This window comes from Oncorhynchus kisutch, linkage group LG1 (assembly GCF_002021735.2).
Source record: "Oncorhynchus kisutch isolate 150728-3 linkage group LG1, Okis_V2, whole genome shotgun sequence".
NCBI classification, from domain to species: Eukaryota; Metazoa; Chordata; class Actinopteri; order Salmoniformes; family Salmonidae; genus Oncorhynchus; species Oncorhynchus kisutch.
Window position 1 is genome coordinate 52,039,140 of NC_034174.2, and position 135,346 is coordinate 52,174,485.

General features: G+C 42.5%; 5 protein-coding genes and 2 pseudogenes across 6 annotated transcripts; 5 read left to right on the forward strand and 2 right to left on the reverse strand.

Moving 5' to 3' along the window:
• The first annotated feature begins 9,099 nt into the window (after window positions 1-9,099).
• Window positions 9,100-13,518, forward strand: LOC109898116 (transcriptional repressor scratch 2). Its single transcript, XM_031835189.1, has 2 exons — window positions 9,100-9,663; window positions 11,566-13,518. Exons 1-2 carry the CDS (start codon window positions 9,516-9,518, stop codon window positions 12,396-12,398), a joined length of 981 nt encoding a protein of 326 aa, XP_031691049.1. The 5' UTR covers window positions 9,100-9,515; the 3' UTR covers window positions 12,399-13,518.
• Window positions 13,519-33,189: 19,671 nt separating this feature from the next.
• LOC109891533 (transcription factor 15-like) lies at window positions 33,190-39,572 on the forward strand. The gene is made up of 2 exons (XM_020484086.2): window positions 33,190-33,846; window positions 36,287-39,572. Exons 1-2 carry the CDS (start codon window positions 33,349-33,351, stop codon window positions 36,350-36,352), a joined length of 564 nt encoding a protein of 187 aa, XP_020339675.1. The 5' UTR covers window positions 33,190-33,348; the 3' UTR covers window positions 36,353-39,572.
• Window positions 39,573-52,862: 13,290 nt separating this feature from the next.
• Window positions 52,863-67,461, forward strand: LOC109891517 (casein kinase II subunit alpha-like). 2 transcript variants are annotated; one of them, XM_020484075.2, is made up of 13 exons: window positions 52,863-53,025; window positions 56,457-56,731; window positions 56,923-57,034; window positions 57,169-57,270; window positions 57,363-57,413; window positions 58,305-58,364; window positions 58,680-58,763; window positions 59,026-59,136; window positions 59,344-59,445; window positions 59,723-59,823; window positions 61,614-61,762; window positions 63,029-63,118; window positions 64,587-67,461. In XM_020484075.2, exons 1-13 carry the CDS (start codon window positions 52,891-52,893, stop codon window positions 64,703-64,705), a joined length of 1,491 nt encoding a protein of 496 aa, XP_020339664.2. In that variant the 5' UTR covers window positions 52,863-52,890; the 3' UTR covers window positions 64,706-67,461. The 2 variants fall into 2 exon arrangements, with proteins under 2 accessions (XP_020339664.2, XP_020339669.1); XM_020484080.2 differs by having other exon boundaries at window positions 52,939-53,025; window positions 56,457-56,591.
• LOC116376307 (uncharacterized) lies at window positions 57,820-57,915 on the forward strand (annotated as a pseudogene).
• Window positions 67,462-70,737: 3,276 nt separating the features above from the next.
• LOC109891497 (solute carrier family 2, facilitated glucose transporter member 10) lies at window positions 70,738-76,786 on the reverse strand. Its single transcript, XM_020484063.2, has 6 exons — window positions 76,665-76,786; window positions 75,549-75,631; window positions 73,360-74,637; window positions 73,066-73,188; window positions 71,585-71,720; window positions 70,738-71,474 (listed from the first exon to the last, which is right to left on the reverse strand). The coding sequence occupies exons 2-6, from the start codon at window positions 75,550-75,552 to the stop codon at window positions 71,375-71,377; spliced, it is 1,641 nt and encodes a 546-aa protein (XP_020339652.1). The 5' UTR covers window positions 75,553-75,631; window positions 76,665-76,786; the 3' UTR covers window positions 70,738-71,374.
• Window positions 76,787-76,953: 167 nt separating this feature from the next.
• LOC109891506 (EKC/KEOPS complex subunit TP53RK-like) lies at window positions 76,954-78,580 on the forward strand (annotated as a pseudogene).
• Window positions 78,581-84,606: 6,026 nt separating this feature from the next.
• LOC109891487 (serine incorporator 1) lies at window positions 84,607-108,877 on the reverse strand. The gene is made up of 10 exons (XM_031826832.1): window positions 108,442-108,877; window positions 105,160-105,321; window positions 104,292-104,470; window positions 101,674-101,753; window positions 100,772-100,909; window positions 100,119-100,288; window positions 90,539-90,629; window positions 89,961-90,162; window positions 89,339-89,584; window positions 84,607-87,692 (listed from the first exon to the last, which is right to left on the reverse strand). The coding sequence occupies exons 1-10, from the start codon at window positions 108,478-108,480 to the stop codon at window positions 87,554-87,556; spliced, it is 1,446 nt and encodes a 481-aa protein (XP_031682692.1). The 5' UTR covers window positions 108,481-108,877; the 3' UTR covers window positions 84,607-87,553.
• Between the last annotated feature and the right edge of the window lie 26,469 nt (window positions 108,878-135,346).

Consider the following 135,346-nt stretch of genomic DNA (forward strand, 5'->3'; position numbering starts at 1 on the left):
TGGCCTAATAGTCCTCACCCAGAACCCCACAGAACTAAGGAGCAGCTCGTGACTGAGGGGCATCTCGGGACTGAGGGACAGCTCGGGACTGAGGGGCAGCTCGGGACTGAGGGGCAGCTCGGGACTGAGGGGCAGCTCGGGACTGAGGGGCAGCTCGGGACTGAGGGGCAGCTCGGGACTGAGGGGCAGCTCGGGACTGAGGGGCAGCCCGGAACTGAGGGGCAGCCCGGAACTGAGGGGCAGCCCGGAACTGAGGGGAAGCCCAGTACTGAGAGGAAGCCCAGTACTGAGAGGAAGCCCAGTACTGAGAGGAAGCCCAGTACTGAGATGAAGCTCAGGTAGGTAGTAGGCTCCGGTAGATCCTGGCTGGCTGGCGGATCTGGAAGATTCAGGTTGACTAGCAGATCTGGAAGATTCTGGTTGACTGGCGGATCTAGCTGCTCTATGCAGACTGACAGCTCTGACTGCTCCATGCAGGCTGACAGCTCCTTGCAGACCGGCAGCTCTTTGCAGACTGACAGCTCTGACTGCTCCATGCAGGCTGACAGCTCCTTGCAGACTGACAGCTCCTTGCAGACTGACAGCTCCCTGCAGACTGGCAGCTCCTTGCAGACTGACAGCTCTGACTGCTCCATGCAGGCTGACAGCTCCTTGCAGACTGGCAGCTCCTTGCAGACTGGCAGCTCCTTGCAGACTGACAGCTCTGGCTGCTTCATGCAGACTGGCAGCTCCTTACAGACTGGCAGCTCCTTGCAGACTGGCAGCTCCTTGCAGACTGACAGCTCCTTGCAGACTGGCAGCTCCTTGCAGGCTGACAGCTCCTTGCAGACTGGCAGCTCCTTGCAGACTGGCAGCTCCTTGCAGACTGACAGCTCTGACTGCTCCATGCAGGCTGACAGCTCTAACTGCTCCATGCAGGCTGACAGCACCCTGCAGACTGGCAGCTCAGGCTGCTTCAAACAGGCAGGAGGCTCCGGCAGCGCTGTAGAGAAGAAAGGCTCTGATAGCGCTGAACAGGCGGGAGACTCCGCTACCGGAGGACTGGTGTGTGGAGGTGGCTCTGGATAGACCGGACCGTGCAGGCGCACTGGAGCTCTTGAGCACCGAGCCTGCCCAAGCTTACCTGGCTCGATGCCCACTCTAGCCCGGCAAATACGAAGGGCTGGTATGAACCGTACCGGGCTATGCACCCGCACTGGAGACACCGTGCGCTCACTAGCATAACACGGTGCCTGCCCGGTCTCTTTAGCCCACCGGAAAGCACAGGGAGTTTGCGCAGGTCTCCTACTTGGCATAGCCATACTCCCTGTAAGCCCCCCCCCCAATAATTTTTTGGGGTTGTTTCTCGGGCTTCCTTGCCAACCGTGTTCCCTCGTATCGCCGGCTCCTATCTCCTGCTGCCTCTGCTTCCTCCTTGGGGCGGCGATATTCACCAGGCTGAGCCCAGGGTCCTCTTCCGTCTAATATCATCTCCCAAGACCAGAAGTCCTTATATCTCTGCTCCTCATGATTAACAGGGAGAGTTGGCTCAGGTCTGACTCCTGACTCTGCCACTCTCTCCCTGAGCCCCCCCCCCCCAATACATTTTTTGGGGTGACTTTCGGGTTTCGCTCTGCGCCGCCGTGTTTTCCTTTTCGACTCCATTCGCCTATAGCCTTCTTCGCACTGCTCAAGCGAATCCCATGCGGGCTCCTGCACTCTCTCTGGGTCGGCCGCCCACCTGTCGATTTCTTCCCACGTCGTATACTCCATGCCATTGCTGTCCAATACGTCTTCCCATGTCCATTCCTCCTTTCGCTTTTCCTGCGGTCGCTGCCTGTAACCACGCCGCTCGGTCCGTGTGTGGTGGGTGATTCTGTAACGGCGTTCTTCGTTTGTTGAAAGAGAGTCGGACCGAAATGCAGCGTGGTGGTTACTCATGTTTTTAATGAAAAAAAGTGACGGTACATGAAATAACGATAAATACAAAAAAAAATAACAAACGGAACGTGAAACCTAATACAGCCTATCTGGTGAACACTGCACAGAGACAGGAACAATCACCCACAAAAGACAAAGCGAAACTCAGGCTACCTAAATACGGTTCCCAATCAGAGGCAACGAGAATCACCTGACAGCTGATTGAGAACCGCCTCAGGCAGCCAAGCCTATACAACACCCCTAATCAGCCGCGATCCCAAATACAACAAACCCCAATACGAAATACAACACGTAAACCCCTGTCACACCCTGGCCTGACCAAATATATAACGAAAACACAAAACACTAAGACCAAGGCGTGACATTTACAATGTAGAAAATCATAAAATAAAGAAAAATTATGGAATGAGTAGGTCTGTCCAAACTTTTGACTGGTACTGTATATACAGTTGAAGTCAGAAGTTTACATACACTTAGGTTGGAGTCATTAAAACTTGTCAACCACTCCACATATTTCTTGTTAACAAACTATAATTTTGGAAGTCGGTTAGGACATCTATTTTGTGCATAACACAAGTAATTTTTCCAACAATTGTTTAAAGACAGATTATTTCAATTATAATTCACTGTATCACAATTCCAGTGGGTCAGAAGTTTACAACAGTAAGTTGACTGTGCCTTTAAACAACTTGGAAAATTCCAGAAAATTATGTCATGGCTTTAGAAGCTTCTGATAGGCAAATTGACATCATTTAAGTCAATTGGAGGTGTACCTGTGGATGTATTTCAAGGCCTACCTTCAAACACAGTGCATCTTTGCTTGACATCATGGGAAAATCAAAAGAAATCAGCCAAGACCTCAGAAAAAAAATTGTAGACCTCCACAAGTCTGGTTCATCCTTGGGAACAATTTCCAAACACCTGAAGGTACCACGTTCATCTGCACAAACAATAGTACGCAAGTATAAACACCATGGGACCACGCAGCCGTCATACAGTTCAGGAAGGAGACGTGTTCTGTCTCCTTGAGATGAATGTACTTTGGTGAGGAAATTACAAATCAATACCAGAACAACAGCAAAGGACCCTGTGAAGTTGCTGGAGGAAACAGGTACAAAAGTATCTATATCCACAGTAAAACAAGTCCTATATCGACATAAACTGAAATGCCGCTCAGCAAGGAAGAAACCACTGTTCCAAAAAGCCAGACTACGGTTTGCAACTGAACATGGGGGCAAAGTTCATACTTTTTGGAGAAATGTCCTCTGGTCTGATGAAACAAAAATATAATTATTTGGCCATAATGACCATTGTTATGTTTGGAGGAAAAAGGGGAGACTTGCAAGACGAAGAACACCATCCCAACCGTGAAGCACGGGGGTGGCAGCATCAAACATGGGGGTGCTTTGCTGCAGGAGGGACTGGGTCACTTCACAAAATAGATGGCATCATGAGGCAGGAAAAGTATGTGGATATATTGAAGCAACATCTCAAGACATCAGTCAGGAAGTTTGGTCGCAAATGGGTCTTCCAAATGGACAATGACCCCAAGCATACTTCCAAATTTGTGGCAAAATGGCTTAAGGACAACAAAGTCAAGGTATTGGAGTGGCCATCACACAGCCCTGAACTCAATCCTATAAAAAATGTGTGGGCAGAACTGAAAAACAGTGTGCGAGCAAGGAGGCCTACAAACCTGACTCAGTTACACCAGCTCTGTCAGGAGGAATGGGCCAAAATTCACCCAACTTATTGTGGGAAGCTTGTGGAAGGCTACCCTAAACATTTGACCCAAGTTAAACAATTTAAAGGCAATGCTACCAAATAATAACTGAGTGTATGTAAACTTATGACCCACTGGGAGTGTTCTGGCATTTCACATTCTTAAAATAAAGTGGTGATCCTAACTGATCTAAGACAGGGAATTTTTACTTGGATTAAATGTCAGGAATTGTGAAAAACTGAGTTTAAATGTATTTGGCTAAGGTGTATGTAAACTTCCAACTTCAACTGATAATATATACATTTGTAAAAAATGATAGAAAACAGTTTTGCTTTGTCATTATGGGGAAGTGTGAGTAGATTGATGAGGGAAAATACTTTGAATACCCTGTATTTTGTACCTGTTTTGTATCATTATTGTTCAATAAGAAAATAAAAAAAGTACTATTGAAATGAATGTCTCATGTACAGTACTCCTGTGTTTCTCCTATTGTCTGTCTGTACTGCTCTACCATCCATCCAGATCTGGCATCATGTCACAGCTTTCTCATTATAATGCACCTCATTCTCTCTTCTTCTGCACTTTTCATTTTCGGCAGCATCTGTAGCGTGGGCCTCCCAGTTCCCCGGAGAGCCGGTTTTCCTCACGCCACGACAACGGGCGGATGCCTGGAGAGAGACCGGTGGGACAGAGGGAATGACAGGTTTGATTGATGACCCCCGAAATGGAGAGGAGAGAGAAGGACAGAATCTTTTTTTATCAGGATTGAGGCTCGACTAGATTAAAATGTAGTTGTACAACCCCCTTTTGGCCCCGGCAGCCCCCCCCCCCCCCATCATAACACCCGATGAATAGAAGTTTTTCTCATCCTCTTCCGTAACTTCTCATCAGACCTCCTTGCTTTAATATCTTTGGGTGGGATGAGGGTGGAATGCCTTTTCAAGTTACTTTTCAAGCATGGGTTTTGTCATGTGCTTGTCCAATGTAGAATCCCTGTGGACATTGTAGTATTGTTTCTCCAAACAGAAATTCAAACTAAAGTTTGGAGCGGCAGGGTAGCCTAGTGGTTAGAGCGTTAAACTAGTAACTGGAAGGTTGCAAGTTCAAATCCCAGAGCTGACAAGGTACAAATCTGTTCTTAACTGACTTGCCTAGTTAAATAAAGGTACACTTAAAAAGTTGAGGTTTTGCCATGTTTTTGTCCTGTACAGAATCCCCTAGAATTGTCTCTCCCAGCAGACATAGAGCTGAAGTCAACAAAATGTTTGTATGCGTTACGTTAAGTGTATGACCAAACTAAAATATATTTTTTTATTCTCCATTTTCAAGTCAGCACATACTCAGAAATGAGTGAGTTAAGGGAACAAGTGTAGTGAAAGTGAAAGCAAGTTCATTCTCCGATTCACTCACTGGTAACTGCTGATTAAATGGAAAAGACAATCAGGCTCATTCATTGGCTTGCAGCTGTCTCATTGTCAGGTGGTGAAGAAAGCGACTTTAGCGAAGTGCTGAAAAGACATTCTTAGTGAAAAGGACCAGGATTTGTTTTGCAGAGGGTCCTCCACTAATGACTGGATGCGATTAGCACAAATTATCTCACTTATCGCTACTAAAACAGACCCCAATAGCCACTCTCCCGTCACACACTCTATGGCCCTATTTACTATGCAGTAAGCTAGTCAAATGGGGCACAGTCGCACACAAGATTAATCAATTATGTGTATAGAGGAAAAACACACAAATGTGAAAACCAAACATGTGCAATGTTGTATTTTGTGTATATCTTCACCGATTCGCAGGGTTGCACATTTTCTACAATTCACTTGTGCCTTCTATGAAAAGAGTCTTGTTTTTCCCCTAAGGGAAATAAAACAAAATAAGGCATATTGGCTATATATACATATATATATATATACAGTACCAGTCAAAAGTGGACACACCTACTCATTCAAGGGTTTTTCTTTATTTGTACTATTTTTCCCTTTGCTTATTTGAGCTGTTCTTGCCATAATATGGACATGGTCTTTTACCAAATACTGCTATCTTCTGTATACCATCCCTACCTTATCACAACACAACTGATTGGATCAAACGCATTAAAAAGGAAAGAAATTCCACAAATTAACTTTTAACAAGGTATACCTGTTAATTGAAATATATTCCAGGTGGCTAGCTCATGAAGCTGGTTGAGAGAATGCAAAGAGTGTGCAAAGCTGTCATCAAGGCTACTTAAGGTGGCTACTTTGAAGAATCTCAAATATAAAATATATTATATTTGTTTAACACTTTCTTTGGTTAGTACATGATTCAAAAGGTGTTATTTCATAGTTTTGATGTCTTCACTATTATTCTACAATGTAGAAAATAGTACAAACAAAGAAAAACTCTTGAATGAGTAGGTGTGCCCAAACTTTTGACTGGTACTGTATATAAAATGCATATTTTTCATTTTTTTTGTACACTGTTTGTGTTTTTTCAAAAATCCATCCAGAGACATTTCAAGCCACGTATCCATAATTCCCCGTCAACCCTCCGTTCACACAGGAGTCAACCTCTCATCCGCCAGGCCGGAAGTCACTACAGGGACCATTGAGGTTGACGTGGAGGATAAGAGATTCTTATGTGGACATAAAACTGCCAGAAACCTACAATAAGAAATGAGAGAGAAAAATAGCAGCTGTTCTGGCGGCACTGATGGCAGTATCTCTGTCAAGTATGTGAATGTAAAATGTATGTAAACAACATATCAAAAGCATTACCAATGTAGAATATTCAGAGGTGGTTTATGCTCAAAGGATACACATTGCAATATGACACCCTCCATTCTTTACATCTAAATCAATCTGTATGGGTGAAAGCTACAATCGCATTTTAAAGCATCTGTCTTCAGAAAGTATTTATACCCCTTGACTTATTCCACATTTTGTTGTGTTACAGCCTGAATTCAAAATGGATTAAATAGATTTTTTTCCCCACCGATCTACACACAATACCTCATGATGACAAAGTGAAAAGATGTTTTAGAAATGTTTGCACATTTATTGAAAATTAAATACAGAAATGTAATTTACATAAGTATTCTCAACCCTGAGTCAATACTTTGTGGAATCACCATTGGCGGTGATAACAGCTGTGTCTTTCTGGGTAAGTCTGTAAGTGCTTCCCACAACTGGATTGTGCAACATTTGCCCATTATTCTTTTCAAAATTCTTCAAGCTTTGTCAAATTGGTTGCTCATAAATTCTGGACAACCATTTTCAGCTTTTGCCATAGATTTTTAAGAAGATTTAAGTCAAAACTGTAACTCGGCATCTCAGGAATATTCACTGTCTTCGTGGTAAGCAACTCCCATGTAGATTTGGGATTGTGTTTTAGGTTATTGTCCTGCTGAAAGGTGAATTCATCTCCCATTGTCTGGTGGAAAGCAGACTGAACCAGGTTATCCTCTAGGATTTTGCCATTGCTTTTCTTTTTTATCCTGAAAAACTAATTTAATGATTACAAGCGTACCGATAACAAGTAGAAACTGAAAACTTTGGCAGTAATTGTAGTTCTCTTCCATTTGATACCACATGATTACTTGATCAATTCACTGCGGCTAAACTGCGATTTTCACTGTAAAGTACAAAAAGTATCACACATACAAAGAGAGAAACAAAATAACACGAAAACATTGTAAGCCACCACTATGCTTGAACATATGGAGAGTGGTACTTAGTAATGTGTTGTATTGGATTTGCCTCAAACATAACACTTTGTATACAGGACATAAAGTGAATTGCTTTGCCACATTTTTTTTAGCAGATTTACTTGTGATTTACAGATTTACTTGATTTACTTACAGATTTACTAGTGCCTTGTTGCAAACAGGATGCATATTTTTGTTCTGTACAGGCTTCCTTCTTTTCTCCCTGTCAATTAGGTTAGTATTGTAGAGAAACTATAATGTTGTTGATCCATCTTCAGTTTTCTCCTATCACAGCCATTAAACTTTATAACTGTTTGAAAGTCACCATTGGCCTCATGGTGAAATCCCTGAGCGGTTTCCTTCCTCGCCGGCAACTGTTAGGAAGGACGCCTGTATCTTTGTAGTGACTTGAGGTATTGATACACCATCCAAAGTGTAATTAATAACTTCATCATGCTCAAAGGGATATTCAATGTTTTTTTAGTTTTTTTTACCCATCTACCAATAGGTGCCCTTCCTTGTGGTTGAATCTGTGTTTGAAATTCACTGCTCGACTGTGGGACCTTCCAGATAATTGTATGTGTGGGGTACAGAGATGAGGTAGTCATTCATAAATCATGTTAAACACTATTTGTCACGCCCTGACCATAGAGAGCCTTTTTATTCTCTATTTTGGTTAGGTCAGGGTGTGACTAGGGTGGGTAATCTAGGTTGTTTTATTTCTATGTTGGATTGGTATGGTTCCCAATCAGAGGCAGCTGTTTAGCGTTGTCTCTGATTGGGGATGATATTTAGGCAGCTATTTCTCCACTGTTTTTTTGTGGGATCTTGTTTATGAGTAGTTGCCTGTGAGCACTACTTAGCCTCATGTTTCTATTTTATTGTTTTGTGCGTTTCACGATATAAAAGATGTGGAACCCATATCACACTGCGCCTTGCTCCGAATGTTATTTTGACGATCGTGACACTATTATTGCACACAGAGTGAGTCCATGCAATTTATTATGCGACTTGTTAAGCAAATGTTTACTCCTGGACTTATTTAGGCTTGCCATAACAAAAAGATTGAATACTTATTGACTCAAGACATTTCAGCTTTTCATTTTTAATTCATCTGTAAAAAAAAAAAACTAAAAATATAATTGTACTTTGACATGATGGGGTATTGTGTGACAAAAAATCTCATCTTAATCCATATAAATTCAAGCTGCAACACAACAACATGTGGAAAAAGTCAAGGGGTGTGAAGTTTCTGAAGGCACTGGATATTGCCATTTGTTAAAATCCATATCCCCACTTATATAATCATGATAAATAAATGATAAATACATTATCAAAGAAGATTATAATTATGAAATGAAATTATTTTAATCCGCATTTAGCCTTTGAAGATTAAAATATCAGAAGGTGGGGAGGAAGAGGCACATAACAGTTTTTTGGGGGGGCAGTCAGCAATAAACTGTTAGCTACTTCATTGGAAGACAATAGGGGACAAGATGTTGTGTGTAGTGTCACCCACATGCTTCAGCGGTGCTATTGTCTGCTCTCTCTCTGTGTGTGGAGCGATGAAGGGGTGAAAGAGACGGGGTGAGAGGAGGGGGAGTTGACTGGGGTTGGCTGCAGTGTGTGCGCTCGTGTGTGTGTGTGTGTATGTGCGTGTGTGTAGGTGCTCGTGCGGGGATGCACAGACGGCTCGTGGTAATTTGATGTGTGTCCCCGGGGATGTTTGATGGATTAATGCTAAGTAGGCTCCCTTTTCCAAAGGCACCACCTGATCTTTGGGGGTTCGTGCCCCATATAAAAGCCTGCGCTAGTGCTGAGCTCAGCTAGTCTAGCCATCTCCTCTCTCTCACACGGTCTCTATCTTTCTATCTCCACTGTCTTTCTTCCTCTGTCTTTACTTTCTCCTTTGGCTTTCACTTTTTCCTAGCACTTTCTCTTCCGTTCTTCCGGTTTCCATTCTTTCTGGCATTCAGACTGACGCTATTCAGACTATTCAGGCCTGGGAGTTTTAGTAGTGAGGGAAATCTCAGAGCATCCGTTTGCGTCATTCACCTCCATTTTGGCTTTCTTTGACTTGGGGCCTTTTCTAAAGGGCTGTCCTGAAGTAGCGTGCAGGTCTTTGGCTTTTTCCTGCGTTGTTTTTTTATTCATATGTGGCATTAGGACCAGCCCGTCAAGAAAATGCCACGTTCCTTTTTGGTGAAGCAACTGAAGGTCCACGATTACTCCTCCTCCTCCAATCATCAGCATCACTCGGACGGATCGTACACGCTCACACGTGCCATCACCGAGTCCGCCACCAACTTGGCGGTCCGTTTGAGTGAAAATGGTGAGTTGAGATGACTTAACTTTTCTGTCTACACATTGCAAACATGTAGTAAAAAACAAATTTTTATTGTTAATGTGCTTATTGTTAATGTGCTTGTTGTATATAGTTTAGAGTTGTAGGTTTCAAGAAAAATTCAATAGTGTATTTGTTCAGAAATGGAATGAAAAACATACTTGTTAAATTTGTTTTATAAATGGACCAACCCCTTGATACATGTTTTTCCTTAAGCCTGTGATGTTGCTATTTAATCCCTCCACCGGCCAACCCTCCCCACCCCAGTCCGCCCCATGCCTCCAGTGACGCTAAAGAGTATTCAGGTCACTCTGGACCAATCAGTTTAATACAGAGCAGATCACACAACAGGCTTTGGCTTTAATACTATTGTGTACATGCATAATGGTACACATGGATGCTCGAAATCCCATCCAAGCCTTTGTGAGGTCTATAACCTCTCCACCACCACCAGAAAGCAGATATCCACATGCGACTGGTTTGTCCTTAGCTGGTGCTGTTGCCCTTGAGGCTTTACCTGTTATCACCCCCACCCCCTCCAGTCCTCTAGCTCTTCATCCCTTCATCTCATCTGATCTTACAGGATGCGAGATACCCACAGGGAGGTCAAATTGTAGCAATTCAAACCCCTCTCTTTCTTTCTCCAAAATCGATTGACAAAATACAGTTTCTTTTCTGATTTAACCGACAAAACTCAATGTTAAATGGGTAAAAAAAAATGGTATTCATTAGAAAATATCAACTTAAATGGAAAAGGGCAACATGCTTTGTAACATCCTTAGTTTATCATTGATACAACAAATGAGAGGGGAGTGCAATCAACCTTAGATGTATATGAGGTTTTGTTAATTGATGCTATGATTTCAGGGAAAAACACTTCCATAGAAATGTGTGGTGTGTTGTTAGTGGAATGTCCATCATAACCACAGAGCTTTGGCTCGCCGGATCATTTGTTCCCAGAATTAGGATGCCAGCTGTCTGGTTCCCTTTGTGTTGCAAGGGGGAGCATAATATATTGTGCACTGCTGTAAAGATCAGCCTATAACCCCCCTTTGCCTTCCCCTCTCCATTCCCATCCCCAAATCACACTGCACCTGTCATTCAATCTACCCATTACCATACTCACAGGCACTTTCAACACACCACAGATGGAGAATGATCTGATTAAAATGATTTAGCGCTTTGTGGGATTTCTCTACTTAGACATTCATTTTTGTTTTGGCCCCCGCTACGATAACAGATTTAGACATGGTGGCATGGGATGGGATGGCGACAGGTGTATCAGTTGTGGAGAAGTGTGTTTAATTTTATGACTGTTGTGTCCATGTCAGTGCATAGAACTTGCATTTAGTCTGTGAGGGTCTTTTTGATAGCTAGTAATGATAGTCCTTGTGTGTGTCCCAAATGGCACCCTATTACCTACATAGTGCACTAGTTTTGACCAGAGCCCTATGGGCCCTGTTCAAAAACAGTGCACTATATAGGGAATAGGGTGCCAATTGGGGTGCATAACTTGTTTTGAGCCGGATGAGTATTGATCGGTGCAAGACTGTGCACTGTAGAGTCATTCATATTTAATTCGCAAAGCTTGCTGAACCAAGCACTTGCAAATGGTTTCCTGTATACAGTTTCATATTGATCCGCAATGCATGGAAGACTCAGATCAGCTGTCTTTCACTCAATGGCTCAACAATAAAAAAAAAATGCTTTCAACTGGAATCAGAAAGAGTGCTGGAATCATAAAACCATAGAATCTTAGACCAAAAAAACATATCTTGTGAAATGCATTTTGCTAAAAATCTGTATAAAGGCTATACATTTAAAATGCCACAATTGTTGCCAAAAATGCACTTATTTATTCCAAATCTTCCTCTACCAAACCTGCTACAGGCTACATCCAGGATTACGTCATCCCCTCAATATGCCAGAGCACAAAGGACCCTGGCTTGAGGAGGCAGACCGGGCTCTCCGCGGGGCCCCTGTACTCCCCAGGGAGCACAGGGGGCAGCGGGGGGGAGGACTACTCTGACCATGACATGGAGCAGCCCGACAGCCCCTGCTCAGGCATAACCACCGAGTCGGACAGCAGCAGCTACACAGTGGATGCCTTCCTCATCTCTGACGGCCGCTCTCGGAGAAGGGCCAACCACGGGAAAACAAAAACTAAAGGTGAGGAGAGAAACAGCATTGCAGAAGTGGGCTCCACAGGATCCACAGGGTCCAAGGCTGCCAAAGGAAAGCCCGGAAAGTCTAAGGGACCGGGGCGCCACACGTGCAGCGAATGCAGCAAGACCTATGCCACCTCGTCCAACCTGAGCCGTCACAAGCAGACACACCGCAGCCTGGAAGGCCAGCAGGCCAGGAAGTGCCCCACGTGCCATAAGGCCTACGTGTCCATGCCGGCACTGGCCATGCACATGCTCACCCACGACCTGCGGCATGAGTGTGGAGTGTGCGGCAAGGCGTTTAGCCGACCGTGGCTGCTGCAGGGTCACATGCGCTCGCACACGGGCGAGAAGCCGTTTGCCTGTGCCCACTGCGGCAAAGCGTTTGCGGACCGCTCCAACCTGCGTGCCCACATGCAGACGCACTCGGCCTTCAAGCACTATGATTGCAAGCGCTGCGGCAAGAGCTTTGCACTGAAGTCCTACCTGATCAAGCATTACGAGTCGGCCTGCTTCAAGGGCTCCGGAGACGAAGAGGACTGCTGTCCCGAGGACTGATCAGAGATTTACACGATATGAGCTTATTTACCCAGGTCTGTTTCACTGAGATAATATCTCCTTTACAAGAGAGACCAATGTTGTGTTCATTCGGGCAGTGTTTCCCAACTCCAGTCCTTGAGTACCCCCAACAGTACACATTTGTATTGTATTCCCAGAGAAATACACCTCATTCAACTCATCAAGGGCTTGATCATTAGTTGACAAGTTGAATCTGTTGGGAGTACTCGAGGACTGGAGTTGGGAAACATTAGGGCATGTAACAGAAATCTTTTAAAACACATCGCAACTGAAAACTAAAATGAAGGTTTAACTTTTTTTATTATTGGACTTATCCAGATAGTCCCTTGCCTTGTTTCAGTCTGTTTTCTTCCATTTGGTGCCTAATGAACACAACCCTGGTCAAAGACTGCACTCCTCACCACTCGTCTTTCTCTTCCTGCTTTTTGATAGAGAGCAATAATAATGAAAATGAGGGTTGTTCAAGAACATAGAAGATAACTGACGATGATGACTGAATAACATTAAAATGTTAATATTTTTTATTCTATAATTGTTTTATGGATTCGTATTCATTTATTTGCAATAATTTACATTCCATTATTTTTTAATCTGCCAATTAATTTCCCTGCAACATGTCTTCCACGATAAACATTTGTGTATTTATTAATTTTATGTATTTATGTATTTATTTATCAAATGATAAATGTATTGGTTAACTAGGTTGTTAATTCATTCTAAATGTATTTATTTGATTTGATTTATGAATTGAACATCTTATAAAATGCTGTAATATATTTCTGAGATAAAGTAGCCCTATATCTGGTCTCATTCACAACAATTGTTGATGTATTCATGTTCTACATAGGAAATGCTCAATATGCCCTTTTGTTTTTGAATCTATGCACAGGCTATAAGTGTAAGCTACATTGTAATACTTAGACATGAGAATCCAGTTAATTTGTTACACCATTATTATGAAGGATTGGTCCCATTAATTATTTGCCCTATGTAAAGCTGTTGAATTTGAATTGTACTAAACTTTGTATGTAATCGGAAAAGCTATGAACTTTTCAATTACCAAGTCATATCAATAATTAAAAGATGATATTTTCACTAAGTTGCTTTCTGTGCCTTGTGCCATTTTCAAGGCGTCAACTATCATCAACTCAACACACATGATCACTCGAGCAGTGGTGGCCGGTGCCGTTTAAGATGAGGGAGGATGATCATTTTTTTATGAGCATGGCTTTGTTTCTATTACAGCATACTGGATGACTGTCATTCATATTCCATTCACCCAGCTCAATGTAACATTGATTGTTTTGGGCTACTACACGATACTCAAAATTTCCCTATACCCATCATGAGGTTGGTACAACCTAGCCTATGAATGAAAGTTTACAACGCAGGTCGAGAGAAATTTGAGTAATCAAGGTGACAGACAGTGACATATTCAATACCGCCTTGCACACTCTTGCCAGCATCTAGCTGATTTAGGGCGTAATCATAACTCCAACAGTTGCAAATGAGAGTTGGACAAATTCAGGAATGTTTATTCCCATTTCGTTACGTTTGTATCTGTTTAAGAAACGTTTTTGAACAGAAACGGGGGAATGAATACGCCCCTGATCAAATGCAAACACAGTTCGCTTTCATACCAATCACATACAAACAGTATGATAATTTGCTCATTGTATATAGTACCAGTCAAAAGTTTATATACACCTACTCATTCCAGAGTTTTTCTTAATTTTTATTATTTTCTACATTGTAGAATAATAGTGAAGACATCAAAACAAAATATATTTGAGATTCTTCAAAGTAGCCACCCTTTGCCTTGATGACAGCTTTGCACACTCGTGCCATTCTCTTAACCAGCTTCATGAGCTAGTCACCTGGAATGCATTTCAATTAGCAGGTGTGCCTTGTGAAATGTTAATTTGTAGAATTTCTTTCCTTCTGAATGCATTTGAGCCAATCAGTTGTGTTGTGACAAGGTAGGGGTAGTATACAGATGATAGCCCTATTTGATAAAAGACCAAGTCCATATTATGGCAAGAACAGCTCAAATAAGCAAAGAGAAACAACAGGCAATCATTACATTAAAACATGAAGGTCAGTCAATGCAGACAATTTCAAGTTTCTTCAAGTGCAGTCGCAAAAACCATCAAGCGAACCTGGCTCTCATGAAGACTGCCACAGGAAAGGAAGACACAGAGTTACCTCTGCTACAGAGTATAAGTTCATTAGAGTTACCAGCCTCAGAAATTGCAGCCCAAATAAATGTTTCACAGAGTTCAAGTAACAGAGCCATCGCAACATCAAATGTTCAGAGGAGACTGCGTGAATCAGGCCTTCGTGGTCGAATTGCTGCAAAGAAATAACTACTAAAGGGCACCAATAATAAGAAGAGACTCGCTTGGGCTAAGAAACACCGGTGAAAATCTGTTCTTTGGTCTGATGAGTCCAAATGAGAGATTTTTGGTTACAACCGCTGTGTCTTTGTGAGATGCAGAGTAGGTAAACAGATGATCTTTGTGTGGTTCCCACCGTGAAGCATGGAGGTGGAGGTGTGATGGTGTGGGGGTGCTTTGCTGGTGACACTGTTGTGATTTATTTAGAATTCAAGGCACACGTAACCAGCATGGCTACCACAGCATTCTGCAGCAATACGCCATCCCATCTGGTTTGCGCTTAGTGGGACTATCATTTTTTTTCCAACAGGACAATGACCCCACACCTCCAGACTGTGTAAGGGCTATTAGACCAAGAAGGGGAGTGATGGAGTGCTGCATCAGATGACCTGACCTCAACCCAATTGAAATAGTTTGGGATGAGTTGGATTACAGAGTGAAGGAAAAGCAGCCAACAAGCGGTGGGAATATGTGGGAACTCCTTTAAGACTGTTGGAAAAGCATTCCAGGAGAAGCTTGTTGAGTGAACGCGAAGAGTATGCAAAGTTGTCATCAATAATCTAAAATCTATTATGATTTGTTTAACACTTTTGGTTACGACATGATTCCATATGTGTTATTTCATAGTTTTAATGTCTTCACTACTATTCTACAATGTAGAAAATATATATATTTTTAAATAACTTGAATGTGTATGTGTCCAAACTCTCTTCCTCTCACCAGCACATCAGCTGTCTGTGATCAGAAGAAAAAAAACTTTCCAAGCCAAACATTCATATCATAACCGCTAACTGCTACACATAGCCTACATCGTTGTCACCACATTAGCTAACGCCATAGTCAACATAGCTACTAGAGGTTAGTAAACCCGCTATAATCATGCAGTACAGTGTACAGTCAGAAAGCAATTTAGCAGTTAAACCTGGGGGGACACCCATGGCAATAAATTAATCAAACCAAAAGTTTACCTGGACTTGGAAGAGTTCCAGTGTTGCATATCCAGCTAGCTAACATAGTATCCCTCTCTGTTTGAGCCGGGTGTTTCAGTAGGCTAAACTAGCTAGCTGCATTTGCTAGCTAAATGAAAGTTTAAAAAATATATATATAGAAATATAGCTAACTCTCAACTTTTCTCTTACTTCTCCTTCATTTTAAAGGAATGATTTTGTTCAAAACTGTTGAACTATTATCTTTCTCACTCTTTGAGTCAACTACTCATCACATTTTATGCACTGCAGTGCTACCATAGGTAGCTGTAGCTTATGCTTTAGTACTAGATTCATTCTCTGATCCTTTCATTGGGTGGACAACATGTCAGTTCATGCTGCAAGAGCTCTGATCGGTTGGAGGACATCCTCCAGATGTTGCCATAATTTCTGTGTAAGTCTATGGAAGGGGGTGAGAACCATGAGCCTCCTAGGTTTTGTATTGAAGTCAATGTAGACAGAGGAGGACACTACCCTACAGAGTGCTGTTGAGGCTACTGTGGACCTGCATTGCAAAATAGTGTGTTTTTATCCATTATTTGGTGACATTAATATATTTGGTATAGTTTTACCTAAAAAGGATACTTTTTTCTATTGTTTCATTATTTTTATGAAATTCACTTAGGAGGATGGTTCACACCTCCCTCCTCTGAGGAGCCTCCACTACACTCGAGGTAACATTATTCGACACATAAACCATCAAGGAAACAAAAAGTATGAATAAATTCAGAATATATCTTACTTGAATCATAGTTGCTTTACCTAACAACTTTGTGTTAAATAAACTAACAAATAAGGCAACAGTAAACATGTCGTCTCCCAGTCCAATTAGTAACAACAATTCAAGCTCAAAGGGGACAGGAGACATGTTTGTTCAAAGTTTCGAATTTCAGTTGATTACTATAGGGCCCCTCTTGGGCCAATCAATGTAATTTTATAAATATGTATCTCTATGGTAAGATGCATCACACATCTAAGTTTTTTCAAAATTGGGCCATTGGTGTCTTAGATATACGAACGGACAGAGACAGATCCATAAATTGGTCATCAAATTTGATCTGATCATCTAAATGGACAAACTTTCTGCTTAAACTAATAATACACAAACAATTATAAGTTTTATGTCTTTATTGAACACACCATATAAACATTCACAATGCAGGGTGGGAAAAGTATGTGAACCATGGATTTAATAACTGGTTGACCCTCCTTTGGCAGCAATAACCTCAACCAAATGTTTTCTGTAGTTGCGGATCAGACCTGCACAACGGTCAGGAGGAATCTTGGACCATTTTTTTATACAAAACTGTTTCAGTTCAGCAATATTCTTGGGATGTCTGGTGTGAACCGCTCTCGAGGTCATGCCACAGCATCTCAATCAGGTTGAAGTCAGGACTCTGACTGTGCCACTCAAGAAGGCATATTTTCTTCTGTTGAAGCCATTCTGTTGTTGATTTACTTCTGTGTTTTGGGTTGTTGTCGTGTTGCATCACCCAACTTCTGTTGAGCTTCAATTGGCGGACAGATAGCCTTACATTCCTCTGCAAAATGTCTTGATAAACTTGGGAATTCATTTTTCCGTCGATGATAGCAAGCTGTCCAGGCCCTGAGGCAGCAAATGTTAGCTCTTGAGTGGCACAGCAGTCTAAGGCACTGCATCTCAGTGCAAAAGGGGTCACTGCAGTCCCTAATTCAAATCCAGGCTGCATCACATCTGATCGTGATTGAGAGTCCCATACATAGGCGGCACACAATTGGCTCGGGGTAGGCCGTCATTGTAATTATGAATGTGTTCTTAACTGACTTGTCTAGTTAAATAAAGGATCAAATAAAAAAGCAGCCACAAAACATGATGCTCCCTCCACCGTAATTTACAGTTGGGATGAGGTTTTGATGTTGGTGTGCTGTGCCTTTTGTTCTCCACACATAGTGTTGTGTGTTCCTTCCAAACAACTCAACTTTAGTTTCATCTGTCCACAGAATATTTTGAAAGTAGCGCTGTAGAACATCCAGGTGCTCTTTTGTAAACTAAAGACATGCAGCAATGTTTTTTTTTGGACAGCAGTGGCTTCTTCCGTGGTGTCCTCCCATGAACACCATTCTTGTTCAGTGTTTTATGTATCATAGCCTCGTCAAAAGAGATGTTAGCATGTTCCAGAGATTTCTCTAACTCTTTAGCTGACATTCTTCTTAACATTGAGCATTCTACGCTGTGCTCTTGCAGTCATCTTTATAGGATGACCACTAGTAAGGAGAATAGCAACAGTGCTGAACTTTCTCCATTAATAGACAAATTGTCTTACCGTGGACTGATGAACATCAAGGCTTTTAGAGATACTTTTGTAACCTTGTAACCTGCAAGTGAACAATTCTTAATCTTAGGACTTCTGAGATCTCTTTTGTTCGAGGCATGGTTCACATCAGACAATGCTTCTTGTGAATAGCAAACTCCAATTAGGGCAGGGCAGCTCTAACCAACATCTCCAATCTCGTCTCATTGATTGGACTCCAGGTTAGCTGACTCCTGAGTCTAATTAGACTCCTAAGTCATTAGCCTAGGGGTTCACATACTTTTTCCAACCTACACTGTGAATGTTTAAATGATCTATTCAATTGAGCAAAATACAATAATTTGTGTGTTATTAGTGTAAGCACACTGTGTTTGTGTATTGTTGTGAGTTAGATGAAGATCAGATGAAATGTTATGACCAATTTATGCAAAAATCCAGGTAATTCAAAAGTGTTCGCATACTTTTTCTTGCCACTGTATCCAATTTCATCCTGGTGGGACACTAATAGCAGACAACCATCAAAATGATTTACTCTAACAGTACTCTTCCCCTGGCCAGTAGAGGGGGCTACAACTTTTATGAAACAGGATCCATCAACTAAACACAAGGTTTGTACAACCATTCGGTACTTAGTATAATACAAAAGGATACAGTACATTATAAGGAGCAGTGCTCTAAGTAGATGTGTCTATCCTGAGAAATCAGAACACAAACATGAAAGGGAAAACCCCCAATGCTGCTCTTGAATAGAGTGTGAGATCAATGTGTTTCCCCCCTCTATGCTTGTGCATGCTGTCTTTAGGTCCAGCCCTTAGGTCCAGCCAGAGAGCCACCCAGATCTCCTTTGGGTCAGAGGCTCTCCACCGGCCCAGCTCGGCTCCCTGACTACACCACGCTGTGGGGCTGAGGACAGGATGTGGACTGGGTCAGGTGTCGTGAGAACCAGGCCCCTTTCCCCCACTCTGTCCCAGACGGGGCCCTGAGACCTCCCTTCACGGCCCCCAGCCACTGGCCCCCCCATGGGAAAGTCCAGCTATCTGTTTCAGACTCTCAGTGCACTCCAGCTGACTATTTTGAGACACAATGCGGTCCGTACACACACACAAACACATACACACACACACGCTTGTCTGAACCACAGTCCGTGAAAAGGATGTAGCCATTAAAAACAGCCGAACCCCACACACTATACATAAAAAAAACATGAACACAGTGAACAAAAAAGTCAATCCGTGGTATCCCCACTCCAGGTCTTTCAGCCAATCACGACGGAGGATTCAACCGCCCCCAAATCAAGAGCATGTAGGGTCATCAGAGGGATAAAGCGGAAGGGCCTTTTATAGCCTACCTTTATCAAATCTTATCAAATCATAGGATCATAAAAGAGGAGGTTCTTGTAGATTCTCTGGCCTGATAAACTCGCTGGCCCGTGAACACGGTAGAGTTGAGACAAGGGTCCCAAGGTCCCAAGCGACCCGAGAGGAAGCTGTATATTGCTGCTCAGAGGAACCGCAGGAACGGCCGGGCGACCATTAAGGCCTGTTAGTTGGCTTCTCCAAAGAATTGTCGCGTGTGAGAAGACTTCCTGTTGTGATCAAGAGGTTGACATTCTAACTGTCTGAAAGAGACAAGGCTCCTCTGTTTGGATATCCGTCAGTCCCAGCAAAAATACCACCAAAATGTCCCCATGTCATGTGGCCATGAAAGTGTAACCTCAGAAACTGTCAGCTATAAAAGAGTATAGATAATGTTTGCCATTTAGAACCTCGATTTGGACAACAATTTTTACTTCAACGAGTCGTCATCTCTGGACGTTCAGCTTACTCTGGACCAGGCCCTAATCCCCGGGACTAGAAAGAGGAAGTGGTGACGAAAGAGAGGCAGGCGACCCGGCACCATGACGAGACTAAGTCAGCAAGCAAATAGACCGACAATGCCCTCTGTTCTATTGGACAAACGTGCATTCACTTAAGAACAAACTGGATGAGCTCCATTCGAAACAATCCTATAAATGGGAGCTGATATCCTTCATTTCTCAGAGTCGTGGCTGAACGAGGAACTGGATATATCTTGTTGGTTTTTCTATGCATCGTCAAGACCGGATGGCGGACTCGGATAAGATGAAGGGAGGAGGGTGTGTCTCTTTGTTAACAACAGCTGATGCAAAATCTCTAATGTTCAGGAAGTCTCGGTTTTGCACGCCTGAGTTAGAATACCTCATAATAAGCTGCAAACCATACAATCTACCAAGAGAGTTTTCATCTGTATCTTTCGCAGCTGTCTATTTACCACCACAAACTGATGCTGGCACTAAGAAAGTATTCAATTAACTGTATAAGGCCATAAGCAAACAAGAAAATGCACATTCAGAGGTGGCGTTTCTCGTGGCCTGTAATTTTTACAAGCATGTCACATGTGCAACTAGAGGTGACAAAACTCTAGATCACCTTTATTCCACACACAGAAACATACAAACATACAAAGCCCTCCATCGCCCTGCCTTTGGCAAATCAGACCATAACTCTATCCTCCTGCTTACAATAGTGCTAAGTGATTAGTGTTTTTTGAGGTTGGTTTTGAGAGTTACACATCGGTTATTAAAAAATAATCCGTTATTTTTTTGGGGGGGGGGTTTGATACAGTTTTTTTACATTAAATGCACTATTCAGTATGTGGGTTGAATGCTGTAACAACACATAATAAAACAATGAATAAACTCCCATGATGGTAGTGACTGCCCATTACTGCTTATCACTTATTAACCATCATTTATTCACATTATTTTACTTTAATAAAATATTTCAGTTGTTGTGTAAATTACATTTGTTTTATCTCATCTCTATAGAGCTACTGCCTATGCTGTCTGACAAAATCAATATTTTGTATTTCTTCAAAGTAAATAAGGCATACCTTTATGACTGCTGAATATCAACTATCAATCACTTATATAATATATTTTCAGGTAGAGATACCTCGCAAAGCAACAGCTGCTCTACAGTATATCACCTCATGATTGTGCTATCTTCTGTCTCTTCTGGAGCAGGCATAAAATAAACACAGACCGGACAAGTAGATGGATTAAGGTCATTGCAATTTTATGTGCTACATTATGTAGACTATTGGCCAGTTGGAAACCACAACTCCCTACTACATCGCACAGTTCAGGCTGGATCTGATTTATCTGTAGAGAAACTGTGCAATTATGAACATTGAGCCCACAGAAAAAAAACTGAACGAAATGTAATTCAAATAAATGAAACGACATTGGTCAGTTGATCAGTTGTCAGTTGTTTAAAAAACAAATAAATATAAGAAATAATCACTCAGCACTAGCTTACAAGCAAAAACTCAAACAGGAAGTACCAATGGCGTGCTCAAATAGGAAAAAGTCAGTTGAAGCGGATGCTAAGCTACAGGACTGTTTCGCAAGTAGATTGGAATATTTTTCTTTTTTTCTTTCACCTTTATTTAACCAGGTAAGCTAGTTGAGAACAAGTTCTCATTTACAACTGCGACCTGGCCAAGATAAAGCAAAGCAGTGCGACAGAAACAACAACACAGAGTTACACATGGAATAAACAAGCGTACAGTCAATAACACAATAGGGGGAAAAAGTATGTCTATATACAGTGTGTGCAAATGGCATGAGGAGGTAAGGCAATAAATAGGCCATAGTAGCAAAGTAATTACAATTTAGCAGATTAACAGTGGAGTGATAGATGAGCAGATGATGATGAGCAGATGATGGTGTGTAAGTAGTGATACTGGTGTGCAAAAGAGCAGCAAAGTAAATAAAAACAATATGAGGATGAGGTAGGTAGATTGGGTGGGCTATTTACAGATGGACTATATACAGCTGAGACGATCAGTTAGCTGCTCAGATAGCTGATGTTTAAAGTTAGTGAGGGAAATGTAAGTCTCCAGCTTCAGCAATTTTTGCAATTTGTTCCAGTCAATGGCAGCAGAGAACTGGAAGGAAATGTGGCCAAAGAAGGTGTTGGCTTTGGGGATGACCAGTGAGATATACCTGCTGGAGCGCATGCTACGGGTGGGTTTTGTTATCGTGACCAGTGACCTGAGATAAGGCGGAGCTTTACCTAGCATAGACTGATAGATGACCTGGAGCCAGTGGGTCTGGCGACGAATATGTAGCTAGGGCCAGCCGACTAGAGCATACAGGTCGCAGTGGTGGGTGGTATAATGCGCTTTGGTAACAAAACGGATGGCACTGTGATATACTGCATCCAGTTTGCTGAGTAGAGTATTGGAAGCTTTTTGTAGATGACATCACCGAAGTCGAGGATCGGTAGGATAGTCAGTTTTACTAGGGTAAGTTTGGCGGCGTGAGTGAAGGAGGCTTTGTTGCAAAATAGAAAGCCGATTCTAGATTTGATTTTGGATTGGAGATGTTTGATATGAGACTGGAATGAGAGTTTACAGTCTAGCCAGACTACTAGGTATTTGTAGTTGTACACGTATTCTAGGTCAGAACCGTCCAGAGTAGTGATGCTAGTCGGGCGGGCGGGTGCAGGCAGCGAACAGTTGAAAAGAATGCATTTGGTTTTACTAGCGTTTAAGAGCAGTTGGAGGCCACGGAAGGAGTGTTGTATGGCATTGAAGCTCGTCTGGAGGTTAGTTAACACAGTGTCCAAAGAAGGGCCAGATGTATACAGAATTGTGTCGTCTGCGTAGAGGTGGATCAGGGAATCACCAGCAGCAAGAGCGTCATCGTTGATATATACAGAGAAAAGAGTCGGCCCGATAATTGAACCTTGCGGTACCCCCATAGAGACTGCCAGAGGTCCGGACAACAGGCCCTCCGATTTGAAACACTGAACTCTGTCTGCGAAGTAGTTGGTGAACCAGGCGAGGCAGCCATTTGAGAAACCAAGGCTATTGAGTCTGCCGATAAGAATATGGTGATTGACAGAGTCAAAAGCCTTGGCCAGGTTGATGAAGATGGCTGCACAGTACTGTCTTTTATTGATGGCGGTTATGATATCGTTTAGTACCTTGAGCGTGGCGGAGGTGCACCCATGACCAGCTCGGAAACTGGATTGCACAGTGGAGAAGGTATGGTGGGATTCGAAATGGGCAGTGATCTGTTTATTAACTTGGCTTTCAAAGACTTTAGAAAGGCAGGGCAGAATGGATATAGGTCTACAACAGTTTGGGTCTAGAGTGTCACCCCCTTTGAAGAGGGGGATAACCGCGACAGCTTTCCAATCTTAAGGGATCTCAGATGATACAAAAGAGAGGTTGAACAGACTGGTAATAGGGGTTGCAACAATGGCGGCGGATCATTTTAGAAAGAGAGGGTCCAGATTGTCTAGCCCAGCTGATTTGTATGGGTCCAGGTTTTGCAGCTCATTCAGAACATCTGTGATCTGTATTTGGGTGAAGGAGAAGCTGGGGAGGCTCGGGCAAGTAGCTGTGGGGGGTTCGGAGCTGTTGGCCGGGGTTGGGGTAGTCAAGAGGAAAGCATGGCCAGCCGTAGAGAAATGCTTATTGAAATGTTCGATTATCATGGAATTATCGGTGGTGACCGTGTTACCTAGCCTCAGTGCAGTGGGCAGCTGGGAGGAGGTGCTCTTGTTCTCCATGGACTTTATAGTGTTCCAAAACCTTTTGGAGTTAGAGCTACAGGATGCAAATTTCTGTTTGAAAAAGCTAGCCTTTGCTTTCCTGACTGACTGTGTATATTGGTTCCTGACTTACCTGAACAGTTGCATATCGTGGGGACTATTCGATGCTATTGCAGTTCGCCACAGGATGTTTTTGTGCTGGTCAAGGGCAGTCAGGTCTGGAGTGAACCAAGGGCTATATCTGTTCTTAGTTCTACATTTTTTGAAAGGGGCATGCTTATTTAAGATGGTGAGGAAATTACTTTTAAAGAACAACCAGGCACCCTCGACTGACGTGATGAGGTCAATATCCTTCCAGGATACCCGGGCCAGGTCGATTAGAAAGGCCTGCTCGCAGAAGTGTTTTAGGGAGCTTTTAACAGTGTACCCATAGCGGATGCAGGCAATGAGGCAGTGATCACTGAGATCCTGATTGAAAACAGCAGAGGTGTATTTGGAGGGCAAGTTGGTCAGGATAATATCTATGAGGGTGCCCTGATAATTAGTGTGAGATTGAGGGCATCTAGCTAGCTTAGAATGTAGGACTGATGGGGTGTTAAGCATATCCCAGTTTAGGTCACCTAACAGAACAAACTCTGAAGATAGATGGGGGGGGGCAATCAATTCACATATGGTGTCCAGGGCACAGCTGGGGGCTGAGGGGGGTCCATAACAGTGAGAGACTTATTTCTAGATTTTTTTAAATTAGAAGCTCGAACTGTTTGGGCATAGACCTGGAAAGTATGACATAACTTTGCAAGCTATCTCTGCAGTAGATTGCAACTCCTCCCCCTTTTGCAGTTCTATCTTGACGGAAAATGTTGTAGTTGGGTATGGAAATCTCTGAATTTTTGGTGGCCTTCCTAAGCCAGGATTCAGACACAGCAAGGACATCAGGGTTGGTGGAGTGTGCTAAAGCAGTTAGTAAAACAAACTTAGGAAGGAGGCTTCTGATGTTAACATGCATGAAACCAAGGCTTTTCGATTACAGAAGTCAACTAATGAGAGGGCCTGGGGACATGCAGGGCCTGGGTTAGCCTCCACATCAACCGAGGAACAGAGAAGGAGTAGGATGAGGGTACGGCTAAAGGCTAGCAAAACTGGTCGTCTAGTGCGTTGGGGACAGAGAATAAAAGGAGCAGATTTCTGGGCGTGGTAGAATAGATTCAGGGTATATTGTGCAGACAGGGGTATGGTGGGGTGCGAGTACAGTGGAGGTAAGCCCAGGCACTGAGTGATGATAAGGGAGGTTGCATCTCTGGGCACGCTGGTTATACTGGGTGAGGTCACCGCATGTGTGGGCGGTGGGATAAAGGAGGTATCTGAGGCATGTACAGTGGGACTAGGGGCTCCGCAGTAAACTAAAACAATGATAACTATCCTAAACAACAGTATACAAGGCATATTGACATTTGAAAGAGACATAAAGCGAGGCATAAAGCATCACAGGTGTTGATTGGGAGAGCTAGCTAAGACAACAACAGCTAATCAGCTAAGACAACAACAGCAACAGGTAAAATTGCGATGAATGGGTAGAGAGGGTTGGTTAACTACACACAGGGCCTGAGTTCGGGGCAGGGCCGACAGATAAACAAAAGGTAAACAAAGTGGAGTACCGTGATAAATGAACAGTCCAGCAGGCATCAGCTATGTAGCTAAGTGATCATAGGGTCCAGTGTACAGCAATTGATGGAACAGTGACGCCGCGGGGTAGTCGTTGCTACGTTAGCACGTGGGAGACACAGCATTTAAAGTTAGCAGGCCGGGGTAAGTAGAAGTGTCTGCTCTGACATCCGGCAACGGCCGGTTGAAGGCACAGCTGATGAAATTACGTCTGCGGACCAGTCGTGGTAGTAGGGACCAGGCCAGATGGCGAAAGAGGTATTGTAGTTGTGGTAATTTAGTTTGCTAGCCAGGAGATGCGCCTGGCTCAGGGCTAGCTTTGGGGCTGGGTCCCTCAGTGGCAGCTAGCTAGCTGTGATGATCAATGGTCCAGGATTTACGGTAGGAATCCGGAGTTGTAGTGGAGAAAACAGTCCGAGGCTGGCAGGTATTATCCAGGATAAAAAACAGCTGGTGCCTGAGCAGAGGGTAAAGGCCGCTTGTCACGGGTGTCGTTGGAAGTAGACCAAAGTGCAGCGTGGTAAGCGTACATTTTCCTTGTTATTTTGGAATGACGCCAACAAAACGAACAACAACCGTGAAGCTTACAGGGCTATGATGCCTCAAACAAAGTTAACTACCCACAAAGACAGGTGGGAAAAACGTCTGCCTAAGTATGGTTCCCAATCAGAGACAATGATAGACAGCTGTCCCTGATTGAGAACCATACCCGGCCAAAACAAAGAAATACAAAACATAGAATTCCCACCCCACATCACACCCTGACCTAACCAAATAGAGAAATAAAATGTCTCTCTAAGGTCAGGGCGTGACACCGCTAGCAGTGGCTAACAATGACTAAATAGCTAGTAGCTAATTAGCTGGCTAGGTTCTCTTTAAAGTTTTGGCTATAAAGTCTAAAATAAATAGCAGATCCGTGTCACATTTAGTGAGGCAGGTTACCAGAAGGTATATTTAATTTAAAAAATGGAAAAAGAGATTGAAGAATAAATTGGAATATATACAAAAAATACAAAAAGTAAACAAGAGGACGAGAAACCACGTCTGCACTGCTATTCCATCTTGGAAAAAAATATTTTAAAAAGATATGTCCCGGGATTCATCTGATAACATTGAGGAGTTTACCACATCAGTCACCGGCTTCATTAATAAGTGCATCGACAACGTCATCCCCATCGTGACCATACACCAACCATGCTTCGAGGCAAGCATCCCTTAGCCATGCATGAGAGCACCAGCTGATCTCGCTCTCCATAGTCAATGTGAGTGAGACCTTTAAAGACCGCGGGCCAGACGGAATACCAGGGTGTGTATTCAGAGCAAGAGCTGACTAGCTGGCAAGTGTCTTCGCTGACATTTTAAACCTATCCATGATCTGGTCTATAATACCAACTTGTTTCAAGTAGACAACCATAGTCCCCGTGCCCAAGAACGCCAAGGTACTGTAACTTGCCTAAATGACTATAGCCCCTTAGTACTCACATCTATAACAATGAAATGCTTTTAACTTGAAGCTCCCGACCCACTCCACTACAGCCTCATCCACATCGATGGGGCTGTAGTGGAGCGGGTCGAGATCTTCAAGTTCTTCAGTGTCCCCATCACTAAGGAATTAACATGGTCCACACACACCCACACAATTATTAAGAGGGCACGACAGTGCCTCTTCCCCTTCAAGAGGCTGAAAAGACTTGGCATGGGCCCTCAGATCCTCCAAAAGTTCTACAGCTGTACCATTGAGAGCATCTTGACTGGGTGCATCCCCTCTTGGTATGGCAACTGCAAGGCACCCAACCACAAGGTGCTACGGAGGGTGGTGAGTATGGCCCAGTACATCACTGGGGACAAGCTCCCTGTCATCCAGGACCTACATGCCATCCAAGTTCCAAAAAATATATAACAAGGCTTATGATATGTTATGTCTTTCTATCTTTCTAAGACTCCAGCCACCCAAGCCATAGACTGTTCTCTCTGCTACCGCACAGCAAGCGGTACCAGTGCACTAAGTCTGTTACCAATAGGACCCTGAACAGCTTCTACCCACAAGCCATAAGACAGCTAAACAAGGCTGCAGCTGCTAAATAGATAATCAAATGTCTACCTGCTGCAGCTACAGTCTAATATCTATCCTGTTGCCTAGTCACCTTCCCAAATGTACTTAGCTACCTCAATTATCTCGTACCCATGCACATCGACTCTGTATTGGTATTCCCTGTATATAGCCATGTTATTTTTACCCATCATTGTTATTCATTGTGTATTTATTCCTTGTGTCACTATTTATTTATTTTTTCTGTTTTATCTTTAACTCTGCATTGTTGAAAAAGGACCCGTACGTAAGCATTTCACTGTTATTCTACACCTGTTATTTACGAAGCAGTGTACAAAACATGAGGAACACCTGCTCTTTCCATGACATAGACTGACCAGATGAATCGAGGTGATTGATGTCACCTGTTAAATCCACTTCAATCAGTGTAGATGATGGGGAGGAGACCGGTTAAAGAAGGATTTTGAGACAATTGATACATTAGATTGGATAAAATATTTAAGTGCCTTTGAATGGTATATGGTAGTAGGTGCTAGGTGCACTGGTTTGAGTCTGAAAACTGCAACGCTGCTGGGTTTTTCACGCTCAACAGTTTCCTGTGTGTATCAAGAATGGTGCACCACCCAAAGGACATCCAACTGTGGGAAGCATTGGAGTCAACATGGGCCAGCATCCCTGTGAAACGCTATAGTTCCTGATTTAAGGCTGTTCTGAGAGCAAATGGGGTTGCAACTCAACAGTAGGAAGGTGTTCCTAATGTTTTGTACACTCAGTGTAAGTCTTATCACAAACCAGACCAGATCTCATTAGAAGTATGTCAGAATGTTGACATATACCATTGTAGTAACATGTAATTTTGCTGACATATGGGTTATTTGTGGCTCTACAGACTCAAAAAAACTTTTTTAAAGTAATCCTCAAATAAAGTGAAAATACATTGGAGTATAGTCAGGCTACTGAAGTATAGTATTTAATGCTGAATTTAACTAGCAGTCCCACCTGATAACTCAACATGTAGAAAGCTGTGTAAGCCGACCAGTATCTTTGGGAGGGAGGGAAGGAGGGAAGGAAGGAAGGAAGGAAGGAAGGAAGGAAGGAAGGAAGGAAGGAAGGAGGGAAGGAAGGAAGGAAGGAAGGAAGGAAGGAAGGAAGGAAGGAAGGAAGGAAGGAAGGAAGGAAGGAAGGAAGGAAGGAAGGAAGGAAGGAAGGAAGGAAGGAAAAAGAGAGGAGGGAAGGAAAAAGAGAGGAGGGAGAGTTAGATCTGAGGCCTAGGCTCATCTTTAGGTCACATTTGAGGGTAAAAAAAGTATAGGCTTCTGTTGCTACTTCACAGTCCTACCAACTTGCATGAATTGAGAAACAAACTGGATATACTGTACAAAAGGAAAAGGGAAATTGAAGTAGAATAAAATATGTTTCGTTCTTATAATTAACAAGTTATATAACAATAATGACAACGGATGTGTTTCAGGATGAAATGCCTTAACCATGCTTTTCCTCCCCAAAATCGAAGGGATGTTTGTAGCATTACCCACTTCTTAAGGCAGTCACTTTAAATCAGCAATACGGGCACCTGAAATGTTATTCCCGACCTCTCATATCCTAACATATGCATACATTTTTTTCACACAGAAACCCCATGTTGAATGTATTGTCAATATTAAAATCAATTTTATGCCCCAATATTCCAGGAGATCTGCAGCTGGCTGGGTGCTCTGTGGAGTAGCTACTCTAGCCTAGTTCCAGAATGGTTTGTGCTGTCTTGACAACTCCTTTGGTTTCATAACCATAGCACAAACAGATCCGGGACCAGGCTAAAACTGCTCTGGGTCTGAGTCTGGGCCTCTGCACTCCCCTGTGCAGCTGCGTCCATGAGTCAACACGTCTCACCACAGAGAGTATCTAACCCAGCAGGCCATCATGGCCGCACTGCTGGCATTAACACAATATTGGGGCTGACTCGCAATGTGGTCACCGTGTCATCACTCAAAACAGTGCAGGAGTTGTCCAAGAGAGAAAATGGATTGGAGGTGTGGGGGAGGCGATGGTGAATTGTCCTAAAAGGGAAGTTTATCAGGCCTGTTGTGATACACTGTTCAGCTGCCTGCTTATGCAGTAGACATTACTTAAAACATGTCTCTCATTTTTCATTGTCCCCCACAGGGGACTGTGGATCTGTCTCTGTCCGTTAGTACGTTAGTTCGTCACACGTGATATCTCAGATGATATCTCAGACAGCACTGGGACGATTTGGTGAAACTTGGGTGAATGATGCGTCCTGCCATAGAGATTCAGCATTTACAAAACTGATTGGCCAGATGGTGGCAAGCGATTGAAAATGTACATTCTGAGAGGTCACGCACTTAACCCGGTTTGATCAAAAGTCATAAGATTTGGTACATAGGTTCCTCTCATCACAAGTAACACATTTGTCTCAGGTCACATAAGGTCCAACATGATGGACTTTTCACCATTTCGAATTTTGTGAAAAGCATTTTAAAAACGCTACCGATCTGCAAGAAACTTGATATGTGGCATCTATGGACTAAGGTCACGCAATGCAATACTTTCCAGACTAGTACCTAAAACAACATGGCCATTATTGACCAATAAACATTCACATGGGTGTGGTTGGTCCAAGGGGGGGGCTATAGTCATCAACTGTACGTATGTTAGTCACACTCGATATGTCAGACACCATTCCCCTGATTCTGACGAAACTCGGGTGAATGATGTGTCTTGCCATAGAGTGCGACACACCGTGACTGCAAACTCAATATCACTTAGTTAATCGCCTCAACAGGTTTTTAAAGGCATTCCTTGGTGCGGGGGGCCAAAGTATTTACGGTTCCAAACTGTGAGGTTGGGGAAAGTGAGCAAGGGGTCGAGTTGGTCGCGGCTGAGGAGCAGTAAAAATAATCTTGCTGTGTCACGGTTTACAAGCGGGGACCGGGTCTTCTGCAGGTCGCCATTGTTGGTGCAGCTGAGTTAGGACCAGAGCCAGCAGGGCCTGCTGGTGGCTTGATGTGTCAGAGGTTGTGATTGTAAAAACAGGCCAAAGAGGCCCTTTGATGTCACACACCAGCAAATCTGGAAGCCATTTGCTTTTCCACAGTCAGTGATTGCATCCCAAATGACCAAGGCCCATCACAAGTAGTGCACTATATAGGGAATAGGGTGCCATTTAGGACGTAATTAGAGAAAGTGGAGGGCTTGATCCCCTCCAGCATCTGCTGCCTGTTTATTTACTCAGCTCACTTAACCCATTAGACAAACTAACCAGGGCTCACCGTTGCGCCACTGTTAGATTGGCCTCTGAGGACAGGATCTGTCACAGGGGCTTTAGACTGTAACAGTTGAAAATACCAAACATAGAAAGACGTAACATATCATAAGCCTTGTTATAAGATATTATTAAGGTTAGAAATCTTTCAACAAGTTATAAAGCATCATACTTTGATGGTTTAAGTAAAGTGTTATTATCTCTAAGAGGAGCATAGACAACACCTATAAAATGTTTCTTTGTAGGTGTACTTTAATTGGATTACATGAAAAGGAACTCTAATAGGCCGTCAGAGCTGTGGTTTTAGTTGTTTTACATTGCAGCAGCTTTTCATGTGCTGCACAAACAACAGAACATCATTACGTTTTTAATCTCACTTTATAGTATGTGGTGAGAGTTTCACGCCTCACATTCCTATGCATAATCACACTAATGTAATATTTTGTATATACAAAAATGGCAATAGGCCTATTTAAATAAGTACAATGCTGGTAAAGATATATGTTGTAATTGTAGTACATAATAAATTGGCAATAGCAGCCTCCAGTATCAAACACTGTTTAATGGAAGCCTCTCCAACATAATCCAGGTAGAATCAGGATTTTCCCAGGGCAACTGTCTAGGCCCCTTGTTTTTTTCAATATTTTTTCAATCTTTACTAACGAGTTAAGCCAGTGTGTCTATGTATGCGGATGACTCAACACTTTACATGTCAGCTACTACAGTGACTGAAATGACTGCAACACTTAACAAAGAGCTGCAGTTAGTTTCAGAATGGGTGGCAAGGAATAAGTAAGCCTTAAATATTTTGAAAACTAAAAGCATTGTATTTGCGACAAATCATTCACTAAAACCTTAACCTCAACTAAATCTTGTAATGAACAATGTGGAAATTGAGCAAGTTGAGGTGACTAAACTGCTTGGAGTAACCCTAGACTGTAAACTGTCATGGTCAAAACATGTTCATAGTAGCTAAGATGGGGAGAAGTCTGCCCATAATAAAGTGCTACTCTGCCTTCTTAACAATACTATCAACAAAGCAGGTCCTACAGGCCCTAGTTTGGTCGCACCTGGAATACTGTTCAGTCGTGTGGTCAGGTGCCACAAAGATTGACTTTGGAAAATTACAATTGGCTCAGAACAGGGCAGTACGGCTGGCCCTTAAATGTACACGGAGAGCTAACATTAATGATATGCATGTCAATCTCTCATGGCTCAAAGTGGAGGAGAGATTGACTTCATCATTACGTGTTTTTGCAAGAAGTGTTGACAAGCTGAATGCACTGAGCTGTCTGTTTAACCTACAAGCACACAGCTCGGACACTCATGCATACCCCACAAGTCATACCACCAGAGATCTCTTCACAATCCCCAAATCAAGAACAGACTATGGGAGGCGCATAGTACTACATAGAGCCACAACTACTTGGAACTCTATTCCACATCAGGTAACAGATTCAAGCAGTAGAATCTGATTGAAAAAAACAGATCAAAAGACACCTTAAGGAACAGCGGGGACTGTGAACACACACAGGTGCAGACACACGCACACGCAGACATACGCATACGCATACATGCACTAGCACACAGGCACTAGCACACGCACATTGTAATATTGTTGTATGGTGGTATCATAAATTTTGTGTTGCAGATATATGGTGGTGTAACAATGTTATATGATGTACTGTTTTATCTTTTGTTTTATGTGTAATGTAAGTGCCTTAATGTGTTTGGATCCCAGGAAGAGTAGCTGCTGCCAGGGGATCCCCAATAAATACAAATACAAATGGGGATTAAATAAATTATTATCTAGCCAAGTTCTTCAACTCCTCCACAGAGTTGATCACAGACTAGAGTTTTTTTTAATGAACCTCTGACTCCTTTGAGTCACTAGGCGTCAAAACTTAAAACATGTTCATTCTTAAACCTTTTTAATAAAACGTGAACCAAATACAGACATTTACTCATTGCTGCTGATCAAGATGGCAGCTCAGCAAGAAGAGGCATGTGCCAATTGAATCTCAACAAGGAAACAGATGGTGGTTGTTTTATTAAAAAGTATGGATTTCAGCAAACAAAGACAGGCACACAACAACAGAGTACAAACATATGTACACGGTAAGGGTTTAAGAACTTACATGTTTGAAGAGTCAAAGCATATCGACTCCAAGGAGTAAAAACTCTAGTCTGCGCTCAACTCCATGGGTGGCAAGGAATAAGTAAGCCTTAAATATTTTGGCAGGAGTTAAGGTAGGAGTTAAGGTACTTGGCTTCACCATATCATGCAAATAATGCTTCAATTTATTAAAATGATACTGACCTATTAAAATAATACAATTTGTTTATAGTCTATAATATAATTTTGGAGGGCTATGGTTCCTGTTGGACTGTAGCCTAATTGGTCCTTTTGGACAGATTGGTTTGCATGTCCCAAACAACCCATCCCCTTCTGCTGAGCTACAGTGGGCTGGCTATAAGAGCTTACTCAAGCACTCACTGTTAACCATCCGGCAACACCATACTATGAGGATATGTCAAAACACTTTTTTCCTATTCGAGGGGGTATTCCTATGCAAGTTCTGACCTCAACGGCTGTCCATGAGCACATATTAAACTGTAGGCTTATTATCTAAGGAATACTAAATTCATTGTAATTGGGTTATACTTTAGTTTATAATGGCTTTTACAATGCTTCGGCCGGTGGCAACTCACCCCTTCTCCTCCTACCCTCCTGATCTCAACATGATCTCGGACGACGAGGAGAACCGCAGCGAGAGCGACGGCAGCTCTGACCAGAGCTATGAATGCTGTGCCTCTTCAGATAAGACTTGTCGGCAGCTTTCCCGCATGGTGGGAGTCGGTGGGGTTGTTGTGGTCAAACAGCGCAACACAGCCAACGCCAGGGAGCGAGACCGGACCCAGAGCGTCAACACCGCATTCACCGCGCTCCGGACACTCATACCTACGGAGCCGGTGGACAGAAAGCTCTCCAAAATTGAAACGCTCCGGTTGGCGTCCAGCTACATCTCACACTTGGCCAACGTTCTGGTGCTTGGTGACGGGCGTGAGGATGGGCAGCCGTGCCTGAGTGCAGTGTACCGCGCGCAAGGACATGGAGAGAGGAAGCAACCCAGAACTATCTGTACCTTTTGCTTGAGCAACCAGCGAAAAGGGGTAAGCGTGCATGACAGTGCTATGTCAAGTATGAATTCCAAATATATTTATACTATTTTACATAGTAGACTAGACAGGCAGCATGGCACCCTTGACAGCCTAGTAGTGTACAGTGCCTTCAGAAAGTCTTCATACCCCTTGACGTATTCCAGTTTGTTGTATTACAGCCTGAATTCAAAATGGATTACACAAACAAACTATTCTCACCCATCTACATACAATACCCCATAATGACAACGTGAAAACATGTTTTTCGAAATGTTTACAATCTTATTGAAAATGAAATACAAAAATATCTCATTTATATAAGTATTCACACCCCTGAGTCAATGTTTGAATCACATTTGGAAGCGATTATAGCTGTCTTCTGGGTAAGTATCCTAGAGCTTTGCACACCTGGATTGTACAATATTTGCACATTATTCTTTTTAAAATGATTCATGATCTGTCAAGTTGGTTGTCGATCATTGCTAGACAGCCATTTTCAAGTCTTGCCATAGATTTTTCATGCCAATTTAAGTAAAAACTGTAACTAGGCCACTCAGGAACATTCAATTTCGTCTTGGTAAGCAACTCCAGTGAATGTGTTTTAGATTATTGTCCTGCTGAAATATTAATTTGTCTTCCAGTGTCTATTGGAAAGCAGACTGAACCAGGTTTTCCTCTAGGATTTTACCTGTGCTTAGCTCTATTCCATTTCTTTTTATCCTAAAAAACTCCCAAGTCCTTGCCGATGACAAGCATACATAACATGATACAGCCACCAACATGCTTGAAAATATGAAGAGTGGTACTCAGTGATGTGTTGTGTTGAAATTTGCCCCAGACATAGTACTTTGTATTCAGGACATAAAGTTGATTTCTTTGCCACATTTTTTGCAGTTTTACTTTAGTGACCTTATTGCAAACATGGTGCATGTTTTTGAATATTTTATTCTGTACAGGCCTCCTTCTTTTGACTCTGACATTTATGTTAGTATTGTGGAGTAACTACAATGTTGTTGTATCCTCAGTTTTCTCCTATCACAGCCATTGAACTCTGTAACTGTTTTAAAGTCACCATTGGCCTCATGGTAAAATCCCAGAGGGGTTTCCATCCTCACCGGCAACTGAGTTAGGAAGGACAGCTATATTTTTGTAGTGACTAGGTGTAATGATACACCATCCAAAGTGTAATTCATAACTTCAACATGGTCAAAGGGATCTCCTTTAAAAAAATATATATATGTTACTATAAACTGGGTGGTTTGAGCCCCAAATTTTGATTGGCTGAAAGCCGTGGTATATCAGACCGTATACCATGGGTATGACAAAACATGTATTTTTTACTGTTATAATTACATTGGTAACCAGTTTATAATAGCAATAAGGCACCTTAGAGGTTTGTGATATATGGCCAATATACCACGGCTAAGGGCTGTTTCCTAGCACTCCTTGTTGCGTCGTGCCTAAGAACAGCTCTTAGCCATGGTATATTGGCAATATACCACACCCCCTCAGGAATTATTGCTTAATTATAGTCTACTTTTGTTGCATTCAATATCCTCTACTAATAGTATCATGTTTAATTAACCCTAGACTTGTTTTGATTGGCCACTTAAAATTAGCATTAGGTTTGTAGTCTAGTTATTCCAGTATATCCAAAGAAATAAATGTCAAACATAGTTAATGTCACAATGATAATATGGCATAAAAACATTACTAGGACGATAACAAAATACTTTCTTGCCAGGTCACATGAAGATTCTTCATAGTAGGTATCCATCAGTTCAGCTTCAATCTGTCAAACATCTTCTTGAGAGAAAACAACCGAATGGCAAATTATCCCGTTTGGGACGTCATGTATTTATTCATTTCATTTTCAGTTTGCTAAGATATCCTTTAAATGAAAAACTGAGGAGGGGCTTGTTGATATCAATTACACATACACAGTCTCAGTGCTTAAAAATCCTTCTTTAACCTGTCTCCTCCCCTTTATCTACCCTGATTGAAGTGGATTTATCAAGTGACATCAATAAGGGATCATAGCTTTCACCTGGATTCACCTGGTCAGTCTATGTCATGGAAGTCATTTTTTGTCTAAAAAAAGTGGTTAAATATGTGTTAAACATTTTTTTTTGGGGGGGGGGTTTCCTCATCTTTCTTATTCTGTATTGCTCAGATAAAGTCCAAACACTTCAAAACAAACTTCCTTTAGAATTGTTTTTTGAATATCTGTTTTTCCATGTTATTCAATGCATTTCTATGGGCTAATTGCAGTAAGGCCAAATTCAATGTTTCATCAAATACATTTTTATAGGCTCTTCTTAAGCCAAAGACAAATATGCATGTAGTATTCATGTTTTGGTTGCAGATGTTTCCAACCACAGAATTTTCAGGACAGAAATCAATTCTGATGTTATTGCAACTTTTTGGCCTAACATGATATTTGTTTTTGCAGGGGAAAGATGGTCGGGGTTGTCTGAAAATGCGTGGAGCCAGTGCACTACGAATGAGCCGAAAATAGACGGCTCTCAGACTTCAAGGATTGTTGAATTCAAGTCAGCACCTCAGGGAAAAAACTCTAGCTAAAACACCCACTGTACATATACCGACACATAGGCCAGAATGCCCTCCAACTTTGGGAAAAGACTGTCAAAAAGACGCGTTTCAGGAATTTGTTTGTGTGAGAAAAGGCTACTCCTCTCTGCCGCAATGCTGGTTATGGAAAATGTGATTTTGGAGGAACATTGTCATAAATGACACTTTATTTGGTTGCCTTTTCAACATAATTTCAAATTTTGCTTTAAAATTCTATTTTTACATAGTTGTCCCTAGTCTTTATTTCAGCCCCTCAATACCAACAATATTGTGGTGTTATTTTGATATAACTTACAAAATGTCTACCAACAAACAGATTTTTTTAAAGATAAAGTATGTCTGGGAATTTCCGATACAGTTTACCTTATCCTTCAGCAATGCTAAGGAATCTTTGCTAAGGAAGTGCGCGAGATAGGGCCTTTCCAAAATTTCTGAGATTGGCCAACCAAAGGCCTTTTGAGCCTAATAAGGATAGGACATGTCAGTGTGTGAGGAAAAACATGAATCACTCTGAAACATCACGCTCTGAATTTGCTCTAAAAAGTTCAAGGGAAAACAGGAAAGGCAACATGAATAGTGTCGGTAGATCTTTTGTCAAGACTAATGATTACTCATGGAAACTATCAAAACGTATGGCATCTTGCTGGACCGATGCCCAATATCAGGCAAAGATGGTAAAAGCCAAAGGTAGTGAGTTGAACAATTGGTAACACTTTAGTTAAATCCTGCACTTTAGTTAATGCTTTATAACCTGTTTCTGTAAACACATATAGGAGCCTCTATTAATGTCTTATAATAAGGCTTAAAAATGTCATGTCTCTATCTATGAGTTATTTTTGAGGTTGGTTCAGTTTCAGATCGATTATAACATTTTTTTTATCATGGTTTTCGATTTCAGTTTCTAATATTAAGTGTTACATTAAATGCACTATGCATTATGTGGGTTGAATGCTGCAACACAGAATAACACAATTAATACAAGTCAATGGATGGTTGTGACTGCCCATTACTGTTTATCACTTAATTGACCATCATTTATTCAGATGAATTTCATAAAATAATTGTTTTACTTGATGCCTTTATTATTTCAGTCATCATCTTATCTCTATAGAGCAGCTGCCTCTGCAATCTGACAAAATCACGATTTTAGTAGTTCTTCAAAGTAAATAAGGCATACTTTTATGACTGCTGAATAACTATCAATCGCTTAGATCATGCATTTTCAGGCTCATGAAGCAACTGCTTCACTTCCCTCTCCATCGCGCGTTCTCTCTTCAGTCTCCGTGTCTGCGCCGCAAAAGTTTAAATTGAACCAATGTCGGTCAATTATTTGTTTAAGAACCGAAAAAATATGTTGGTTTAATTGCTCAGCACTACTATATATGTATCAACATTTCCACTGACTCAAACTCATTATGAGATGATTAAAAGACATTATAAAGGGGTCAGTCATGCATTTTCAAGACAATGATTATCACATAATGCATTGTCTCTGTTGGCTTAAAGTAAAGTGATACCAATTGAACAAATTCAGTGTTTGAGTTTCAGATCCATGTCTAGCAATTCGCAAGTCTGCAGTAAAGTGCACTTAGAGTATAAACCATTCAATGGTTTTGGCTTATTGAAGCTGTATTTCAACAGCTGCAGAGGATCCCAGGAAGCAGTAAGCTGCAGGGCTTTAACACTGGTGTGTTTGAGTAAATCTTGCTGGTTTTAATGCACATGTGCTATTAATTAGTCACACCTAATATCACCTAGCAGCCTGTGTTGAGCAAAACACAGCTGCTGATATGTTAATGGCGTAAATCACAACTCTCCGGAGCTGGAGAGGTATGGAGGGGTCAGAGAGCTGTGTGTATGTGTGTGGGTGCGTGTGTGTGTGTGTGTGCATGCCTTTGTATGTCTGAGTGTGTCAGTGAGAGAGAGAGAAAGAGAGTTTATAAGAGCTGAGTTATTGTTTTTTAAAGCACCTCTAAACCTGTGTAAGATGAGATTTAGTCATTTCTTTAAGTCCTCTGTCATAAAGCCAACTTGTAATTTCAAATAGATTTATATGATGTATTTTCCTCATAACACATTGACATTGTTTGAGTGGTTGGTTACCTCAACTCTGATAATATAAGGCCAATAAAAGAATATCAGTAGCCTGGTTGTCTGTCTGTTAAGCCACTCCTTGTACTCCATGTTATGTGCCGTGGAGTGGAATGTTAGCTAAACAGACTGGCAATCAGGCTACAATATCACAGCTCCCATTACCAGATTTGGAATGTTGTCATGTCTCCACAATTACTACGTTACTGTAAATGGCAAGTGTTACAAAGTGGCATTGTTGTAGTTACAGCCACAACCCATCAATAATGTACAATTAATTGTGCACTTGCATAAAAAGCACCCCCAGTCCCTTCTCCACCTGCTGTCCAACAGACCTGGGTTCAAAAACTATTCAAAATCATTTGACATACTTTAACTGGGCTTGATTGAGCTTGCCTGGCGCAATTGAATCAATAGAATAGTCGCAAAGATGCAAACCCCGTCCACCTGGCACTCCAGGCAGACTAAAGCAAATGCTTTAAAGAATATTAAACATTTCAAAACACTGTCAAAACGGGACTAATTAGAAACTGCTGTTTGACTGAGCTTATTCTGTAACTCTGGGTCTTGGGGCCCACTAGGGCCCCTTCAAATGGCTCCCAGAGGCCCCCGAGGCAGGAAGATGTCACGGAGGAACAGGAAGGAAAAGCAGGAACAGCCGACCCGGCAAAGGCCCTCCCTGTGGGGCCAGCAGGTCCTGGGTCAGTGCCAGTCCTGACATCAGCCTGCAGAGCTGGGGTCCAGATGTCCAGCTTCTAATTTTAATTAATGGGTGGGAAAGCCTGGCATTCCATCATGTATTATAGTCCAGAGGAATGTACTGTTTCACAAAGTCCCTAACAGCTGGTAAGGTTATGAGAGAAAATGTGTTACACTGTTACAGTACAACAACCTGCAGGCTACTGTAACACCGCCTGGTATGGAGGATGCTGTTGTTACTTACCTTTATTATTAAGTTGACATTTACAGCAACAGCCTGTATGTATGTTGTTGAGAACAGAACATTTGACTGCCATTGAGTTGAGACGGAATAAAAGGAAGATATACACTTTAAAGTAAATTGTCTTGTCAAAGGAGTCCCCATGCAGCAGTTACTCAATTCCTGTCCAGCAACATGCTAGACATTTGCTGAGGGAACCATGGGACAAATAGGGCTAATATTGTGATACAGTTCCCTCCACCATGCTTCGACCAAAATAAACCCTTTTTGTGCCTTATCTCACACAATCCACAATCCCCCCCGTTCAACCTAAAGCTTCCTGTCCAACCTGCATGTCAGAAGAGCTAATCGCCTTCAGACACGCACTGCAGCCCTTTCATGAGACAGGGCCTTGGATACAATGCTTCTGATTTTTTATGATGTCATGATCCTTTTTTTCCGTGGAAGAGGGATGGGAGTGTGGGGAGCAACTGAATCCAGCCAAGCGGGCCTAACCAGAGCCAGACAGAGGGAGTGAAACAGTGTGTGTGTGTGTGTGTGTGTGTGTGTGTGTGTGTGTGTGTGCGTGCCTGCATGGGTGGGTGTGTGTGTGCGCCAGCGTGGGTGTGTGTGTACTGTAGGAGCGATACTGTTGACACACTCTCCACCCGGTGGACACACTGGGGGCTATTGTTTCCCTACAGTATGCAAAGGGAGGAAGTGAAGGAATGCCCTGAGACATTAGCCTAGAGACAATGTCAGTCTGCTGGGGCCAGGGCCGGGCCTTGATTGCTGTGTTTCCCTGGCTCCCGCTCCTGCCGCTGGGCGGGGTCCTTAATGCTGAGGTGAAAAGGCGGCTAATTTCGAGCCCGATTTCTCCCATCAAAATAATAAAACAATATGAGTGCGCAAGCAGCCCTTCAGGAGGAAAGAGGCTTCCATCCTTAGTAATCATCCATCAGGGCGTAATAGTTCATTATTGTTTTGAGCAGGAGCATGGGGTCACTGGGGGTCAAGTGCTTGTATAATATCAGAAACTGTATGCACAAAACACTCTCAGAGTAGCACTGCAGATCTAGGATCAGGTCCTCTTTGTCCATGTCATCTTATTCATTATGATATGATATATATATATCCTAGATCAGCACTTTTAGGAGCTTTATGGATACGGCCTTGACTTCCATCTACCATAAACACAATCCTATGAGTCCTCTGTAAGTTAAATGAATAACTCAGGGCATGGCTTGTCTTGTTTAGCATTCTCTCGCTCTCTCTCTCTTGTAAACATTACTTGTACCTATCTAATGGTTTCATCACCACAAATGTGTAACTCTGTGCTTGTTGAGGCAAAAGCTTACAGTATGTAAATCACCCACTCTAGAAATGTATTAAACTACTTGCCATACCCTCAATGACCAACTATTTTCTGTATATCCTAACCTCGACATGAGATGATCTAAATGACTTAAAGGAATGAGTTCTCAATATGTAAGTTGCGGTCTGAGTCTATTTTGTTTTCACTCAAGACGGCTGACACTTTCACACCTTTCTCCAATGTTTGTGAGTGTGTGCATTTAATTTTTGTTTTTACAGTAGATTGGAAACTCTTCTGGCGAACTGAGTGTAGACGGCTAGATGTCTGAAACTTAAAATGTGGCCCATATTTCATTTTGAAACCAGGAGCAATTGTTAGGAGGATATCCTCAATCAAGGACCCACAGAGCGCAATGAATAGCCTCACTAACAGAAGCACGCTGACACATAACCTCTGGGACCGACATGTAAACGTTAGGCTACCTACATTGGAAAGAGAGGAGCTCCCCCCCTAAAATAAAAAAAACACATAATCTGGGATACTTTCTGTTTGTTGTTTTTAAAAGTGGTCATTTTACCGTATCCAGTCAAACCCCTATATGCATATCTGAAACATCTGCAAGGCCTGGGTGACATTTCATATGGATCCAGTCTAGCCTAACCATTTTGAAGTGGGAAGTGGCAAGCAAGACCGAAAGTAGACAGCAACACAACCCGCATTTACAACTGTGTGCAAACACAGGTTCAGTAGGTGTACTATAGCCTTTCTGTAACTAACAGTGAGAACTTTCACAGATGCAAGTTACATATCGCCCCCTTGGGTTGAAAAATATATAGGGAGTGGGGTGTATTTGTTTTATGCTTTTATTCATTTCTCTTCAAATTTATTTACATTTGACTGTTGTCTGTTAGATGTCCAGATGCCTCTTGAAATACAGTTGAAGTCGGAAGTTTACATACACCTTAGCCAAATACATTTAAACTCAGTTTTTCACAATTCCTGACATTTAATCCTAGTAAAAATTGCCTGTTTTAGGTCCATAAAGATCAGCACTTTATTTTAAGAATGTGAAATGCCAGAATAATAGTAGAGAGTGATTTATTTCAGCTTTTATTTCTTTCATCACATTCCCAGTGGGTCAGAAGTTTACATACACTCAATTAGTATTTGGTAGCATTGCCTTTGAACTGTTTAACTTGGGTCAAATGTTTTGCGTAGCCTTCCACAAGCTTCCCACAATAGGTTGGGTGAATTTTGGCCCATTTCTCCTGACAGAGCTGGTGTAACTGAGTCAGGTTTGTAGGCCTCCTTGCTCACACACACTTTTTCAGTTCTGCATACAAATGTTCTATATGATTGAGGTCAGGGCTTTGTGATGGCCACTCCAATACCTTGACTTTGTTGTCCTTAAGCCATTTTGCCACAACTTTGGAAGTATGCTTGGGGTCATTGTCCATTTGGGAGGCCCATTTGCGAGACTTGTGGAGGTCTTGAATTTTTTTTCTGATGTCTTGGCTGATTTATTTTGATGTTCCCATGATGTCAAGCAAAGATGCACTGAGTATGAAGGTAGGCCTTGAAATACATCCACAGGTACACCTCCAATTGACTCAACTGATGTCAATTAGCCTATCAGAAGCTTCTAAAGCCATGACATCATTTTCTGGAATTTTCCAAGCTGTTTATTAAAGCCAGAGTCAACTTAGTGTATGTAAACTTCTGACCCACTGGAATTGTGATACAGTGAATTATAAGTGAAATAATCTGTCTGTAAACAGTTGTTGGAAAAATAACTTGTGTCATGCACAAAGTAGTGGTTAAAACCGAGTTTTAATGACTCCAACCTAAGTGTATGTAAACTTCCGACTTCAACTGTATCTGGGTAGTTGCCATGTGGCCAAAACAAAAGTGAAAAAATAACTTCCTCCAAAATGATTGTCAAAACATAGTTACAATAAACTATGTCTAAACAACTCAAAATGTTATGTGGCCACTTTACATTTTTTTGTTCATATCCTATTTAAATTAACCATTTAATGCATTAGTACCTTGCATTTGGCCTCTGGTATGACATTACAATTCATGTTTATATATATATATATATATATATATATATATATATATATATATATATATATATATATATATATATATATATATAGAGAGAGAGAGAGAGAAAGGTTTAATTATGCCAAAATAGACAAGAACATTTTATTTGTTCAGATACTTCTGTCTTACTTCTGTCTTTAAATCAATAATCATATTCATATTTCCTTGTTTAATGACGATAACCAAGTGTCTATTACATTTTGGGTAAGATTCACAGTATTTTCACGAAACCTAGACAAAAAGCAATTATCTTACTTGTGTATTATTATAAAGTTACCTGTCCAAGACAACACCTTTTTTCCTTTAATTTATTGGCGTCACCCTGCAGGACTTTGTGAATAAAGTAACTCTCCCGATAATTTCAATGCATTTTTTAAAACAAAATTGCTAAATAAAAAGGTGCGTGAACTACGTTTACCCTCCACAGCACCACACATTTCTACTGTATATAAAACACTAGTTATAAGCACTAGTTATGGGTAGTTAGTCCTGAGATTCGTGGGGGGACAGGTAGCAGGAAAATACACTCACCTACCTGGCACGATACATTATTAGTACTCATGCACACAGACCTCCAGTGTCATCAGAAACAAACAGCAAACACATTCATAATAATAAATAATACATAATATGTTTTCAGGACACCCACAGTCTCAGCCAACTTTATTGCTTCAGTCAAACTGTATTTCAATCTTTCCGTCTTTCAGTTGACACAGACGCTTCAGTTTGTGCCTGTATCAGTATTATCCTCTCCTCACAGAGAGAGGGAGTCTATGAAAGAGAAGTAGGGGAAGAGAGCATGAGAGACAAATAGTCTATCAATGTTGTTCCTTTTTCCGATGATGACGTTATTAGATAAGGCGGGGCTTTACCTAGCAGAGACTTGTAGATGACCTGGAGCCAGTGGGTTTGGCGATGATTATGTAGCGAGGGCCAGCCAACTAGAGCGTACAGGTTGCAGTGGTGGGTAGTATATGAGACTTTGGTGACAAAACGGATGGCACTGTGATAGCCAGCATCCAATTTGTTGAGTAGAGTGTTGGAAGCTATTTTTGTAAATGACATCGCCCAAGTCGAGGATCGGTAGGATGTTCAGTTTTACGAGGGTATGTTTGGCAGCATGTGTTAAGGATGCTTTGTTGCAAAATAAGAAGCCGATTCATGATTTATTTTTGGATTGTCCACATATTCTAAGTCAGAACCGTCCAGAGTAGTGATGCTGGAAGGGCAGGCAGGTGCGGGCAGCAATCTGTTGAAGAGCATGCATTTAGTTTTACTTGCATTTAAGAGCAGTTGGAGGCCACGGAAGGAGAGTTGTATGACGTTGAAGTTCATCTGGAGGTTAGTTAACACAGTGTCCAAAGAAGGGCTAGAGGTATACAGAATGGTGTCGTCTGCGTAGAGGTGGATTAGAGAATCACCAGCAGCAAGAGTGACATCATTGATGTATACAGAGAAGAGAGTCGGCCCGAGAATTGAACCCTGTGGTACCCCCATAAAGACTGTCAGAGGTCCGGACAACAGGCCCTACTTCTCTGAACTCTGTCAGAGAAGTAGTTGGTGAACCAAGGCTGTTGAGTCTGCCGATAAGAATGTGGTGATTAACAGAGTCAAAAGCCTTGGCAAGGTCGATGAATATGGCTACAGAGTAACAGTAATGTCTCTTATCGATGGCGGTTATGATATCGTTTAGGACCTTGAGCGTGGCTGAGGTGCACCCATGACCAGCTCTGAAACCAGATTGCATCACAGAGAAGGTACGGTTGGATTTGAAATGTTTGGTGATCTGTTTGTTAACTTGGCTTTGAAGACCTTGGAAAGGCAGGGTAGGATAGATATACTGTGGGTCTGTAGCAGTTTGGGTCTAGAGTGTCTCCCCCTTTGAAGAGGGGGATGACATCGGCAGCTTTCCAATCCTTGGGAATCTCAGACGATACGAAAGAGAGGTTGAACAGGCTAGTGATAAGGGTTGCAACAATTTCAGCAGATCATTAGGTTGAACAGGCTAGTGATAAGGGTTGCAACAATTTCAGCAGATCATTTTAGAAAGAGAGGGTCCAGATTGTCTAGCCCAGCTGATTTGTAGGGGTCCAGATTTTGCAGCTCTTTCAGAACATCAGCTATCTGGATTTGGGTGAAGGAGAAATGGAGAGGCTTCAGTGAGTTGTTGTGGGGAGTGAAGGGCTGTTAATCGGGGTAGGGGTAGCCAGGTGGAAAGCATGGCCAGCCATAGAAAAATGCTCATTGAAACTCTCAATTATCGTGGATTTATAGGTGGTGACAGTGTTTCCTAGCCTCAGTGCAGTGGGCAGCTGGGAGGAGGGGCTCTTATTCTCAATGGACTTTACAGTGTCCCAGAACGTTTTGGAGTTTGCTACAGGATGCAAATGTCTGCTTGAAAAAGCTAGCCTTTGCTTTCCTAACTGCCTGTGTATATTGGTTCCTAACTTCCCTGAAAAGTTACATATGACGGGGGCTATTCGATGCTAATGCAGAACGCCACAGGATGTTTTTGTGCTGGTCAAGGGCAGCAGGTCTGGAGAGAACCAAGGGATATATCTGTTCTTAGTTCTACATTTTTTTTAATGGGGCATGCTTATTTAAAATGGTGATGAAGGCCCTTTTAAAGAATACCCAGGTATCCTCTACTGACGGGATGAGGTCAATATCCTTCCAGGATACCCGGGCCAGGTCGATTAGAAAGGCCTGCTCGCTGAAGTGTTTTAGGGAGCGTTTGACAGTGATGAGGGGTAGTCGTTTGACCGCAGACCCATTACGGATGCAGGCAATGAGGCAGTGATCGCTGAGATCTTGGTTGAAAACATCAGAGGTATATTTGGAGGGCAAGTTGGTCAGGATGATATCTATGAGGGTGCCCGTTTTTACGGATTTGGGGTCTTTTGTGTGAGATTGAGGGCATCAAGCTTAGATTGTAGGATGGCCGGGGTGTAAAGCATGTCCCAGTTTAGGTCACCTAGCGGCACGAGCTCTGAAGATAGATGGGGGCAATCAATTCACATATGGTGTCCAGGGCACAGCTGGGGGCAGAGGGTGGTCTATAGCAAGCGGAAACGGTGAGAGACTTGTTTCTGGAAAGGTGGATTTTTTTAAATAGAAGCTCGAATTGTTTGGGTACAGACCTGGATAGTAAGACAGAACTCTGCAGGTTATCTCTGCAGTAGATTGCAACACCACCCCCTTTTGCAACACCACCCCCCCAGTTCGATCTTGTCGAAAATGTTATAGTTAGGGATGGAAATTTCAGTTTTTTTGTGGTCTTCCTATGCCAGGATTCAGACACGGCTAGGACATCCGGGTTGGCAGAGTGTGCTAAAGCAGTGAATAAAACAAACTTAGGGAGGAGGCTTCTAATGTTAACATGCATGAAACCAAGGCTTTTACATCATGACATATTGGAGCCCTGTGTGAGGAATCTAAGAAAAAACTAGGCCTTACTGTTGAATTCAGTCCATGTGAATTGTGTAACAAAATACATTATACACAAATAGCGATGTAGGCAGGACAAAGTGGAGTGGCGTGTGTGTGGTTCCTTTTCATCCAGATACTAGTAGGGAGAGATTGACTCTTGTGTTGTATATCAGATGAAAGGTCAGTGTGTAGGGAGGTCAGAAACCTGACCGTGTGGTTCAAGGACAACAACCTCTCCCTCAATGTGATCAAGACAAAGGAGATGATTGTGGACAACAGGAAAAAGAGGACCGAGCACGCCTCCATTCTCATCGATGTGGCTGCAGTGGAGCAGGTTGAGAGCTTCAAGTTCCTTGGTGTCCACATCACCAACACACTAACATGGTCCAAGCACACCAAGACAGTCGTGATGAGGGCACGACAAAACCTATTCCCCCTCAGGAGACTGAAAATATTTGGCATGAGTCCTCAGATCCTCAAAAAGTTCTACAGCTGCACCATCGAGAGCATCCTGACTGGTTGCATCACTGCCTGGTATGGCAACTGCTCGGCCTCCGACCGCAAGGCACTACGAACGGCCCAGTAAATTACTGGGGCCAAGCTTCCTGCCATCCAGGACCTCTATACCAGGCTGTGTCAGAGCAAGGCCCTAAAAATGGTCAAAGAATCCAGCCACCCTAGTCATAGACTGTTCTCTCTACTACCGCACGGCAAGCGATACCGGAGTGCCAAGTCTACGTACAAGAGGCTTCTAAACAGCTTTTACCCCCAAGCCATAAGACTCCTGAACATCTAATCAAATTACACACCGCTGCTACTCTATTGTTATCATCTATGCATAGTCACTTTAATAACTCTACCTACATGTACATATTACCTCAACTAACCAGTGCCCCCGCACATTGACTCTGTACCGGTAGACCCTGTATATAGTCTCAATATTGTTATTTTACTGCTGCTCTTAATGACTTGTTACTTTTATTTCTTATTGTTATACACATTTTTTAAAGTAAGCATTCCATTGTAAGGTCTACTCTTGAGGCGGAAGAAACACACACCTATTTAGGAGAGGTGCTGGCTAGCGGAGTAATAACCTAATAACCAGACAAGCAGTCGAAACATTGGATATTAGGTTATTCAATTATTGCATCTGAGCTCCTAGTGTGCTGCTCACCTGTTGTATTCGGCGCATGTGACTAATAAAATTAGATTTCAAACCCCTACTCCCTTTCTCTCCCGCTTTCTTACTCCCCCTTTTATTTGTACCACTATGCTCCATACTTGCTTCACTCTTCTCCATCACTATCTCCTACCATCTCTGACCTAGTCACCGCGCAGCCGTGCCAAACCGCCGCCACACAGAGTCAAATTGGATTGTTTGTTTATCAACGATTGATACCGGAGCTCCGATCAGTATCTAGCTATCAGATTATGTTGCCTTTAAATAAATAATGATGTGTCTAATTGAACACATTTTTGAAGTAGCAAAGACATAGAAGTTGCTTATGTGGAAGAACTTACTGACATTGTCAAAATCTAATGACAGCAGCTTTCTTCTGTCTTTTTTGTCTTCTATGATATCACTTTGAAGGTGCATGCTGCCACCTATTATGCTGGAGTGTGCGATCAATATCTGCCTAATTCTATAGTACTAAGAAAAGAAAAGAAATAAAATAAATCCCTACTAACTTCTACCCCCACCCCCCCATAAAAACTCCCAAGCCCCCCAATCCATTAAACTTTATCTTGTTCATGCTGAAACAATCCACCCGTAGGATTATTCAGCATGTCAACAACCATTGACAGTAACATCTGTTCCCCCCAATAACTGTTTTGCCATATCCACTATCACCTTCAACCTGGCACTTCTGCCTACCACAACCCGAGTCATGTTGATAACCTTACCAATGAAAGCTATGAAGTTAACTTTATTGACTATCAGGGTCCTTTAACATAGCACATTCATGGTCGCCAGATTCCCGAACAAGTCTCGAAACCATGCCAGAATCAGCAGAAGCACCAGGTCCACTTAGTACAGGAAAAGCCATGGAAGCTCCATCAGTCCGCACTGTAGTTCCACCAATCTATCTTACAGCCTCTGCATATGATACATCATGACTGATTCTATACTGAACAAAATGAAACGCAACATGCAACAATTTCAAAGATTTTACTGAGTTACAGTTCATAGAAGGAAATCAGTTCATTGAAATCAATTCATTAGGCCCTAATCTACGAATTTCACATGACTGGGCAGGGGTGCAACCATGGGTGGGCCTTGGAGGGCATAGGCCCACCCACTTGGCAGCCAGGCCCAGCCAATCAGAATAAGTTTTGCCCCACAAAAGTGCTTTATTACAGACAGAAATTACTCCTCACGTGGACTGAGTGGTGGTCTGCGGTTGTGAGGCCGGTTGGACATACTGCAAACTTCTCTAAAATGACGTTGGAAGCAGTTTATGGTAGAACATTAAATTCTCTGGCAACAGCTCTGGTGGACAAGCAATTGCACGCTCCCTCAAAACTTGAGACATCTGTAGCAATGTGTTATGACAAAACTGGATATTTTAAAGTGGCCTTCTATTGTCCCCAGCACAAAGTGCACCTGTGTAATGATTATGCTGTTTAATCATCTTCTTGATATGCCACATATGTCAGGAGGATGGATTATCTTGGCAAAGGAGAAATGGTCACGAACAAGGATGTAAACAAATTTGTGCACAACATTTGAGAGAAATAAGCTTTTTGTGTGTATGGAACAGTGACGATTTCAGCATTGTAAATCTTAGTGGGGCAAACCCCAAACATTTTTGGGGATGCATGCCAGCAAAGCCACTACATATCACAAAGCTAAACAATAGATCAATTGCACTATAACTATAACTATGACAAATGCTGCCTACAATCTGCCTATATAAAGCTGTCCCAACACCTTACCACTGCTACACCTGGCTATCAGCAGAGCCTTGTCTGGCAGTGAAACAGTTAATTCAGCCTCATTTACCACCTTTAAAAAAAACTGCTGATATGGCTGACTTGCTAAAACAAATGTGGTTTCTACTGACAATTGAGATGTACAAACTATGGCTTAAGAGACGCTATCACACCCTGATCTGTTTCACATGTCCTTGTGATTGTCTCCACCCCCTCCAGGTGTCGCTGATTTTCCCAAGTGTATTTATCCCTGTGTTTCCGGTCTCTCTCTGCCAGTTCGTCTTGTATGTTTTTCCAAGTCAACCAGCGGTTTTCCCGTTCCCCTGTTTTTTGTTATTCTCTTTTTTCTAGTCCTCCCGGGTATGACCCTTGCCTATTTCTGGACTCTGTACCCGCCTGTCTGCCACTCTGTACTTCCTGGACTCTGATCTGGTTTTGACCTTTTGCCTGTCCACGACCATTCTCTTGACTACTCCTTTTGGATTAATAAACATTGTAAGACTCAAACCATCTGCCTCCTGTGTCTGCATCTGGGTCTCGCCTTATGCCATGATAGAGGCAATTTAGATGAAGACATTAATGAGCGAGCTAGGACGGGCGTAGTCAAATAATTATTTGCAGTGGTGGAAAAGTGTACCCAATTGTCATACTTGAGTAAAAGTATAGATACCTTAATAGAAAGTTAGTCAAGTAAAAGTCAGCCAGTAAAATACTACTTCAGTAAAAGTCAAAGTATTTGGTTTTAACTTAAGTATCAAAGGTAAATGTAATTGCTAAAATATACTTAAGTATCAAAAGTAAAAGTATAAATCCCTTCATTCCTTATCTTAAGCAAAGCAGATGGCACCATTTTTTTGTTTTTTTAAATGTATGGATAGCCAGGGGGACACTCCAACACTCAGAGATTATTTACAAAAGATGCATTTGTGCTTAGTGAGTCCGCCAACAGAGGCAGTAGGGATGACCACGTGTTCTCTTGATAAGTGTGTGAATTTTACTATTTTCCTGTCCTGCTAAGCATTCAAAATGTAACAAGGACTATTGGTTGTCAGGGAAAATGTTTGGAGTAAAAAGTACAATATTTTCTTTAGGAATGTAGTGAAGTAAAAGTAAAAGTAGTCAAAAATAGAAATAAAGTAAAGTAAAGATAACCAAAAAAACTACTTAAGTAGTACTTTAAAGTATTTTTTACTTAAGTACTTTACACCACTGATTATTTGTTCAGCACTTTTAAACTGTACAGCGACAGAATTCAGAACATGGGCCATTCATAAAGTATTCTCCCTGTACACTAAGTCAGAACCGTAGGATAAATAAAAGGGGCATATAAGCTCTTAAAATATTCAATGATGATATTTCTCTAAAACAGGCTACAGGCTACATGTGCACCACCAAGTCAGAACAGTAGGCTAAGTTATGAGAGGAAAAGGGACCAAATTCTTAGGGTCATGCACATGGGCTACTAACAGCTTACTATACAACATACACTTACTATTACTTTCTTAGCTACAGTATACACATCTCCCTGGCATATTACATCCTTTATGCATCAGCATACAATACATTTTTGGACTCACTTGAACAGGAAGGTGGTGCAGCAGTCCTTCGTGGGCAAATTTTGTCAAAGTCTGGCATTCTCTGGATTTATGGTGCTTTCAAAACGAATGGGAACTTGGAAAAAAACAAGGTTGAATCATGACGTCAGTGATCTACAGGTCGGAGCTCTAGAAAGAGGCCCGAGTTCCCGACTTGGAACACCAAACTTGATGACCGTTCAAAACGTATTTTGCCAGTCGGAGCTTGTTTTTTTTCCAGAGTTTCCAGTTGTCTTGAACTCACTGAAGTCTGAGATTTCCCAGTTCCGAGTTTCCAGTTGTTTTGAATGTGGCAGAAATCATGCTGGATTGACAGCATGGCCAAGCTTGGAAAAGAGACCCTTCAACCCTGACTTGGACCACACACACTCCACCAAATAGCAGGCTAGTGATTGCTTTGCAATGCTTGCAGTTAGCCACTAATTCCTTCCAAACCACCCATTGTTGAATTCGCGATTTCCAACTTGTTGTGTAATGTTTATGTCCAATGGCCGATGAGCACCGATACGTTTTATCTATAATTTATCTTCATATGACAAGGATTTAAATGGATTTGCCAGTAGATAGTCAAGTTGATTCATGATGATGATGACTGCTAGCTTGCTAGCTAAGATTTTGAAAGTATGATGTTGACATGTACAGTCCAATCAAAGCTACCGTAGATATAACATGATTTGACGTTATTTTATCAGTGGCCAATGACCTTGATCATTATTGGATGGACACCTCTAATGTAATGGCTTGAATTTTCGAGCTTTCCCAGTAGATTTTGTGGTGACGTAGTGTACCCATGAGTGGCAGAACACTGAGCCAATCACAGTGCAACTAGAGAACATTACCAACCCTTTAATTATTTTTATTTTTTAAAGCTTAAAAGGTGGGAGTCAAAACAGGTGGGGTTCTGCCCCACCTGCCCTGAATGACAGATCGCCACTGGTTCCAGGAATTTATATTTCAGCTCATGAAACATGGGACCAACACTTCACATGTTGCATTTATTGTTTTGTTCAGGGTATATCGTTGAGCCTCTCTCTGCACCTGGTATCCACCAAATGCTGCACTATGTCCCCCCCCCCCCACATTTACAACACTTAACCTTCCCATTTCTCCCACATTCACCATAGTCATGTTCCCCTCCACACTTGGCACATTTTTTCTTTCCTTTACACTGAACAACTACATATTCCATTATTTGGCATTCAAAACACTGCAGCGGGAATGGGACAAATTCTCTGACATCGAAACTAAGGAATCCCATCTGTACTTTTCCAGACAAAACCTTCTCAAACCTCAGCAGCACCGACACGCTTCCACTTCTTTGACCCTCTTTCCTACTGATCGTACTTTAGGCTTCAATCACTCTTCCTCCTTCCACATTTTCTTTAATATCATCTATGGACATAGATATTTAGGCCCCAGTGATGACTCCCCTAAACCTAGCACCAGAGACATGCTTTTAATCTTCTTCCCATTAAGTTCTTCAATTTGCATAATCTTCCCTTGCTGAGTCTGACTACCATAACATATGAGCAATCTATATTTTCCAATCAACCGGGCTAGTTTGACTTCACCTATCATTCTCTAAGCCATTGGTTAGTCAGATAGGGCCTCATTTACACCCTGTGGTCTCATCAAACACCATCACCACTTTCCACTCCTCATCAAACACCATCACCATTTTCCACCCAAACACATTATTACTCTTGCTTCATACCTTGGCCCTCTTTATGCTTTCTTTACGAGACGTGCCACTGCTTTCAGTAACATGAGCTCTCTTCTCCCTATGTACAATAGTTCCACTGCACACCATTCAGGTCCTCTACCCTCATCCTCCACCTCCATGGCTTTAGAACTTAGGGCCATATATAGTTTGCATTCTGGCACAGCTGTTGCTTCTCCAACGTTTTCTCCATTTCCATCCCAAGCACATTGTCAAGCCCTCTCTCACACTGGCTAGCCTTGTCCAGATTTATTCGTAGATTTTTTTTTTTAAATACCAAAAAAATGGCCTTATACCCATTAATGGGTAGAACTTGATATCAAGAAACGCCCCTATCAGAAAACGCCCCGAAATGCTGTCTGCAATTACACCCTTCGCGGTAGTCCGCCATATTGTCTCTGAGACAGCAGAAATCATACAGAAGTACACCGGCGAGAGGAAAGAAAGCGAACCTGCCTTCACTTGGATCCCATATTTGATCAAAGAGGTAGCTATATACAATGGAAGTTTGTCCTCTGGTTTAAATTATTTTATGAAATAAGCAGTCAGTTAGACATGCTAACCGATTTAGCTAGCCAAGCCAGCAGTGGGACCCGGTGACTAGTTAGCTACCTACTAACGTTACGCATGTAAGTTGGGGCGAGAGGTTGATGGTGGGATAGAGAGACTACCGGTATCTATCTAATTGGATAACAATTTACAGCTGACACGTTGATTTCGCAAACTTTTGCCAATTAACGTTAGCGAACTTTCGTACCTCTACTTGAAATCTGGGGCACTGGGCTAACACACTTTTGTTATTCCTCAATACAACGAGACGCGTTTCTTATCAAACATGGCATTAGTTAACTATTTTAGCCAGAGGGCAGCAACACCACTTTTCCCCAAGAGATTGCATCCATTACAGAAGGGGACTAATAATAGCCACATTTTTTCAAATAAAACTAGCTAGTGTAACTTCATCATATTATGATATGTAGTGGATGTGAAACTCGCATGCGGCATGTTTACTCTGAACCAAACAGAATTTGTCCAATAGAAACTCAGGTTTTCGTTTAACGTTTTGCAACGTAATCCGCGAAATGAATACACTCTATTAATATCACACCGTCCCTGAATTCTAAAGGCAACTGTTGCTCACATAGTGGTAACTGGTTCTCTCCCCATCGCTTATTGAGCAACAGTTGATTTTAGACCTCAGGGAAGGTGTGATGTACTCCAGGTGATTTTTCACATTCACACCCAAATGGTGCGGTGACCCGGATCTACAGTTGGGCTCTGCCCGGCTGCTGGTGTGCGGAGGTGTAGGAAGGGGTCAAATGGGATGGGTGTGAAACGCGACTGGTTGCTGGAGTACATTGGTGATATCACACCTTCCCTGCGATCTAAAGCCAACTGTCGCTCATGGAGTGACTGACTAGCCTGTTGGGGGCGATGAAACAACAGAAGCCATTCAGTTTAAATTGAATATCAAATTGTATTTGTCACGGGAGCGTGAACAGGCCGGGACTAAAGTTGGAAAGCTGAACGTTGGGCAAATACTCTGCCATATCAGGGGGCGATTGACCAATCGAAGCTCATTTATGGCTTCCAGACCCTACTGGATTGACTTTTGATCCCTAGCACTATCTAGCATGCTGTTGGCTTGCTAACACCCACATAAGGAGACACTCTGGGTGAAGCTAGCAGGGCTAGGTGAGGTACTGTGCCAAGTGCTTAGTAGTGGACACCCGCGTTAATCTGTTGGCTATAACGGTTGCCTTTAAGATCCATGTGTTGATGGTGCAGAAGTTTGGTGGTTCACATCCAGCTCCTGGCAGAACAAAATGTGCTCTGTTGTAATGACATGAGGACAAATTGAAGTTACTGCAGCTAGCTGAGATCCTTGTCCTACATAGCTGACAAGTTGTAACATTATGAACACTAGTCAGTGAGAGTATTGTGCAATGAATGTTGCAGATCTTATATTCTTGCCTATCCCAGAAGATGGTACTTCAGTTCTTAAAACCTAGTGTAATCTGAGGTGTAAGAGCTAGGTGTAGGCTCATGTACCAGGCAAATATCTCAAAGCTAGGTAAAAGGAGCCTCCGGGTAAAACCGTTGAACCACAAATGCATTGACTGCTTTGTTAAGTTGGCTCAAGTGAGGATATCTATGACAGGAACCACGATCTATGACAGGCACCACAGTTATGACTGTTTGTCCATTGCTAGCAAAGATAAGCGAAGGCTTGACTGACAATATTACAGATGAAATTGGTCTATTGGCAAGAAATATGGATGGATATCTTAATTTAGCAATACATGCCTGTATGAGTATTATGAACTTTTTGCTCAACAAAAGGCATTTTTTTCAGTTAAAAATAGAATAAAAAGCCAAATGCTATATTATTTGTCTTAAAAAATAAGTTGTAGCGTTAATGAGGAATTCCATCAAACATATTCATGATCATGGGATGTAAGAGATGCAGAGGTTTTTTTGGACAAAAATGGGGCATCGGTGCTGGGCATGGCATGGCCATTGGTGCGGTTGGGCGACCAAACATTTGAGGTCTCGTGTTGGCCGCAGTGACAACATATTTCAGTTTTAAAGCAAATTTCCTGCAATTCTACACATTTTGCTATGACTTATGCAATCTGAATTGATCAAACATTATAACAAATTCATGCCATGACAAAAATACTCCTGAATGCATCATTCTTGGACTTTTTAATTCTTCCTGTGCAGCATTTCCTTTGTTGATTGTTTGTTCTCAAAGATGCTCTTATTAAAAAATATATAGGTCCATTATCCTGCAGGGTGGCAGGTAGCCTAGTGGTTAGAGTGTTGGACTAGTAACTGAAAGGTTGCAAGTTCGAATCCTCAAGCTGACAAGATGGAAAATCTGTCGTTCTGCCCCTGAACAAGGCAGTTAACCTAACCTACTGTTCCTAGGCCGTCATTGAAAATAAGAATTTCTTCTTAACTGACTTGCCTAGTTAAATAAAGTTAAAATAAATGATCTTTTACCATATTTTTTTATTCAACTGTTTGGATATAGGCATGGGGTAGGCCGTCATTGTAAATAAGAACTTGTTCTTAACTGACTTGCCTAGTTAAATTCATTCATGCTAAATCCATTCCCGGGTTTTATCTGCATGAATTAATTTAACTAGGCAAGTCAGTTAAGAACAAATTCTTATTTTCAATGACTGCCTACCCCAGTGAAACCCTAACCGGGACGACGCTGGGCCAATTGTGTGCCGCCCTATGGGACTTCCATTCACAGCCAGTTGTGATACAGCCTGGAATCAAACCGGGGTCTGTAGTGAGGCCTCTAGCACTGAGATGCAGTGCCTTAGACTGTTGCGCCACTAAGTCAGTAGTCATATAGCTTATCCCCGCCAGCCTTAGTAATTTAACATTGTGTCAATACTTTGGCGGTGGTGCAGTGACCCACTTTAAAAACAACCTACTGGTAGTCAGGCCTGGAATTTTGTATGTAACAATCCATAGCCTTCTAGCTTCTTCTTCACTTTTTTTTAGACTTATGGTAAACAAATGCAGTGTTGTAAATGTAACTGTGCATCAAATAGATTTTACACACACCTGTCGAAACTTTGATTGTCTGCACTGGCCATCAGTTCTTCGGGAAGTTTTTTTTTCTTCACATGTAAATTATGCTTATTTGATCTGGCCTTGGTGATGGTCTCAAATAAGATAAATAATAATAATATATGCCATTTAGCAGATGCTTTTATCCAAAGAGACTTACATTCATGCTTGCATACATTTTACGCATGGGTGGTCCCAGGAATCAAACCCACTATCCTGGCGTTGCAAGAGCCATGCGCTACCAACTGAGCTATAGAGGTCCACGAATATAACTGACATTGTTTTATTTTGTCCCCTCTCCCCCCCCCCCCCCTGTTGTCTCAGCTGTCCAGAGGTTCCCCTGGTGGCTTCCCTTGCTTACAGCCAAAGCCCCCCACCCCCCTTACCCCCTGCCCTGTCACGAAGAGGCCCCACCCCACCTTCCCTCCTCTCCCTCTTCCCTCCTCGTCCTTCTCTGCAGTAAGTGGCCCCTCCCCCTCCTCTGCCAAGCTGTTGGACATGCCAGGACCCGTGCAGAGTCGGGCCCGTGTGTACACAGATGTCAACACACACCGGCCCAGGGAGTACTGGGACTACGAGTCCCATGTGGTGGAATGGGGGTACATACCAGTCTCTCAAGTCACAGCGACATTGGTGCTTGCTAAACTATTATGAGAAGTCTGAAATGACTATTTCTCTTCATTTCATGTTAAATCTCAAGGCCAGATCAAGGTCTGCTCCCTTTCTGTCATTTGCAGTTTAATTTTAATTACCTTGAATGGTGTAATTGACAAAACAATTATTCCCGCAGAAATCAAGATGACTTCCAGTTGGTGCGGAAGCTTGGACGCGGGAAGTACAGTGAAGTGTTTGAAGCAATCAACATCACCAACAACGAGAAGGTTGTGGTGAAAATACTCAAGGTAAGGGCCACGATGAGAAATCAACATCATTCAGATCATAGATTCATAGATTGCCATTCGATGCAGACTCGCATTGGATTCATATTGAATTAAAATCACCAATCAATACAATTGGTCTTTATTTGTGTTCATAGCCCGTCAAGAAGAAGAAAATCAAGCGTGAAATTAAGATCCTGGAGAACCTCCGCGGGGGCCCTAACATCATCTCCCTCAAAGACATCGTCAAAGACCCAGTGGTGAGTAGGAATGGCGGGAAAGATGTGAAAACGCTGTTGTTCTTTTAGAGCATGCCATGACTTTGATGCAACAACCCTTTCTCTTCTTTCAGTCTCGGACACCCGCCTTGGTCTTTGAACATGTCAACAACACTGACTTCAAGGTAAGCCAGAGCATCTGTTTTTTTACACCTGAGTCTTATGCACATCACAGCAAAATGTTTTGCAACGGAAAATTCTTATTGGACAAGTTCTGGGGTGTATTCACTAGGATCCAAATGGAAGCAAACTAAACGGGGAGGGAACTACCTGAATTCATCCAGTAAACTCTAATTTTCAACTGTTTGGACTAATGATTACACCCCAGGTAGTCCCTCTCCGTTTTAGTCTGTTTTCTTCCGTTTGGTACTTAATGAATACCACCCTGATTCTTAACCGTGTACAACATCTCTATTCTGAAACAAAGCCCTGTGAAACCTTCGTTCTTGGCATGCATGCTGTTTCCCCAGTCTCCTGTGTGTGTGTGTGTGTGTGTGTGTGTGTGTGTGTGTGTGTGTGTGTGTGTGTGTGTGTGTGTGTGTTGAGGCACAAAAAGGTGCAATGCTATGTCTTCAGTGCCAGGATGTTTCTTGTCTTCTGGTTCTATTCTCAGTCGCTGGTACACTATGAGCAACTTTGGTGTTGAATTACTTAATAATAGACTTAAATGTTACCAGTCAGATGCCCAAGTTGATAGCTTTTGATTTGAATATGTGAATTCTTTGTATTGGATAATGTGTTCAGGTTGCAAAGACCTATACGCGTGTAATTTAATTTTTTTATTTCACTAGGCAAGCCAGTTTAGAACAAATTCTTATTTACAATGACAGCCTAGGAACGGTGGGTTAACTGCCTTGTTCAGGGGCAAAACGACAGATTTTTACCTTGTCAGCTCGGGGATTCGATTTAGCAACCTTTCGGTTACTGGCCCACTAGGTCCATTATCTACCTGCATGTAATGTTCAGGGTGTAGTTAAATCACTGTATTGATTCACTGCATCTGTTTTTACTTGCAGCAATTATACCAGACCCTGACAGACTATGACATCCGGTTCTACATGTTCGAAATCCTCAAGGTTAGTCTCGTAATGTTGTAATTTGGGTGAACTATCCCATTAATTTGAGTAAGAAGCCCAGAGGCTTTGCCAGACATGAGTCAGCATTTCCCCCTCTCAAAACAAGAACATTCAGGTGCTTAGAGTATAGGCCCCTTGTTTGTCTTTGTCCAATTGTTACATACCAGCTCTTTCCCATCAACATGTTTGTGCACCAAGATGGGTAGACAACATCTGTTTTGTAATTTCTGCCTTTATTGCATTACTGTGTTGAGTAAATCCCCAGCCTCATCGTTGCTAACCAGAGGCCATTTTGGCTCTTGGCTCTGTGCGCAGGCCCTGGACTACTGCCACAGCATGGGAATCATGCACAGGGATGTGAAACCCCACAACGTGATGATTGATCACGAACACCGAAAGGTGAGTGTTTACAACAAATGCGGCAGAGACACAATAACTGCCTGATTCGCCCTAGTCAAGACCTTTGTCATCCATTGAATGTGACTACAATATGTAGGTTAGTTTAAATAGAAATTGGATATTGTACCACGACAATCCTCAATACAATACCCCAAAGTCCAAGTAGTCTCTCCCAGTTTCACTCTGTTTGGTGCCCTAATGAGCACAACCCTGTTGTATTTCTCTCAGTATTGACTTGCCTCTGTTTTGTGTATTCTTCCAGTTGCGCCTTATTGACTGGGGTCTGGCTGAGTTCTACCACCCGGGACAGGAGTACAACGTCCGAGTGGCTTCTCGCTACTTCAAAGGACCCGAGCTTCTAGTCGACTATCAGGTATGTTTTCCTGCTACTGTTATGAATTGTGTGACCAGCTCAGTCTATATTATTTGGTGTTGTGTACATCCCATATATATGCATATAGATAACCTTTTCACAATACTGAGCTGTGCTGGTTACTCATCCACCATAGTTACAGGGCAATGTGAAAACAAAATATCTTCACTTTTTTTCTCTTTTTTTTCCCCCACTGTCTTCGTCCAGATGTATGACTACAGTCTGGACATGTGGAGCTTGGGCTGCATGTTGGCCAGCATGATCTTCAGGAAGGAGCCTTTCTTCCACGGCCACGACAACTATGACCAGGTAAAAACACACTCTCCGATACTTTGTCCACCATGTCTCAAAGGTCACACTCATTACCAGTGAAGAACATAACCATGGGCCTGTTCAGGAGGGTGTAAGGTTACAGAACAAACAGATAGAAATAGACTGTGTAGAACAGATATGATTCTGTTGGGGACAATAGGGAATCCTGTCTGCTCTATTCATTTAATTTCTATCTGCAATGTTCAGAGCGTTTCACGTCACTGGATACGCCCCAGGTGAGATGAATTACCTGGTGTTGTTTCTGACTTTGTAGTTGGTAAGAATAGCCAAGGTGTTGGGAACGGAAGAACTGTATGACTACATCGACAAGTACAACATTGAGCTGGAGCCTCGGTTCAATGACATTCTGGGGAGGTACGTTGTCTGTCTTCACTAGTGTGTGTTTTTTTTACACTGGGTTTGTAAACTTATACTCCTTTCTCATAGGGTTTACGGTATGTTGCCTGTAAAAAAGAAATGCAAGCAGGCCCATTATTTTTATATTTTTATATTCTCGCCTGAGAATTTTTTTCTACCCGTTTTTTTTCTACCCGTTGTGCGCATCCCGGTGACGAGTGTGCAGATGTGGGTGGGGCGTCTATTTTAATAAGTCCAATGAATATACACCATCAAAAATAAATGAATTAGTTTAGGCAGGTCATTATTCATTAGTTAAGACGAATAAAATGTGTTTTTAAAAGAATAGTATATTTGGATTTGAATTGTTACTGGTCTGTGCAGCCTAAAGGCTACATGGCAGCACCATGCAAATTAAATCACCAGTTTATTTTGTTGGTTAAAGCAGACAATACACACCCACATTCCCCTGCCCTGATAAGTCAACACTCATATATTTTATAGTAAGAATAGAATGGAATATAACAATAAAATACGGGATCGTGTTGAACTGTGGTCATATAAAAAAAATTGTGATATTTTTAAAGGGAGCCCAAGCCAACACCTTTTTGAGAATTTGTATGTGCTTGAGAAACCTTAATCTGCTCTTTCTGATCATTGTAACTAAAATCCAAATCGGTCCTGAATGAACCTCTGTGTAATTTGAAAGTCACTTTTGATCCAGGTTTCATTTTTTCCTATCCTCACTGTGTTGTTAAGGAGTGATTAAAAAAATAAAAGCAAACTATATTTTGAAAAGCATGTGAGTCTCGTGTTCATATTTCACAACCTCTGCAGGCTTTTGGAGTTGCCTGTACCCGATCGAGCGACACAATCGGCCTACACTTGATTTTAGGCTTCATTGTTGCATGCTAAATGTTTCTGATCAGTGATGGATGACTAGATGAGCTACCACCTCCACGTATTCATTTGCCCAGCCAGGGACCAATTAACCAAATTTACAAAAATATTATGTGAATCAAAATCACATTGCTTGATTATCAGGCAAGTCACAAGCTTTTGGTTGGGAGTAGGCTACTGTGTGAGTGAATAGCAAAATAATAAACATGTTAAGCTACATAACTTGCTAGCAACATGTTCTGATTAGTGCTAATACAGCCAACTAGACTAAAAATGATCACGAGCAGCACTCAACTCAACCTAGCTAACATTTCTCCAGCCTAATTGTAACCAAATATCCAAACAGATTCAGCGAAAACAAACACCTGACATTGACGCTGTCCCAGTCAAAACAGTGCTGAAATGATCATATAGTTGACCACACGCAGGTATCGCTTCAAATGTATTAGAACGATTGGATAACTTGGAGTTTCGGTGCGCAACAATGTGATACATGCCTGTCAGTGTAGTGTGCGCCAATGCCGCTTCAGCATTACTGCCATTTTTGTGTTTAACATTTTTCATAATGGCAAGAACAAGTTTGATGTCGGACAACAACAATAGAACATGATTTAATGCATGCCAAAGACGGTAAGATGAAAGGGGACTTTTATACAGAGGGGTTGGTGAGGCTTTTAAACACATTGCAGCAATCATGACTAGGTCGGTTGGCGAGGAAAAATAAAAGTACAGGCTTTGTTGCTGGAAAAAGCCCCCCCCCCCCCCCCCCTCGCTAAAGGGTTTCGTCTTAGTTTGAAAGGGATATTAGTTGTTCCTGCCTTAAAAAACACCTGAATCTAGACCTTGCTGTGCATAGGTTTTTTTGTGTATTTTCTTTGCACTGCTGCTAACCTGCTCTCCCCTTCCAGACACTCTCGTAAGCGGTGGGAGCGCTTCGTCCACAGTGAGAACCAGCACCTGGTCAGCCCCGAGGCCCTGGACTTCCTGGACAAGCTGCTGCGCTATGACCATCAGGCCCGGCTGACCGCACACGAGGCCATGGCTCACCCTTACTACTGTAAGTGCGAGGAGGGATCCAGTTGCCAGTACATTTAGCCGAACTGCAAAGTCAAAATTGTCTATATCGTTAGAAGAAAATGTAAGGTTAGGGGTATGGTTAATTAGACCATGGTCCCATATTGATGCGATTGGAAGGGACCTGTGGGTTTATCGCAGGCGTGTGCAAAATACTGCAGATGTTTTTTTGTTTTTTTTGGCCCTCTGTGGATTTAGTTTTCAGAGTAGGGTGGAAATGGTTTGGTTTAGAAAACTCTAGGGCACAATTGAATGCCTAAAACTCAATAGAAAATTATGTAAAATTGACAATGGACCTACAGGTAACTGACAAAATAATGGAAACACTTAAGTAAATGAGGGTTACAAAGTATATTGAAAGTGGGTGTGGTTCCTGAGTTAATTAAGCAGTTAACATCCTATCATGCTTTGGGTCATGTGTGAAAATGCTGGACAGGCCATTATTTTGGCTACCATGGCCATGCCCCCTTCCACAGGGCACGAGTGGTCACTGAATGGTTTGAGGAACATGAAAACGATGTAAACCATATGCTGTCTGTCATCAGATCTCAACCCAATTGAACACTTATGGGAGATTCTGGAGCGGTGCCTGAGACAGCTTTTTCCATCAACAAAACACCAAATGATTGAATTTATCCATGGAGGAGTGTTGTCACATCCCACCAATAGAGTACCAGACACTTGTAGAATCTACACCAAGGAGCATTGAAGCTGTTCTGGCTCGTGGTGGCCCCACACTCTAAGACACTTTGTTGGTGTTTCCTTGATTTAGTCAGTTACCTGAATATTAACTGGGGTTTTTCTGCCCCGCAAATGTATTTTGACACAAATCAAAGGCTTGTTATGACTGGGGTGGTTACTTGGCATCTCAACCAAATGTCTCTGTTGAATGCAACTCACAGCTAAAAGGTATGTTATTTTCATGTAATGAAGGTGCAGGATGTTTGTCATTCGTAGGCTGTATGTCATGCTATAAGAAGATTATTTAGTTTGTTCTAATCAGGGTTTTGTTCATTAGGGCACACTAGCAAAACGTTTTACAACTGCAAACAAAAACAAGCGTGTCTTGTTGGAAACGTTCAGGTAGCGCCGCCTCGGTTTACTCTGCTTTCCTTCATTTTGTGTGTAATGAACACGACCCAGTTCACTGGTTATCTGCAGTTCCTTATGACCATCTACTTGCAGTGACTAGGGACTCGAGACTAGAGGTTGTTCAGTGTTTTTAATATGAGTTCTTTTGTCCACAAAGATACTGTTGTCAAAGACCAGGGTCGCATGCCGGGGTCGGCTAACCCTGCCGGCGGAAATACAGCTGTAAGCACAGCCAACACGGTCACTGGTGAGTGCAAACACACACACCCTAATCATCCTAACCCTCCCACCCATGCATCCTCATCTGAACTCCCCGAGACTCCCATCACTCAGTGTTAAGGAGGATGTTTTGTCTGCGGGAGGCCAAGTTTGGAAATGAAACCAAATCAAGCAGCCGACTTGGTCTGTGTTAAGATTGAATTAAGCGGCTATATTGGTCCACACAAATTGGACAATCTTCTATCAAGGGTTACCACATTGTCATAATTGACATACTGTAATTCAATCCAATACATTTCATAAGAGCTAAACTCACCATATGCCAGTGCATCCCTTGTCATCTTTCTTATGTAACTCATTGGTTATACAGACCTGCCAACATGCACGCATTTTGCGTACCAACTACGCAATTCTCTGTCCATGTACGAGATCCGAGTTAAAAGTACACAGAAATAAATACAGCCTGATTTCAAATATATATATATATATTTTTTACATTTCAATAATAAAAACTAAATCAACTGAGTGAATCTAACATTCCGATTCTTGAGCTGCAACACACGGACATGTACGAAGTTTGTGTCAACGGACATGGAGATGAATACATCATTTTTGTACGTAGCTATTATTGGACGTCCTCCTGTTTGTTGTGATGCTGAGTTCGCCGACTGTCAGCTGTACGTAAACAAATGGACAAATCCACGTCACAAAAAGTATAATAAAATAATAAATCTAACTTCTTGGCATTAAATGGGAGTTGGGAGTTTAGAAGAATGAATGAGCGTTCGGTATTAGCTATAGAAGCAATGCTTCTAAAGTGCCTTTGCACTAGATTTGATCAAGTTTGAAAATCTGAAATCATGTATGCGCTGCAAAGAAACACAATCGGTTCCTTAGTGTAGGCTGAAACACCGGGCTCTTCTAGAAAACAGCGGGCAGATTCCCTTTGCGGTAGCCTACTTAAGTTTTGTGTGGACACGATCATTTGTTTTTATCATTTCAAAATGATTTATCTTTTAGTGTTTATTAGGAACCGTGTCTAAAAATCCCATACTTGTGAGCTGGCCCTGTTTGAGAGGTGACAAGCGTTCCTCTACTATAGAGACTAAACTTGGGGGCGTGTGCTAAGAAAAACATTAACTCCATTATACACTGCATGTAGTAGAATAAACATACAATCTGTGCTAATTACACAAAACATATATTTATTTTATGTTCTGTACTTATCAGTATGAATCTTTTATTTATGTTTTGTACATACCTTTTTAGAGGACTGAACTGAACCAGTGTGTGATCCATAATGTTTGTCTAAGCACACAAATCTCCAATTTGCCACGCATGTCTAAAGTTGGACCAGGTTGGCAGGTCTGGTTATACTGTAGCTCACTGCATCATCAGAACTCCCTTGGGAGAGTGTTTTCTAAGTAACCCCGTGGTTATCTCTGAGGTGTACGGTGGTTAAGCTAAATCCCCCCCCCACCCTTTTCCCTCTCAAGGTATATCTGCCTTGCCAGCTGCTACTGCCCTGGGCACCCTCACCGGCTCGCCCGTTCTCTCTGCTGCCACCAACGCCCTGAGCACCCCTGTGCCCGCCTCCATTACTGCCCCCCAGTGATGGCACCCCCAGGAGAGCAAACCTATGGGTGCCACTCATGCAGGCACGCACCAACATCTGTACTTACTCAGTCAGTCCGACTGCCCTGAGATCCAGGAATGCCAACCTCTGAAGGCTATCTCGCCTGAACAATGTTTATTTGTTTCTCCTTGAATGAACTTGAGTTAACCAGACATGAAATGAATGTTCTGTGTAATCGACACATGCAGGTATTTATTTAATCTTGATGGCTGTGTGTGTGGCTATGTCCACAATCTGAGAATGAGTCACGAATCCAAGGGTGATGGGGTTTCTCCCCCCGAACACATTTTGTTTTTGTACATTACTGACAAGTAGTTCATCGGAAGGTAACAGGAAAGAGACATTAGCATTTAGACCAAAAGGAGCAGTCTGCAGTTTACTAATGCAACCTTGTCAAACGAGTGCTGGCGAGCACACCTTAAGCAATTCCCATATTTAGTCCAGTCTACTACTCTATACCACCATTATGAAAGACTTCCCGATATTATTTGGAAGTGTTTGGTGCTGCTCTGTGCTCCAGTGGTGAGTTGAAACACTGAAGCTGCCTCACTCAACGTATCCTAATGACACTTCAGCCTTGCCTTTCTACTGTACTGGATACCTAGTTTTTGATGTAAGGATTCCCTGACAGTTTTCCTTCTTTTTTTACTGAAATGCTGTGGTGTGCTGGATGGGTTTAATTTACTGTGGCAATGGTTTGATGGCAGTATTGTCATTCGATCCCTTCGAAAGCCAGGCAAAACTACCCGTTCTGTTATTTTGAAAAGTTTCTCTCAAACATGCTGCTTTGCAGTTCCTTGAAAAACTATGTTCACTCAATCGCTTGAGAAAGAGGAGACTGACTAAACCTATTTGTTTTCTCGGGGAGAGTTAGTTATATGTGGAGAAAATATGGATGGTGTTAGATATAAGATCACAACTGAATATGAAGGCACCAGAGTCCTGGTTAAGTTGGCTTGAAATGTGTTGGTATTTATCTGCTGTTGGTACCTGAGGAGAGTGGTTTTCTTTTTGTATTTAGTTTGTTTCGGGGATATGTTTCTTGGATTGATCACCTGTTTGGCTAACACTTATGGTGGCAAGAATAAGTATGTGAACCCTTTGGAAATACCCGGATTTCTGCATAAATTGGTGATAAAATCTGATCTTCATCTTGGTCACAACAATACACAGTCTGCTTAAACTAATAACGCACAAACAATTGTAAGTTTTCATGTCTTTATTGAGCACACCGTGTGAACATTCACAGTGCAGGGTGGGAAAAGTATGTGAACCCTTGGATTTAATAACTGGTTGATCCTCCTTTGGCAGCATTAACCTCAACCAAATGCTTTCTGTAGTTGTGCATCAGACTTGCACATCGGTCAGGAGGAATTTTGGACCACCTCTTTACAAAACTGTTTCAGTTCAGCAATATTCTTGGGATATCTGGTGTGAATTGCTTTCTTGAGATCATGCCACAGCATATCAATCGGGTTGAGGTCAGGACTCTGACTGGGCCACTCCAGAAGGTGTATTTTCTTCTGTTGAAGCCATTCTGTGTTTTGGGTTGTTGTCCTGTTGCATCACCCAACTTCTGTTGAGCTTCAATTGGCGGACAGATAGCCTTACATTCTCCTGCAAAATGTCTTGAAAAACTTGAATTCATTTTCCCGTCGATGATAGGGCCTGGACAGTGTGCTGAGGCAGCCGCAAACCATGATGCTCCCTCCACCATACTTTACAGTTGGGATGAGGTTTTGATGTTGGTGGGCTGTGCCTTTTTTCTCCACACAGTGTTGTGTGTTCCTTCCAAACAACTCAACTGTAGTTTCTTCTGTCCACAGAATATTTTTCTAGTAGCGCTGTAGAAAATCCAGGTGCACTTTTGCAAAAAAGTGTCCTCCCATGAACACCATTCTTGTTTAGTGTTTTACGTATCGTAGACTCGTCAACAGAGATGTTAGCATGTTCCAGAGATTTCTGTAAGTCTTTAGCTGACATTGTAGGATTCTTCTTAACCTCATTGAGCATTCTGAGCTGTGCTCTTGCAGTCATCTTTGCAGGATGGAGAGTAGCAACAGTGCTGAACTTTCTCCATTTTATAGACAATTTGTCTTACCGTGGAGTGATGAACATCAAGGCTTTTAGAGATACTTTTGTAACCCTTTCCAGCTTTATTCAAGTCAACAATTCTTAATCTTAGGTCTTCTGAGATCTCTCTTGTTCAGGGCATGGTTCACATCAGGCAATGCTTCTTGTGAGTATAGCAAACTAAAATTTGAGTGTGAGGTTTTTTTTACAGGGCAAGGCAGCTCTAACCAACATCTCCAATCTCGTCTCATTGAGTGGACTCCAGGTTAGCTGACTCCTGACTTCATTTAGTTTTTGAGGAGTCATTGGCCTAGTGGTTCACATTCCAACCTACACTGTGATTGTTTAAATTATGTATTCAATTATAGACAAGAAAAATACAATATTTTGTGTTATTAGTTTAAGCACACTGTTTGTCTATTGTTGTGACTCAGATGAAGATCAGATCAAATTTGAAGACCAATCTATGCAGAAATCCAGATAATTCCAAAGGGTTCACATACTTTCTTTCCACTGTAGATACTGGAAGATGTATTGAACATTTTCTCTGCGTTTTAGTGCCATAAATGTTCATCTTGTGTAAGGATGGACCCTGCTGTACATATGCATCCTTTTTTTTCTTCATTTGATATCTCTATATGAAAAATACATGCATACATCAACATTTGAGTCCTTACATCACTGTATATATTTGTATGTCCTTTGAAAATATTTGTGTAAATAAACATGTGTTTTATTTATCAAGTAAATCTGACTGTATAGATGTTTTTTTTTCAGTGTCTCCTGATTTGTAAGGTTTTATTAACATTACTTTCCTTTATAGTATTCTTTTGAGAGGTCACTTACAGTGCATTTGGAAAGTATTCAGACTCCTTGCCTTTTCCCACATTTTGTTACAACCTTATTCTAAATTGTATTAAATAGTTTTTATTATCAATCTACACACAATACTCCATAATGACAAAGCATAAACAGGTTTTTAGAAACAGTTACACATTTATAATATTTTTTAAATCTCACATTTACATAAGTAATCTGTCCTTTTACTCAGTACTTTGTTGAAGCACCTTTGGCAGTGATTACAGCCTCGGGTCTTCTTGGGTATGACGCTACAAGCTTGGCACACCTGTATTTGCGGAGTTTCTCCCATTCTTCTCTCCAGATCCTCTCAAGCGCTGTCAGGTTGGATGGGGAGCATCGCTGTACTGCTGTTTTCAGGTCTCCAGAGATGTTTGAGTATTTTGGTGTTTTATTAGGATCCCCATTAGCTGTTGCAAAAGCAGCAGCTACTCTTCCTGGGGTCCACAATAAAACATGAAACAATACAGGATGACATAATACAGAACATATAGACGAGAACAGCTCAAGGATAGAACTACATACATTTAAAGTCTGGGCTCTGTCTGGGCCACTCAAGGACATTCAGAGACTTGTACAGAAGCCACTCCTGTGTTGTCTTGGCTGTGTGCTTTAGTGTTGTCCTGTTGGAAGGTGAACCTTCGCCCCAGTCAGGTCTTGAGCGCTCTAGAGCAGGTTTTCATCAAGGATCTCTCTGTGCTTTGCTCCATTCATCTTTCCCTCAATCTTGACAAGTCTCCCAGTCCCTGCCGGTGGAAAAACATCCCCACAGCATGATGATGATGCTGCCACCACCATGCTTCACCATAGGGATGGTGCTAGGTTTCCTCCAGATGTGACGCTTGGCATTCAGGCCGAAGATTTCGATCTTGGTTTCATCAGACCAGAGAATCTTGTTTTTCTTGGTCAGTACTTTAAATGCATTTCGTCAAACTCCAAGTGGGCTGTCATGTGCCTTTTACGGAGGAGTGGCTTCCGTCTGGTCACTCTACCATAAAGGCCTGATTGGTGGGGTGCTGCAGAGATGGTTGTCCTTCTGGTAGGTTCTCCCATCTCCACAGAGAGACTCTAGAGCTCTGTCAGAGTGACCATTGGGTTCTTGGTCACCTCTCTGACCAAGGCCCTTCTTCCCTGCTTTCTCAGTTTGGCTGGGTGGCCAGCTCTAGGAAGAGCCTTGGTGGTTCCAAATGTCTTCCATTAAAGAATGATTGAGGCCGCTGTGTTCTTGGGAACCTTCAAAGCTGCAGAAGTTTGTTGGTATACATGCCCAGATCTGTGCCTCGACACAATCCTGTCTGAGCTCGGTGGAAATTCCTTCGACCTCATGGCTTGGTTTTGATCTGACATGCACTGTCAACTGTGGGAGCTTATATAGACCGGTGTGTGTGCCTTTCCAAATCATGTCCAATCAATTGAATTTACCACAGGTGGACTCCAATCAAGTTGTAGAAACATCTCAAGGATGATCAATGGAAACAGGAGGCACCTGAGCTCAATTTCGAATCTCATAGGCAAAGGGTCTGAATACTTATGTACAGTTGATGTCGGAAGTTTACATACATTTAGTTTGGAGTCATTAAAACTAATTTTCAACCACTCCACATTTCTTGTTAACAAACTATAGTTTTGGCAAGTCGGTTAGGACATCTACTTTGTGCATGACACAATACATTTTTCCAACAATTGTTTACAGATTATTTCACTTATAATTCACTGTATCACAATTCCAGTGGGTCAGAAGTTTACATTCACTAAGTTGACTGTGCCTTTTAAATAGTTTGGGAAATTCCAGAAAATTATGTCATGGTTTTAGAAGCTTCTGATAGGCATCATTTGACATAATTTGAGTCAATTGGAGGTGTGGATGTATTTCAAGGCCTACCTTCATACTCAGTGCCTCTATGCTTGACATCATGGGAAAATCAAAAGAAATCAGCTAAGACCTCAGAAAAAGAAATGTAGACCTCCACAATTCTGGTTCATCCTTGGGAGCAGTTTCCAAATGCCTGAAGGTACCACATTCATCTGTACAAACAATAGTACGCAAGTATAAACACCATCGGACAACGCAGCCGTCGTAATGCTCAGGAAGGAGACGCGTTCTGTCTCCAAGAGATGAACGTACTTTAGTGCGAAAAGTGCAAATCAATCCCAGAACAACAGCAAAGGAACCTTGTGAAGATGCTGGAGGAGACGGGTACAAAAGTATCTATATAAACAGTTAAAGTCAAGGTATTGGAGTGGCCATCACAAAGCCCTGACCTCAATCCTATAGAAAATGTGTATGCAGAACTGAAAAAGTGTGTGCGAGCAAGGAGGCCTACAAACCTGACTCAGTTACACTAGTTCTGGCAGGAGGAATGGGCCAATATTCACCCAACTTATTGTGGGAAGCTTGTGGAAGGCTACCCGAAATGTTTGACCCACGTTAAACAATTTAAAGGCAATGCTACCAAATACTAATTGAGTGTATGTGAACTTCTTACCCACTGGGAATGTGATGAAAGAAATAAAAGCTGAAATAAATCCTTCTCTACTGTTATTCTGACATTTCAGATTTTTTAAATAAAATGGTGATCTTAACTGACCTAAGACGGGGCATTTTTACTTGGAATAAATGTCAGGAATTGTGAAAAACTGAGTTTAAATGTATTTGGCTAAGGTGTATGTACATTTCCGACTTCAACTGTAAATAAGATGTTTTTGATTTTGATTAAATATGCAACAATTTCTAAAAACCTGTTTTCACTTTGTCATTGTGGGTTATTATGTTTAGATTGAGGAGCATGTTGTAGAATAAGGCTGCAATGTAACAACATGTGGAAAAGTCAAGGGGTCTGAATACTTTCCGAATGCACTGTATATTCATTTTGCTATGTTTGAAATGAATTGTGACAATTGTGATACATTTTCATTGTAATGCTAGGTTTAGTTAGACTACTGTTTTAGAGCTTCATTATCTGGCAGAGTGCCATTTGATGAATTCTAGTGAACTTGAAAGACTAACGACTTTGAATGACTAATTAGATTAGATCACCAATTGCGCCGTAAAGGCCCAGTTAAGGAGCCCCATGCGGCTATGGAGTCGAGGTTATAGATTTATTTGATTTCAAACACAATACAACCACACGTGGATAATGCATTTAAAATCTTTGAGGATGACACAAAAGTTTGAAAACATATTTCTATTATGGTTCTCTAAATGGTTAAACATTTTACAAACATAAACATTGTAGGCTAGGCATACTTGGGTTATACATAGAACAAAGTGAAGGATAGGACAACATTGTCATTGGTTAGAGCAAGACTCCCTCAGTGGATCAGCGATCTCAGACTCCTAAACTGATGATGGAGATGCCAGATGATGACCTCCTTATAGGTTGACTCTTGATGTAAATGGAAAACTGCTGTTATTTTTCTTGCAGACTTGAAAAGTAGTAGAAAGAGCAGAGTCACTTGCAAAAACATTGTGTTTCATTTTCATTTGTGAAAACAAGTGACAGAATTGTTCACAAGCATTCGAAAAATGAGTTTGAAATACCAGTGCAATAAAAACATAGTTCAGTCATGTCGTAAGCTCTGCTATGGTAGCTGGACGGATCACTATGCTCAACTTTTCAATAACGCCATTAGCATCAGTCCGTTGTTTCAGTCAGGTTGCAAGAGTGTAAAAATATATATATATATACTTAGAATGTAACACTTGGATAGACTCACTCAACATTGGGTTGCTGAGCTAACAATGTGCACTCTTTGATACCCGGGGGAGGCGATTCTCCTGCTAAGGATGTTACAGCATTCTTCACTGTTGTGTACCCTACAAAAGAAATAACAGATAAGTTCCTAGATCTAACTGCATTTCAGATCACGTTGAAAATAGCATTTCTATTTTTACTGCATAATGATAGACTGAAGTTTGAGTTATACCTTTTCAAACAGAGCTCCCTGTCTATTTGCTCCAGTGATTTCCCTTTGGTCTCTGGTAACATGAAGTAAAAGAACACCACCGCTCCCACTCCAATCAGCCCATAAGAAAGGAATGTCCCAGACAAACCAATCACATCTGGTGAAGAAACATATTCAACTTAATTGCCAGGTAGATACTTTTTAACTAAATTACTGCACTGCATTCTAGGTTGAGCGCCATACAAGGAATATAGTTCAATCTTTGAAGATTTAACCCTTGAATGAGTAGATGTGCCCAAACTTTTGACTGGCACTATATACAGTACATTCAGAAAGTATTTAGACCCCTTGACTTTTTCCACATTTTGTTACGTTACAGCCTTATTCTAAAATTGATTAAATTGTGTTTTATTTCTCATTAATCTACTCACAATACCCCATAATGAAAAAGCAAAAATAGGTTTTTAGAAAATACATGAGTATTCAGACCCTTTACTCAGTACTTTGTTGAAGCACCTTTTGCAGCGATTACAGCCTCGAGTCTTCTTGGGTATGACGCTACAAGCTTGGCACACCTGTATTTGCGGAGTTTCTCCCATTATTCTCTCCAGATCCTCTCAAGCTCTGTCAGGTTGGATGGAGAGCGTTGCTGCACAGCTATTTTCAGGTCTCTCCAGAGATGTTCGATTGGGTTCACATCAAGGCTCCGGCTGGGTCACTTAAGAAAATTCAGAGACCCGAAGCCACTCCTGCGTTGTCTTGGCTGTGTACTTAGGGTCGTTGTCCTGTTGGAAGGTGAAAAGTCACCCCAGTTTGAGGCCTTGAGCGCTCTGGAGCAGGTTTTCATCAAGTGTCTCACTGTACTTTGCTCCGTTAATCTTTCCCTCAATTCTGACTGTTCTCCCAGTCCCTGCAGCTGAAAAACATCCCCACAGCATGATGCTGCAACCACCATGCTTCACCGTAGGGATGGTGTCAGGTTTCCTCCAGACGTGATGCTTGGCTTTCAGGCCAAAGAGATCAATCTTGGTTTCATCAGACCACAGAATCTCATGGCTTGGTTTTTGCTCTGACATGCACTGTCAACTGTGGGACCTTATATAGACAGGTGTGTGCCTTTCCAAATCATGTCCAATCAATTTAATTTACCACAGTTTGACACCAATCAAGTTGTAGAAACATCTCAAGGATGATCAATGGAAACAGGATGCACCTGAGCTCAATTTCGAGTCTCATAGCAAAGGGTCTGAATATTTATGTAAATAAGGTATTTCATTTTTTTATTTTTAATAAATGTGCAACAATTCTAAAAACCTGTTTTCGCTTTGTCATTATGGGGTATTATGTGTATACTGATGAGGGGAAAAAATATTTAATCCATTTTAGAATATGGCTCTAACGTAACAAAATGTGGAAAAAGGCAAAGGGGTCTGAATACTTTCCGAATGCATGGTAGTAAACCGGACTTGTTTGAATGTGAATTCATAGAGGTAGACACTTACTGATGACATTCAAGAAGGAGAATGTGACAATTAAGTTGGCAGCCCAGTTGAAGCAGTTTGTGAAGGCAAACGCTCTCCCTCTGACTGCAGCAGGAAATATTTCACTCAAAATGAGCCAGGTCACTATGCAATGGAAAATTCACAAACATCAACCTCTAGTCATTCACAAGACCACGCCATATGACTGTCAAAAGCAAGTTCTAGCTAAGCTTAACAATAATCTTATGGCCCCACATTTATATAATTTGCCAGAAAACACGATAATTATGAATAATCCTAGGCGAAAGTACTTACTTGGTCCAAATCCAACTGAGTATGCACTGACGACTGCCATCATACAGAATAAAATGATCCAGTTCACCACTCCATTGTGGACAGCTGGAGAAGCCACTGGCATCAAAGTACCTAAGGATCTCTCAGCATCGTAAGCAATATGCCTTACTTCGGTCCTATCGTGACGTCCAAGGCGTTGACTGACAGAAATGTCAAAGCTTGATTGATTTTCCACCGTTAGCTGCGATAGGGGTGTGCTGTTATTGACATAATCCCCAGCATTACAGTGTGTGTTGGTGTTGACCACTGAACGCCCGCTCAAAAGTCCTATGGTCATCAAACACACGGACATTACTATACATCCACCAATGAGAAGAGGCCTCCTGCCAACCCTATCGGCAAACACCATGGAGACCAAGGTGGCGATCACCTTGACTACCCCCAAGCCCAAGGACGCCAGCACTGCCGAGGCATTGCTCTTGAAGCCCACTGACTGAAAGATGGTTGAGGAGTAGAAGAGCACATTGGGCTGACCTGTGAACTGTTGAAAGATCACCAAGCCTAGCGCAATGGTAGTCCTGGTCCTCATGTTGTCCTTCTGTTGAAAGAGGTGCAGAAAGTTGTACTGTGGGTTATCAAGTATGTTGGAAACATGTGCCGAATTCTCCACTTTGTGATTCTCAATGGAGTGAATAAGACCTCTTTGGCTTTGAGCACCTGCACTTTGGCCTGCTGCAGGTGTTCCGGCATTGGACGGGAGAAACCAAATGGAGACAAACTGAGCCAAAGTAGGCACGATGGCTAACCCAAACATATACTTCCATCCCTGCCTGGCATCGGACAGGATATAGTTTATGGCGTAAGCTCCCAGGATGCCCACGGTGATACCAACTTCGTACAGAGTCACCAAAAAACCTCTGTGCTTGGGGGTGACCATCTCCGATACAAAGATACAGCAGGACATGGAGGAGATGCACATGGCGAAGCCCACAGTGATTCTGCCCACCACCAGTGCCAAGTAAGAGTTGCTGACCAGAATCAAACTCCCGGCCAGGATGAGGACGTTGCTGTGGAGGATGGAGTTCCTCCGGCCATAGCGGTCAATCAGCCAACCACCAACCAGGGAGGCCAGCAAGGCCCCGATCAGAAGGGCACTGACCACAGCCTCCTGCTGGACACAAGTGAGTCGGAACTCGGCCTGGAGCTGGAGGAGAGCCCCGGAGATAATCCCCAGCTCGTAGCCAAAGACCAGGCCACCAAGCGTGGACACCACACTGGAGAGGGCCAGGGTGGAACAACCTAGGGAAGAAGAAAAAGGTTTGGAGTATATAAGTATACAATTCATTATGTGAGTATAGGATTCATTTCGTTAACATTTGAATGATCTTTTGATGATGTGATACAATTGATAATGGTTTCCACAGAAGGTAAAAAAATATTAAGGTGCAACACAATGTAATCATTTGTGTCTATTTTCATATTACTGTGTGTGTGCCTATATAGAGGACATTTGGTAAAGCAGCTAAAAAATGTGCTTATCATACATATTCTGTGTCCCATAGAAGAAACATTAACTATTCAAATGTATGCTCATGTTTGGAGAAAGGACATTAATAATTGATTATGTTCTTCATGTCCAGGTATATGTGTTTTATATGCTATATCTATTTCTGATTAATCTAGCAAAACTCTAGGATAGTGGTTGTAAACTCTACAAAGCGGTGTCTTCAATGATGATAACGTTTTTTTTTTTTTTTTTTTTACAGTTCTGCATATGCATAAGTATTGCACTGGATAAGTATTGCATACATGTACTGTTAGGCCTACTGTACATCTACATTATTTTAGTTGTTAGTGGTTGGTTGTATATTCAGGCAAAAAAATGTTTTATGTGTTTTCTATGCCACATGGTTTTACTTCATGAAGGGGTTTTACCAATGATATATATATATATATATATATATATATATATATATATATATATATATATATATATATATATATATATATATATACTGTATATGTACATAATTGGGTTTTATGCACATCCAATGAAATAACAGGAGCTGGACAGTAGAACATAGTGGCAATGTGCAAATATTTCACCTGGATTTTACAATTAGTGGTCTCATAAGGTATTTTGTGTCATTTCATAACAGCTTGTCTTGATGTTGTAGGATAATTCGTTTGAAATAATCCAAATAACTTACCCATAATATTGAGTTGGTATTCCTTCAACTAAAAACACATTTCAGTTCAAGCAAGGCTCAGTCCATGTTGGCATTTCTCGACTCTAAAACAGAGGCAAAAATAATCCATGAAACATAAAAAATTATGTTTATAAATAGAGAAATAAAACGCTTATGACCTCGCGCGCCCAAAAGGAGATGTCCTGCGGCGCATGAACAAAACAGCGAGCGCAAGAGGCGGCACAGCTCTGTAGTCATGACAACTCCCATGTTTATGCCACTGATTTCATTAGACAAGACCACTTGAGATTGGCTCAACAAAATGCACTCTGGCCGTTAATCAGATCATTGCTCCTTTTCTCTGTTTGAAAAAGCACCTTATGCACTGGTAGCAAATGTAATATTCCTTGCAAATAGGCTGCAGAGAGGAGATGACAATGCATTGATGAATTTAACATGTCCTTTCAAAAATACTGCAGCAGCGTTGTTTCAATTAGAATAACGGTAATACATTGATTACAAGGCCTTTTAATCTATTATATCCCGTCTATTCTATTCAATTTACAGTATAATAATATTATATTCCATTCTATTCTGTCACCATCCAAACACCAGTTTTATTGCTTGCTCAAAACAAACAGGCCTATATGGTTCATACTAATGGCTATATGGAAAATAAGACATACATTGAAGGTACAAAATACATACGATATTCACCACGATTTTACCTGTTGACATTGTTGATGCGCTTATCAGTAAAACACCAGTATGTTTTATATTTATCATATTAGAAGTGTAAAATAAATTATTGCTTGATTGTACATCTTTGGACGGTAGGCATCATTGCTATCATGGAAAACCGTTATTGAATGTTCGCATATTAATAGGCTAAAGCACAGATATAGCCTAGACAGTAGACTACATACACTAACTACCCTTACCAAAATTGGCTGAAAGTTAAAATCAAAGAAGAAACGACGAGGTAAAACAAAATGTAAGATTTCCCATCATGCGGATAGACTCAAAGGCAAGTATCCCGTTAAACTCCAGAGAACGCGCTCGAGTGCACTCATTTACGTAAGGCAATGACTAAGATGCTTTGTTTTTTTGTAGCCTTTTTGTAGTAAATCTGCTTACCATGTTCTTACAATGTTTCTGGTGAAGATGCATTTGGTTAACTTCGGAGCAACACAATGTATGACTTTACATCAGGAAGTTGAAGCTACGTGGCAGAGAAAAGCGTCTCAAATTGCAAGTCTCAAATTGCAAGAGACTCCATTTCAAACTTTTGACACCAGGGGCCGACATCTCGACAGACAACATTTAAAATATTCCAAAGAAATCGAACTTCTAATGAAACTTTTCCCATGCTTCACTTAGTGAAACTATCATTGGAAAATTGTAGGCCCATACCATAGCATTAATTTCAACTCATACATCGATTAAGCCCATATGAACGACAACACGTATGGAAAAACGTAATGTGTGATAGTTATTTTATAAAAACATTTAAAAACATCGCAGTAGGCTATCATTTGCCTTCGTGAATTATTCCTACAGATTTGATAGTGATCGCATCGGTGACCTGGCTGAATCTCCAGTCTTTTTACATTTCGACTGTTGAAATATCCCTGTCAGTTTTACACCGAAACTAAGGGTGGCAGAACTTTTAAATACATGCAATTTTGCCACTTGTCCTCAAGCAGAAAAAAAACTGTGATTTGTAAACATGGCTGTTGAGGCGAACAGTGTGGCCCTCCTGCAGTTTCTCAAGAAAATAGAACTGATGAAACAGGGTGCAGAAGCTCGTGTATGTCGGGGACGTTTTTGGGCAGGCCGACCATTGTAAAATTAAGGTTTCCTAAATTGTATAGGTACCCGGTGCTGGATGAAAAACCCACACATCGCAGAACCATGCAAGAGGTGCTCTCAATACTTCGCTGTTGAAAAGCTGTTGAGTGACTGCTGGGGATCTACATGGTTTCAAATCATGAAATAAATTGAAGTTGCAGAGCTGCACCGCACTGCAGAGATGTTGCTGTGGTGTCTTTGTGAGCTGGACAACTGTGAAATACTTCCAATTTACAGGATGTTGATGATTGGAAGGTCTATACGGTAAGTATTTTATCTTATTTATATGAGGTCATACATATCAAATAATATATTTAAACAATATGGCCCAACGGGTTGTGGTATATGGCCAATATACCACGGCTAAGGACTATACCTGGATACAGCTTTTTAACCATGGTATATTGGCCATATACACCAAAGTCCGTTGTGCCTTATTGCATTATAACCTGGTTACCAACGTAAAAATAATTGTTGACAAATGACAAATGTTTTGTCATACCCGTGGTATACCGGTCTGCTTTCAGCCAATCAACATTCAGGGCTCAAACGACCCAGTTTGTAATATATATGCCTGCATACCCTTGATCTTTATTAGTGTCTAATATTCCTCTTTCTCTCGGTTCCTCCCTCTCTCCCTCTTTCTCTCTCTCCAGGCATATCTGCACCAGTCGTCTACTTTGTAGACTACACCTCCTACTGCATCTTTCTTGAAGACATTGTGGGCTACATCACCGTCAGAGACCACATCGCCTCCACCCAGAAAATCCCAGAGGACCGTCTGGAACAGCTCGCTAAGAAGATGGGTCGGATTCTGGCCAAAATGCGTGACGAGGACGTCGTCCATGGAGACTTCCAACATGCTGCTGAAGGCTGGAGAAAGCTTTCCTGAGCACCCACCCCAACACAGAGGTTCTGTTCGAGAAGCTGCTGAAGGCCTACGCAGCTTCGTCCAAGAAGCCCCACGCCGTTGTCAATAAGCTTGATAAAGTTCGGGTGAGTGGGAGAAAGAGGTCGATGGTCTGTTAAAGGGAACCTATGAGATCGTTTGTACCAATGCATTTACAAGGACATGGCCCGTTTGGCACTGGTTTGTTAAGTGTTCTATTTGATATTTAGATGGTAGCATATAGGCATAGACCGTGGAGAAGCTGTCGGTCCGACAATGTTATGTTACTACAAATATTTGTTATTGAAATAAAAGACCCTTGGCTTTATTTGTTTGTGTTTTTGTCTTGACATAATAATATACACTATTTAGCAGACGCTTTCATCCAAAGTGACTCACAGTCATGAATTCTAAGGATGGGTGGTTCCTGGAATCAAACCCACTATTTTGGTGTTGCAAGCACTATGCTCTACCAACTGAGCTACAGAGGACCACTTCTTTCACTGGTTAATTCAATGTAATGAGAATCTAGAATGAGGTTTTTCATTCTGCCCCACACGGTGTGCAGGCAGGCAATGATTTCTCAATCCAATTTCTATTGTGCCTTTCTGATGGCCCACAATCATATCCCTTGTTATGTAAGGAAGGCCTTACTTGGGATCTTTTATGAGCGTTCCTGTTTCAATTGGAGCTGGGAAATTATTTTATGAGCTTTCCTGTTTCAATTGGAGCTGGGAAATCACATGACTGAGATAGGCGTGTAAATGTTTACTTTCAGAATTGCTCTCCAGTCCTGTCACGGTAAACATCCCAACCAAACGTGAATCCCAATGAATAGCTGCTGGGATATTAACAATGCCATCACAATTATGCTCATCCTTTTGGATTGTAAAGGTATGAGGAAAAACCCTCAGTATTTTGATTGCCATGGCAATATCACTAGGGTTTTCTTAGAAGTAACGTTATTGGGACAAATGTCAAAGTCAGCCCTACAAGCAAACAACAGTACTTGTCTTGGCTATGAAACATGTTCAGTTTTTATTATTGTTGTATTACTAAATGTATGCGAATACATCCTAGAGTAGCTGTTTATGCTATGCATGTTTTTTTTTATGGTGATATCTTGCCCGCAGGACCCTCACACAATACGTGTGTACCGGAATGGCTGTGTTCAATCCAGATGGCACCTACAGTTTAAGCAGTTGAATCAATGTCCAGGCTATAGCCGCAGGGAGTGGAGAAGCCATTGACATTGCATTCGGAAAGCATTCAGACCCATTGACTTTTTCCACATTTCATTACATTACAGCCTTATTCTAAGCAGGTTTTTAGAAATGTTAGTAAATGTATTACACATTTAAAATAAATAACACATTTACATAAGTATTCAGACCCTCTACTGAGTACTTTGTTGAATCACCTTTGGCAGCGATTACAGACTCGAGTCTTCTTGGGTATGATGCTACAAGCTTGGCATGTATTTGGGGATTTTCTCCCATTCTTCTCTACAGATCCTCTCAAGCTCTGTCTGGTTGCAGCGTCGATGCACAGCTTTTTCAGGTCTCTCCAGATATGTTTGAATGGGTTCAAGTCTGGGCTCTGGCTGAGACTTGTCCCGAAGCCACTCCTGTGTTGTCTTGGCTGTATGCTTAGGGTGGTTGTCCTGTTGGAAGGTGAACCTTTGCCCCAGTCTGAGGTCCTCAGCAAGGATCTCTCTGTAATTTGCTCCGTTCATCTTTCCCTCGATCACTGACTAGTCTCCCAGTCACTGCAGCTGATAAACATCCCCACAGTATGATGATGCTGCCACCAACATGCATCACCGTAGGGATGGTGCCAGGTTTCCTCCAGTTGTGACGCTTGGTATTCAGGCCAAAGAGGTCAATCTTGGTTTCATCAGATCAGAGAATCTTGTTTCTCATGGTCCTTTAGGTGCCTTTTGGCAAACTCCAAGTGGGCTGCAATGTACAGTGCCTTGCGAAAGTATTCGGCCCCCTTGAACTTTGCGACCTTTTGCCACATTTCAGGCTTCAAACATAAAGATATAAAACTGTATTTTTTTGTGAAGAATCAACAACAAGTGGGACACAATCATGAAGTGGAACGACATTTATTGGATATTTCAAACTTTTTTAACAAATCAAAAACAGAAAAATTGGGCGTGCAAAATTATTCAGCCCCTTTACTTTCAGTGCAGCAAACTCTCCAGAAGTTTAGTGAAGATCTCTGAATGATCCAATGTTGACCTAAATGACTAATGATGATAAATACAATCCACCTGTGTGTAATCAAGTCTCCGTATAAATGCACCTGTACTGTGATAGTCTCAGAGGTCCGTTAAAAGCGCAGAGAGCATCATGAAGAACAAGGAACACACCAGGCAGGTCCGAGATACTGTTGTGAAGAAGTTTAAAGCCGGATTTGGATACAAAAAGATTTCCCAAGCTTTAAACATCCCAAGGAGCACTGTGCAAGCGATAATATTGAAATGGAAGGAGTATCAGACCACTGCAAATCTACCAAGACCTGGCCGTCCCTCTAAACTTTCAGCTCATACAAGGAGAAGACTGATCAGAGATGCAGCCAAGAGGCCCATGATCACTCTGGATGAACTGCAGAGATCTACAGCTGAGGTGGGAGACTCTGTCCATAGGACAACAATCAGTCGTATATTGCACAAATCTGGCCTTTATGGAAGAGTGGCAAGAAGAAAGCCATTTTTTAAAGATATCCATAAAAAGTGTTGTTTAAAGTTTGCCACAAGCCACCTGGGAGACACACCAAACATGTGGAAGAACTGAACTTTTTGGCAACAATGCAAAACGTTATGTTTGGCGTAAAAGCAACACAGCTCATGACCCTGAACACACCATCCCCACTGTCAAACATGGTGGTGGCAGCATCATGGTTTGGGCCTGCTTTTCTTCAGCAGGGACAGGGAAGATGGTTAAAATTGATGGGAAGATGGATGGAGCCAAATACAGGACCATTCTGGAAGAAAACCTGATGGAGTCTGCAAAAGACCTGAGACTGGGACGGAGATTTGTCTTCCAACAAGACAATGATCCAAAACATAAAGCAAAATCTAAAATGGAATGGTTCAAAAATAAACATATCCAGGTGTTAGAATGGCCAAGTCAAAGTCCAGACCTGAATCCAATCGAGAATCTGTGGAAAGAACTGAAAACTGCTGTTCACAAATGCTCTCCATCCAACCTCACTGAGCTCGAGCTGTTTTGCAAGGAGGAATAGGAAAAATGTTCAGTCTCTCGATGTGCAAAACTGATAGAGACATACCCCAAGCGACTTACAGCTGTAATCGCAGCAAAAGGTGGCGCTACAAAGTATTAACTTAAGGGGGCTGAATAATTTTGAACGCCCAATTTTTCAGTTTTTGATTTGTTAATAAAGTTTGAAATATCCAATAAATGTCGTTCCACTTCATGATTGTGTCCCACTTGTTGTTGATTCTTCACAAAAAAATACAGTTTTATATCTTTATGTTTGAAGCCTGAAATGTGGCAAAAGGTTGCAAAGTTCAAGGGGGCCGAATACTTTCGCAAGGCACTGTATGTGCCTTTTAACTGTGGGGCCTTATATATACAGGTGTCTGCATTTCCACATCATGTCCAATCAAATGAATTTACTTCAGGTGGACTCCAATCAAGTTGTGGAAACATCTCAAGGATGATCATTGGAAACAGGATGGACCTGAGCTCAATTTTGAGTCTCATAGCAAAGTGTCTGAATACTTATGTAAATAAGTTATTTTTGTTCTTCATTTGCAAAAATGTCTAAAAACCTGTTTTCGCTTTGTCAATTATGGGGTATTGTGTGTAGATTTAGGAAGAAAAATAAATATTTAATACATTTTAGAATAAGGCTGTAACGTAACAAAATGTGGAAAAAGTCAAAGGGTCTGAATACTTAGACTTAGAATTAACACACTCTTTTCACTCTTCACTTTCCCTCGTTCTTAATAATGTCCAGCATTCCTCAGATCCCAAAGGTGGAGAGGTTTGCTGGTGCTATGCTGTCGGGTTGAGAAGTTCTACCCGGACAAAGTCCATCTCGAGTGGTCGAGAAACAATTGGGAGCAGGTGTATAGCGTGTGGAGTAAAATCGAGATGACCATGGCTCAGGAGGACAAGAGGGCAGTCTACACGTGCCGCGTGTATCACTCCAGTTTCTCTGGGCCAGTATACAAAAGACGTTGTTGATCATATCAACACACAAGGTAACTAACTCATCAGAGACATGGTGGCCATTTTAGCTCTGGGTCACAAACCCGTTTCGGCCCTGGGCCCACATTCTGGCACACAGGCCGCCAGTTTGAGACTCCTGTTTTAGTTATCTGTTTACAATTACCTCACAAATGTATTCTGCCAATCAGAGCTTGGCTATATTGTGGTAATTGTCATAAAGATTGAGTGTAGATGAAATACAAGTTAGTGGGGAAGTCTTCATCCTGGAAATTGAATTGAATTCTACATGTTTGGTTTTCATAATGTTGGTCAGGAGAATGCATCAACAGAGACAGAATATATCCGATGGAGCTGATATTCAAGATATATATTCAAGTGTCTTCTTATAACTTTTTTAGTGCAAACGTAATGTGCCTCATCATGTTATGTTCACTAGGGCTTACAAAACAAAAAGTCCAGCTACTCCATCCCTGTTTCTGTAAATTCTCTTCCATTTTGTGCCTAATCAATAGGACCCAGGTGTGTTTTTCAAAAGGCACCCCTATGAATGTGATATTTATCAAGTGTGAGCCACTACGCCCTCTGCAGGATGAGGAGTGCACGCTCAACCTCTGTGTCCTGAACAAGTGTCGGGTCAGCTGGTCTAAGGACGGACCGAGGGTCCCTGCTGGCCAGGTCTTCAACTCACCGCCCAGCCTGAACGTCAACGGCCTGTACTCTATGTGGAGCTTCCTCAAACTGAGTCCCACCACGGAGGACTACGTCTCAGAGTTCAGGTGCCGTGGAGAGAGTGTTCACACTGTCAGATATCATAGGCACATAATAATAATACTTTTGTGGGTGCTTATATTTGTCCTATTTCACGCATGTACAAGTGTGTATTATACCAATGTGTGAATAGGAAATGTTTTTTTGTTTTTTGTCCCCGAGACACCCTCGGAGAGTGTGGTCACAGCCCATAGGCCTAGTGTATACTCAAATTGTACAACTGACACACTCAGGTTGTACAACTGACACACTCAGGTTGTACAAAGCATTTGACACAATGGTTGTGATACAATAGTTATGTGATGTCTGCAAAAACACCAGATGTATCACGACCATTGTGAGGATGGGTTGTACATCAGTTGTACAACCAGAATGCTAAGGCATAGTCAAAGGATGTATAGAAGGATATTACCGCTCAAGTTTGTAGCATTATTATTTTTGTACGTTCAGTAGTTTGATGTCTTTAACCTTGTTTTTGTTTATTTCATTCGCTCTATTCATCCTCAAAAGATGGGAAATGATGACGTGAGTCTGAGTGCTGATCTATGATCAGATGATCTAAAAGGCTAAACTGATCCTAGATTAGCACTTAATGAATACGGGCCCTGATCATTGAGAAGATGTCCTGCTTTGTTGATAGAGAATTACAGTCAGCGTTAGTTACTCGTAATTCTCTTGTTGCTAGACAGTCTATTATGGCACAAGGCAAGACCCAGATGCAGACACAGGAGGCAGATGGTTGGAGTCTTACAATGTTTATTAATCCAAAAGTAGGCAAGAGAATGGTCGTGGACAGGAAAAAGGTCAAAACCAGATCATAGTCCAGGAGGTACAGAGTAGCAGACAGGCTCGTGGTCAAGGCAGGCGGGTACAGAGTCCAGAAACAGGCAAGGGTCAAAACCGGGAGGACTAGAAAAAGGAGAATAGAAAAAAGCAGGAGAACAGAAAAACCCTGGTTGACTTGGAAAAACATACAAGATGAACTGGCACAGAGACAGGAAACACAGAAATAAATACACTGGGGAAAATCAGCGACACATGGAGGAGGTGGAGACAATCACAAGGACAGGTGAAACAGATCAGGGCGTGACACAGTCATAGTATGTAGTATATATTATATAGTATATGTAGTATATATTTTTAATTTAACCTTGATTTAACTAGGCAAGTCAGTTAAGAACAAATTCTTATTTGCAATGACGGCCAACTGGGGAACAGTGGGTTAACTGCCTTGCTCAGGGAAGAACAACAGATTTTTTTACCTTGTCAGCTCGGGGATTCGATCCAACAACCTTTCGGTTACTGGCCCTACGCTCTAATCACTAGGCTGCATGCCGCCTCAAATATAACTCACAGTTGCACCAAACATTTGTAATAAACTTTATTTTTATTTATTGTACAAGACTTTCCAAACAGTTGTGGTTCAATGGGAACTGAAGCAGGTTCCATAAGCAGACTCTCATCACAACTACAGCTTACAGAAGGTTTTGGTCTCAGAATGAAATTAAATACTTATGATACATTTTCATCAATATCACAATGGCAGTGTTAATCTATAAACCATCGTGCTCCGATCAAGTGCATCTTTGTATTTGCGGTCATTCTAATTATGTCATATTTACTAAATATCCGGTAACATTTTGTGGTATGTGAATATGACATAATGTATGTCCATTTGGAACTGAACCTTAGGCCTAAATGCAAAGCATAAATTGCAAAAACATACCTAGATGGCTTGTAGAGGCCTATATTTAAAAACAAATTTTTGTTGTAGATACTGCACATGCATTTCAAAATATGCTTAAATTCCTTCAGTAAGCATTATTGATTCAGTCAATTACATTCAATCTCCAAGACACGAACATGATAAGATAACACAAATATTTGGCAGAAGCATAAATCATTTAAGTAAGATTGTGGATCGCTTTCCAAAAACGCATTTTTCAAACACTGATTGCTAAGCTCTCTTATTTTGTGATGATTTCAATTCAAAATACACAAACATTAACAGATATGTAAGGCATTGGAAGGCATAGCAGCTTACTACAATATCAAATAATGTAAGGATAAACCTATGCAAATTCAATTACGACTGAACAGTGTTGGCTACAATTAAATAAGCATCTGTAAGACTGAAAACTTTGAGGGTATAAGTGCAAACAAAACAGTTACCGAACATCATGTCACCAAAGGTCATACTAAGCAGCTTCTTCAAACACAAAGATAAATATAACAGAAAAGGGAATAATGCTTTTGAAAATAAGAATTGAACTCAGATATCAAGCAATAATTGTGACATAGTCAATAGATGTGATTATAAATGCTAAATATTTGTGGGCCAAATATAACATTGGTTGAACAATATTTTTTTCATTCTCCTTACACCACTTATGGTACTTGGAGAGGGTCAGGACTGGTCAGATTCGTAGTTTGAGTCTATTGTTAACCCAACATTTCCCATAATGCAGGAATATAACATCCATAGACATACAGTGGCAAGAAAAAGTATGTGAACCCTTTGGAAATACCTGGATTTCTGCATAAATTGGTCATACAATTTGATCTGATCTTCATCCAGGTCACAATAGACAAACACAGTCTGCTTAAACTAATAACACACAAACAATTCTACATTATCATGTCTTTATTTGAACACACCGCATAAACATACACAGTGCAGGATGGAAAAAGTATGTGAACACTTGGATTTAATAACTGGTTGACCCTCCTTTGGCAGCAATAACCTCAACCAAATGTTTTCTGTAGTTGCACAACGGTCAGGAGGAATTTTGGACCACCTCTTTACAAAACTGTTTGGGTTCAGCAATATTCTTGGGATGTCTGGTGTGAATTGCTTTCTTGAGGTCATGCCACAGCATCTCAATCGGGTTGAGGTCAGGACTCTGACTGGGCCACTCCAGAAGGCATATTTTCTTCTGTTGAAGCCATTCTGTTGTTGATTTACTTATGTGTTTTGAGTCATTGTCCTGTTTCATCACCCAACTTCTGTTGAGCTTCAATTGGAGGACAGATAGGCTAACATTCTCCTGCAAAATGTATTGATAAACTTGGGAATTCATTTGGCTGTTGATGATAGCAAGTTGTCCAGGCCCAAACAACTCAACTGTAGTATCATCTGTCCACAGAATATTTTGCCAGTCGCGCTGTGGAACATCCAGGTGCACTTTTGCAAACTTCAGATGTGCAGCAATGTTTTTTTGGACAGCAGTGGCTTCTTCCGTGGTGTCCTCCCATGAACAACATTCTTGTTTAGTGTTTTACGTGTCGTAGACTCGTCAACAGAGATGTTAGCATGTTCCAGAGATTTCTGTAAGTCTTTAGCTGACACTCTAGGATTCTTCTTAACCTCATTGAGCATTCTGCACTGTGCTCTTGCAGTCATCTTTGCAGGACAGCCACTCCTAGGGAGAGTAGCAACAGCGCTACATTTTCTCCATGTATAGACAATTTGTCTTACTGTGGATTGATGGACATCAAGGCTTTTAGAGATACTTTTGTTCCAGCTTTATGCAAGTCAACAATTCTTAATCTTATGTCTTCTGAATTCTCTCTTGTTAGGGGCATGGTTCACATAAGGCAATGCTTCTTGTGAATAGCAAACTCACATTTTGTGAGGGTTTTTTATAGGGCAAGGCAGCTCTAACCAACATCTTCAATATCATCTCATTGATTGGACTCCAGGTTAGCTACCTCCAATTATCTTTTGGAGAAGTTATTAGCCTAGGGGTTCACATACTTTTCCCAACCTATACTGTGAATGTTTAAATGATGTATTCAATATAGACAAAAAATAGAATAATTTGTGTGTTATTAGTTTAAGCACACTATGTTTGTCTATTGTTGTGACTTAGATGAAGATCAGATCAAATTTGATGATCAATTTATGCTGAAATCCAGGTAATTCCAAAGGGTTAACATACTTTTCTTGCCATGAGATAAAGGACATTTTTTTAAATGAATGATGTTCCTTTGACATGAAGGTCAACTATCCCTGCGTTTGGTCCCAAATTGCATAAAATGTAAAATGTACCACAAGGCTGGAGATTTAACACCAGGTTCATGTGTGAATCTATCTACTGTAATAGATCTAAAACGCTAACTAAAGAGATATTTTTATGAAAAACCATCAACATCTAATACACAAAACAACACAGTCCATTATGACTGAAAATCACGTGAAATGTACAGTAGGCAATAAGGTCAATGTTTATGTAAAACGTAAAAAAACGAAGCAAAATCAGGAATCAAGATAAGGAAAGTGAAAGAAGAATACTGCGTTAGCGGAAACCTTTTCAGCTAAAGTCCCGGTTGATGAGTATCATGGGGGCGACCAGGGTCCAGACATAGAGGGTGAGACACACCCAACTGGAGCTGATCTTCACCCAAACCGCCGGCCACTTGCTGGTCATGGCATTGTATTCTGCATTAGGACTGTATAGGAAAAAAAGTAAGATTTCTATATTAATATCTGAACAAATGTAATGGTGTGGATCTTTAAGAGAAATATCTATGGTTGAAGTATTGCGTTGCAGCATTGCTGTGTTGCTTTGCGGTCACTTTCATGTTAGAGAGCTAGAGCTGCCTTGTGTTGCGTGAGAGAGTTTAAATGTTGAACTATGAATGATGTGAAGAGGCGACTCCGGGATGCTGGCCTTCTAGGCAGAGGTGCAAAGAAAAACCCATATCTCAGACTGGCCAATAAAAAGAAAAGATTAAGATGGGCAAAAGAACACAAACACTTGACAGAGGAACTCTGCCTAGAAGGCCAGCATCCCGGAGTCGCCTCTTCACTGTTGACGTTGAGATGGGTGTTTTGCGGGTATTATTTAATGAAGCTGCCAGTTGAGGACTTGTGAGGCGTCTGTTTCTCAAACTAGACACTCTAATGTACTTGTCCTCTTGCTCAGATGTGCACCGGGGCCACCCACCCCTCTTTCTATTCTGGTTAGAGACAGTTTGCTCTGTTCTGTGAAGGTAGTAGTACACAGCGTTGTACGAGATCAGTTTCTTGGCAATTTCTCGCATGGAATAGCCCTCATTTCTCAGAACAAGAATAGACTGACGAGTTTCAGAAGAAAGGTCTTTGTGTCTGGCCATTTTGAGCCTGTAATCGAACCCACAAATGCTGATGCTCCAGATACTCAACTAGTCTAACGCCAGTTTTATTGCTTCTTTAAGCAGGACAACCGTTTTCAGCTGTGCTAACATAATTGCTAATTTTCTAATGATCAATTAGCCTTTTAAAATGATAAACTCGGATTAGCTAACACAACGTGCCATTGGAACACAGGAGTGATGGTTGCTGATAATGGGCCTCTGAACACCAATGCAGATATTCCATAAGAAATTAACCATTTGCAGCTACAATAGTAATTTACAACATTAACAATGTCTACACTGTATTTCTGATTAATTTGATGTTTTTTTAATGGACAGAAAATGTGCTTTTCTTTCAAAAACAAGGAAATTTGTAAGTGACCCTAAACTTTTGAACGGTAGTGTATATACTGTATTCTATACTATTCTACTGTATCTTAGTCTATGCCACTCTGACATTGCTCATCCATATATTTATATATTCTTAATTGCATTCCTTTACTTAGATTTGTGTGTATTTGGTATATGTTGTGAAATTGTTCGATATTGCTTGTTAGATACTGTTGCACTGTCGGAACTAGAAGCACAAGCATTTCACTACACCTGCAATAACATCTGCTAAACACGTGTATGTGACCAATAACATTTTATTGAATTTTATTTGGAAGTCAACTTCACTCCAATCCAAATCTGCATAACCAAACTTGACACCATGGCTGTGTCTGAAAATGTTACTAGCTGTCAAATACTTCCTCCGTCCTTATTTCCTCAATTACTTTTAAAGCTCATTGGAGAAGGATGTGTGAGGGAGGGACCTTGGATCCTCTCCAAGGTCTGTCAAGAACAAATCCTCAAGGGGGAATTAAGGAAACAAGGGCGAAGGAAACAAGGGCGAAGGAAGCAAGGACTTGACAGCTAGTAACGTTTTCAGACGTAGCACTTCACGACGTTGGTAATCTGTGTAGTTTGGCCTTACTGACCTATACCAGTTGGTGAGAGTCATCATGATGTAGAGCGAAGCCAGGAAGAGCATGAAGTGGAAGAAGGAATAGCTGTACTGGACCATGTCCCTCTCGTTGTCCTCCACACGCCCGGGTCCATTCCTCCCCGTACCCGTCCCTCCCACCTCTTCGTCCGGTGTGCCTGCGTTACTCTCCTCCAGGGTCACCGTGTCGTTGGAGGCCATGGTCAACTTGTTCACCTGGCTGGTGTTGGATGAGCGGATGCTACAAGGACGTGAGCATTTACAATCATTATAAGAATTACAATTCATGAGAAATTCTAACATTTATAATAACTTTGAAAGCATTTATAAGCATTTGTAAATATGTATAAGCATGTATAATTATTCAATAAAGTTATAATGAAGTATAACCAAAGATATTAGATTAAAAAGTCACAATCATGGATTGGATTGATAAAGCCCTTCAGAATGCTCAAACTGCTATTCTAATTCCATGAACGGGGGGGGGGGGGGGGGGGGGGTCACCAGTCACCAAATCCACTGATACTGTGTAGCAACAACAAATTGACATTACTTATATTTCCCTAACCACTATGTGCTATAGCTGTACCAAGGTCTGCCTTGCTGACCAATCATACCTGGAGTAGAGGATGCATAGAACGAAGATGGCCAATCCCACGATGCTCTGGGCGTCCCACCACTGCAGATAGGGAGAGGACAGGATGGGCTCCTCGGTGCCGATGATCACCACAGCCGTCTGGTTCTTAATCTCCAGAGGGGCCAGCGTGGGCACCAGTGTCTGCTGGAAGATGCTCAGCAGGCTGGGGTTGCATGTCCGGTCTAAGAGGGAAATTTAAAAATATATATATATATTTTCTTATTATTTCTTTAGTTTATATTTTAATATTAATAATTACTTTTTTTAAGAAGGGGTGGTGACCTTTGAGTTTAACTCGAGCTGAACAAATACATTTGCATTTAGCGTGGAGAATGGCGATGTGTTTGCAATTCATGGGCAAATGTTTCAAAGGATGTCAGTCTGACTGAGAAGCTATTTGATCGTTCCCAATAATTATGAATATGATTGCATTTAAATGGTTAGATATATGAACAATGAACTGTTAATTTATTTGGTATTAATGAATAATGAACATAGATGAACAAGTCAGGGAGGCAGTGCTGTTAGGTCAGCAGCTTGTATAACAGTGGCTCTGACCAGGCTCGTTGGTCATTGCAGACCAGGTCAGATACATGGTGTACATGGTCATGATGGAGGACTGGAGTAGACCAGATCGGGGCTGGGATTCCTAAAAAAACAAACAAAGTAACTGTGATTTACAAAGGGATACCAAACATGGAAATACTGTCTGACTAGGCCTCAGTGGGGGTTTCTCCACGTAGCAAAGGGAGGATGGACCTCCGTTTTAAAACAACAATAAAAACATATTTAAAAATCCTCCTTGTAATAAATATATATTTTTATACTTTTCATCTGTTAACAGCCACAAGTTTTTAAATCATCAGCCGCTACTGGCAGACGTGTGTTATAATTAGGGCCTGGATTTGTTCTTGACCACATTACATTTTAGGATGTACTTTAAGCTGTACTAGGCCCACTGTGACATTTTTGATCATTTAAATTAGGCTGTGGCTGCACCTTGCATCACAAAGTTGGTCACAACTCAGAATCAACTGAATATGATTTGAAACTTAGTTTAGCCACGTCTCTCCACTAGATGCACACTGACTCTTGCAAATGGGTGGCAGGGTAGCAAAGTGGTTTGAGCATTGGGCCAGTAACCTAAAAGGTTGCAAGTTCAAATCTCTAAGCTGGCAAGGTAAAAAATCTGTTGATGTGCCCTTGAGCAAGGCACTTAGGCCTAATTGCTCCAGGGTTGCCGATGATAATAGGGAGAGTTGGGATATCCAATTCACACGTGTATTAATACACCCTTGTACATGTGTGAAATAGGACAAATATAAGCACCCACCAAATCAGTGAGCATTCTTTGTGTCAATGGTGTGCCCTTTGTTTATCAATTCCCCGTTAAATATATACTCAGTATTGAAGTTACTGTTAATCCCCGCATTTCCCCAGTAATCTAGAATGTTTGGTTATGGTGACTTCTGCTAATACATTGAATATAATATTATTCATTTACCATTCTCATTCTCGTAGTGGAAACGTTGTTTGGAGCGCTCAATAACTGTGCAACACTTTTGATGGAGAAGCTTAGGTTTATTTCATTCTATTTACCAGTTTTCTGGCAATTTCTTAATTATCTTTGTTTGGAACACGTCTGGTTTCCCTGTTTTGTCTAATCTTGTGTGAGCACATGCGCTTAAGCGCGCATAGATGTACCTGGCCTGCGTGCCAGGATAGGTGTGGCTTATGGTATTTACAGTGCCTTTAGAAAGTATTCATAACCCTTGACTCCTTCTACACTTTGTTGTGTTAAAGACTGAATTCTAAATGGATTACATGTATTATTTTTCACACCCATCTACACACGATATCCCATAATGACACAGTGAAAACATGTTTTTAGAATTTTTGGCAAATGTATTGAAATAGAAATACAGAAATATCTCATTTACATAAGTATTAACAGCCCTGAGTCAATACATGTTAGAATCTCCATTGGGAGCGATTCCAGCTTTGACTCTTTTTGGGTAAGTCTCTAAGGGCTATGCACACCTGGATTGTACAATATTTGCCCATTATTCTTTTCAACATTCTTCAAACTCTGTCAAATTGGTTGTTGATCATTGCTAGTCAACCATTTTGAAGTCTTGCCATAGATTTTCAAACAGATTTAAGTCAAAACTGTAACTTGGCCACTCAGGCCATTCATTGTCTTCTTGGTAAGCTCCTGTGTAGATTTGGCCTCGTGTTTTAGGTTATTTTACTGCAGAAAGGTGAATTCTTTGTGGAAATGTGGAAAGCCGACTGAACCAGCTTTTCCTCTAGGATTTTGTCTGTGCTTAACTACAACACGCTTATTTTTTATGATGAAAAATTCCCCAGTCCTTAACGATTGCAAGCATACCCATAACATAATGCAGCCACCACTATGCTTGAAAATATAGAGAGCAGCACTCAACATTGTGTTGTATTGTATTTGTCTCTGGTTTTACTGACCCCTGCCTGCCTTGACCTGTCTATTGCCTACTCCTGTAAGAATATTAATCTATTGTTGATTCAACGTGGTCTGCATCTCGGTCTTACCTTCAACCCTGATAGTACGAACTGGCCATGACTGACCCAGCACACCCGGACCAGCTGCACAATGCCATCTCCTCCCAAAGAGCCTCCATTGGTAGGTACGAGGTATTGCTTCGTGGGCTGATGGAGGGGGTCCAAACGTTGGCTGAGCGCCATGCCCAGGCGTTGGACATGCTGTTAGAGCAATTCCGTGGGTCGTCTGGGGGGCAGCCTGCCACAGTGGTAACCCCACCGCCACTCAGCAACTTGGCGGTTAGCAGCGCCGCCCCACCCGGCCACTCCACCTTCCCGGGAGCTCCAATTACCTCCTCCAGAACGCTTTAATGGAGAGCCGAGCACTTGTCGGGCATTTCTAGCTCAGTGTGCCCTCATTTTCGAGATTCAGCCCTCCTCCTTCCCCTCGGATCGCTCCAAAATAGCCTACCTCATAACACGGTTGTCTGTAAGGGCTCTCAACTGGGCTACCGCCGTATGGGCACAGCAGCCGGTCATATGCTCGAGCCTGGAGGGGTTCGTAGAAGAGGTGAGGAAGGTCGTTGATGCCCCGTTCTCCGGGAAAGAAGCTGCCCGGAAGCTAATCCAGCTCCAGCAGGACGCCCGCACTGTGGCCGACTATGAGGTGGATTTCCGTACGTTGGCAGCAGAGAGTGCGTGGAACCCGGAAGCATTGTTCGACATGTTCCTCCACGTCGTCTTGGAGGAGGTTAAGGACGAGCTTGCGGCTCGGATGTTACCCACAGATTTTGACTCCCTCATCGCTTTGACCATCCGCATTGATGGCCAATTGCGGGAACGACGGATGGAGAGGAAATTTGATTTCACTCGCACGTCCAGGGATTCCACCACACCTCCGAGTCATCCCGGAAGTCCCCGACAGTCCCGTGGCCGAGAGGACCCAAGATTTCCCGACCTTCCTCGAGAGTCACCGAGGAGGGCTGAGGCACTGTTTCCCGAGCCCATGCAACTAGACAGGGCTGGGCTGTCACCAGCGGAGTGGCAACACCGGATCAGCACAAGGAGCTGTCTGTATTACGGGACTTTTGGTCATTTTGTGTCTTCGTGCCAGGTAAAAGACCAGGCTCACAGGTAGGAGAGAGTACTCTGGTGGGCCATGTGGGGAACTTTTCTGCTTCCCTTACTCGTACCCCTTTTCATGTCATTCTGCTGTGGGGAAACCAGTCCAAATCTCACCGGGTCCTCATTGACTCCGGGGACGATGAGAGCTTTTTGGACGCCACTCTGGCTTCTGAGCTGAACATCCCCACTCAGCCACTCTCCATTCCCGTGGATGTTAGAGCATTGGACAGGTGCTCTTTAGGTCGGGTCACACATAACACCACTCCCATCAACCTATGTGTGTCAGGGAATCACAGTGAGACCATTCAGTTCCTGCTCATCAAGTCCCCCCAAATCCCCACTGTTTTGGGATTCTACTGGCTACAGCGACACAACCCACTCAACTGGTCTATGGGTGACATAATGGGCTGGAGTCCGTTCTGCCACGCCCCGTAAACACGGGCACCCTCATAGATATCCTCCTGACCAATCTGCCCTCTAAATACACCTCTGCTGTCTTCAACCAGGATCTCAGCGACCACTGCCTCATTGCCTGCGTCCGTAATGGGTCTGCGGTCAAACGTCCACCCCTCATCACTGTCAAACGCTCCCTAAAACACTTCAGCGAGCAGGCCTTTCTAATCGACCTGGCCCGGGTATCCTGGAAGGATATTGACCTCATTCCGTCAGTAGAGGATGCCTGGTTATTCTTTAAAAGTGCTTTCCTCACCATCTTAAATAAGCATGACCCATTCAAAAAATGTAGAACCAGGAACAGATATAGCCCTTGGTTCACTCCAGACCTGACTGCCCTTGACCAGCACAAAAACATCCTGTGGTGTACTCCATTAGCATCAAATAGCCCCCCAGATATGCAACTTTTCAGGGAAGTTAGGACACAATATACACAGGCAGTTAGGAAAGCAAAGGCTAGCTTTTTCAAACAGAAATTTGCATCCTGTAGCACAAATTCCCAAACGTTCTGGGACACTGTAAAGTCTGTTGAGAATAAGAGCCCCTCCTCCCAGCTGCCCACTGCACTGAGGCTAGGAAACACTGTCACCACCGATAAATCCACGATAATTGAGAATTTCAATAAGCATTTTTCTACGGCTGGCCATGCTTTCGACCTGGCTACCCCTACCCTGGTCAACAGCCCTGCACCCCCACAGCAACTTGCCCAAGCCTCCCCATTTCTCCTTCACCCAAATCCAGATAGCTGATGTTCTGAAAGAGTTGCAAAATCTGGACCCCTACAAATCAGCCGGGCTAGACAATCTGGATCCTCTCTTTCTAAAATGATCTGCCGCAATTGCAACCCCTATTACTAGCCTGTTCAACCTCTCTTTTGTATCTTCTAAGATCCTCAAAGACTGGAAAGCTGCCACGGTCATCCCCCTCTTCAAAGGGGGAGACACTCTAGACCCAAGCTGTTACAGACCTATATCTATCCTATCCTGCCTTTCTAAGGTCTTCAAAAGCCAAGTGAACAAACAGATCACCGACCATTTCGAATCCCACATTACCTTCTCCGCGATGCAATCTGGTTTGCGAGCTGGTCATGGGTGCACCTCAGCCACGCTCAAGGTCCTAAACGATATCATAACCGCCATCGATAAAAGACAATACTGTGCAGCCGTATTCATTGACCTGGCCAAGGCTTTCGAGTCTGTCAATAACCACATTCTTATCGTCAGACTCAACAGCCTTGGTTTCTCAAATGACTGCCTCTCCTGGCTCACCAACTACTTCTCAGACAGAGTTCAGTGTGTCAAATCGGAGGGCCTGTTGTACGGACCTCTGGCATTCTCTATGGGGGTGCCACAGGGTTAAAATCTCGGGCCAACTCTTTTCTCTGTATACATCAATGATGTCGCTTTTGCTGCTGGTTATCCTCTGATCCACCTCTACGCAGACAACACCATTCTGTATACTTCTGGCCTTCTTTGGACACTGTATTAACTAACCTCCAGATGAGCTTCAATGCCATACAACTCTCCTTCCGTGGCCTCCATCTGCTCTTAATTGCAAGTGAAACTAAATACATGCTCTTCAACCTATCGCTGCCCGCACCTGCTCGCCTGTCCAGCATCACTACTCTAGACGGTTCTGACTTACAATATGTGGACAACTACAAATACCTAAGTGTCTGGTTAGACTGTAAACTCCCCTTCCAGACTCACATTAAGCATCTCCAATCCAAAATTAAATCTAGAATCGGCTTCCTATTTCGCAAAACAAAGCATCCTTCACTCATGCTGCCAAACATACCCTCGTAAAACTGACTATCCTACCGATCCTTGACTTCGGTGATGTCATTTACAAAATAGCCTCCAACACTCTACTCAGCAAACTGGATGCAGTCTATCACAGTGACATCCGTTTTGTCACCAATGCCCCATATACTACCCACCACTGCGACTGTCACAATCGCTGTCTTGAAAATGACCGGACCAAGGTGCAGCGTGGTGAGCGTACATTTTCTCTTTATTTCTTTAAATGTCGCCAACAATAATTAACAAAAACGAACATGAAGCTCCGTGAAGACAACGACCCACAAATACAAAAGGAAAAAAGGCTGCCTAAGTAGGATTCCCAATCAGAGACAGCTGTCTATCGTGTTCTCTGATTGGGAATCATACTTAGGCAGCCTTTTTCCCTCCTGTGTTTTGTGGGTAGTTGTTTTCTGTATAGTTTATGCACCTTACAGAACTTTTTAGGTTTTTTCACTTTGTTATTTTGTTCAAGTGTTTTGGTTAATAAAGAATCATGAACACTTACCATGCTGCGTTTTTGTCCGATCCTCATTACGATGAGAGCCGTGACGACGACCTGTATGCTCTCATTGGCTGGCCCTCGCTTCATATTCGTCGCCAAACCCACTGGCTCCAGGTCATCTATAAGTCTTTGCTAGGTAAAGCCCCGCCTTATCTGATAGAGTTCAGTGTGTCAAATCGGAGGGTCTGCTGTCCGGACCTCTGGCAGTCTCTATGGGGGTGCCACAGGGTTCAATTCTTGGACCGACTCTCTTCTCTGTATACATCAATGAGGTCGCTCTTGCTGCTGGTGAGTCCCTGATCCACCTCTACGCAGACGACACCATTCTGTATACTTCCGGCCCTTCTCTGGACACTGTGTTAACAACCCTCCAGGCAAGCTTCAATGCCATACAACTCTCCTTCCGTGGCCTCCAATTGCTCTTGAATGCAAGTAAAACTAAATGCATGCTCTTCAACCGATCGCTGCCTGCACCTACCCGCCTGTCCAACATCACTACTCTGGACGGCTCTGACTTAGAATACGTGGACAACTACAAATACTTAGGTGTCTGGTTAGATTGTAAACTCTCCTTCCAGACCCATATCAAACATCTCCAATCCAAAGTTAAATCTAGAATTGGCTTCCTATTTCGCAACAAAGCATCCTTCACTCATGCTGCCAAACATACCCTTGTAAAACTGACCATCCTACCAATCCTCGACTTTGGCGATGTCATTTACAAAATAGCCTCCAATACCCTACTCAACAAATTGGATGCAGTCTATCACAGTGCAATCCGTTTTATCACCAAAGCCCCATATACTACCCACCATTGCGACCTGTACGCTCTCGTTGGCTGGCCCTCGCTTCATACTCGTCGCCAAACCCACTGGCTCCATGTCATCTACAAGACACTCCTAGGTAAAGTCCCCCCTTATCTCAGCTCGCTGGTCACCATAGCATCTCCCACCTGTAGCACACGCTCCAGCAGGTATATCTCTCTAGTCACCCCCAAAACCAATTCTTTCTTTGGCCGCCTCTCCTTCCAGTTCTCTGCTGCCAATGACTGGAACGAACTACAAAAATCTCTGAAACTGGAAACACTTATCTCCCTCACTAGCTTTAAGCACCAACTGTCAGAGCAGCTCACAGATTACTGCACCTGTACATAGCCCACCTATAATTTAGCCCAAACAACTACCTCTTTCCCAACTGTATTTAATTTTAATTTATTTATTTATTTTGCTCCTTTGCACCCCATTATTTTTTTATTTCTACTTTGCACATTCTTCCATTGCAAAACTACCATTCCAGTATTTTACTTGCTATATTGTATTTACTTTGCCATCTTGGCCTTTTTTGCCTTTACCTCCCTTCTCACCTCATTTGCTCACATTGTATATAGACTTGTTTATACTGCATTATTGACTGTATGTTTGTTTTTACTCCATGTGTAACTCTGTGTCGTTTTATCTGTCGAACTGCTTTGCTTTATCTTGGCCAGGTCGCAATTGTAAATGAGAACTTGTTCTCAACTTGCCTACCTGGTTAAATAAAGGTAAAATAAAAAAATTAAAAAAAAATCTAAGCTCACTGTTCACCATAACAGCACCCACCCATAGCACACGCTCCAGCAGATATATTTCACTGGTCACACCCAAAGCCAATTCCTCCTTTGGTCGCCTTTCCTTCCAGTTCTCTGCTGCCAATGACTGGAACGAATTGCAAAAATCACTGAAGCATCAGCTGTCAGAGCAGCTCACAGATATTCCAACTACCTCATCCCCATATTGTTATTTATTTGTTTTGCTCCTTTGCACCCCAGTATCTCTACTTGCACATTAATCTTCTGCACATCTATCACTCCAGTGATTAATTGCTAAATTGTAATTACTTCGCCACTACAGCTTATTTATTTCCTTACCTCCCTAATTTGACCTCATTTGCACACACTGTATAGAGATTTTTCTATTGTTTTATTGACTGTACTTTTGTTTATGTGTATCTCTGTGTTGTTGTTTGTGTTGCACTGCTTTTCTTTATCTTGGCCAGGTCGAAGTTGAAAATGAGAAAATGTTCTCAACTGGCCTACTCGGTTAAATAAAGGTGAAATATTTTTTGTTGTTGTTCAATTGTCTGAAGTCGGCGCAAACAGCCCCGGGACGTCTTCTTGGGCCCTCTGAGGTGGTTCCGGATCTCTCCGCCATTCCCGCGGAGTACCAGGATCTCCGGGAGGTGTTCAGCAAGTCCCGGGCCATATCCCTTCTGCCGCACCGCCCCTATGTCTTCGGGATTGACCTTCTCCATAGCACCACGCCGCCCCAGGGGCATCTGTACTCGCCTCCAAGGCTATGGAGGACTACATTGGGCACTCCCTAGCTACTGGAATTATCCATCCCTCTTCCTCTCCCGCTGTCTTGTCCTTCATCTCCACGAAGAAGAACCCTGCGTCCGTGCATTGACTACCGGGGCTCAGTGACATCACTGTAAAGAACCATTATTCGCTACCACTCTTTTCCTCTGCCTTCGAGCTGCTCCAGGGGGCCACTGGGTTCTCCAAGCTGGATCTACGTAACGGCTACCACGTGGTGTGGATACGAGAGTGGGATGAGTGGAAGACCGCCTTCAACACAGCCAGCGGCCACTACGAATATCTGGTCATGCCCTTTGGCCTCACCAACGCCCCTGCCGTGTTCCAGGCTCTGATGAATGACGTTCTCCGCGACATGCTGAACCAGTTCACCTTCGTCTACATTGATGACATCCTCGTCTTCTCCCACGCCTTCTGGAGAACCAGTTGTTTGTTAAGGCGGAAAAGTGCGAGCTCCATCGCTCCACCATTCCCTTTCTGGGCTACATCATCTCTGCTGGGAGTGTCAACGATGGATCCCGAGAAGGTGAAAGAGGTGGTGGGTTGGTTTCAGCCTACGTCCAGGGTGCAGCTCGTACCCTTTGTATACATCACACCTTTCAGCCCTTTTTCTCCCATTCTCTGTTTGTCTGTTGCCAGTTCGTCTTGTTTGTTCAAGTCAACCAGTGTTTTGTGTCTCAGCTCCTGTTTTTTCCAGTCTCTCTTTTCTCGCCCTCCTGGTTTTTGACCCTTGCATGTCCTGACTCCGAGCCCGCCTGCCTGACCACTCTGCTTGCCCCTGACCCTGAGCCTGCCTGCCTGCCGACCTGCACCTTTGCCCCCCTATTAAGCACATGTTTACTCTTGAACTTATTTAGGCTTGCCACAACAATGGGTTGAATACTTGACTCAAGTTATTTCAGCTTTTCATTTTTTGTACAAATGACATTATGATGTATTGTGTTCTAGGCCAGTGACAAAATAATCTACATTTAATACATTTTAAATTCAGGCTGTAACACAACAAAATGTGGGAAAAGTCAAGGGGCGTGAATACTTTCTGAAGGCACTGTAAGTGCCCGCTTGGGTATGTTCTGGTCAGTTCTGTTTGACAATTCGTTTGGGTAGGATGTAACTGAGTGTAGTAGACCCCACCTGTTTCTTTATGCTTAGGACAGGTTATGTCTGATAGGAGGCTTTTTTCTTTTTCAATACTGACATTTTGAAGTCAGATATTTGTAAATATATCTACTTGTGAATTGATCACCGTCATCACCAGCGCTGTCTAAATAAATACAACACTAATTTCCACCTCTACCTCGTGCTGATTTTTTTTGTCCTTGTGACTGTTACAAGGTCCCTATTTTACACTCTAATTGTCCTATCTGTTGAATTAGGGCTCACCTGTACTCTGGGCATGACAGACACAACAGAGGCTACGGCACAGAGGAGCAAGTTGAAGCTGATGAAGAACTTGTTGAGTAGACAGCCCTCTGACCGAGTGTAGAACATGTACATCAGGATGATAACGATAAAGGCCATGACGTAGTTGAGTCCAGTTACAGCGAGCAAGGCTAGAGACGAGAGGATAGACCGAATCAGATTCAAGTTGCGTTGTTATTATGAAGCAGAACATATTCTGTCTAAGAGCATTATATAGAGTGTGAGCACTATTGACACCTGCACTTACTGTATGTTACGGTTACCATTTATTTAGCTGGTATTTACTTAATACAGTCATTACTCTTTTGGAATCATTTAAATAATTACTGTTATGTGCTATTTGGTACCAGGTAGTTACCAATTCTGGTGAATTGATATCACTTACTTAAAAAAAAGGTGAATACCTGCTAAAACATCAAATTAAACCTCCCATCAGCATTCCTTATCACCAAAACATCATTAATTTGGCTAATCATTCTGACTGTTTGAGTGTGTGTGTGTTTATGTTTATGTTCTTTTCACCCCCTCTTTCATTTTATTGCTTTACTGTTTACTAAGTGTGTTGCGATCGTAAGTGGATTTAAAAGTGGATTTGATTTGCCAGGAAGACTCACCTGCGTACCAGCCCCTGGAGTTCCCTCTCTCCATGTTGTCCACCCAGGATTCATTCCAGGAGTGGGCAAAGTCCACCAGCAGAACCAGCTGGATCAGGATGAAGCAGAACGCCCCACAGGTACCCACCACAAACCACGCTACACACACGCACGCACGCACACACACAGACACACACACACAGATAGAGACCATCATCACATGACACTTAAAAAAAGAAAGAAATTAATTATACTTTTTTTACCACCTTTTCTCCCCAATTTCGTGATATCCAATTGCAATCCAAATGCGATCTTGTCTCATTGCTGCAGCTCTCCAACGGGCTCGGGAGAGGCGAAGGTCGAGTCACGCGTCCTGCGAAACATGACCCACCATTCCACGCTCCTTAACACCCACCGGAATCCAGCCGCACCAATGTTTCGGAGGAAACACCGCTCAACTGATGACCAAAGTCAGCCTGCAGGCGTCTGGCTCACCAGAAGGAGTCACTCGAGCGCGATGAGTCAAGTAAAGCCCCCACGGCCAAACCCTCCCCTAACCCAGACAACGCTGGGCCAATTGTTCACCGCCCTATGGGACTTCCGGTCACGGCCGGTTGTGACAAAGCCTGGGAAAGAACCCGGGTCTGTAGTGATACCAATCGGGAGACCCTCATCATTATATTACACGTATCAATAAGCAGTTTCTAAAAATATTAGTATTACATGGTTATCATTGTGTATATCAATAATTAATAGTGTTAATATTACAGTACATTTTATTATCAAAGACTAATTGTATATCACTCATGTATGCTGATTGTGCATGGTATGCATGGCTGCATTGATAAATCATAATAATATACAAATATCAACTATCACAAAATAATCTATGACCGAAAGGATTTCAATTGTGTCAATCTTACTGCGAGTAAAAGGCCCTTCAGGAATGTAAAAGGCACCGACTGTCACGGCAACCATGGCAGCCACCTTAAAGAACCAAAACCTGGGGGGGAGAGAGATGTAATTTACCAACTAGTAAATATACGTGAATAGGCTTATGATGTCTAGCTGCTACGGAAAACTCTAGTTCAGTTATTCTCCTCGGGTTCCTCGGCACGGTGGCCTGAAGCACGTTAGCTGAGTGACCCGTTGTGTATGAGATTATTTCACTAATATTGCCCTTGGTTGCGGCAGTGCGATAATCATATGACTGAAAGTTGTCAGTGTCTTACCAGTCCCCCATTATGAGAATTGTTAAGTTACAAGCAGTGTACATGCTTTTTTGAGGTAGCATATTACAATCGTACCTGTATACGGGTTAAAAATGGCAGATCTGGGCACTTTTTTAAACTTCTTTGGGATAGGGGGCGGTATTTTGACGTCTGGATGAAAAGCGTTCCCAAAGTAAACTGCCTGCTCCTCAGGCCCAGAAGCTAGGATACACATATAATTGGTAGATTTGGATAGAAAACACAATGTCTGTGAGTATAACAGAACTTATTTGGCAGGCGAAACCCAGGACAAATCTTGTTGTTGTTAAGGTGACTGTTTTCTATTTGTTTTCTATGGGAAACTAGATTTATGAGGCACCTGGTTGTAGTTATTTTGGCTTCCACGAGATGTCAACAGTCTTTAGAAATTGGTTGATGTTTTTCCTTTGAGAAATGAAGAAGTACGGCTGTTCAGACTGAGTGTCAAGCCAAGTGTACTTTAGTTTGGTGCGCGCTCCAGGTCATGCGCTCCACGTTGATTTTATCTGCTATTGAACACAGTATATTCCGTCTTAAATTTTATTGATTATTTACATTTTAGGATACCTAAAGTTGGATTAGGAAAGTTGTTTGAAATGTTTGGACCAAGTTTACAGGTAATTTATTAGATAATTTGTAGTCATGTTGGGCGAACCAGTGTTTTTCTGAATCAAACGTGCAAATAAATGGACATTTTGGGGATATAAAGAAGCAATTTATCGAAATAAAAGGACCATTTGTGATATTTCTGGGACATTTTTTCTGGGACATTTTGGAGTGCCAACAGAAGAAGATCTTTCAAGGTAAGGCATGACATATATATTGTTATTTCTGACTTTCTTGTCGCATCTCCCTGGTTGAAAAATGTTTGTCATGCATTTGTATTATGGGGCGCTGTCCAGATAATCGCAGGGTTTGCTTTCGCCGTAAAGCCTTTTTGAAATCTGACATGGTGGCTGGATTAACAAGAAGTAAATCTTTATGTATTACACTTGTGATTTCATGAAAGTTAAATATTTATAGTAATTTAATTTGAATTTGGCGCTCTGCCATTTCACCGGATGTTGTCAAATCATTCCCACTAAAAGGATTTGACCCCTAAGAAGTTTTAACCTTTATTTAACTAGGCAAGTCAGTTAAGAACAAATTCTTATTTTCAATGACGGTCTAGGAACAGTGGGTTTACTGCCTTGTTCAGGGGCAGAACGACAAATCTTTACCTTGTCAACTCGGGGATTTGATCTTGCAACCTCTCAGTTACTAGGCCAATGCTCTAACCACTAGGTTACCCTGCCGCCCCATAAACACCTTAATTGGAACACAGTGGCTGTACAGTAACATGCTATACATGACGTAAGAGCCCTGGCTCTGCGCTTCACAGCGCTGTGTGGGTTTTGACTGACAGACGTTCTGAACTTGAACATCTCACGCGACAAGAAGTTGCCCCCCATCCCTCCTGCTAGTTTGGCAAACTTGCACATACTTTATTGTCTGTAAATGCTGGGAAATTCTGTAAATTAAGGAGGACAATGTATTTTGAAAGATGAGACGTTGAGGATTATAATAAATACCGCTTTGATGTCATAAAAGCAAGCCAAACAGCCGTGAGTCCAAATGTGCACTTCACATTTACATAAAGTGGGGCAAAAAAGTATTTAGTCAGCCACCAATTGTGCAAGTTCTCCCACTTAAAAAGATGAGAGAGGCCTGTAATTTTCATTATAGGTACACTTCAACTATGACAGACAAAATGAGGGAAAAGAATCCAGAAAATCACAATGACTTAGGAACTGTGCACACTTTGGAGAGGTGTGTGGCTACTTGGAGACACCGGTTAGTCCTCTCACTCTAACCCTTGTCATGTTTTTTTGTCTTATGTTGCACCTACCACACATTTTCAGGAATAACATGTTACTGGTGAAAAGTACTGGAAATGTCAACTTAACATAAAATCAACAGTGTAACGTTTGGATTCAGTCTTGTGTCAAGTGAACTGTTGTGTCCTCACCTTTGGTCTAATAATTTTAACATAATCTCAAACTGTTCCCTAACCACTGCTACCATGGTTATGCATAGGCTTTCCATATTTCTTCTGTAAGAAACATGTCAATTCAGCCCTATCCATATAGACCAATTCCCACAAGTGTAAAAGGTTACTAATAAAAGGTATTCAACGAAATACTGACTTTAAAGTCAAAGTTGGCATTTAAGTTTAATTACATGTCGTAATAAGTAGCAAGTGGGCCCTTTTTTATTTTTCTGATGGGTGCGTTGCGTTATGGGGTGGGTACCCGTTGTGGATGGCGGAGCGCGGGTCTCGACTGTTCTTCACGTTGATCATGATCAGAGCGAACGCCAGGAAACACATGCTCATTCCGAAGCACACCCGGTACACGGCTTTATAGCCCACTAAGATCGTACAGTTGATGTTTCCATTGATGCCTGCTCCGTCTTCACAGAACCCAGGAATCTACAGGCACAGACGGACATAGGCACAAACCATTCAGGTAAGTCTTATCTACTGTCCATTTCCATAGTCTGGCTGTGCGAGTCTACAATTCAATAACATTACATTTCTGCTTTGGTACTGTAAATCAACAAGTTGGCTACTATCAGTACTGTACCACAAAACTGTCACAATTTATAAGTAGCCAACCATAGTCATTCAACATTCCCATTTGGAATGAATATATGTCAATGTTTCAATTTAGACAGAGTTGCAATGTTACTGCAACCTTAACATACAGTAAGGTTGCATTGGAAGTTGCAACTCTGTGTGTAGGCCCCCACTGTTTTAGGTATGTGAGACTTGACTCTTTCCACCAATAGCCTCCCTATGTATTCAAGCATTATTAAAGTAACAAATGATCATTCACCATATACACAAAAATCTACTGACACAGCATGATTCATCGTCTCCATAACACCTCACACACACACACACACACACACACACACACACACACACACACACACACACACACACACACACACACACACACATACACACACACACACACACACACACACACACACACACACACACACACACACACACACACACACACACACACACACACACACACACACACACACACACACACCATGTCTCACTCAGGAAGTGTGTGTATGAATTCAATTGATTGGCCCGTCTCCTACCTTTTTTAGCTGCTCATCCACTCCTGGTGACAGCATGATACAGGCTATAATGGTCCCTAGCAACAGGATGAAGGCGTAGATGACTCGTGTTACCGTGGAGTTCTTGCTCTGGGGACAACATCTGCACAACAAGCATGTCGCACTGCTACACAGACACGGCACCTAGAGGGAAATAGAGGAGGGAAAACCATTGTCAAACGTTCCTGTGTGGTTGTAGATAGAGGGGAAAATCATTGCGAAACGTTCCCCTAACATTGTAGGTCAGCTAGGGACAAGCCAGAGTCAGTGCAGACACTGAATGGACTGATTAACCTTCGTCTTGGCACTTGAAACACTACATACTGCAGCAATGTGGTGGTAGGCCTGAACCTAATCCAAACGCAATAAAAACAAGTCAACAACTGTCTTTTTGACCGTGGGGGTAAAATCAAGTGTACTTAGGAGAATTCGAGATATTGCTGTTACTTACTTATTCAACCAAGACAGAGAAACAACAAACATGTCTAATCCACCACAACAGTGATACAACAGTGTTACAGTAACCATTACAAAGGCATCACGGCATTGTACCTTTAAGACACCTGACTCTGTCAGCCCTAAGTAGCCTACTAGCTTGTAAACAACGTAATACCCCAGGCAGACAGACACAAGGTCAGCTTAGCCATGGGTAGCCAGAATATGGGCAAGCCGGCAAGACAAATCTTTTACACATGACTGATGAGAACCCTTACCTGTTCACCGGATGTGCTACCTGTCCCAGACCTGCTGTTTTCAACTCTCTAGAGACAGCAGGAGCAGTAGAGATACTCTCAATGATCGGCTATGAAAAGCCAACTGACATTTACTCCTGAGGTGCTGACTTGCTGCACCCTCGGCAACTACTGTGATTATTATTATTTGACCATGCTGGTCATTTATGAACATTTTAACATCTTGGCCATGTTCTGTTATAATCTCCACCCGGCACAGCCAGAAGAGGACTGGCCACCCCTCATAGCCTGGTTCCTCTCTAGGTTTTGGCCTTTCTAGGGAGTTTTTCCTAGCCACCGTGCTTCTACACCTGCATTGCTTGCTGTTTGGGTTTTAGGCTGGGTTTCTGTAAAGCACTTTGAGATATCAGCTGATGTAAGAAGGGCTATATAAATAAATTTGATTTGATTTGATGAGGCCATCCTGTGGTTAACATAAACTTGACCTGCTTTAGCTGGGTCAATGTGGAGAAGAACCAGGAATCACAAGTTGACTGTCTAATAACTAGACAGTTAAAATGGAGGTCAGAAGGCATTGGATTAGGCTTGTTGTTGTATGCGTTTGTCTCAATCCCAATACTACTCCCCAGCAAAGCTAAAATTCATATGTCTAGCGGCATGTACTAGAGTAGCTACTGAACGTCCTGGCCTACTAATGTTTTTGAAACTATTCATGGCAACGTTGTGGTGGATGTGTATTTGGTTGCTTGGCCGACACTTATTAGTTGGGTCTGAGATAAAGTACGACTGTATAACTTATCTCTGAGCTGCGCCCAATGCAGGACAAATGCCCCTTTGTCCTCTTATTGTTACATCATAACATATTTTGCTCTAGTCTCTAGTCTAGGCTATAATATGACGTCTCTAGTCTAGGCTATAATATGACGATAACACTGTATGAGATTGACAGAGATACATGTATTCCATGTAGACTATTATATGTCTGTTATTCCATGTAGACTATTATATGTTCTTTATTACATGTAGACTATTATATGTCTGTTATTACATGTAGACTATTATATGTACGTTATTCCATGTAGACTATAATATATTCGTTATTACATGTAGACTATTATATGTCTGTTATTCCATGTAGACTATTATATATCCGTTATTCCATGTAGACTATTATATGGACGTTATTCCATGTAGACTATTATGTATGTTATTACATGTAGACTATTATATGTACGTTATTCCATGTAGACTATTATATGTAAGTTATTCCATGTAGACTATTATATGTTTGTTATTACATGTAGACTATTATATGTTCGTTATTCCATGTAGACTATTATATGTACGTTATTCCACGTAGACTATTATATGTACGTTATTACATGTAGACTATTATGTATGTTATTACATGTAGACTATTATATGTACGTTATTACATGTAGACTATTATATGTACGTTATTCCACATAGACTATTATATGTACGTTATTACATGTAGACTATTATATGTCTGTTATTACATGTAGACTATTATATGTACGTTATTACATGTAGACTATTATATGTACGTTATTCCATATAGACTATTATATGTACGTTATTCCATGTATACTATTATATGTACGTTATTCCATGTAGACTATTATATGTACGTTATTCCATGTAGACTATTATATGTAAGTTATTCCATGTAGACTATTATATGTTTGTTATTACATGTAGACTATTATATGTTCGTTATTCCATGTAGACTATTATATGTACGTTATTCCACGTAGACTATTATATGTACGTTATTACATATAGACTATTATAGGGAAGTTATTCCATGTAGACTATTATATGTCCGTTATTACATGTAGACTATTATGTACATTATTACATAAAGACTATTATATGTACGTTATTCCATGTAGACTATTATATGTCAGTTATTACATGTAGACTATTATATGTACGTTATTACATGTAGGTTATATTGCTCCACATACATATTATGGCAACAGTTTAAGCATGCCATGGTCTTTGTTTTTGGACTTGGACAAGGCAGCAAGCACTGTTAATCCAATTAATCATGAGTAGAGCAGATGACTACTAGTAGCATGATTACCCCTTTAGGAATTACAGTAGACCCATACTATGTGTGTATTGTGGGCTACTTGGGAGAGGAAAATAGTTTGTTTCCCTTTTCCCTATGAAAATGTATATTCTAGTCTATAACTGTGAACACATATTGAGACCTGACATTTGTGGAGACCAGAGGAAGCCAGAGCAAAAGCAGAGGCAAATCAAAACCTTGTTTTCCACACAAGCAGATACATAACCAAGTCCTAGTCAATCACATAGGCTACCACCATTCGAGTCCGCTAGTTCAGGTAATTCGTTTCAAGATGAGTGACAGGCGCTTGCGCCTCCTCATGATTCTGACCTGTTGCTTACGTCACATCATCCTGACAACCTTGTATGAGTTCAGTCGAATATTGAGATACTATGCCATTCTTTGTTTGTCACATATGTCAACCTGGTTCTTGTGCACAAATATATTCGTGATATCATATGAGAAGAAACGTACCCAGCTTGCGACAGAAAAGGCCGCCAAAACAGCTCCCATAATATTCCAGTTTCGGATAAATCTATAGCGCTTTTCTTCCAGTAACGGCACCCGTTACGTTTCTGTCCCTCCAGGTTGAATTGTAAATGTAGATACAATTAGAGTACCAACTTTTGAAAATGGTAAATATTTGAATTAAACGATTTTGTTGTCGTGTAGTACAGGCGAGCCCTACTTCTTCAACTCGCGCAATCGTCTATGCTTTCTTGGTTACTGCAAACAGGGATACTTGGGACGTCCACACCCTAAATCCTAACCTTAACCATTATCCTAACCCTAACCGGAACAACAACCCTTACCTAACCCAAACCTTAACCTTTACTTTAACCGTTATAGATGGCAACTTCAGTGGGGGGACGTCAGAGTATGGACCTCTAAAGGATACCGCATAGCAAGGTGCGTGCTTTCTTTGCGGTGAATTATTTTTTACTATGCGTAACACAGGATGATGTCATTACGTTAACATCAGTACAGTCGATGCAATGTCGATGTTGCGGTGGCTGTGAATTCGAATGTCATTTTACTTTAGAGAGAACCTTGTTGCAATCGGAATCATCCCGTAATGCTGTCTGATATTGGTGTAAAATCAAACGTTTGAATTCCAACCTCAACATACAGTTTAAGCTACAGTTGACATTTTATTTAGTAACCTACACAAACACAAATCTGTCATTAATAAAATGTAAATATGAATGATTTCCTCTGTGGAGGCTAATTGTCAGATGTAATTTACACGATCTTGATTAAATATATTGTAGACCTAATAAAGCTTCCATTCAACATCCCATGAGAAAACAACAACAACATAAAAATTAACATATGTTGTCAACTTTAGGATGACATGTTAGCCTTCATGAACCCGAACCATTCATTGGTAACAGTTCATTTGAACTGTACGTCACAACATGGTCATAAACATGACATAACAAATGTCAAAACCTGTCATGACATCTTATGTGACAAGGCTGTGTCATTTTGTAATCGTTATAACAGTAGTAATTACATAAGTTGACCAAACAATACTACTTACCCACTTAAGTAATTTTATGCCAATATTATGACACTGTTATGACGTTAAGTTCATAAAAAGTGTTACTCATAGCTACAGTGCATTCGGAAACTATTCAGACCCCTTGACTTTTTACACATTTTGTTACGTTACAGCCTTATTCTAAAATTGATTAAATAGTTTTTCCCCGTCATCAATCTACATCAAATTCCCCATAATGACAAAGCAAAAACAGGTTTTTAGAAATTTTTGCAAATGTATAAATAAAAATGGAAATATCGCAATTTACATAATAACTATTCAGACCCTTAACTCAGTACTTTGTTGTAGCACATTTCGCAGCGATTACAGCCACGAGACTTCTTGGGTATGACGCTACAAGCTGGGCACACCTGTATTTGGGGAGTTTCTCCTATTCTTCTCTGAAGATCCTCTCAAGCTCTGTCAGGTTCGACGAGGAGCATCGCTGCACAGCTATTTCCAGGTCTCTCCAGAGATGTTTGATCGGTTCAAGTCCGGGCTCTGGCTGGGCCATTCAAGAACATTCATAGACTTGTCCCGAAGCCACTCCTGCCACTGTCTTTGCTGTGTGCTTAGGGTCATTGTCCTGTTGGAAGGTGAACCTTCATCCCAGTCTGAGGTCCTGAGCTCTCTGGATCAGGTTTTCATCAATGATCTCTCTGTACTTTGCTCCATTCATCTTTCCCTCAATCCTGACTAGTCTAGTGTTACAAAACTTCTTCCATTTAAGAATGATGGAGGCCCCTGTGTTCTTGGGGACCTTCAATGCTGCAGAAATGTTTTGGTAGCCTTCCCCAGGTCTGTGCCTCGACACAATCCTGTCTCGGAGCTCTACAGACAGTTCATTCAACCTCATGGCTTGGTTTTGGTTCTGGTTCTACCCCTTTGCAGAATCAACAGCGATGCCTCTGTAATAGGGCCAGACAGCTCAGTCTCCTGGTCAACAGCTCCTGGTCAACACCTTTGACCAGCCGAGCACCACAATCCTTGAAAACCTAAAGAGAGAAGAGTCATTAACAAAACAGATACTTCTCATCCTATTTCTCATCCTACCAAAACAGTGGCGATTTTAGCATGTACATCTTGATGGGGCAAACTCCCCAAAAAATGTTTAGATGCATGCCAGCAAAGCCACTACACAACTCTAAACAATACATTAATTGCACTAATATTGTGACAAATGGTGCCCACAAACTGCTAGGGCCTACATAAAGCTGTCCCAACAGCAGAGCTTTCTTTTCAGCACCATGGAGTGAGTCCTTACCAAATCAGATCAAATTGTATTTGTCACATACACATTTTCAGCAGATGTTATTGTGGGTGTAGCGAAATCCTTGTGTTCCTAGCTCCAACAGTGCAGTAGTATCTAACAGTGCAGTAGTATCTAAAAACGATTCACAACAATACACCCAAATCTAAAAGTATAAGAAATTAAGAAATATATAAATATTAGATTGAGCAATGTCGGTGTGGCATTGACTAAAATACAGTCTATACATATGAGATGATTAAAGCAGTATGGAAACATTATTTAAACATTATTAAAGTGACTAGTGTTCCATTATTAAAGTAGCCAGTGATTCCAAGTCTATGTATAAAGGGCAGCAGCCTCTAAAGTGCAGGGTTGCATAACCAGGTGGAGTCCGCCTAGTGATGGCTATTTAACAGTCTGATGGCCTTAAGATAGAAGCTGTTTTTCAGTCTCTCGGTCTCAGCTTTGATACACCTGTACTGACCTCGCCTTCTGGATGATAGCGGGGTGAACATGTTTGGCTCGGGTGGTTGATGTCCTTGATGATCTTTTTGGCCTTCCTGTGACATTGGATGCTGTAGGTGTCCTGGAGGGCAGGTAGTTTGTCCCCGGTGATGCGTTGGGCAGACCGCACCACCCTCTGGAGAACCCTGCGGTTGCAGGCGGTGCAGTTGCAGTACCAGGCGGTGATACAGCCCGACAGGATGCTCTCAATTGTGCATCTGTTGTCACGCCCTGACCTTAGAGTTCCTTATTATTTTCTATGTTTGGTTAGGTCAGGGTGTGACTCGGGTGGGAAAGTCTATGTTTTCTATTTCTTTGTTTTTGGCCATGTGTGTGTTTCCCAATCAGAGGCAGCTGTCTATCGTTGTCTCTGATTGGGGATCACATATAAGTTGTCATTTTCTTTTTGGGTTTTGTGGGATCTTGTTTTCTGTATAGTTTCTTAGCCTTACAGAACTGTGCGCTTTCGTTTTTTTGTATTTGTTTGTTGCAGGTTTAGCAGTTTTACGTTCGTTGTGTTGTTTATTGGTTTTTGGTGGAATATTAATAAAGGTAATGTACGCCTACCACGCTGTACCTTGGTCCGGTCATTCTCCAAACAAGGAGCTTAACATTTGTAAAAGTTTTAGGGGCCAAGAAAAATTTCTTCAGCCTCCTGAGGTTGAAGAGGCATTGTTTCACCATCTTCACCAAACTGTCTGTGTGGGTGGACCATTTCAGATTGTCAGTGATGTGTAAGCCGAGGAGTTTGAAGCTTCCCACCTTCTCCACTGCGGTCCCGTTGTTGTGGATAGGGGCGTGCTCCCTCTGCTGTTTCCTGAATTCCAAGATCAGTTCCTTTGTTTTGTTGACGTTGAGTGAGAGGTTATTTTCCTGCACCACTCTCCCAGGGCCCTGACTTCCTCCCCGTAGGCTGTCTTGTCATTGTAGGCGAGTTTAACTCGGGTCGCAATTGGGGCCTAAATCACCATCTGAAGTGTAACTGCCTAGTTACAGTTAACAGAGCCTTACTTGAGTGGTTAAAGTCACGTGATTCCATGAAAGTGAATATAATGTACACTTAATTTTTGGTTGTAGTTCTTTTTTTAACTGTTTTGAATATGATTTGTTTATGTTTTGTTTTAGAAATTGAATATGCCTATATAAAATAATTTTAATAAATTCCAAAGGAACATCAGGAGAAACTTGATTAAAAGTGTTACAATTGTGCCATCTAGAGGGGATATAATATAGTGTTATTGACCAGTTCTAAAATGGAAAAGATTTGATAAATAAACTCATCTTCAAGGTTATGATGTTTTTATTTGATAATTCAGGATTCTCCACTAACGAACAGCGGGAGTTTCATTTGATTATAATTTGTGCCACATATTACATCCATACATTTTTTTGTCATTTATTTTGTTGTTCTAAGAATGTAAGCTCTAAGAACAAGTGTAGCACAAGGTCATGAAACTGCAGAATGCGGTGGTAGCCATACTGGTTAAGTGTGCCTGATTCATGCAATCTCCGCTGAACAGTTGATGTTGAGATGTGTCTGTTACTTGAACTCCGTGAAGCATTTATTTGTGATGCAATTTCTGAGGTACAGATAACTCTAATGAACTTATCCTCTGCAGCAGAGGTAACTCTAGGTCTTCCTTTCCTTTGGCGGTCCCCACGAGAGCCAGTTTCATCATAGTGCTTGATGGTTTTTGCGACAGCACTTGAAGAAACTTTCAAAGTTCTTGACATTTTCTGGATTGACTAACCTTCATGTCTTTTAAAGTAATGATGGACTGTCATTTCTCTTTGCTTATTTGAGCTGTTCATGCAAATGTGTGGACTTCGTCTTTGTAACGAGTACGCTGAGAGTCGGCAAGCAAGTACAGGGAGTGAGTGTTTTAATGAATAAACAAAACAAAACAATAAACACAAACAACGCACGGACATAGAACAGAGTCCAAGTGGAGTGACAGATATAGGGAAGATAATCAAAGATATGATGGTGTCCAGGTGAGTGTCATGAGACACTGGTGCTCTTGACGATGGTGACAGGTGTGCGGGATAATCAGCAGCCTGATGACCTAGGGGCCGGAGAGGGAGTATATGTGACAGTCATTTACCAAATAGGGCTATCTTCTGTATACCACCCCTATTTTATCACAACGCAACTGATTGGCTCAAACGCATTAAGAAGGAAAGAAATTCCACAAAGAACTTTTAACAAAGCACACCTGTTAATTGAAATGCATTCCAGGTGACTACCTCATGAACCTGGTTGAGAGAATGCCAAGAGCATGTAAAGCTGTCATCAAGGCAAATGGTGGCTACTTTGAAGAATCTCAAATATATTTTGATTTGTTTAACACTTTTTTGGTTGTTATTTCATAGTTTTGATGTCTTCTCTATTATTCTACAATTATTCTACAATGTAGAAAATAGTAAAAAATAAAGAAAAACCCTTGAATGAGCAGTTGTCTCCAAACGTTTGACTGTTACTGTATATATAATTCAAAGGCAATGATTGATACATTTACAAAAATGTACCTTAGATAATTTATTTGAGAAAATGCATTAAAAGTCCATAGAGGACATATATTAATTTAAAACATGGTTTCCTCATTATGTTGAGATCATGACTGATTTATCATGATCACAAGATAAAACTGGTGATCACAACATAACAAAAATGTGGACACCTGCTCGTCGAACATCTCTTTCCAAAATCATGGGCATTAATATGGAGTTGCCCCCCCCCCCCCTTTGCTGCTATAACAGCCTCCAATCTTCAGGCCAGTCAACTTCTTCCACACCGATCTCGACCAACAATTTCTGTATGGACGGGGGCATTGTCATGCTGAATCACGAAAGGGCCTTCCCCAAACTGTTGCCACAAAGTTGGAAGCACAGAATCATCTAGAATGTAATTGTATGCTGTAGCGTTAAGATTTCTCTTCACTGAAACTAAGGGGCATAGCACGAACCATGAAAAACAGCTCCAGGCCATTATTCCTCCTCCACCAACCTTTAAAGTTGGCACTAAGCATTGGGGCAGGTAGCGTTCTTCTGGTATCCATCGGGCTGCCAGATGGTGAAGCGTGATTCATCACTCCAGAGAACGCGCTTCTAGAGCTCCAGTGTCCAATGTCGGTGAACTTTACACCACTACAGCCGACGCTTGACATTGCGCATGGTGATTTCACGCTTGTGTGCGGCTGCTCGGCCATGGAAACCCATTCCATGAAGCTCCCGACAAACAGTTATTGTGCTGATGTTGCTTCCAGAGGCAGTTTGGAACTCTTTAGGGAATCGGTCCTGTTCAGTGAGCTTGCGGCGGCTGAGCTGCTGTTGCTCCTAGACATTTCCACTTCACAATAACAGCACTTACAGTTGACCGGGGAAGCTAATTTGAAAGGGTGTCCACATACTTCTGTATATATATTTGTCAATCCTGAACGATAATTCTTCACGTTTTACTGGTGAAACTGCATCAGCATGCCAATCATTTGATTGATCTCAATCAGTTTCATGGGAATATGCATTTAAATCTTAAATTACTGCTTTGTGAGCGAATTAGAGCAGATGGTGTTAACAAACTCTTAGTCTTCTTGTATTTTGTTTTAATGAAAGACCATACGCTCTGCTGAGTTTTGCCGCATGAGAAGAATATTGAGACTATTCAGCTTCGGCTAACTGCTAACCATCCTAAAATCTCGTTAGAAATTAGGAGGTGTTTTTTGGTGTAACAGTAACGTTATAGGCCCTACTATCCTATACTATTATATTTGGTTCTCTTATGTAAAATACTAATGTATCACGAGTCCGACCGAGGGTGTTTCCTCCTCCCGGGCGGGTGGCGCTCGGCGGTCGTCGTCGTCACCAGCCTATTAGCTGCCACTGATTGTTTTTCCTCCCCCTCCTTGTATGTTTAGTGGTAGCACCGGTGTAGGGTTAATTAGTTTGTCTTTATTAGACAGCCGGCCCGCCGGGTTGTTGTGCGGGATTAATTCTATGTAACCTTCGGCTCTGTTGTAGAGGTACGTGTTTTGTGCCTGATCGTGATTTGTTCCATTGTACATTTTGATTCCCTGTGTTTGGGAACGTAACTTTTGCGAGAACCCTGTGGTGCGTTAGGTGCTATTAAAAGACGCACAGCATTGAACTCTCTGTCTCCTGCATTTGACTCCACACCCACGACACCCGGAGCATTACATAATGAATCATTATGTGATCTTGCAAGCATTGAATCAAGCATTGACTCAGCTTCGATCTACTCATCCACTGGCAATAACAATAATAAGTGATTCGGAGGACTATTAGGCATAGGCAACAGATCTTGATGAGTGTTATTTGAAACTATGGGAGCCCTTCGTGGTACTGAAATGACAGCGCCAGGATCACGCAATGATATTAAAGAAGATGAACCAACTTGTGGTGCTGAAGGACAGCTGAATGATAGCTCTGCCATTTGGCCAGTTCAGAAACAAACAATAGTTTGTTTCAATAATTTGCAAGCTATAGCCTAAGCATTTTTGATTGTTGCATTGCTGATGCCATTTCCGGTCACAACTTGCAGACTTGTTTATGTGTTTCTGTGCATTTTGTTGCCAACCTTACTTTGCTACCTGACAACTTTACGGTTTTTACTTTTTAATTACCGTTTATATTTCTGTTTTTTCCATTCAACTTTTTCACTCCAGACTCTTTATCTGGACGTGGTTTGTCAAGACCTCCAACAGCCGAAGCTAAGTAGTAACATTAACATGATGCCTTCTAATTGCAGTCACTGTACTCATAATATACAGGAGAACGATCGCCTTACAGCGAAGATAGCTGTGTTGCAAGCCCAGCTTCAGACGCAATCGTTAGGCAAGGGTAATTTCAGTGTAGGAAAGGATGAAACAGTGTCTGTGCCACCAGTAAGTACAGATAGTAACGTTAGTATAAATCCCCTCGCACGGTCCCCGCAGCCGGACAACTTTCTCATGGTTTCTGGAGGGAAATGCTGTAGGAATGCTCAACCGGTGTCTCTCATTCAACCGACAGAAACTTTCAACCGGTTTTTCCCATTAAGCAGTGAGTCGGACACCAAGGCCAAGCTTTTTCTTGTCTCTACTCCTCCCGTTACGGGGTCTGAGACGCCGAAGCTTCCCACCATTAGCTCTGACAAATTGAAAACCCTAGTCATTGGCGACTCCATTACCCGCAGTATTAGACTTAAAATGAATCATCCAGCGATCATACACTGTTTACCAGGGGGCAGGGCTACCGACGTTAAGGCTAATCTGAAGATGGTACTGGCTAAAGCTAAAACTGGCGAGTGTATAGAGATATTGTTATCCACGTCGGCACCAACGATGTTAGAATGAAACAGTCAGAGGTCACCAAGTGCAACATAGCTTCAGCGTGTAAATCAGCTGGAAAGATGTGTCAGCATCGAGTAATTGTCTCTGGCCCCCTCCCAGTTAGGGGGAGTGATGAGCTCTACAGCAGTCTCACAACTCAATCGCTGGTTGAAAACTGTTTTCTGCCCCTCCCAAAAGATAGAAATTGTAGATAATTGGCCCTCTTTCTGGGACTCACCCACAAACAGGACCAAGCCTGGCCTGCTGAGGAGTGACGGACTCCATCCTAGCTGGAGGGGTGCTCTCATCTTATCTACCAACATAGACAGGGCACTAACTCCTCTTGCTCCACAATGAAATAGGGTGCAGGCCAGGCAGCAAGCTGTTAGCCACTAGCACAGTCGGTGTAGTCAGCTCAGCTATCCCCATTGAGACCGTGTCTGTGCCTCGACCTGGGTTGGGCAAAACTAAACATGACGGTGTTCGCCTTAGCAATCTCACTAGGATAAAGACCTCCTCTATTCCTGTCATTGTTGAAAGAGTTTGTGATACCTAACATCTCAAAATAGGGCTACTTAATGTTAGATCCCTCACTTCAAAGGCAATTATAGTCAATGAAATAATCACTGATCATAATCTTGATGTGATTGGCCTGACTGAAACATGGATTAAGCCTGATATATTTACTGTGTTAAATGAGGCCTCACCTCCTGGTTACACTAGTGGCCATATCCCCCGTGCATCCCGCAAAGGCGGAGGTGTTGCTAACATTTACGATAGCAAATTTGAATTTACAAAAAAAAATGACGTTTTCGTCTTTTGAGCTTCTAGTCATGAAATCTATGCAGCCTACTCAATCACTTTTTATAGCTAATGTTTACAGGCCTCCTGGTGTAACGGCATTCTTCCTCCTCTTCCGAGGAGGAGTAGCGAGAAGGATCGGAGGACCAACTAACGACACCTGCCTCTGATTGAGAACCATACTAGGCTGAACTCAAAACCCCAACATAGAAAAACACACATAGACAGCCCACCCCAGCTCACGCCCTGACCATACTAAATAAAGACAAAACAAAGGAAATAAAGGTCAGAACGTGACAGTACCCCCCCCCCCCCCCGCCCAAAGGTGCAGACTCCGGCCACAAAACCTGAACCTATAGGAGAGGGTCTGGGTGGGCGTCTGTCCTCGTTGGCGGCTCTGGCGCGGGACGTGGACCCCACTTCACCACAGTTTTTCTCCGCCTCATTGTCCGCCTCTGTGGCCTCTTAAACACGGCGACCCTCGCCGCCGACCTCAGACTGGGGACCCTAGAAATGGGTCCCGAATGGACGGGAGACTCCGGCAGCGCCGGACAGATGGGAGACTACGCTAGCTCCGGAGTGAAGGACGGCTCTGGCAGCTCCTGTCTGGCTGACGGCTCTGGCAGCTCCTGGCTGGCTGACGGCTCTGGAAGCTCCTGGCTGGCTGACGGCTCTGGCAGCTCCTGGCTGGCTGACGGCTCTGGCAGCTCCTGGCTGACTGACGGCTCTGGCAGCTCTTGGCTGGCTGACGGCTCTGGCAGCTCCTGGCTGACTGGCTCAGGACAGACGGGAGACTCTGGCGGCTCAGGACAGACGGGAGACTCTGGCGGCTCAGGACAGACGGGAGACTCTGACAGCGCTGGGCAGGAGGAAGGCTCTGGCAGCGCTGGACAGGTCAGAGCACCTGTAGGGAGAAGACGGAGAGACAGCCTGGTGCGGGGGGATGTCACCAGAGGGCTGGTGCATGGAAGTGGCACCGGATAGACCGGACCGTGCAGGCGCACTGGAGACCAGATGCTTAGAGCTTCATGGCACCTGGCTCGATACCCACTCTAGCCCGCGGGATACGAGGAGCTGGAATGTACCGCACCGGGCTATGAACACGCACCGGGGACACCGTGCGCTCCACCGCATAACACAGTGCCTGCCCGGTCCCTCTCGCTCTCCGGTAAGCACGGGAAGTTGGCGCAGGTCCCCTACCTGAACTCGCCACACTCCCCGTGTGCCACCCCAAGACATTTTTGGGGCTGCCTCTCGGGCTTCCAGCCACGCTGCCGTGCTGCCTCCTCATACCGGCGCCTCTCTGCTTTCGCTTCCTCCAGCTCTGCTTTGGGATGGCGATATTCCCCTGGCTGAGTCCAGGGTCCTTTGCCGTCCAGAATCCCCTCCCAAGTCCATCTCTCCAGGTATCGCTGCCTCTCCTGCTGCTGCTGCCTGTTACCACGCTGCTTGGTCCTTGGTTGGTGGGTGTTTCTGTAACGGCATTCTTCCTCCTCTTCTGAGGAGGAGTAGCGAGAAGGATCGGTGGACCAATGCGCCGCGTGGTAAGTGTCCATAACATTTATTTTAAGACATTAACTGAACACTATGAAATACAAAACAATAAACGTGAACATGAACGAAAACCAAAACAGTACCGTGTGGCAACAAACACTAACACGGAAACAAACACCCACAACTCAAAAGTGAAACCCAGGCTACCTATGTATGATTCTCAATCAGAGACAACTAACGACACCTGCCTCTGATTGAGAACCATACCAGGCTGAACTCAAAACCCCAACATAGAAAAACACACATAGACTGCCCACCCCAACTCACGCCCTGACCATACTAAATAAAGACAAAACAAAGGAAATAAAGGTCAGAACGTGACACCTGGGCCATATACAGCGTTCCTCATTGAGTTCCCTGAATTCCTATCGGACCTTGTAGTCAAAGCAGATAATATTCAAATTTTTGGTGACTTTAATATTCACATGGAAAAGTCCACAGACCCACTCCAAAAGGCTTTCGGAGCCATCATCGACTCAGTGGGTTTTGTCCAACATGTCTCTGGACCTACTCACTGTCATAGTCATACCTAGTTTTGCCCCATGGAATAAATGTTGTGGATCTAGATGTTTTTCCTCATAATCCTGGACTATCGGACCACCATTTTATTACGTTTGCAATTACAACAAATAATCTGCTCAGACCCCAACCAAGGAGCATCAAAAGTTGTGCTATAAATTCACAGACAACACAAAGATTCCTTGATGCCCTTCCAGACTCCCTCTGCTTACCCAAGGACGTCAGAGGACAAAAATCAGGTAACCACCTAACTGAGGAACTCAATTTAACCTTGCGCAATACCCTAGATGCAGTTGCACCCCTAAAAACTAAAAACATTTCTCATAAGAATCTAGCTCCCTGGAGTACAGAAAATACCTGAGCACTGAAGCAAGCTTCCAGAAAATTGGAACGAAAATGGCTCCACAACAAACTGGAAGTCTTCCGACTAGCTTGGAAAGACAATACCGTGCAGTATCGAAGAGCCCTTACTGCTGCTCGATCATCCTATTTTTCCAACTTAATTGAGGAAAATAAGAACAATCCGAAATGTATTTTTGATACTGTCGCAAAGCTAACTAAAAAGCATCATTCCCCAAGTGAGGATGGCTTTCACTTCAGCAGTAATCATTAATTTCTTTGAGGAAAAGATCATGATTATTAGAATGCAAATTACGGACTCTTTAAATCTGCGTATTCCTTCAAAGCTTAGTTGTCCCGAGTCTGCACAACTCTGCCAGAACCTAGGCTCAAGAGAGAAACTCAAGTGTTTTAGTACTATATCTCTTGACACAATGATGAAAATAATCATGGCCTCTAAACCTTCAAGCTGTATACTGGACTCTATTCCAACTAAACTACCGAAAGAGCTGCTTCCTGTGCTTGGCCCTCCTATGTTGAACATAATAAACGGCTCTCTATCCACCGGATGTGTACCAAACTCACTAAAAATGGCAGTAATAAAGCCTCTCTTGAAAAAGCCAAACCTTGACCTAGAAAATATAAAAAACTATCAGCCTATATCGAATCTTCCATTCCTCTCAAATATTTTAGAAAGGCTGTTGCCAGCAACTCACTGCCTTCCTGAACACAAACAATGTATATGAAATGCTTCAGTCTGGTTTTAGACCCCATCATAGCACTGAGACTGCACTTGTGAAGGTGGTAAATTACCTTTTTAATGGCATCAGCCCGAGGCTCTGCATCTGTCCTCGTGCTCCTAGACCTTAGTGCTGCTTTTGATACCATCGATCACCACATGTCCTCTGACAAATCAACTGTAAATTTCGGTGTTCCTCAAGGTTCCGTTTAAGGACCACTATTGTTTTCACTATATATTTTACCTCTTGGGGATGTCATTCGAAAACATAATGTTAACTTTCAATGCTATGCGGATGACACACAGCTGTACATTTCAATTAAACATGGTGAAGCCCCAAAAATGGCCTCGCAAGAAGCGTGTGTTTCAGACATAAGGAAGTGGATGGCTGCAAACTTTCTACTTTTAAACTCGGACAAAACAGAGATGCTTGTTCTAGGTCCCAAGAAACAAAGAGATCTTCTGTTGAATCTGACAATTAATCTTAATGGTTGTACAGTCTTCTCAAATAAAACTGTGAAGGACCTCGGCGTTACTCTGGTCCCTGATCTCTCTTTTGACGAACATATCAAGACTGTTTCAAGGACAGCTTTTCTCCATCTACGTAACATTGCAAAAATCAGAAACTTTCTGTCCAAAAATTATTAATGAATTAATCCATGCTTTTGTTACTTCTAGGTTAGACTACTGCAATGCTCTACTTTCTGGCTACCCGGATAAAGCACTGAATAAACTTCAGTTAGTGCTAAATACGGCTGCTAGAATCCTGACTAGAACCAAAAAATGTGATCATATTACTCCAGTGCTAGCCTCCCTACAATGGCTTCCTGTCAAGGCAAGAGCTGATTTCAAGGTTTTACTGCTAACCTACAAAGCATTACATGGGCTTGTTCCTACCTGTCTCTCTGATTTGGTCCTGCCGTACATACCTACACGTACGCTACGGTCACAAGACGCAGGCCTCCTAATTGTCCCTAGAAGCAAACAGCTGGAGGCAGGGCTTTCTGCTATAGAGCTCCATTTTTATGGAATGGTCTGCCTACCCATGTGAGAGACGCAAACTCGGTCTCAACCTTTAAGTCTTTACTGAAGACTCATCTCTTCAGTGGGTCATATGATTGAGTGTAGTCTGGCCCAGGAGTGTGAAGGTGAACGGAAAGGATCTGGAGCAACGAACAGCCCTTGCTGTCTCTGCCTGGCCGGTTCCCCTCTTTCCACTGGGATTCTCTGCCTCTAACCCTATTACAGGGGCTGAGTCACTGGCTTACGGGTGCTCTTTCTTACCGTCCCTAGGATGGGTAGGTCACCTGAGCTGAGTCACTGATGTGATCTTCCTGTCTGGGTTGGCGCCCCCCCTTGGGTTGTGCCGTGGCGGAGATCTTTGTGGGCTATACTCGGCCTTGTCTCAGGATAGTAAGTTGGTGGTTGAAGATATCCCTCTAGTGGTGTGGGGGCTGTGCTTTGGCAAAGTGGGTGGGGTTATATCCTTCCTGTTTGGCCCTGTCCGGGGGTATCATCGGATGGGACCACAGTTCCACAGCCTGACCTGTTCACCGGACGTGCTACCGGTCCCAGACCTACTATTTGACCATGCTGGTCATTTATGAACATTTGAAAATCTTGGCCATGTTCTGTTATAATCTCCACCCGGCAAAGCCAGAAGAGGACTGGCCACCCCTCATAGCCTGGTTCCTCTCTATGTTTCTTCCTAGGTTTTGGCCTTTCTTGGGAGTTTTTCCTATCCAACGTGCTTCAACACCTGCATTGCTTGCTGTTTGGGGTTTTAGGCTGGGTTTCTGTACAGCACTTTGAGTTATCAGATGATGTACGAAGGGCTATATAAATACATTTGATTTGATTTGATTAATGCAAATACAAATACATATAGCTTAATATCATTGCACTGTTTGGGAGGAGAGCATAAGTTGCGAGTAGGCATATCATTGCATTTTGAAGCTTACACTACCATGTATCATAAATACACGTTGATTTGATTGGTTTGAACACATGGTTACAATATACCCTATTACAGAATCAAATAAAAAAAGGGAGGTAAGCTTCTAATTCATAGAATGCATTTGCATCGATTAAACATGCTATCAAATCAATTGACAAAGTCGTGAACATAAATCATTACTACATAGAATTGCAGGATTTTTTTTAAACAGTCATAAAATCAAGCTTTTGGTGTGGTGTATTCACGCATCTCAATAAACTATAACCTAAAGGCATTATTACCTTCAACTTGATGCAATTCATGATTCCAATTTCCCGCTCCTGACGTCAAGAACAGGCCCTGCGTCTCAACCAATAGACATTATGGGCTAAATGTCCCAAGCAGGCCTATAGCAACTTCCAGAGAGGGTCAGGCTCCTTGGGCTTTGCAGTGACCACTCTGGTTTGGGTGTATTCGACAGAACGGTGTGGCCCTAAGCCAAGTGGTCACATATCGTTCTAGGTTCCACTGCGCAAGAGGGGGTCCGTGGAGTTTTAGGAACATCAAGGCAGACACACAGTGAAGTTGGATTTTTTTGATTGGCAAAAAGTGGTCAAGCCTCCAATTGGCCTTCACAGTGCACACACATAGAGAACATGGTTTGTCATTCTATCGTTTTTTGTGGAAATTAAATATAATTATTTTGAATTTATCAGAAAAACGAAATAGTTTTACCAGCTCCGTTTATTCTCAAATTGTAAAAGGTGAGGGAGCGTCACTCCCTAGCGATCCGGCAGCACTACCACCCTCTAGCAAACAATGCTAGCTAGCTCAACTTGGCTAGCTTGGTGTGTAGTGGTAGGCTACTAGCAAGCTCCATTAGCTCCATTGTGTGAAAAGAGAGAGCCTAGCTATATTCAAATCAAATCAAATTGTATTTGTCACATGCGCCGAATACAACAGGTTTAGACTTTACAGTGAAATCCTTTCCCAACAATGCAGAGTTCAAAAGTAAGACAAATTTGCTAAATAAAAAAGGAAATAGTAACACAATAAAACAACAATAACGAGGCGATATACAAGCAGTACCAGTACCGAGTCAATGTGTAGGGGTCCGAGGTAGTTGAGGTAACTGAGGTAATATGTACATGCAGGTAGGAGTAAAAGAGACTAGGCAATCAGGATAGATAAGCAGTGTATGTGAAAGAGTGTGAAAGTGTGTCTATGTGTGTGTCACGGCTTTCTTCTGTTGAAGGAGAGGCGGACCAAAACGCAGCGTGGTTATTGTGATACATCTTTAATGAAGATGATAAATGAACAATATACAAAACAAGAAATGTGAAAAACCTAAACAGCCCTATCTGGTGTAACAAACACAAAGACAGGAACAATCACCCACAAACTCCAACACCAAACAGGCTACCTAAATATGGTTCCAAATCAGAGACAATGACTAACACCTGCCTCTGATTGAGAACCATATCAGGCCAAACACAGAAACAGACAAACTAGACACACAACATAGAATGCCCACTCAGATCACACCCTGACCAAAAAAAACATATAAACATACAAAGCAAACTATGGTCAGGGTGTGACAGTGTGTTTGTGGCGTCAAAATGCATGTGTGTGTGTGTGTTTTGTGTGAGCGTATGTATTGTGTGTGCGTATTGGAGTGTCAGTGTAGTATTTGTGAGTGTGTGGGTGTGTGGGAGTCCAGTGAGTGTGCATAGAGCCAGTGCAAGAGAGTCAGTACAAAAAAGGGGTCAGTGCAAATAATCTGGGTAGCCATTTGATTAACTGTTAAGAAGTCTTATGACTTGGGGGTAGAAGCTGTTTAGGAGCCTTTTTGGTCCCAGACTTGGCGCTCCAGTACCACTTCCCGTGCGGTAGCAGAGAGAACAGTCTATGACTTGGGTAGCTGGAGTCTTTGACAATTTTTTGGGCCTTCTTCTGACACCACCTGGTATAGAGGTCCTGGATATATGCACTACCCTCTGGGCTGTATGCACTACCCTCTGTAGCACCTTATCGTCGGATGCCAAGCATTTGCCATACCAAGCAGTGATGCAGCCAGTCAATATGCTCTCAATGGTGCAGCTGTAGAACTTTTAAGAATCTTAGGGCCCATGCTGAATCTTTTCATCCTCCTGAGGGGGAAGAGGCATTGTTGTGCCCTCTTCACAACTAGGTTGGTTTTGTTTGGACCACGATAGGCTCTTAGTGATGTGGACACTGAGGAACTTGAAGTTCTCAAACCACTCCAGTACAACCCTGTCGATGTAGTCCACGATAAACTCCTTTGTCTTGCTGACGTTGAGGGAGAGGTTTTTGTCCTGGCACCACACTACCAGGTCTCTGACCATCTCATTGTCATCGGTGATCAGGCCTACCACCGTCGTATTGTCGTCAAATGTAATTATGGTGTTGGAATCGTGCGTGGCCACGCAGGCGTGGGTGTACAGTGAGTACAGGAGGGGACTAAGCACGCACCCCTGAGGGGCCCCCGTCTTGAGGGTCAGCATGGCAGATGTGTTGTTGCCTACCCTCACTACCTGGGGATGGCCTGTCAGGAAGCCAAGGTTTGTTGCATCACAGACATTCCTCTTCTGTTGGCATGGCTGGACAGCACCCTGCATAGACAACACCTGTCGGAGTCTGACCGTAGCTCCCCTTCGTTACTTGCTGGTCTCACATTTTTTTCTCGCACTCCTCTTCAGTGTATTCTGGCTCAAATTAATAAGGGTGTATACTCCTATGTTAGTATGTAAAAGAACATCAAAAACTGTTTTGTCGTCCAGCTGTTCTTGGAAAGAGGAATCTTCAGAAGTATCCATTGTAATTATTTAGCTAGCTATCTCAGATAAACAGTGCATTGTAACATAGCTCCTGTGAACCTGTAGAAACTAGTACTGCTTACCGCCCCCCATTTTGGAAAGCCTGCCTTCGAGGGGGGGAACACAATTGGACAAGGAAGTAGCGCTCCCATCTGGCTGTAGTCTTTACAAAGCAAAGGGAAAATGAGTCTACCTAGGTATTCTACAATGCCATGGCAGAAAGGAACATAATTGAGACAAGTCCAATGGCTCTATTGAACAAAGACAACCATATCTACTTGCTGCTAGTGAGATCGTGCAATCGGTGAAACACAAAGGCCACAATAATTGTTACAAAACATGACTTTATTTATTTACTATTTTTCAAATGAAAAATATGTTGTATTGTATCAATGTTCTGTCATTATTAATTAAAAAATATACATCATTTGCATTATAAAACAAAACAGTTACAGTGAAATAGATCTGTTTTTGCACAGATATATACTGTAGACATTTATAAAGCTATCTAACTCATATGGTGTGCTTGTCTGTATTATAGTAAGTTTTACTTACTATAGTATACTACTCTCCACTGAACAGCAGGTTATATACAGTCACTAGTAAAAGTGTACACACCCCTTATAAGGGCACAGGGTGAGACCCAGATGCAGACACGGGAGGCAGATGGTTTGAGTCTCTGATATTTATTATAATCCAAGGGGCAGGCAAGAGAACAGTCGTGAACAGGCAAAAGATCATAAACAAGGTCAGAGTCCAGGAGGTACAGAGTGGCAGGCAGGCTCGAGGTCAGGGCAGGCAGTATGGTCAGGCAGGCGAGTTCTGAGTCAAGGCAGGCAAGGGTCAAAACCAGGAGGACTAGCAAAAGAGCGATAAGAACACCATGCTGGTTGACTTGACAAGACAAGACGAACAGGCAACAGACAAACAGGGAACATTGGAATAAATACCCAGGGACTAATGGGGAAAACGGGTGACACCTGGAGGTGGGTGGAGACAATTACAAACACCGGTTAAACAGATCAGGGCGTGACACCCCTTGCAGTCTTCACATTTTCTGTTTTAGAATTCAATCTAAAAAGGGATTACATTAAAAATGTTCCTACTGATCGACACAACCAACTCCACATTTTCAAAGTGAAATTAAAATTATCTAAAATATTCAAAATTAATCAAACGAGGATGTATTGATTGCGTATGTCTTCACACCTCAGAGTTAATACTTGGTGGAAGCACCTTCGGCAGCGATTTTAGCTGTGAATATTTATTTTATGATTCTATTGACCTTGCATAACTCTTAAGGCAACATATGGGCCTTTCCACGAAATGAATGCCTTTTTTGTGCCTTTGGTATATAATGTAGAAATTGTGCACCAATATTACATTTTAAACACCTGTTATATTAAGTGAAGTGCCCTTTAATATAGACCACATGGATAATTCAATAAATCAGATTGTTATTGTGAATAAAAGCTTGCTAAAGTGCCGAAATTCAGAATTTTGATATGTCCCTCCAACCCCGTGTCACTTCTAGGAAGATTTAACCCATTTAATCCCTACACTTCTCCAAGATTCACTATTATTGTAAAGCCCTAGTTATTTTGTTGACAAAGTCATTTCTGAAGATTATTATTTATTTCATGTGATTAGAGATTCATTTACCCCTGTCCCTCATCTTAAAGTCAATACTGAACTCTCGTTTAATGGTGAAACAATTTATTTTCTAATATTTTTTCCAAAGAAAAATTGTCAAATAATTTAGTAAAAGTAGGTGAGCTGGTTCTGGTGTTTTGTGGTGGAAAACGGAGTGTGTCGAGCATAATACATCAACCTTGTAACCCATAAATAGACAGGATAGACCTTTTATTTTATTTTTAAGCTTGCATTCTATTGCTACTCCCTGTTGCACACAACAAGCTTCCATTCCCCCGGTCACAAGGGGATTTATGCAGTACCATATGTCGGCAAGTATTGTGGTGGAAGCATCATGTTATGTATCACATTTCAGGAGACCCAGATGCAGACAGTTTCGAAGTAACAAAGTATTACTAGAACAGGGGGCAGGCAAAACAACAGGCAGAGGTCAGTAATCTAGATCAGAGTGCATAAGGTGAACGGCAGGCAGTCTCGGGGTCAGGAGACAAATGGCTATGAGACATGGGTTTGATCCTAGACACATGAAAAGTATATGGAGGGTGTGGAGCAAAAGAAGACAAATAGAGGGGCTAATGATCCAGGAGACAGGGAAAGGGCTGATGAACCGGGGGGAAAGTTTGCTGGACTCCACCCGGAGGGGCAGATCTTGGGTGGACAGCCATACCCTCTGCCCAAGACAATACCAGGGAGCCGGGGTCCGGTGGCGGTCCGCTTGTCGTCGATACCTGGAGGTGGTCTTGAGAAGAGCCGACCGGGCTCTCTTCCAGGTATGACGACAGCGGCATAAAACATCTGACCTCTTCCTCTTGCTCCGGGAAGAGCAGGGGCTGATAACTCAGGGAACACTCAAAGGGTGAGAGACCCATGGAAGAGCAGTGAAGGGTGTTTTGCCTGCATATTCAACCCACACTAGTTGCTGGCTCCAGGTGGTGGGGTTGGCGGAGACCAGGCAGAAAAAAGTAGTCTCCAGGTCTTGGTTGGCTCGCTCCAACTGGCCGTTGGACTGGGGTGTAACACGGAGTACAGGCTGGCCGACAACCCAATGAGTGTGCAGAAAGCCTTCCAGAACCAGGTCGAGAACTGAGGACCCTGGTCGGATACCATGTCCACTGGTAGTCCAAAACGGGTCCACTACTGTCAGGATGGCGGGGGGAGACCCCAGGGATATGTGAGACCAGAGACGGTGAGGAACAGGCGAGGAACAGGCAGAGGTTGAAGGGGACCTCTGCCCGGGGAGTCTTGTTCTGCTCACAGATCGTGCATGCGGCGACGAATGCGGAGACATCAGGAACTATGGCAGGCCACCAAAAGCGTAGTCGCCCAAAGGCCAGGGTTCGACGGGAACCCGGGTAAAAGGCAAGCTTGGAGGAGTGGGCCCACTCCAGGGCCAAGGAGCGGACAGCGTCAGTAACAAACATCTGGTTATCTGTTCCCCCCCTAGGGTTCGGCACTGAACGCTGCGCCTCACGAACCTGCTTCCCTATTCATCAGCTGAGTGCCGTCACCAGGCACGTGGTGGGAAGGATGGTCTCGGATTCCGGGGATGTAGCCACGGGTCTATAGTGGTGTGACAGCGCATCCGGCTTGACATTCTTGGATCCAGGTCGGCATGAGAAAGAAAAGTTGAACCGGGTGAAAAGCAGGGCCCACCTAGCTTACTTGGAATTGAGACTCTTGGCGGTGCAGAGATATTCCAGGTTTTTGTGGTCTGTCAACACAATGAACGGATGTTCCGCCCCCTCCAGCCAGTGCCTCCACTCCTCCAATACCATCTTCACTGTGAGAAGCACTTGATTCCCCACATCGTAGGTTCTCTCTGTGGCGTTGAGGCGATGGGCGAAGAAGGTGCCGGGATGTAACTTGAGGTCCAGGGCAGAACGCTGGGACAGGACATCCGAAGCTTCGACCACCACCACGAACTGGCGGGATGGGTCAGGATGAACCAAGATGGACCTGTGGTGAAATGATGTCTGAGATCCCGGAACGCCCGGTCATCAGCTGGTGACCACGTGAATGCAACCTTAGTAGGGGTGAGTGCAGACAGGGGGGGAGCCAAGGTGCTGTAACCCCGGATAAACTGGCGATAAAAGTTGCCGTATCCCAGAAAACATTGCTGTTGCACTCTGGACGTAGGCTGGGCCAATCCACCACCGCTCTCACCTTCCCGGGATCCATCTGTACACTCACTGCAACAATGATGTAACCCAAGAAGGGGATGGTGGAGCGATGGAATTCACACTTCTCTGCTTTCACAAAAAGTTGGTTCTCCAGGAGGTGTTGGAGAACATGTCGGACATGGAGCATGTGTTCTTGTGCGGAGCGGGAGCAAATGTCATCGAGGTAGACGAAGACGAATCGGTTCAACATGTTGCGGAGAACATCATTCACCAGAGCCTGGAACACAGCAGGGGCGTTGGTAAGGCCAAATGGCATGGCCAGATACCGTAGAGACTGCTAGCCAGAGCCTGGAACACAGCAGGGGCATTGGTAAGGCCAAATGGCATGACCAGATACCGTCGAGACTGCTAGCCAGAGCCTGGAACACAGCAGGGGCGTTGGTAAGGCCAAATGGCATGACCAGACACCGTAGAGACTGCTAGCCATGTTGAAGGCAGTCTTCCACCTGTCCCCTTCCCGTATCCGCACCAGGTAGGTCCAGCTTGGAGAACACGGTGGCCCCCTGGAGCGGCTCGAAGGCCGAGGAGATGAGTGGTAGCGGGTAGCAGTTCTTCATCGTGATGTCAGTTGAGCCCCCGGTAGTTGATGCACATGCACAGGGTTTTATCCTTCTCCACAAAGGAAAACCCTGCGCGGGTAGGGGAGGCAGGGTGGATAAACTCTTTAGCTAGGGAGTCCTCAATGTAGGTCTCCATAGCCTTGGGCTCCGGACCCAGCAGAGAGTCCAGTAGTGCCCGCAGCAGAGTGGTGCCTGGGAGAAGGTTAATCCCACAGTCATAGGGTCGGTGGGCGGACCCAATGTTACTCAACACCTCACGGAGGTCCGCGGAACTAGCAGAGAGGTCCAGAACAACGTCCGAGTCCCGAGGAAGACGTCCCGGGGTAGGCTGCACTGTCTTCAGGCAATGAGCGTGGCAGAATGGGCTCCAGCCCATGATGGCACCAGCAGACCAGCTAATACAGATATTGTGTCGCAAAGAGAATCCCAATACCACGGGAACCTGAGGAGAATTAATAAGCAGGAATTGGATTGTCTCGCTGTGGTTCCCTGACACGCGTAGGTTGCTCAAATCAAATCAAATCCAACTTTTTTTGCAAATAAATTCATAAAAATCCTACAATGTGATTTTCTGGATTTTTTTCTCATTTTATCTGTCATAGTTGAAGTGCACCTATGATGAAAATTACAGGCCTCTCTCATCTTTTTAAGTGGGAGAACTTGCACAATTGGTGGCTGACTAAATACTTTTTTGCCCCACTGTACGTCTGAGTGCCGTCTCAGATTATTGCATGGTATGCTTTTTTCGTAACGTTTTTAAAATATCTTACACAGCGGTTGCATTAAGAACCAGTGTATCTTTAATTCAATCTAAAACATGTATCTTTCGTCAAAGTTTATGATGAGTATTTCTGTTATCTGACGTAGCTCTCTGTAATTTACCGGATATTTTGGAGGCATTTCTGAACATGGCTCCAATGTAAACCGAGATTTACATAAATGTATTGTGTAACATGATGTCATATGAGTGTCATCTGATGAAGATTATCAAAGGTTAGTGGTTCATTTTATAATTTTATCTCTAATTCTGCTTTTGTGACTATCTTTGGCTGGGAAAAATGTCTGTGTGTTTTTGGGGATTTGGTGGTGATCGGACACGATGGGTAGATTAACAAGATGTTTATCTTTCATTTGCTCTATTGGACTTGTGTGAAATGTGTGAAAGTTAAAATATTTAAAAAATATATTTTTGAATTTCCCATGCTGCCTTTTCAGAGGAATGTTAGGGGGGTGGTTCCGTTAGCGGAACCTGAGTCCTAGACTCATCTAATACAGATGAGAACTCTCTTAGTAGATAGTGTGGTCTACAGGTACTCTACCTCAGGTGATCAATACCTCAAAACTTCTTGATGGGGGTGGTATTGTGGGTGACCCGGCCTATAGAGCGCCTGTCCAGCGCTCCAATGTCCATGGGAATGGAGAGGGGCTGAGTGCGGATGCCCAGCTCGAACGTCAGTGTAGCTTCCATAAAGCTCTCATCGGCCCTAGTCAATGAGTACCCAGAGAGATTTCGACTGATTCTCCCACAGCAAGATGGCATGAAAAGGGGTGCGAGTAAGGGGAGAGGAAAAGTTATCCGTATGGCCCACCAGAGTACTCGCTTCTACCGGTGAGCCTGGTCTTTTAGTGGACAGGTGGCCACGAAATGAACAGTAGTCCCGCCATACAGGCAACTCTTCGTGTGAAGCCTGTATATCCGTTTGGCTGGGGACAGCCTTGCTCTGCCTATTTGCATCAACTCGGGAAGAGGTGAATTGGCAGACTTTGGAGACTCTCGGGGGAACTCAGGTAGCCTCGGTTTCTCTCAGCAATGTGGCTATCAGGGACTTCCGGGATGTCTCGGTGGCGAGGTGGAAGCCTTGGGCGGGTGACTGAAATCGAACCTCCTCTCCTTCATACGCTCCCGTAGTCAGCTATCGATCCGAATGGTCAAGGCAATGAGCGAGTCGAGATGCATCCGTAGTTCTCGGGCTGCAAGCTCGTCCTTTACTTCCGCCGATACTCCATGCAGGAACATGTCGAAAAGTGCTTCTGGGTTCCAGGCACTCTCAGCTACCAACTTACGGAAATCCACTGTAAAGTCTGCCAAACTGCGGGAGTCTTGCCGGGAAGCTGAAGTAACTTCTGGGCAGCCTATCTCCCGGACAATGGAGTATCGAAAACTTTCTTCACCTCCGCCACGAACTCCTACAGACTGAAGCATATGGCCAAATGTTGTTCACATACTGCCATAGCCCAGGCAAGAGCCCTCCTGGACATCAGCATGATGAGGTATGCTATCTTAGAGCGGTCTGACGGGAAGGAGGAGGGCTGCAGCTCGATGATGAGGTAACACTGAGCGAGAAACGTCCGACTCTCCATCGAAGTGTTCTGGGGGAGGTAAGTGGGGTTCCCGGGAAATTGGGGTGGCCAGGGAGGCTGTGAAGTTACCTTTGTGGTAGGCCTAACAGACAACCCATGGAATTGCTCCAGCAATTTGTTCAACGCTCAGTCATGGCATTCAGCCAAGGTCTGCAACCCTTCCATAAGACCACGAAGCAACTCCTTGTGCTTTCCAATGGTGGCTCATTGGGAGGAGATGGCATTGTGGAGCTGGTCCATGTCTGCTGGGTCAGTCATGGCCAGTTCATACTATCACGTTTCAAGAGAAACCCAGATGCAGACAGTGTAACAAAGGATTATTACTTGAACAGAGGGCTGGCAAAACGACAGGTCAATGGCAGGCAGTGGCCAGTAACCAGGGTGTGAAAGTTATGGGTATGCTTGCCATCAGCAGGAACTGGGGAGTTCGTCAGGATCAAAATAAACATGAAAGGAGCAAATCCCAGGAAATGAGTTAAAAGTAAAACACTTTCTAGAATTCGATGATGATTCGTTTCAGCGCGCCGTCATGCTTCAGTCCCTCACAGAAACCAAAGATAAAAAGAGAAGACAAGATGAGTTTGGTCTGTTTATAGTATGCATGCTGAAGGGACGTGTCATCTACCATCATTCACATCCCGCCATTCACTTCCTGAAGTTCTAAAAAAATTTGTCAACACTTACTCACCTCATTTTGTTATAGAATCTTTAGTCCGACAGACAATTACGTGAAACCCAGAATGCATTGTATGCCAACAAACATGGCTCCACATATAGCTGGAATTAGCTTAGATCTTCATAATCAGTACAACCTTCAAAAAAGTATTTTACACACATAATTTCGGAATGCATGATTTAAAATCGGTACTTGAAAAACATGTGAATAAACAGTAAATATATCAATAATTACCACACAAAACATTTTCTGATAGTGATTTATTGATACAAATGGTGCGTGCAGGCAGTCAATCACGGTAACCTCTCACTCCCACTCTGAGGCATTCGGTGTCATTGTTTAAGGATGTAGCTAATGAGCTAAGCTGTAGCATTAGCAATGTCTTTCAAAAGGAGACAACTCACAAATGCGGAAATTCTGGAGATTTTTTTAAAATTCTGACAATGAGTATGAAAGTCAGGAATCAGATTTTGACAGTGACAGTGAGGAGCTGACCCCCAGCTATTGAGAACCCTGAATCTGAGGACCCTTTGTCCATTGACAAAGTCCCAGTTCCCTTTGAAGATGCTGGTGGTGATGGAGGCAGACCGATAGTGGATGAAGTACAGGAGTTATGTGGTAGCTGGAAGGCTGCCAGCCATTTCACCCCTCTTGTCCCTGCTGTTTGTTTTGCTGAGTCCCAGTCTGGAGTGCAACGCCCCTTGCCTTTTCCATCTGAGGCAGAGTGCTTCAAGTTGTTTCTGACAGAGGAGCTGGTGGGAGACATAGCAGAGACCAATCGCTCTGCCTTGGAGCTACAGGAGAAGAGAGAGTCAGGGGTCGGGGGGGATAACCACAATTAGTGAAATGTATACCTTCCTGGTGACAGTCCTCATGGGGATAGTAAAGAAGAACTCCCTAAGAGAATACTGAAGCACAGATCCTATGGTTTCAACTCCCTTCTTTGCCACCCTCTTTTCCCAAGACCGCTTCCTAGTTCTGCTGCGATGACTGCATTTCATCAACAATGCTACTGCCATCCTAAATGACGCGTTATACAAAATAAGAAATGTCAATAGCTGGCAGTAAAGTGGCATGACAAACGAGACATCCATGTCCTCTCTACTGTCCATACAGGAACCATGTCGGCCACAGGGAAGGTGGACCACCTGACGGGAGAGAGAGAAATCAAACAAGACTGCGTGCTTGACTATAACTTCAAAATAGGGGAAAGTGGATAACGCAGACATGATAAACAGCTTTGTGGAATGCACTCAGAAAATGACCAAGTGATATAAGAAGATATTTTCACATTTTTCCAGGGTAGCTTCAAAAATACAACAAGCCAATACTTCTCTGACGCAATTAGCATTGTTTTACAGAGCTAATAGAATAATGTAGCTAGCTACATAAGCACGATTTAATATAACACCATAAAGGTTATGAAACCTCGCATGTCCGCGGTTATAAGGAATATACACAAAAATATTATGCTACAGTAGAAACGACATAACAGGACATGCAGAAACTATTATAATGTAATAAGGCACTTACTTATGCTCACATTTCCAAAGTTATTATTGGTAACGAAAACAACTATTACTGCGATGCAGGCAACAGATGGAAAATGTGAACACGTGTGTGCAGGACGGGAGATAAGCAAATGTCTGCAGACTTGAACTGCACAAACAATTGGGAAGTTTTTCGGGAATTTTGACCGGGTCAGAAATGTCCCCAAAATTGAATGAATTGGTCCGCAAAAGTAAAAATGACTCCTTCGTGTGAATGAATGAGGCGGAACACACCTCAATTCAAACTGTTCTTAGAAAATAAAAAACTTGTTAGAAAATAATTTGAAATTGACAAGTTGAAAACAACCTATAAATAAAAACAGGCAGCATGCCTTGGTTTGAGGGCAGCACGTATTAAATGTACTGTTGCGTAACACTCACATTCTGGAATGGAGAGAACGTTCTAACAACACGTGCATAAAAAAACTCACGCTGGGGGCGACCGTTAGAGGTATTTGGAACTCACACATGAAAGGGCTAATAAATTGAAATGTTTTTTTTTTGCAGAGATATTCAAGAGAAGTGACTGCAATTTATTTGTTCAGTCACCTCCATCCCCTCTGTTTGGAGGACAACTTTATTACTATGGCTAGGTAGGTAACCAAAACCAAGGGCTCTATTAATTCCATAGCGTGATTAAAGGCAATGTTCCCGCAGTCGCAGAGACTACATTCACGGTTATTCCTGGTTCATGCCTGGTTATTCTTTAAAAGTGCTTTCCTCACCATCTTCAAGAAGCATGACCCATTCAAAAAAATATAGAACTAAGAACAGATATAGCCCTTGATTCACTCCAGACTTGACTGCCCTTGACCAGCACAAAAACATCCTGTGGCGTACTGCAATAGCATCGAATAGCCCCCGCGATATGCAACTTTTCAGGGAAGTTAGGAACCAGTATACACAGGCAGTTAGGAAAGCAAAGGCTAGCTTTTTCAAACAGAAATTTGCATCTTGTAGCACAAACTCCAAAAAGTTCTGGGACACTGTAAAGTGGGCACCTCTTGCCCATGCCTCCCCCATTTCTCCTTCACCCAAATCCAGATAG

Bases quoted from the DNA above. Each gene is read 5' to 3' on its own strand.
- LOC109891497 (XM_020484063.2), bottom strand. The intron at 73,189-73,359 runs GTAAGTACTTTC...TCCATTGCATAG, and splicing joins CTCAGTTGGATTTGGACCAA to TGACCTGGCTCATTTTGAGT. The intron at 71,721-73,065 runs GTAAGTGTCTAC...TTTCTTCACCAG, and splicing joins CTCCTTCTTGAATGTCATCA to ATGTGATTGGTTTGTCTGGG.
- LOC109898116 (XM_031835189.1), top strand. From the start codon at position 9,516: ATGCCACGTTCCTTTTTGGTGAAGCAACTGAAGGTCCACGATTACTCC. The intron at 9,664-11,565 runs GTGAGTTGAGAT...AACCTGCTACAG, and splicing joins GGTCCGTTTGAGTGAAAATG to GCTACATCCAGGATTACGTC.
- LOC109891517 (XM_020484075.2), top strand. From the start codon at position 52,891: ATGCTGTCTGCAATTACACCCTTCGCGGTAGTCCGCCATATTGTCTCT. The intron at 57,271-57,362 runs GTGAGTAGGAAT...CTCTTCTTTCAG, and splicing joins ACATCGTCAAAGACCCAGTG to TCTCGGACACCCGCCTTGGT. The intron at 61,763-63,028 runs GTAAGTGCGAGG...TTGTCCACAAAG, and splicing joins CATGGCTCACCCTTACTACT to ATACTGTTGTCAAAGACCAG.
- LOC109891487 (XM_031826832.1), bottom strand. From the start codon at position 108,480: ATGGGAGCTGTTTTGGCGGCCTTTTCTGTCGCAAGCTGG. The intron at 100,910-101,673 runs GTAAGATTGACA...GCGTGTGTGTAG, and splicing joins TGAAGGGCCTTTTACTCGCA to CGTGGTTTGTGGTGGGTACC. The intron at 90,163-90,538 runs GTCAGAGCCACT...TTTCCCTCTTAG, and splicing joins TGCAATGACCAACGAGCCTG to ACCGGACATGCAACCCCAGC.
- LOC109891533 (XM_020484086.2), top strand. From the start codon at position 33,349: ATGGCTTTTACAATGCTTCGGCCGGTGGCAACTCACCCCTTCTCCTCC. The intron at 33,847-36,286 runs GTAAGCGTGCAT...TTGTTTTTGCAG, and splicing joins TGAGCAACCAGCGAAAAGGG to GGGAAAGATGGTCGGGGTTG.